This window comes from Kogia breviceps, chromosome 7 (genome assembly GCF_026419965.1).
Source record: "Kogia breviceps isolate mKogBre1 chromosome 7, mKogBre1 haplotype 1, whole genome shotgun sequence".
Classification (NCBI taxonomy): domain Eukaryota; kingdom Metazoa; phylum Chordata; class Mammalia; order Artiodactyla; family Physeteridae; genus Kogia; species Kogia breviceps.
In genome coordinates, this window is record NC_081316.1 from 20,374,476 (window position 1) to 20,512,402 (window position 137,927).

Consider the following 137,927-nt stretch of genomic DNA (forward strand, 5'->3'; position numbering starts at 1 on the left):
CTCTGTCCATCTCTGTGCCTTTTCTGCCCCATCCCAGCACTTGGCCACGTGTCCATTTGACCTCAGCAGTGTCATTTCATAAACTCAAGCTCGCTTCAAACAGCCAGCATCAACAATGACTGGAAACTTTCCCTACTTTGGCCCTGAAACCTCCACCCCAGGGGACAGAGGCTATGTTTTCTTCCTCAAATCCCCTGTGGATTGGCCCTGACAACCAGCCATTGGCCAGACTGCCAGCAGCCACATCCAGCTCCACGCAGAGGCTTCAGAGAGCATCCAGGCAGGTCTCGTTGGCCCCGCGCTGCACAGGAAGGGTCCCACCCTGGCCCTGAGCATCTTGTCTGAGCAGTTCTGCGTGCAAAGGCCTTGCAAGGTGACTGTGGGGTGGGAACGGTCCTGGGGGTGAGCCCAGAGCCACCGAGGCAGCACACCCCACCCCTTCACCCAGGGTGCTTTGATGCCCTGGGGGAACCACCACCTGGCCCAACGGGGTAGGCACGATGCTAAGGCTGCGGGCAGTTTGGTCCGGGGCCGCCACTCGGCTGGCTGGGGCAGAGCTAAGGTAGGACCTCCTGCAGCTGCTCCCCTGAGAGCCTGCTCCAGCTCGAGGGGCTGGAAGGGGCCTCCCTGGGTGGCCTCATGCCTCGCCTGGTGGTCAGGCTGCACCCCGCTGACCACCAGTCTCAAGGGCTGCCCTTAAGGTACTCTCCACCCAACATAAGGTGCTGGGGTTCTGCTGAGGGTCAGTCCTGTCCCTTGGAAGGGAGCAACTGACAGATTCCGTTTGGAAAAGTCCCTGCACCCTACCTGGTCTGGGATGCCTGGCAATGGGTGGGCCCAGCTCCAGCTGGTCTGCCCCTGGGGAACAGTGGCTGGAGGAAGCCTCCACAGGCTCTGCTGCAGACCGAGTCCCAGGGCACCTGCCTACAGGTGTGTGGGGGGGCCGCTGAGGGAGAGCCCTAACCTCCTCGGCTCCTACCTGTGGCTGACTAGCGGAATTAGAGTGTCTCATCTACACAGGAAGGATTCAGGGGTCTAAAAAGGTCCCTGGGGGCAGAAGGGGTGAGGGGACACACAGGAAGAAATCCACAAGAAGGTGGGCTCCTGGCCAAAAGAAATAATCCTCAGAAAGAGGTGCAGTTAGAAACATGGGTGTGAGGCAGGGGTCCACACGCGGGACAAGGACAAAGGGCTCGGGTTTCTGGGTCTCCTCTTGTGTCCTGGTGGCTTCCGCCTGGGGGAGAAATGGTGACAGTTTCTTGGGCTCGGAAAGAGAGGGGGTCCCCCCCCACTCTGGCTAGGGTGGGCTGGAGGCCTGCCAGGATCTGTGATCACGTGCCCTCCCGCACCCCTAACCTATGGAGGCTGACCCCGCTCACCACCGCTCGCTCGCCCCGTTTCCGGAGCAACGTCGATCCCCGCACGCGCAGCGGGGCGCGGGAGCCGCAGAGGGCGCCCGGAAGAGGGTGGCGAGGCGAGGCCGCGCCAGGCAGGGCCTGGGGTCCCGGCGCGCCCGCGCCGCCCGCGATCCCGCCCGGGTTTTGCGGCCGCCGCGCCCTCGGCCCTCCTCCCCGCCTCCTCTCCTCCCTCCCTCTCCTCCCGCGGTTGGATCAGTCTTCCGGCATTTCCTGCAGCCGGGCCGCGCCGCCAGCTGAGCCCCCGCGCGCGCTCGGCCCGGCCCGGCCCGGCCCGGCCCAGCGCGCCCAGCTTCTCACGGTAGGAGCGCGGCGGGGGTTGAGGAGGGCGCGGCGGAGAGGGGGCCGTGGCCGCGAGGGCCGAAGCGTCCAGCGGGCCGCCGGGGGGGCTGCCGAGGGGGCCGGGGGAGCCCTGCACCGGAGTCCGCAGACCCCGGGGACTGGGGCGTAGCCCGGCCGACCCCGACAGTGGCCGGTGCTGGGGAGCCCCGACCCGGCCCGTCGCTCGAGGAGCCCGGGGTGATGCGGCTACGATCCCAGACACGGACGGGTGGGTTGGAGCGCGGGTGGGGCCGGAGTGCGGGGCGGGGGCGGCGGGCAGCTGGGCAGCCATGCTCCCCAGTTTGGGGGCTTGAAGGAGCGGGGAGGGGAGGGAGGGTGGCTGGGTCCATCTGCGCGGAGTAGCCGGGTCTGTGTCCCCAGCTCAGCCCAGACCCAGGGGGTCTTGAAGGGGCAGGGTCTGCGGGAAGGGGACCTGCTGCCTCTGGATGGGGTCTGGGATTAGCGTCCGGCCTTGCAGCTTGGGGCTTGGTCTGTGTCCACAGAGTGAGGGGCTGCGTGAGCTGAGGGGGAGGACCTCTGCTGTCACCCACCCCCCGGACCCTCCATCTCTAGGCCACTGAGCCCCTAAGACAGGGAGCCTTGGAAATTGTTCAGGGGACATGAGTCCGCATGAGGGTACTGTGCACTTGAGGATTCCTGTGGGTCAAGGGAGGGTGGGACATGGGGGTAGGGGGCTGTCAGCAGCCCTGGGGGCCAGCCACTGCCACTTGGAACCCCCCAAGCTGGGCTGTATGCTGTCGGAAGACCCTGGAGTTGGGATTCTGAATGGCTCCTGGGGGTGTGGACAGGTCCCACCATGGGGAGGTGGGCTTCTCTGCCCCCGCTCATCCTTGGTCTGAGCCAGGCCCAGCCCAAGCAGCTGGTTGGATTTCTGCTGTTTGGCCATTTGGGGGTCTGTCTACACCAGAGATCTTTTATATGTGTGTCTGCCCGTCTGCCTGAGCCTTCACGGTACCTTTCACAGGCCGACTCCTGTGATGTTCCCCCAGGCCGGGTCCAGAGGCAGGCCCGAGCTGTCACAGCCTGGGCCGTGGGCATAGCCTCCGGGTTGGACGTGTACGCCCTTGGATATGTGTGCGCCAGGTGGATCCGGGCCCCAGGCAGCAGAAACCCTCCCCTCAACGATGGCAGGCCGAGTGGTTTGTCGGGTGGCTTTTACCCACTTTCTTGGCTGTGTGAGGCCTTGCCGCTCCTTGAACTTGACAGGCTTTGCAGGCAGCTGGCAGTTCAGGGGCGTCAGGCTTCAAGCTTCAAGCTCCAGATCCGCAATCCCATTGTCTGCTTGCACGCGTGTGGGGCAGGGCCCGGGGTGCCAGGAGGGTAGGCACAGAGTGTGTCTGTCTGGTCTGTCTTGCCAGCTGTGTTTAGAGATGGGGACAAAGCAGATGGGCCAGGCAAAGGCCCTCGAGTCCGGGCCTCGTCCTGGGGAGGCTGCTGTGCAGATGTGGACCCATGGGCGGTGCTTCCCGGACGCCAGACGGAAGCCCCTCCTTCCCGGGCCCGCGGGTCAGGCTGGCCTGAGTTGGGCCAGGGATCAGCTAAGTCTCCAGAGGTTTGCTCCCGACTCTTTCCAGAAGGCCGACTGCAGCCCCTCCCCTACTGTGCTCAGAAGTTCCGGGATCAGTTTCTCTCCTGAAATCTTTCTTCCTGGAAGCTCCCTGAGCTGTGACAGTCATCTGACAAGCTGCACTTGGGGGTAGGAAGAAAGACTGCGTGACAGGCCAGTGGTTTGAAGATTGTGGTGTGTTTTTGGCAGCTGTGTTTGGGGAACTTGCACTTTCTGCTGATTCTGTGCTTAAGCCTGCGTGGGCGCGCGTGCCTGCCTGCGTGCATGCATACAATCACACACACACACACACACACACACACACACAGTGCACAGGTGGACGAGAACTCACCCAAGGCGACGGAAGCGTGCTTGCCCCCCTTCGCATTCATGCAGGGGACAGGTGTGCGGCCACAGCTGGGAAGCCGTGTAGCTCACGGTTACATGGGTGAGACCTGAACCCCAGGACTGGGGGCTGTTCAGGGGTGCACGGTGTGTGTCAAAAGGATCCCCGTTGTCTGGACTTGAAGGGAGGTGTCAAGTGCAGGTCCCACCGTGGGATCCACGGGTCAGGCGGCGCCTGGCGGCTCTCAGGAGGCAGAAGCCCAGGTGGGCTCTGTTGGGGGTAGGGAGGCGCAGAGGGCAGTGCTGCCCCTCCCGATGGTCACCAGGCGTGCCGCTCGCGGCTGGCACCAAGGAACAGAGTATTGCTGTCCGTGCCGGATTTGCCCCACGACAAGGGGCAAACCTCCTCCCCAGGACGAGGCCCGGACTCGAGGGCCTTTGCCTGGCCCATCTGCTTTGTCCCCATCTCCAAACACAGCTGACAAGACAGACCAGACAGACACACTCCGTGCCTACCCTCCTGGCACCCCGGGCCCTGCCCCACGTGCCTGCAAGCAGACAATGGGATTGCGGATCTGGAGCTTGAAGCCTGACGCCCCTGAACTGCCAGCTGCCTGCAGGTCGAGGAAACAGAACTTGCAATGGGGGATGAGCTCTCTGTGGGTTTATGGCTGGCCTTGGTGGCTTGGTAACCTTCACCAGCTCCCCAGCCGTGTGAGCAGATAAGCTTCTCCAGGGGATGGAGGTGGTGGTTGAGGACGAAGGACTCGGACTTTGCATTATGTGTCCTCTTAGCATCAGAGTTGCTCCAGGCCAGGGCTCCTGTGTGCCCGTGGGTGTGAAGTTGTCATATATTGGCGTCTGTGCTGAGGGCAGTGGGTACCCGCTGTGTGGTCGGGACCTGCCCCATTGAAGGCCAGGCCTGGATGGGACTGTGTCTGGGACACGAGGCCTCTGGCTTAGAGTTCTCTGTCCAGTGAGGTAGCTGGGGAATAAGCCGTCAAGGTTAAGAAATGCTGCAGGACCGAGATGTGGGGCTGCCTGGAAGTGCCCCAGGAATACCCAAGAAGGGAGTCCCTAAGCCAGCATCACACACCCTTGGGATTCAGAGAGGGAGGCTCGAGGACCATTGGGAGGGGCCTCGGAACCACTGGGCCAGGCCCCTGGGGAGGTGCAGGGCCATCAGAGAATTGCCAAGGTTATCTGGGTCATCCAGCCAGTGAGAGACCGTCCCCGCCGCTCAGGACATGAGCCTGGTTGGCCCGCGCCAAGGGACTCACAGGGCCTTTGTCGAAAACCTCAGAGCCAGTACTTTGCTAAACTCCCAAGCCCACCTCACACCCACTCTTCTCTCCAGACTGGCCTCTGCTCCTGACTGAAGCCTCCATTCGAAGGTGCTGGGTTTCATTGTCTTAGCACCGTGATCCATGCATTTCTGGAACCATCTCCATCCTGTACCTGTTCCGTCGAGCGGGCAGGCGCTGTTGGCACATGGGTCATCCTTCACTCATTGCCTGGATGTCTGCTCGGGGCTCTGTTCCCCGGGCCTGGCACACAGTGGATGCTCATGTGAAGCTGTAGAATTGTCTTCGCCCGGGGATGCCCCATCCTGCATCTCCCTCGGGTCTGTGGACCTCACCAGCGTTGACAGGCAGGACACCTGACCAGCCCGTGCCCTCTGTCCTAGGATAGATGGACCCAGCTTGCCCGCCTTCCCAGGGGTCCTGCCATCCCTGGGTTAGAAGTATCGTGTGCAGGGTGGCTTACCTGGGAGGAGCGCCTGATGTTCACTGGGCGAATGGAGGTGGCCTAGCCTGCCGGGGCCCTCTCTGGCCCTGGCTGGGATGAAGGGCTGTGGGGGGGTGTCCAGGCCTCACAGCGGAGCAGTGCTGCCCCTGTCCCAATGAGAGGGATATTTTACAGGCTTAACGAGCACATCAGGAGGGGATTTGGGGCCGCCCCATCCCACAGGCTGCTGACCCTTGTGACCAGCTGGGGGTCACTTTCTCTTGTCCAAGGCCAAGGAGGGGTGGAGACCGGGAGTAGGCAAATCCCCAGGAAAGCAGAGGGAGGGGACGGCCCAGCAGGGACGGGCCAGGCTTCTGAACCAGGAGGGAGGGAGGCCGTCCGATCCTCGGCCAACAGGGGGCAGGGGCGGTGGCTGGCTTGGCCACAGCCACCATGAACCCGTTTTCAGTGGCTTCCACTCGAGGAAAGGCAGTCCGCCAAGGGGAGGGATCACGCGGTGGTATTGATGTGCCCGCCTATTGGGGTGAATGCGGCGCAGGGGAGGTGGCTTAAAGGGCCAGGCCTGCGTGGAGGCGCAGGAGTGGGGAGGATGGGGTGGTGGGGGATTCGGTGCCCGCCTATTGGGGTGAATACGGCAGATTCCATTAAAGGGCTGAGGGTCTCCCCCAGGGTCTGTCACCGGGGCTTTGCTGAGGCTGCTAGGGCGGCTCCAGGTGGCTGTGTCCTCTCCGGCTTCCCCAGGAGGCCAGAGGGAGGGGCCGGAGGGTTAGCAGCTGGGACAGGAAGGCCGACTGCCCTGCCTGCCCTGTAGGATGAACCTTATTCCCACCCACCCCACTTGGGAGTCACCCAAATCCAGCGGGGGGGGGGGCGTGGGGGGGGGAGTGCGCTCTGTGTCTGAGGTCTGCAGACTTGAGGACCAAACGTTCTGGGTCAGAGAGACGAGGGACAGGCTTTTTGTTATTTACCGACACGTTTACGGAATGTGTTTTTATCCCTTTGCTGCTTTCAGAGACAAGAAGGGTCTCTGGACTGGGGGTGGGGTGGGCTTTACCGTCAGTCCTCAGCCGCCCTTGGGGTGACACCCAGGGGTCGGGGGCCCTTGCAGGTCCTCCCATGGGCCCTGGGCTTGGGAGCTTCTCCCCACACCTACCAGTTGGAACCTAAAGGCCAGCGTGGCATCGTGCAGGGCTCTGAGAACGTGGTCAGGGGTGGCCGTGGACGGAGCCCCTGCCCGTTCAGGATGCCTCTGCGCCCACCTCTGCAGTGGCCCTGACCGAGGCCCTCTCTGGGTCAGCAGTCAGCCACCCAGAGCGACAGGACAGGCTCTCCTGCGTAACCCTGTTCCTGAGGGGAGCCTGGATGCCCGCCGCCCCTCTGCCGGTCTGGCCTGGGCTGAACTGAGCAGGCCCCTGGTGCCCTGGTGCAGGCCTGGGGCTGGAGGTCGGCGCAGAGGCTAACCAGGGTCTCAGGGGTTGATGGTGTCAGGGATCACGGTGGATTTGGAGGCCAGACCAAGGAAGCAGCTCAGGGATTCTTAACCCCAAGTCCTGGGGCCAGCAGTTTCTCTACCCCCTAAAGCTCTGTTTCCCTATCTGTAATCCGGGCCCACAGCAGTCCCGTGAGAAGTCACGAGACGGGTGGCCATCGGCCCCGTGTTGGTACCCTGGCTTAGCTCCTTGTGGCTTAGGAACCAGACCTCCTTGTAGGCCCGAGGCCAGGCGCACGGTAGGGCCTGGGGATGCTGGGGAGGGGAGGGGGAGCTGGGGCTTCACATTAATGCCCAAAGATGAGCTCGTGTGGAGGGAGAACCCCACCCCCAGGCCTGAGAGCTCCAGCCCCCAGCTGACCTTTAGCACGTGCCCATCTCCTGGGCGAAAACTGACCCACAGAAAGGGGCCTTGGTCCTGATGCTTTGTTCTCTGGCTTCAGAGTGAGTGCATAACTCTCATCTGAGCCCTCTCGTAGGACCAAGGGCTGTGTCTCTTCCTGGCAGCCTCTGGGGTCCTACCCTTTGGGTTCTGCTCTTCCAGGGGTCCTGCCCTTCAGGGGCGGCTGCAGTCCAGAGGCAGCATGGAGGCCTCAAAGCAGGGGCCACCTGCGCTCTGTCGCAGGAGCCCAAAGCGGAAACAGTGTGGGTGGGCTGGAGTGGGCGAGGGCTCCTTCAAAGTGGGCTGCTCGCTCTCTGCTCCAGGAGAAGGGGGTGGAGGACGCCAGAAGTGGCACCAGGTTCTCCAAAGGGCTCGCGCCGGGTGGCCCATGTGGGTACGTGTACTGCAGGGAGGCAGGGGTGAGGGACCAGCAGCAGGCAGCCCCTTTGGTGACAGGAAGTCATATGTGGTGCCTGAGGGAGCGGGGGAGAGATTTCCAACCATCAGTCTTGTGGCTTTTCACCCTGTTTTATTTTTTGGCTGCGCTGTGTGGCTCGCAGGTTCATACTTGCTGGTCAGCAGGCTGGCTCTGGAGGCTCCCAGGGAGGAGGCGTTCCCCTCCGAGGGGCAGTCTCAGTGCTGGGCCTGGCCATTGGGACCCCCTCCGTGCCCTGCATGCAGCCGTGCAGCTTTCTCTCCCTGGCAGTGGGCATCCACCATCAGCAACAGCCAAGGCCCGTCCTGCAGGAGAACTTTCCAGCTGCGCAGAGCTGGCCAGGCTGGGCCGGGTTTCCTTCGCCTGATCAGAGGGGAGAGTTTCTCAGGCTTGGGGCAGGGCCCCGCCCTCTGCTCTGCTCTCCCAGATGGCCGGGCACTCACGCTGATGTGACTCAGCACCTCTGTGCCTTAGCATATGCTGATCCCTTGCCTGGAACTCCCTCCCTCGGCTCCGTCTGGGGCACTGACTCTGGGGTCGGCACCGAGCTGTCGTGCAGGGAACACCAGGTGCCCGGCCAGCGCAGCCCTGGCCAGCACTTTGTCTGTGGGCCCTGCATGGGTCCACCTCACCCCTTATCTGCCCTGCTTTTTTTTTGCTAGAAAATACTATATTTAATATTTTAAAGATTTTTTAAAGTTGAGGTAACATTGGCTTAAAGCAGCATGTAAGTTTCAGGTGTGTATATAACGTGCACACTGTATTTTGAGCTCTGTATACACTACAACATGCTCACCACCAAAAACGGTCTCCATCCGGCCCCATACTGTTGATCCCTTTTTACCCGTTTTGCACCCCCGTGCCCCTCCCCTCTACCAACCACTGCTCTGTTCTCTGTATCTACTTGTTTGTTTGGGTTTGGTTTGCTTTGTTCGTTCATTTTGGGTTTTTTGTTTGTTGGCTTGTTTGTTTTTTGGATTCCACATGGATGAGATCCTACAGTCTTCGTCTTTATCCCTCTGACTTGTTTCCATTAGCATAGTGCCCTGGAGGGCCGTCCGTGTTGTCTCAAATGGCAGGATTTCGTCTTTTCTTGTGGCCGAGTAGCATTCCGTTGTGGACACACCACTTCTTTGTCCTCTCAGCCCTCTTCTCACGGGCTGGGGTTGGGTCTCCAGCCGGAGCCCCAGGCCAAGCCCTCGCCTCCTTCCACTTGCTGGGAAAATGTCACTTGTTTTCCTGGCAAGGCAGTAAGCTGCTGCTTCTGTTTGTTTGGTTTGGGTGTTTCGTTTTTAGGCGGAGGCAGGCGGGTCGCGGGAGCGAGTTAAGCCAGATGCCCGAGTCTGTAAACAGCGCCCCTGGAAAAGTGCTCCTGACCTGCCGTGGGGGCTCTGGAGCCACCCATGGGCGCCTAGTGGCGTTGGTGGTGAGAGCGTGGGCTCGGTGGGAGTCCCCCCCAACTCGGACACGTCACTAGCCAGGGAGCCCTCGACAAGTCCCTGAAGCTCCAGGCCTCAGTTTTCCCATCTGAGAAATGGGCATGGCAGCGCCGGCCTTGGAGGCAAGAGGAGGATATGTTTGAAGCCCAGAGCCGGCCCCCAGAGATGCTGCAGCCACCGGCCCTCATCTGGCCGAGGCTCTGCCAGCAGGGAGGAGCCATCTCCTTATCACTGATTAAAGCTTTGATTAATGATTAACGAGTGGGAAAGATTTACACATAGAAACCACAGAAAAGAATAAAACCGATCCCGATCCCGCCTCATCAAGGTCCTGACCTCTGGCTCTGTCTGCTTGCTTCAGGCTGGGAGCCCAAAGTTCCAGCGCAGGACAGGCCCCTGACCGCCCTCCCCCCGGGGGTTGCCAAGCTGACATCCCAGTGTGTTTTTGTGCTTTTGCTGTATATGGATGAATCCACAAACAAATACGGGACGCTTTGGCTCCTTGACAGATGTCGCATGACTGCCGCTCTCCCTTCACGCCCCTGCTTATTCCCATAACTTCAGAGTCACGGAGAAGTTGCAAAAACCCACATATGCAGCCTTTTGCAACTTCTTTTGAGCCATGCAGTTATGAGTGCCTATGCCTCGTTCGTTCACTATCCTTATTTTCTATATATAAGTCAGGACTTATTTCCACTCTTCTGTGGAAGGACGTTGGGTTGTTTCCGTCTCATCCCTGGAGCATGTCCTGCGTTGGGTCTCCTGGGGCACGTACACGGGTGCTTCTCTGGGATATTTTGGCCTGTGATGGTGTCTCAGGGTCCCAGGGTGAGCATGTGAGCAGCCCACTGGGTGTGGCCAAGTGGCTGCCACTGATGTCCCAGCACACATGGGGGGAGCCGGCCTTTCCCCTGGAGCAGATGGAGAAGGAGGGCACCCAGGGAGCGAGAAGTAACAAAGCTCCGAGCACCGAGCACCGAGCACCGGCGTGGGGTGGGGGGCTCTTCCCAGGACCTGGCCCAGGTGGGTGGGCAGGGGCTGCGTCTCCCGGTAGGGCGGCGTCCTCGGCTCACCTCGCCGTCTGGGCTTGAGACGACCTTTCTCAGCCAGTCCGTCGACTCTCCTGGCCTTGGGGACCCGCCTGCTGTGTCAGTCCTCTTGAATCCCACTGGACGGAGGTCTTTCTCCCCACCTCTGCCAGGGCTGCTGGCTGAACATTGACTCCCAAGGGCACGCGGAACAAAGATGTTTGCCAGGGTCTCCCAAGGGGTCGCTCAGCGACCAGCACGTTCTGTTCATTAAAAACAAGAACTATATGTAACATGATGCCTGTAGTTGATGCCTCTATTGTATAAATGAAATTCACTAGGAGAGTAGAATTGAAATGTTCTCACCAAGAAAAAGTAAATAACGTGAGCTGATAGATGTGCTAATTAACGAGGTGGGAGGAATCCTTTCTCAGTGGAAAGTGTATCAAATCAGTGTGATGTACACTTTCAATATTTTACCGTTTTATTTGCTGATTATACCTCAATTAAGCTGGAAAAAAAATAGGCTGAACCTGAGACGGCAAGGGTCCGGGGAGGGTGGGTCTGGCTGAGGATCTGCAGGTCCTGCCTGGAGCTGGTTAGAGCACAGAGGTGCCCAGCTTGAAACACAGCCCCACCCCCCCCATGCCAGAAATGGGGCACAGATGGCGGCCAAGTCCCAGACCACGGTATTTCCACGTGGCTGTTACGCAGAAGCAGATCACTGGCGGGAGGGCTGCTGCCTGGTTGTCTGGTCTCCTGGGGCCTGGGTGCAGAGACCATTGGTGATGCTGGTGCACCAGCCCTTTGGGTGCCTGGGGCCACTCTGGTCCACAGCCGCCATCTGGAAAGTGGCCCAGGCAGGATTTGGGTCCTTCTGCTCAGCATCCATCCTGCAGGAGAAGCTTCATCTCCTCCATCCCCCAGGTATGGCCAGGGAGATGCCCCTTTTCCCAAGGGTGCTGGCTGCTGAACCATCCATCTCGGAGAAGCCTGCTTGTGTGTGTGTATAGGTCAGCCAGGGCTGCTATAATAAGCACCACAGCCGGGGCAGCTTAAACAACAGACATTCATTGTCCCTAGTCCTGGAGGCTGGAATCCCAGATCCAGGCGTGGGCAGGGCTGGGTCCTCCTGAGGCCTCTCTCCTCGGCCTGTAGACGGCCGTCTCCTCCCTGTGTCCCTGTGTCCTCATGGGGTCGTCCCTCTGTGTGTGTCTGTGTCCTGATCTCCTCTTTTTATTTATTTGTTTATTTGTTTGGTTGCGCCGGGTCTTAGTTGTGGCTCTCTGGCTCCTCAGTTGCAGCAGGCGGGCTCCTTAGTTGCAGCATGTGAACTCTTAGTTGCAGCACGCGTGTGGGATGTAGTCCCCTGACCGGGGATCGAACCCGGGCCCCCTGCATTGGGAGTGTGGAGTCTTATCCACTGCACCACCAGAGAAGTCCCCTGACCTCCTCTTCTTATAAGGAACCCGGTCCTGTGGGATTAGGACCCACCCTAGTGACCTCGTTTTACCTTAATCACCTCTTTAAAGACCCATCACGGGAAACAGTCACATCTGAGAGACTGAGGGTTAGGACTCCAGCAAATGAATTTGGGGGACCCAATTCAGGCCTGACAGTGGGTAATGGGGTGGCCATAACCTTGGGCGCCCAGCACAGTGGGAGGCTCATTAACAGATTCCTGGGCTGCGATTCTATTTTTATTTCCTGTGAGGCCCACATGTTTGCAGCGAGTAGGATTTTGAGGCCGTCAGAGCCTTTAACACCCATAAATGTGCAGAAATGTTTTCAGATTTCACTCCCTTGGATTTTGACTGTTTTATATCTGCCCAGGCACCCTTGGCCAGCATTTTCAGCACGTGCACCTGGGATGGAGCCAGAGGCCCACACCACATGGTACGAGATTCACATGCACAGACCCAGTTGCACTTCCCTGGGTCTGAGCTCCACCTGTGGGCAGGAAGGCCAGTCGGGCGAGTCGTGGGCGTTCGTAGGATCAGCAGGAGGTCCTGCTGCCCTCTGGCCTTCCCACCTGCCAGGCCACAGCCTCCCAGGCCCGGATCAGCTTCCCCATCACCATTGCCCGCTGTCCAGTTCAGCAGACACCCTCTGCAGTGGCCCTTGGGAAACCGAATGTGGCCTTTCCTTCAGGCCGTGTGGACAAGGGGACGCTGCCGCAGCGGGCCATTCATTCTAACACTCACAGACCTTCCTGTGCCAGCAGCTGTGCACAGAGTCCCGAGAGCTGGCCGAGTGTGCCCTCCTGCCCTGTTCTCTCTACAGTGCTGGCGGGGGTCCTTCCCAGGGGTCCCCTGCCCCTCCCTGTTACCAGACCTGATGGGTGCCCGCTGGGCGCGGCGTTGGGCCCGTGGAGACCTCCACCCAGAACCCAGGAGGAGGAGCAGGTACTCGGCTGTTGGTAGCAGATGCTGTCTCAGGAGGTGGTCCCAGGGGTACCTACTAGGCCTGACCTTATGGACTTCCTACTGAAGCTCCAAATGCAGCAGAAAAGGGAAAAAAGACTTCTTCCACGCCAGGTGGGTCCCTGAGGGGCTTCCCCCACGTGCAGCCACCACCAGCCCCGCTGAGCGCCCTGCCAGCTCGTGCCCCCCAACCCCCCACCCCGTCCACCGGAGCAGCAGGCTGGGCTGGCGGTCAGTTTTTAAACTGCGGTTTAACAAATAATGGGCGGAAGACACACAGGCAAATGACTCCCCTCCTGCCTGTTCATTATTTTTAAACTGTGTCTGCTTTTCAGTTTATTTTTAAATCTCGAAAGCACAAGGAACATGCTGTTTATCTCCAGCAAGCCTGTTCTCTCCGACGTGACCATTCATCACTTCTCAGCTAAGGCTGGAGCATCCCGCCTCTGGCCAGGCCCCAGTTGGCCTGCTGGGTAACCCCGTGGGACCCATGGACCCCAGACACCCGCTCCTTCAGGCCATGGGGGCCTCTCCCTGACCAGGGCAGCTTACCTGGCTCAGCACCTGACCTTTGAAAACCTTATCGTGTTCAGGGGAAATCTTTGCTTTACCCACATGATGCCTTGCAGGCTTAAGGTATAAATGAGAAGTAATTTAACCCTTTTCCTGGTGACTTGGGTCATTACAACGATTACTTTTTTATAACGCTTAACATTTTGTTGAAGGCTCTTGAAATGATCTAGCTCCTTTAATCTTTAAAACCACTGTATGGGGCTTCCCTGGTGGCGCAGTGGTTGAGAGTCCGCCTGACGATGCAGGGGACGTGGGTTCATGCCCGGGTCTGGGAGGATCCCACATGCTGCGGAGCGGCTGGGCCCATGAGCCATGGCCGCTGAGCCTGCGCGTCCGGAGCCTGTGCTCCGCAACGGGAGAGGCCACAACAGTGAGAGGCCCGCGTACTGCAAAAAAAAAAAAAAAAAAAAAAAAACCCAAAACAAAAAACCACCATATGTGGTAAGTTCTGTTAGCACCCCCAGTTCACAGGTGGGAACGCTGAGGCTCAGAGAGGTGAGGAAGCCTGCCAAAGTCACCCCCCACCCTCACCGTGGTACATGACAGGCCGGGATTGGAGCCAGCTCACCTGATGACGCTGCTGGGACACCGAAGCCCTGGAGGGATGCTGCCTCGTGCAGGAGGGATGCTGCCTCGTGCAGGGCTGTTTGTCCCTGTGCTAAAAGGCCCCGGACACCTTTTCTTAAACTTCTTGTTGGAGGGGTTGTCAGTTATTTCCTTTCTTTAAAAAAAACTTCTTGGGCTTCCCTGGTGGCGCAGTGGTTGAGAGTCTGCCTGCCGATGCAGGGGACGCGGGTTCGTGCCCCGGTCTGGGAAGATCCCACGTGCCGCGGAGCGGCTGGGCCCGTGAGCCATGGCCGCTGAGCCTGCGCGTCCGGAGCCTGTGCTCCGCAATGGGAGAGGCCACAGCAGTGAGAGGCCCGCGTACCGGGAAAAAAAAAAAAAAAAAAAAAAAAACTTCTTTCTGCTTCTAGTCCCCCCTTATCTAGGATGGACTAGATGAGAAGATTGTTAGACATGTGTGCAAACCAAGAGCGAGTAGGGGCTGAAGGAGGGCCGACAGGTGTCAGGGAGTCGTGAGCAAAGCTGTAGCCGAGCTGTTCTGTGATGCTTCCCTTCGCTGCTGCCGAGAGGCTTGCTTTTGTCTGTGTTCTGCATCTCGTTCAAAACCCGGTAGGGCTCCTCCGGGCTGTTAGCAATAACTGATGGGTATCAAGTGCCCACTGGAACCCAGAATTTCGGGGTATAGTACAGGCACCCCCTCTGTTCAAACTCAGGACCAGCTGTGAGGTGCCTGGCAGTGCCATCTTCGGGTGTGAAACCCGGGCTCAGAGACGGTCCATGCCTTGCCTGCTCCGCCAGCTGGTGAGTCCAGAAGCCCCTCGCGGGTCGGACGCCGGCTGCCCCAGATCAACTGAAAGGCAAAGGGAAGGAATGAGGGGGACCGCAGGTTAAGAGACTTAGAAGGGGGACTCACAGCTGGACCCTCGGGATGCCCCGTGGATGGTGAAACCGTAAAGATGAAGGTGAGGGTCTGGGAGGACCGGCGGCGGGGCCGTGGCCAGGACTCGTGTGCCGGCTGGGCTCCTGGGGTGACCGGGCGGGGCTGTCTTCTGACCTGGGTGATGGTTGCAGAGTGTTTGTCTAGAGAAGCTCATGAAGCCGAACGTCTGTGTGGTTTTCTGTATTTACATTTTATGTGATAATAAATGAAGCTTATAAAAGAAGCCGCTCTGGGTGGAACCCTGGGAACGGGACCCGTGACCACCCAGGCCAGGTCCCTGCTCCGGGTGAAGGGACCACAGGGGCCTCCTGACCAGCATGGGCCCACTTTGGGCAGCTTCCAGCATGAGTTCCACCTCTGTGGTCCAAAACCACCTATACTGTTATTTTAGAACATGGTTAAGTCCATCCACTTATTTTTACTTAAATAAATGTGGATCTAAGAGAAACTTTAAATTGTTGCTGCAGTTAGAAAGTCTTCCTCACATGTAATAAATAGCAGGTAATATAGAAATGCACAAGCAAGCGCAAAACACCAAATTGTACCATCGGTCGCTCTCCTCGTTTTGTCTGCGGTAGCTTTGTGCCCGAGGCTGCCCTGCTTCTGTTAAGTAGAGAGATTCGCGATGATGGAGCTGCAATAAAGACCCAGACTTCTCTCCCTTGACGCCGTCAGGAGGCTGGAAAGAGAAGTGAAAAAAGAGGCGCTTTCCCACTAAGACCAGTGATGACTAAGGCACCCCTGCATCACCTAGCTGCATCCAGTGTCCGCCCACGTTTTAGAAACGTGCGACATGCTTATTTCAGGTCTGGCTCAGGACGCAGAGGGGGCTTCAGTGGCCAATTTGAGGGGCTTGGAGAGCTGGCTTTGTTCCTAAGAGTGGACAGGGTGGGACGGAGACCCTGCCGCTCGGAGACTGAGAGGTGACCTCAGCGACGGGGCCGCCGGGGAGCCCAGCGTGGTGTCGCTGCGTTGCCTGGAGACCCCTCCCCAGGGATGGGCTGGCATCTGCTGAGCCGTGGGCCCTTCTCCAGGGAACACCGGCTTCCTCTCTGGGGTTCGCGCTGGGATGGTGTGCTCGCCCGTCAGCCTCGCTTCTCGTGGGAGACAGACAAGGCAGGGGCTGGTGTGGACGTTCCCTGGATGGGGAACAGGGAAGAGGCGCCCAGGTCAGCTTCACTCGAGGTCTGCACAGTCCGCTGCACGGAGCAGTCCCTCTCCTGCAGTTTCAGCAGTGCCCAGGAGCACAGGGTCCCTCAGTGGCGTCCTTGCCGTGTCCACACTCACCTTTGGTTCAGGCCAGTCTTTTTTTCTTTTTTTTTTTTTTTTTGCGGTACACGGGCCTCTCACTGCTGTGGCCTCTCCCGTTGCGGAGCACAGGCTCTGGACGCGCAGGCTCAGCGGCCACGGCTCACGGGCCCAGCCGCTCCACAGCATGTGGGATCTTCCCGGACCGGGGCACGAACCCGCGTCCCCTGCATCGGCAGGCGGACTCTCAACCACTGCGCCACCAGGGAAGCCCCAGGCCAGTCTTGAACCCCTAGTGTGAGTGTCCGGGGCAGCTGTAACAAAGGACCACTCGTGGGGCAGCTTTTTAAAAAATATTTATTTATGTATTTGGCTGCGTCGGGTCTCTAGTTGCGGCACGCGGGATCTTCGTTGCTGTGTGAAGGTCCCGCACACGGGGCAGCTTTAAAACAGCAGAAACTTGTTCTCTCCCGGTTCTGGAAGCCAGATTCTGAAGTCAAGGTGTGGGCAGGGCCCGCTCCTTCTGAAGACTCTCGGGGAGGAAACTTCCTGCCTCTCCCAGCTTCTGGGGAACCCGGGCATCCCTGGACTTGTGGCCACCTCCCTCCAGCCTCTGCCTCTGTGGTCACCTGGCCTCCTCCTGTGTCTCTGTGTCCTCTTCTCCTCTTATAAGGACACGGCCATTGGACCAGGGCCCACCCTGCCCCAGTGCAGCCTCATCTTCACTCGGTCACATCTGCAGAAACCCTATTTCCAGAGAAGGTCACCTTAACAGGTCCCAGGGGCTGGGATGTCGACATACCTTTTGGGGGGGCCGCATCCCACCCGCCGCACCCAGGAGTGGGTGGCCACAGTGGGCAGTGGCCAGGAGCTTGCTGAGACCCCTGGAGACGCGGTGGTTAAGAGCTGGGCTCTGACTGACTGAACGGTGGGAAGGAGAGGGGATGGCGCTCTGGAGACAGGGGTGACATCACGGATGTGGTCACGTGGTCCTCCCAGCGATCATGGATGCAGGGTCAGGGGGCTGCCTTTTTACACAGATGAGATCGTTTGGGCCTCCAGAGAGGCGAGGACCACTCAGGTGCCTGGCTGAGCTGGGTGTGACTGCTGGGGAGACCTCCCCGCCAAGGGATGGGATGTGTCCTGCTTCCCCCGGACCAGCGTTTGTCCAGTGAGCTCTCACAGCACCCGCACCCGCGGGGCACAGGTCACTGGCCCCGGCATCTGGAGGTGGGACATCGTGGTCCTTGGCCTCCTGGCCGCTGACCTGCCCCTGAGACATGAACCCCTCCAGGCCCACAGTTCCCTGTGTCCTGCGAAAGCAGTCGGCCAGGCCTGGGTGCACCGGGCATGCCCACCCCCGGGCCGGGTCCTTGCTTTGCGCTCAAGGGCCCCTGGTTCCTCCCCTCCTGCGAGGCTCTCAGCGGGTCCCGGGCCCTGGGGAGTGAACCTGGGGAGAGCAGCTGTACTTGTGGCACCTGTGTTTACCTGGGAACCGAAAAACACTCTTTCAAAAGAGCCTCTTAGAAGGCAAAAAAAGTGCCAGCTCCTTCCCTGGGGCCCTGGGACTCTGTTTCCTGAGGGCCACTCCTGGCTGCCTGGCTGTGGTAGGGGCTGCCCCGGGCACGCCTCTCCCTGGTCCTGCAGCCCTTTCTGCCCAGACCTGGGGCGCTGGCACCCCGGGCAGCAGGGACCACTCAGGAGGCTGGGGTGACAGTAGCGGGGGCAACGGCAGACGATCGGGTGCGGAGGCCTATGTCATCGTGTAGGGGGGCGGGGGGTGAGCACTCAGCGTGGAAAAGGGAGACAAGGACCTCGCACAGCTGTGTGCCAGCACCTGGCACTTAGGGCACACTCAGCAGGGCCCGGTGACCGGGCTGGCGGTACCCCAAGCTGCCTGGCGCCCGGCCAGGGCAGTTGACTGCCCGTTGACACGTCGGCGAGAGCCGGGTCGCTGTGATGATCAAAGAGGAAGAAAGGGAGCAGGATTGGGGGCTGCCCTCACCTCGGGGGGACGCGGGCATGTGCTAGTGCGGGGGCCGAGGGCTCGAGCCACCCAACCCGCTGGCCGTCGGCTCTGGTCAGCGCCTGGCCTCACTTCTTGGTGGTGGGGTTGCCTCCTAGGAGGTCTCAGAGGACGTAAACCCAGAAGCCTGGGGGAGGCTGCAGTGCGCGCCCGACCGCAGTGGGCCCGAGCGTGCTGTTTGACTGTGCACCATCCGTTCGGGCTGCGTGGGCCCCGAGCCTGCTGACCGGCCACACGGCAACCCAGCGGGCGGGGCTGAGGAGCGGGGTCCTGGCGGCGGTGGAGGCGGGGAGGGGGGAGTGACGAGGGGCGTGCTGCCAGAGTCCCTGGCCCCAGCACGCGTCGCAGCGTCGTCTAGGCCGCCCGGCAGGGCAGCCTGCTGGAGAGGTGGCCTCCGAGGGGTGACCGCCCCCGGCCCAGGCCGGTGAGAGCTGAGGGCGGCCCCTGGGCCCCCACTCCCAGCGTCTGCCAGGTTCCCGGCGCGGGGCCTCTGGTGGAGTGTTACTGATCTTGGGGGGCTGTTGTGAATCGAGGGATACGCCCTGGACAGCCGGGAGACCCACATCATCAGGCCGGAGCCTCTGAAAGGCCTAGGGCAGGGCTGCAGTGGGCGAGGCCGGGGGCCCAGCCGCTGGGGGTCCACGCTCTCTGGACGCTGCAGTGGGCACTGGAGACCCTCGGTTCTTCTTCCCGCTGTTACCTGGCTAACTCTGAATCTGGATCACCTCGTGGCTCTAACCTTCCCCGTTTCAGGGAGGGAGCTCTGGCTTTTCCCCGGGGTGCAGCCTCTGATCGGCTGGCTGTCACCTTTTCGATGTCCTCAGAGGCACCTGGCTTGTTTTCAGTCTTTTAAACTCTGAGCCTTGTTTGGGGGGTGGGGTGAGGCTGGGACTCTAATGTTATGTGAATTTCTTCTCTGGCTTCAAGGCTTTTATTAAATTCTCCCTTTAAGCTTTCAGGAGAGAGCTTTGAGCCTCTCCTTTTTGACTCTGTATCACGGATTTGGAAAATGTGAAATCCGCAGGCGGAGAGGACGACGCCCCGCTGTCCCCAGAGCCGGACAGACGCAACTGCACCTCATGTCCCTGAACTCGGGTTTAAAATAGAGCTTTGCGGTCACCTCCTGGCCTTCACCGCCCCCGCCCCCCCCCCCCCCCCCGCCCACCACTTTCTCCTTCTTTTGTCGCCTGCCTTCATAACCACGGTCAGAGCACGTGTTCAGGGTGGAGGTGTCCCCAGGCTCCCCTCCAGGTCTGTCTGTGCGGGGTTTCCAGGGCAGGGCCCCGTGGCCATCCACACACGGTGCTGGGGAGCAAAAGGCATTAGGGAAGGTTCTGGAAGGTCACAGCCTGGACAGCCCCCATGACCTCGAGGAGGCCCTGGAGGGGCCAAGCCCACCCTCCCCGAAGACCCTCAGCAGGAGAGACTCCAGGCGCTGTTTCCTTCCTGCCTGGCGGAGCCCTGGGATGGGCCTCTGGGCCGTGCGTCCCCAGCCTCTGCCCCTGCTGTGCTCCCGCGCGTCCTCCCTGCCCCGTCTGTTCCTGGCCCCTTGGAGCAGTTCTGGAGGAGGAGAGGTCACTTCCTTGGTCAGCCGAGTCTTGTTCCTGAGCACCTAATGTATACACACCCCGCTCGATCAGATCACCCCCACCTCCGCCCGCCCCCAGGAGCATCTCCGTTAGTACCTGCTACTTGCCGAATGCTCCCTGGGTACTGGGGCTGCAGGGGCAAGCCGGGTGCCCGACCTGGGGTACTGCCCCCAGGAATGGAGGAGATGCCGCAGCAGAGGTTCTGAAACCTGGGCGGGGCTGGGGGGGTCGTGTGAAGAGTAGGAGATGAAGAGCTAGGATGGGGGGAACAGCCCAGGGGAGTGGCCCCGGGCCAGACACCGGCCCTGCCACGTGCTAGGAGCTGAGGGCCTCTCGGTGAGGCTGGGGCGGCCGTGGGCGTCTGGAGAGAAGGCTCCTGGCCACTCCGGCCTGGAGGTGGAGGGGCCGTGCAAGTGGGGGGAGTATGGGGTTGTTGGCTCCCAGAGAGGGGGTCCAGCTGGGCAAGAGGGACCCCAGGCCTCCCCACGCTCCTGCAAGGCCCTCGGGCCACCTGCCCTGGCAAGACCACGTTCCCCCGAGTTCCCCGAGTCCGGGGCAAGAGCTCCTCCCGTCCCCCTGGAGGCCCGGCATCTCTCGCTTCTTGTTTATTTTTGGGCTGCTGACAGCTCTGCCGGGGGCGCACTCCGCGGTGAAAGTGGCGCGCGCTCTTCGTGGAGAGCAGACGAGATGGAGAAAGTCGCACCGACTGATTTACACACTCGCGGGTTGATGGTTTCCGTCACCGCGCCCTGGTGTCGCTGAGGCACGGCCCACTCCTTGGCATCCCTTTCGAGTCCGCAGCGTGGTCTCCGTGGCCACGTTTACATCCGCTGCACCCACATCCCTTCGTTTACTTGCCACCTACCTGTCGACGGGTATTTTCACTCCTGAAAATAGCCCTGCAGAGCAAATCCTCCCACATGTGTCTCTTGGCACAAATATTGATTATATGGATTTTACGCCTCATAGTAAATTTCTGGAAGTCGGATCATTGGCTCAAGGGACGCTCGTGCTTGACACTTTGATTCACGCTCACAAAGGACCCTCCGAAGAGGCTGTGCGCCTTGCCCTCCCTCCCTCCCTCCCTCCTCAGGGCTGTGTGCTCATGGGGTATCCGCTGGGCTGACCCATAGGGCACAAAGGAGCAGCCTGAAAGCAGGGTGCTTCCCGCCGACCAGCAGGCCATAGTCTGTCACCCTGGGCCGGCCTCGGTCTGTGACTGGCCCTGCCTGAGCGCTCAAGGTCAAGTCAGGTTGACCAGCAGGGGCAGGAGCTGTGCTCAGCCCTTTGGGGACGCAGGGTGTAAAACACATCCGACCCCGAGGGCTGCAGCCGAGCGGCCCCTCCTCCTGGGACCTCTGCCAGGACCACCTGGGCCCCTCCAGACCCCTGTCCAGCCCAGCCCCTGGAGCGGACCTGACCAGGCTGGCCAGACCTTTGCCACTGGAGAAGGAAGGGTTCGCTGAAGCTGCACCGAGGGCAGGCTGCCCGAGGCTGGGCTGCAAGACAACACCCACCCACCCCCCATGCCCTGGGGACCCAGCGAGTCCTACACCTGGTCACACACGCCCGGCATCTGTGCAGAAGCCACCTTTCCTGTGACCGCGACTCATTATTCTCACTTCGGAGCTGGGGGGAGGGCTGAGCCCGTGGAGTCCTTCTCCCTGAAAACTGAAGCCTGGGCAGGATCCCCGGGGGCAGAGCTGGGGCCTGGACCCGCCCCACCCCCTGGCCTCCCCCAGCCCCGGCCCGCCATGCATGCATGGTCCTTACTCATCACTGGGCTTTCGGGGCACTGGAGCAACAAGACCCCTCTGTCCTCAGGCGAGCCACGTCTGAACTCTCAGCTCCCCCCGCAAAACAGGGGCGCGGGGGACACATGAGCAATAGAGACGCCAGGCCCCCTCGGTTTACGGGCTCCACGCCCCGATACTCTCGCGGTCCGTGCTTCTCTGTGCCAGGCCCTGCAAAGGCCAACGCCATCCTCGCCCGGGCCTTGGAGGGACCCCAAGATCAGCCCCCTTCCCGAGGAGAAACCTGCCTGCTCCCCATCACCACGTGCCGGCGGCTCAGCGGTTCTGCCGAAGACACGTAACCCAAAGTGCAGCGGAAACCCAGGGCCCAAACCAGCAGGACACTGGGAACCAGCCAGACGCCCTGTCCCCGGGTCCCGCAGCCATGCCCGGCGGGGGCCCCGGCCACCATGTTGCTGCAGCCCAGCCCCCTCTCAGGCTGGGCTCTCCACTTATATCTTCTCTCCCCCTCCCTTGCAAGGGCCCCCAGATCTTTAGAGACCCCTTTCCACCCTCCCACAGAGCACACCCCTCACCTCCCGGGCCTCCACCAGCTCCAGGTGTCCGTCCGGGTCTCCCCGATGTAAGCATCAGTTAGAAATGATCATCGGTTGCGCCGGGCTCTGGGGCCGATGCTGCTGGGGCGGGCGTGACCCAGGGGGGCGGCGGGCAGCCCCCTCCACTGTTCTCTAACGGGGACTCCCCAGACAGCCCTCAGCCCAGCCGGATCTTCGGGGAGCACCGCTGGGCAGCGTGACTTTCCTCCAGTGATGACACAAAGAAAGCATGTGATGGACCACCGCTCGTTCCAGAAGGGCCGCAGGCCTGGGTTCCATTCAGACCCCGTCAGCCTCGGGCCCCCTCCCTGCCCAGGCCTCGCCTGTAAAATGACACTCGATTCTTGCTGGGTCGGGCTGGGGGGCTCGAGTCTGTGATAGCGCCTTGAGAAGTTGGCCCCCGAGAACACACCCCTGGGATGCTCGGGCTCCAGGGGACACAGCCCTTCCCAGCCTCGGGGTCCCCAGCCGGTGCTGGGCCGGAGCCAGAACAGATCTTCGCAACCCTCGAGAACCCTGGTGGTCCAGTGGTTGGGGTTCCGCGCTCCCAATGCAGGGGGCCCGGGTTCGATCCCTGGTCAGGGAACTAGATCCCACATGCTGCAACTAAGACCTGGAGCAGCCGAATAAGTAAATACTAAAAAAAAAAAAAAAAAAAGGAAGCAGCAGCTGGGGGCAGGACCAGCTTGCTAGAAGGCTCAGGGTCGGGGGAGACACCAAGCTGAGTGCTGGGGCTGGTGCCAGGTCTGGAGGGGGGTGTCGGGCAGCGGGGAGGCACCGCCGGCCCAGGGACCCGGGAGACCAAAGGCAGGGAGGCGTGAAGCTGCCTGGCATTTGGGACCTGGTACCAGGGCCGCCTGCGTGGCAGGAGAGCTGCCACCTCCCAAGAGCTCGCTGGGGGCTCCTTGGCGGAGGGGCGGGGCAGGAGGGTCTGCAGCTCCATCCGGGGATGGAGTCCTAGGAGGCTAGTCAAGGGGGTGACAGGGTAAAAGGTGGCTCTGCTGAGGGTGATGGGACAGTGGGAGGAGCTGATGAGGGTCAGCCTGACCCAGGTGAGCTGGAGGGGCAGGTGCAAGAGGAGGGGATAAGGGGACAAGGGCCATTGGGACCCCTGCAGGCCAAGGGGAGCCCTGCGTACCTTCCCGTGGGGGGCTGCAAGGTGCTGGTACCCTCTACCCCACCCCAGGTCTCTGCTGGGCTGGGTGCCCCTGAAACTCCCTGTAGTGAGTTGAATGGTGACCCCCAAAAGATATGTCTAAGGCCTAACTCCAAAAGCCGTGAATGCATCCTTACTTGGATTTAGGAATTTGCAGGGGTAGTTAAGGGAAAGGTCTTGACCGAGGTCATCCTGGATTATCTCGTGGACCTTAAATCCAGTGATTTAGGGGAAAGGGAAGGAGAGGGAGGTTTGAGACGTGGACACACAGGGGAGGCCACGGGAAGACAGAGGCAGAGACTGAGGGATGTTTCTGTAAGTCACAGAGTTCTCGGGGCCTCCAGAAGCTGGAAGAGGGAGGAGGGAGCCTCTGAGGGTGTGGCCCTGCCGACACCTTGGTTTCAGACTCTGACCTCCAGAACTGGGAGAGAATCCGTTTCTGTTGTGTAAACTGCCCAGCGTGCGGTCCTCTGTTCCGGCCGCCCCAGGACACTGATACAGCCCCTCTCTTCGGAAGCCTGTTCATTCTCTCCAAAGAGCCTCAGGACCCAGTGAAGCTGCCACTGTCACCGGCCACCTCTACTGTCAGCAGGTGACAGGGGACACTGGCTGCTGTGACCTCTAACCTCCAGAAGGAAGGAGGCCCTTCTGGGTCAGGTCCTGATGGGTAAAGCCACCAGTCCCTCTGTCTCCTTGGACTGGCCTTCACTGGCTGGGGGGGCCGAGGGGGGATATCAAACCTCCTCCCCAGTCAGAAAGGACAGCCTGGAGGGGGTGGCCCTGCGGTCTCAGCATGTGGGCCCCTCCCACACATCAGATAATCCAGGAGCCTGACCTCTCATGGGCCAGGGAGGGCGCTGCCCACGGGGGCTGGGGCGGGGCTGTCTCTCGAAACCAAGGGAAGGTGTTTTAGGGCGAATGATGGGGCCCGGAGGGAGCGCCGCCTGGCAGGCTGGGTTCCCTGGGGCGTCCCCAAAGGCAGGCGTAGACGAAGGGGCAGCAGGCTGTCTGGACATCCCGACCCAGAGGGACACGTTTGACCCCGAGCCGGCCTCCGAGCGGTCGCCGTGTCCCCCGTTCCTCTCGGTCTCATTTTTAGCTGTCACTTTCTGCTCACGAGGCGCCCGATGCAGCTTCACGCTTCAGAACTTGTCATTTCATGGTGTGACCGGCGTGTCAGGGGACAGACCCAGATTTAGGTCTCAGAGCTTGGAGGACAAGCCCTGCCTTCTCACCTCTCCCACAGGGCCGTTTCTCAGCCCCAGTGGCCTCAGGGAGCCCTGACCTTGGGGGGTCGTCGGGGGTCTCTGGACCCTTCCCCAAACCTCAGTATCTCCACTGGACAAGGCACGGTGGCGGGACTTGGGCTGGGCGGCCGCCGCTTCAGTGTCTGGAGAACGGGTCAGGTGTGCTGACTGCATAGCTGGTGAGAGGGCCACGGGTCCACTCCACGGAGCTCCAGATTGGCCGGAGGTTGGCAGGGCCACTGGCCACTGGGATTATGATCGATGGAAATGTGATAAGTCCTGAAATGTTGACTTTTTTTTTTAAAGAAACAGCGTCCGTCATCACTTCTGCATAGTGCCTTCTAGACGGTTCCTCTTAATGAGTTCAGCATGAATTCCTTTTCATGTTGAATAATATTCCGTGGTATGGATGGACCACAGTTTGGTCAGCCATTGATCAGCTGATGGAAGTCTGGGCTGCTTCTGCTTTTTGGACACGTGTGTGCGTGTTGCTTGTGGATATAGGTTTTCATTTCTTGCTTGTTTCTCTTCTGTTCTCTTTGTGAGCCCTTGGCATGTCCCCCCACCCACCCACATACACAATGTCTCGTGGTTCAGGCCGATGTCACACTGACACCTTGGCACCAGGAAGCCGGACGCCCTCGAGTGGGGTTTGCTTGGGCCCTGACAGGGGGCTGGAGGGTCCAGTGAGCAAAAGGGTCTGGAGGCAGGGCCGGGGGTCCGCAAGCTTGGTGACCACATCCCTGAGATGTCAGGTCACCTTCCTGGACTGTCCCTACCGTGGCAGGACAAGGAGGGGGCCCTCGGCCCAGTGCCACCTTGGTCCTGTCCGACTGGCAGGGCCACTTTCTCCGCCAGGCGCGTGACAGCTGACAGAATGGGTTTCCCCAGAAACCACCGGGCAGTGGCAGGTGCAAGGCTGTGACGGGGCGGCCCACAGCCTGACTTGGGGGGTCCCTGGGTGGGGGGCTACCCCTACTGGTTATCCCAGAAGGGCCTGGAAGGCAGGGCTTCCTTTCCCGCCCCAGCAGCTGCCCGCCCAGCGGGTCGGTGGTGAACAAGGCCTTGAGCTAGAGGCTGGAGGGGCTCCAGGAGCCATGCAGGAGGACCCCGTGAGCTCCGGCCAGAAGTGCAGACAGCCCCTCCCCGAGTTAAAACCTGCAGGCTGGGCTGCAGGAGGGCCAGGGAGGCGGAACAGCGCACAGTAGGTGCTCACGGGTCGGGCTGCAGGGGGAGTGGTAGGAGGAGTACAGGACGCGGGGGAGGGAAGGGTGGCCCATCCACCCAGAGGGGTCCTGGGCTCTTGCAGGCGGCGGGGCCGGGAAAGCTGGGGACATGGCAAGGAGGCAGTGGGCTTCCCTGCTGTACGGACGTGCAGCCCAATAAACGTTCTCTGTCCGGAGTTCCTGTTCTGGCTCTCGGGGCAGTCCCAGCAGATGTGTGCAGCCCTTCCGCTGGGGCTGACGCCGGGCGGGGGGTCGGGGAGCAAGCACGCCTGCCCCAGGTGAGCTGGGAGTCGAGGGGGGCGGTGCCACCCAGCCACATGTCCCCGGGTGGGTCAGCTCACGCTTGGGGCCTCAGTTACCGCATCTGTACAAATGCAGAGAAGGCAGGAAAACAGAGCACTGCGATGCTCGTGGTCTTTTTTGCCTCCAAGACCCAGCCTGGACAGGGTGGGAGGCCGGCAGGAGGGGAGGAGGGGCATGGTGCCTGCCGCCCACCTGCTGACTCCTTCAGTGCCCTGCAGGATGCGATGCAGGGGTGCGTGCGCCCTCGGGGGAGCTGCCTCTGTGTGAGGATTGGGACCGTCCAGCATGAGGGAGTTTTCAGTTTAGGCAAGGATTCGCCCTGGACGTCAGAGAAGCCAGGCCCCCTCCTGCCCTCTCCATGCACTCAAGTTGTGACGAAACCCCCCAAAACCCGACTCCTGGAAACCTCTGTGAGCCCTGCACCCCAGGGCTATGTGAGAATGAGCTCCAGCCCTACTGGAAACCCCACTGGCCCAGTGCTGGGTGGGAGGGTGTCGGGGGTCCACGTCCTCCCGCAGTGCAGATTCTCCTGGAGGAAGCCGGGTGCCGGCCGTTCCCAGGTGAGCAGGAAGCCCGGGGGCTTCGCCCTCTGGTGCTTGGGTCCTGAGACACACGTCCCATCCTCACCGGAGCAGTCATGAGGGAGGCAGGGTCCTCCCACTCAGGGGACCCCCTGGGGAGTGGGGGACCCACTCGTCTGAGGGCTCAAGGGGAAGCAGTTTCCCCTAAGCGAGCAGGCTGGGCGCACAGGAATGGGACCAAGGCTCTTAAGGGTCCCGAGAGGTCATTCCCAGCGAGGCTCTGTTTCCCCCTCCAGCCTCCAGGAGCAGAGGGGGCGGCCCAAGGATGCTCGGCTGCATCCGGGGCAGAGAGGGTGCCCCGGCCCTGGGTCTGGAGCTCGTTTCCTTCAGAGGAGAGATTCGGGGGGGAACAGTTAGGAAAGGAGGTTTCACCCTCCACCCAGACGAGGCCAGGGAGGGGTCTTGTGGAGTCCGAAGCCAGCTGGGCATTAAGGAGGAAGCAATGGAGTTGTATGTTAAGCCAGGTGGCGTGGCTTCTATAGTAAGTGTCGTTTGTTTTTTTTTTAAATTTCAGACTTAAAAAAAAAATTGAAGTAGAGTTGATTTACAACGTTATGTAAGTTTCAGGTGTACAGCAAAGTGACTCAGTTATACACATATATATTCTTTTTCAGACTCTTTTGCGCTATAGGTTATTGCAAGATACTGAGTAGAGTTCCCTGTGCTATGCAGTAGGACCTTGTTGGTTACCTGTTTTATTTAGAGTCGTGCGTGTCTGTTCATCCCAAGCTCCTCATTTATCCTCCCCCGCTTTCCCCTTTGGTGACCATCAGTTTGTTTTCTCTGTGAGTTATAGTGTGTGTTGTAAATAGTTGGCTCTCGGCATAAGTTCAGTTATTTTAACCCAGACTGATGACGCTTCTGCGTCTCAGGCCTCCGGGGGCTACAACGTCGACACCAAATAAAGGGGTGGCAGCCGCGTGCCGGGCTGCACGTGCTATGGCGCGTGGGAAGCAGGGAGGCCGATCCGCTTCCCTGAGCTCGCATGCTCAGTCTTCCCACACGTTGTGCAAAGTCTCTTCCACCTGCAGTGTGGCCGAGGCTGGTTTGAGACAAAACTGGAGTATAATTACTGCACGGCATCTGCCCGCCCGGATCCCTGGGGCCGTCGAGCAAACCAGCTGAGGAGCTGGCCACGGGCCCACGCGTGCACGCCTGACTCTCACGTGTGTGTTCCCTGGCCCCGTGGCGGTGTTGGCAGTCACACTGGTCTTCCCAGCTCTGTCGGGAGCCCACCTCTCAGCCTCAGTCCCCCAGAGGGCTTTGGTTTCCCCATGGACGGCTCCCCAGAAAGGGGACTGCGCTGTCTCTGTCCGGCCCCGCGCCAAGCCTTCCCCGGCCCCGGCCATCGCTGCGCTCCTGATGTCAGGCTTATCTCTTCAGGGCTCGGTGCTGCAAACGGTAGTAGTTCATGTTTGTTGGTGCTGCTATTCTAAACCGTCTGCGAGCCTCGACTCCGCAATAAGCCTACGAGGGGTGCTGTCATCAGCCTGTTACAGACGAGGAAACCGAGGCACTGAGTAGGTGCGTGGCTGTTCTCCCCACTCCATGGTGCTGCCTCACCGCCGGCTACACCTGTGCTCTCATCAAGGGCCCCTGTGCCCTGTTGTCAGTGATCATAGCAGGAGGAGAGGGCAGCCTGACATCTGGGTGTGTCGGTCAGGGTTCTCTGGTCTATGTACCTGTAGACGTATAATTTATATGTAATAAACATGTATATATATATATAGAGAGAGAGAGGGAGAGACTTATGATAAGGAATTGGTTCGTACCATCACGGAGGCTGAGCGGTCTGAAGATCCGCAGGTGGTTGGCAAGCTGGAGACCCAGGGACACTGATGGTTTAGTTCCACTCCAAAAGCCGGCGGGCTCAAGACCGAGGAAACGAGCGGATGCTTCAGTTCAGGTCTGAAAGCAGAAAAAATCCAACACCCCGGTCCGAAGGCATCAGGCAGGAGAAATTCCCTCTTAGTCGGGGAGGCTTAGCCTTCTGTGCTATTTAAGCCTTCAACTGATTGGACAAGGCCCGCCCACACCGCGGAGGACCGTCTGCTTTACTGAGTCGACTGATTTAGATGTCAGTCTCATCCAGAAACACCCTCCCAGACACAGCCAGTATCGTGTTTGACCAAATGTCTGAGCCCCCATGTGGCCCAGTCAAGTGGATGCATAAAATTAACCAGGTGCTCTTCTTGTGACCTCCCTGGTCTCAGAAACGAGGTGCCCACAGCCAACCCTGGGCTGCCGCAAGCCTGAGGGATCAGGGAGCCAGGACGCCCCAGCCAGGCCCCCAGTCGCCGGCTCGATGCTGTACAGCATGGTGGGTGGGGAGACATTGCCCGTCCCCGGGGGTCCAGGCTTGCTGGGTCCTCGGTGCCCCTCTCTCTGGTGGGGGAGGGCCCCGAGGCCAGGCCGAGCTGGTGGACACCGTGCGTGGATTATGCTCCGTTTATGTCCCAGAACCAGGCTTGGACACAGTCCAGCTGGAGTATACTTTGCGCGACTTGTGGGAAAACCGGGCATTGGATTTCCGTGGACCTCACGCGCCCAAGAGCACAGGACCAGGGGCTGTTGAGAGTGGGTCTTGTGAGATCAGGCCCTCATCTCCCCTGAGCGAGCCAGCATGCGCCCCCGACCCAGCACCGAGCAGCGGGGGGCCAGGCTGGCTGGCATTTAAGGTGACCCACCAGCGAGCCTGTGAAGGTGGCACGTGAGTGAGGGCGCCTCTTCTTGGGGAGAGGAAGGGTTTCTCCGCACTCAGAACCGGCCCGGGTCAGCCGGGCTGGGGTAGGAGGGAGGAAACGGAGGCTGCATCCCTCCCCATGAGGCTGAGTTCCTGGTGTTCTTGTGGGGTCCTGAGCAGGTTTGGGGCCACCCTGCCGCGCCGTGCTTCTGCGTTCTCAGCCAGCAGACAGGACAGCCACCTCCCTGCAGGAGCTACAGTGATGCCTGCTCAGGTGGCACCAAGGTGCTGGATTAGGGGTGCCCGACCTAATTCCAGGGACACTGCAGGGCTGGGGCACGGGCAGGGGCTGGGGGAGAGGAAGACTTGCTGCACCCACACCTCTGGATCCCACCACCGTGACCTCTGTGGGAGACCTGAGCCTTTTCGGGAGCGGGGGCCCCCCACCCAAGTTGGGGGGCCACGTTGCTGAGTCTCTTAGGGAGCTTCCAGGTGCTTTCAGGAGCCCACCTGCCTCAGCACGCGCTCTGCCTTTTCCTGGGCTGTGAGCGCCGCGCCTCCCCTTCCCCAGATGGCGGTTGCCTGAGCCCCACGTGAGCCCCGTCCTGCCTGGAGCTCACACCGTCAATCACCCGAGGGACACAGAGGAGAGCTGGGCTGTGTGAGCCCTTCCCAGGTGGCACCGCTCCCCGGCGGCACCGCCCTGGCCCTTCACAGAGCGTTCCTTTGGGCCGCCCCTTGCTGAGACGCGCAGGGCAGAACCCAGCAGTCTGACCAAGGAGGGCCCACTGGAATCATCCCTCCCTTTTTCTGGGGGCTCACTCTCTGTTAATACAGTCCAAGATGGTGGGTGCTGCTCAGGGAACCTGGGCCAGATTCTCCCCTGTGGAGGGAGATCATTGACAGAGATGCCCTGAGATGGACCCCTGGCTGTGCCCATTCCTGCCCTGCACAGCCAAGGGCCAATGCCCCCCCTCCGGGGACCCCAGCAGGCTTCGGCCCCACCCATCCGCCGGCAGCCCTCCTGGCCTCGGTTCCTTCTGTTTACTGGATGACTGGCCCTCCAGGGGCTGCCGCCCTTACCTACCTAGTTTTCAGGCCCACTCAGCGCCCACCCCAGGGCCACCACGGCAGGAGCAGCTATGGAAGGTCCCATGGGGTGAGCAGGGGGCGGGCAGGGGAGAGGCCGAGGCTGGAGGGGTCTGGAGGGGAGTGCAGTCTCACCTGAGCCCCCAGGATCCCCTCAGGGTCGGCGATGACCCACCACTTCCCCTCTTCTCCCAACCCCTTCCACGCCCCTCCCTGCCTGCTGGGAGGGTGTTTGGGCCACAGCAGCCCCTGGCCCACTTTGTTCTCCTTTTCTTATTGGAACTTCCCGCCCAGGCTCGGCCCTGCAATGAGGGAAGACGGGCAGCTGTGGGGTCCAGATGGCGGGTGCCCATCTGTCGCCGAGTGCCCCCCAGGGCAGCCGTCTAACTGCCGTCCGTCAGCCACCACCACCCAGGCAGGCAGCGGCCTGTGGGGCGTCTCCCGGGGGAGGGGGCACGCAGGGCAGAAACTCCGCCGGGAGAGCCAGGCCACAGGGGATGTCCGGGAGACATCAGCACCCCCGGGGGAGCCCCCCAGTGTGTGGAGGACTTCACGTCAGCAGCCAGCCGCACAGCACGGGCAGTGACGCGGGCGTGAGGTCACTCCGGGGCCCACATCCAGCTGCCTGGTTCAGATGCTGGACCTGAGGGTGGGCAGCCCTGACCCTTGATCCTCGGCAGGCCCATCTCCTGGGAGGCTCCTGCCTCCCCCTCCACGTCGTCCTCCCCACTGCCCTGCACTCCCGCCTGGTTGCACAGCACCCGCCCTCTCCCCGACCCCTCCCTGCCCCAGGGCACTGCCACCAGGTTGCAGTTTGCACCAGAAACTCAAACTCTCATTTGGGACAGGTGGGCGGGCAGGGTCTGGGAAGGACAGGGTGGGGTCAGGCCTGCAGCGGGGACCACATCCGATCAGGCCACAGTGGCCTGGGCTTCCTGGAACTGGGCAGGAGGAGCCTGCTGCAGAGGAAGTGGTAAGTGGGCGGTGCCCAGGCCAGCCGATCGTGGTACTGAGCGTGCCAGTTGGCCCGTGTCGGTCAGGAAGCCAGGTGGGCGGGTGCCAGGACCCGGCCCTACCCATGGCCGCGTGATCGGGCTGAGTCAGCCGAGAACACCCAGGCAAGGCCTTGGGCAGGGCAGGCCACTTACTGCCCCTCTCCGCAGGGCTCAGGCACCCCGAGGTGGCCTGTCTGGGAACTGTCTCTCTGGGGGAGACCCGGCTCCAACCACCTCCCCCAGGATCCTGTACCCCACTTCCTTTCTGCCCCTGCCCTCAGCCATCTTCAAGGTGCATGGGGACTGGGGGCTTGAAGCTGTGCCACCTCGCGGGGACCCGGGCACGGTTCAAGCCGCTGGACCTCAGGCTGGTCTTTTCTGCTCCTGGGGCCTCTTTAAAATGAGATCTGCATCTTTAAAATGGGATCATGAGATCTGCTACCCTCACCTCTCTGATATCATCAGAATCACATCAGGTGGAATAATATGTATGAAAGGGCCTGGGACGCGTCAGGGGTCCATCAGCACAGGTCCAAAGTTCTGAACACTGGTCTGGACCCGTCAGGGATGCGCCCACATGCCAGGGTGCGCTGAAGGGGCTGCTGCTCCCGTGGGGGCTGCTCAGGCTGCCCAGTTTGAGCCCCAGATGCTAGGTCCAGCTGAGGGACAGTAGCCAGGACATGTTTCTGGACCCTCATGGGGGTCCTCTTGGCAGGGACTTCATGGTCACTAGCCTTGGGACCTTAGCAAGTTTCTGGAATGCAAATGTGTGGTGTTGACATGATGGTTGCTGTCCTTTAACTGATGGCTACTGTACTTTAACTGATGGCTGCTGTCCTTCCCTGGGATCTGCTGACCTCTCCATTGGGTGTGCAGACAGAGAGCCGAGCAGGTGGGTTCACGAGCAGGTGGGTTCACGTTGCTTCATCCCTGAGCTTATCTGTGACTTCAGAGCATTCTTCCCCTCGCCTTTTACAATCCGTTTTGTTCAAGCAGAAGTGAGTGCACTGTGAGTGCAGGCACATTGGTGGCGGCCGGGCTGCAAGTGCCTGCTTCTCCTGCACCCAACAATTAACAGAGAGGCCCCCGTGGCCCAAGCCGCATCTCCCCTGCCCAGGAACCCTTGCCCTCCTACCCTGTAGCACAGCTGGGCCGGTTGTCACACTCAGCTGCTGGTGAGAAAGCTAACCAGGCAGCCAGGAACTCACAGTGGGTTCACCGTCTCGGCCTCTGCGGGAGACTTTGCCACCCCCACTCAGAGGAGCCCCCCCTTTACAAATAGGGGCTCAGAGACGAGCATGGCCAGCTGAGGCCACACAACCATGACAGGCAGGACTGGACCTTTTCCCAGGCTCAGAATTGTCCCCCCCCACCTCCGCTCCTGCAGGTAGGATGCGGAGTGAGTCCGGGATTCTGTTGGATTCCTTCTCAGAGCCTCAGCCCTTCCCACCGAGAGCTCAAGAGGCTCAGCGGATTCTGGCCCCAGATAAGCAGGCTGGGCATCCTGTCTGTGCTGGCCGATAAAGCACCGGTGGCCTTTCTTTACAAAGATCATATTGTTCTGGCCCAAAGGTGGGCCTCTGGTGGTGGAGGGAGGGGAGAGCGCCTAGAGGCAGTTCTCGGAAGGCAGCTTCCAGTGGGGGAGGGGAGGGGCAGGGTGGGCTCTGTGCAGCTCTGCAGGCCTTGATGTTGGCCAGGCGGCCTTGTTCAGGGACAGAGAGCTTGTCACCTACCAGGTGCCCGAGCAAGTACTGGAACTCAGGGACACGGGGCTGGCCCGGGCAGGGCCGAGCCTGACCTATACCCCGTCTACTCTGGGCCAGCACCACGTGGGACCCGTCTGCCCCCCGACGCTGGGGGGCCTTCATGCCCCAGAAGGGAAACGGAAGCCTGGGAGCCTGCTCAGGCCATGCAGGGTGAGGGCGGCCAAGCCGCAAGTCGGAGCTGCCTCCCGTCCTGTGCTCCCCTGTCTGTCCCCCTCACCTCCCAGGTGGCCCGGGAGTGGCAACGGGGCAGGAGGAAGTGGGGAGTCCTAAGGAAGGGGACCAGGAGGCGCCTGTGGTTGACAGGAAGGCTCCTGAGCCGCCGTAGAACTTGAAGGTCAACTTGTCCAGCCCCCTGCTGCCGGGCAGGGATGTACCCAGACACCACCCGTGGATACGTCCCGGCTGTGGCTGCAGGACCCTGACGGCCACTGGCAGTGATGTTTCACTTGAGGCCCCCGTGGTGCCCGTCAGCCCGGGCATTCTGCATCCTCGGGGTGCAGGCGGGGCATAGGAGTCTGGAGCAGGCTGCAAGGAGGCTGCTGGGACTCAGAGGACGCCGGGGAGGCGGGTCCGTCCCTGGATGCCTGCACAGCCACCACCTCGCCCAGAGCAGGGCTGCAGGAGGGACCCCTGCCCTACTTGCTCTGGGCCCCCAGGGCTACTCCCTGACCCGCGACAGCCCTGGCCCCTCTCAAGCCCCCTTGCCAACGTGAGCTAATTCATTCTGGAAATGCTGCACTGGCCCTACGGGTGCCGGCCTGAGTGGGTACCCGGGGGTTCCGGCGGTCAAGGAATCAGCTGGGATGTGCCCCGCAGCGGAAGCCCAGCCCGGCAGGGAGTTACCGCATGGACCGAACTAAGACACGAGGGGTGTGTGCCTCGGGCCCCAAGACGGGCAGACGTGCTGCCCCTCGGGAGGGCTCTGGGACCGGCATCTCCGCTCAGAGCCGTGCCTGGCATCGGGCAGTGAGTCTCCGCCCCAGGCCCAAGTTCTAAGCGTTTCCTTTCCCAAAGGTTTGGTACCTGCCCCGCTCCTTCCCGCAAGGCCCTTCGGGATCTGACTTTGTACAGAGCAGCGGCCGAGAAGAGCAGCCACACAGGGTGAGCCAGGGTCAGGGTTCCTTCCCTCTGCGGGGACCAGCCGGGAGGAGGAGGGGTAGGAGGCCAGCCCTGCCTCACCCGGAGCTTTGCAGCCCAAGGGGTGGGCCCGCCGGGCCGCCTGCCTCGATGGGGAGGAGTGCTCCCCGGCCGCCTCGCTCAGACAGACAAACCTGGCGGTCCCAGCGGCAGGGGGCTTGTCCCCAGGGGCGCGTGTGCCTCCAGGGCTGGGATTCGTGCTTGCTGGGTGGGCCGCGAGGGCTCCGGCAGCAAACCACAGCCCACCGTCCCCCAGAAGTGCCACCACTACCAGGGCCTGCAGGAAGCTGGCCACACCTGCACCCTAAACCCTGCAGGTCAGCGTGGGAAACGCTGCCACACCTTCCCAACCCCCAAGGCTGGCTTGGTCTTGTGTCTGAGCTGGGGCTGCAGGCGGCTTCCCTGCTGAGCCCCAGGCCTGAAAAGCCCTCCCCCGAGGCTTGGCCGGGGCTGGGCAGTCCCAGGCCACAGACACCCGGTGACCCTCTCCCCAGCCACCGCCCCTCCTCCTGCTTCCTGGCCTCCGCTATGGGCTCCCCCTTAGGAGGCCCTGGGGTCTCTGGGCTGGGGGCCCCCTCTTGCTGAAACACCCGAGGCTCCCGCACAGGGATGTCAGGGCCCCTCACGCTCAGGCCCCCTCATGTGCTGTGTCGAGGACCGTCTCACCGTGTCGGGGTGCCCTTGGGCTCCTTCCTCCAGGCCCTGCAGTGTCCCCTCAGACACCTGGACTTCATGATAATAAGGACCAGGTGAAGCCACAGCCGAATGTCAGATCAGCCTCATTTATGGCAGCGGGGGAAGAATTGGGGCAACTGTAGGCCGAGGGCGAGCTGTGTACAGACAAGCATCACCCCAGTAACCAAGGGTAATGGAGGGGTGTTACTGTGGTCGGGGCACAGGCCAGCCGTCAGAGGTTGGGGAGGCCAGTGAGGGCAAGGCACACGGCGGCCCGAGATGGCGCAGGCGGGCAGAATCCAGGCTCCAAGGGCCCGGGGCTGGGCCCAGAGAGAGCGTGCCCTGAGCCCTTGGGCAGCTGGAGCCCAGGCCGGGACAGAGGGAGAGAGCTGCCCGCCGTGGGTGTGGTCCCTGGTTGCTGGCTCAGCCTGGGAGTCCGTTTCCTCACCCACCTGTTCTTCTTTCCCTCCCTCCATCCTCCCTCCATCCTCATGGACCGGCTCCCATCCTCGCGGGTCTGTGCTTACTGGGCTGCGAGCCTTCAGCTTTCCCTGCGAGGTAGGTGCAGAGCAGAAGCCAAGGGCGTGGTCAGCCCAGCATCGGGTTGGCGGCCCTCCCAGCTTGGAGCCTCCAAGGGTCCGCAGACCCGCCAGGTGCCGGATTCCTCCTGCCTCCTGCGAGCGCCTGGAGGGCGGGGCCTCGGTCCTCAGCTGTACCAGGCATGGCAGGAGGCCTGGGACAGGGACCTCACCAGGGTTGCCGTGAAAATCGGCCCCCAAGCCGACGCCGGCTAGAGGGTCCTCCCCTAACCTGCAGAGAAGGGGGAATGAAGCCCAGGGGCGTTTGCTCTCCTGCCTTCATTCACCGCAGGCTCTGGGGGTCCCCAAGCCCTGGAGCGGAGTGGCACTCACGCCTGCTGCAAGTCCCTGCTCCCGGCCCTGGGGAGACGCAGCAAACGGGAGGGACAGTGCTGTCCCCTTTCCTGGAACTTGAATCCTGAGGTGGAAGAAAGTTGACACAGAAGAAGGAACGCAGGAGCAACAGTCCAGCAACTTGGACTGTTCCACGGGGATGTGGCATTGTGTGAGACAGAGGGGCGGCTACCTTCTGGGAAGTGACATTTGAGTGGAGAGTGGAATTTGAGAAGGACCTAGCCACGCGGACGGACGGAGGTGTGGGCGAGGGCGTTCGGGGGGGGACGTCAGAGCAGAGGCCCCAGTGGGCACGGGCTTAATAACGGGGGCCAGTGTGTCTGGGGCAAGTGGGTGACAGAGCCAGGCAGGGAATGAGGTGGGAGGAGTGGGCAGGGGTCCTGGATGGCCTGGAAAACAGGGACAGGAGACAGAGGCTGGACTGTGTTCTAAATGCAGTGAGGTGCCTCTGGCGAGATGGGCCCTGGATTTAGCTCTGAAATGAGCGAAGCAGCATCTCCCCCTCCCTGACCCCAAATGAGATAACAGACAGCAGCCGGGGGTAGGCACAGGGAAGGCCGAGGGGCTGTGTGTACACCCTGAGGCCTTGCCGAAGGAGAGGGACCACCTCGCTGTCCGAGTGGGTCGTGGGGGGGCCTTTGGGGGCCCGCGCCTGGTCTGGGGTGTCAGGACACAGAGGGGGTATCCACGGGTGCATGCCGGCACTGCACTCGGATTTGTGGGTGTCTGTTCTGGACCAGCTGTTCAGCCATTTGGATGTCACCTCTGATGTATCTGATTATTGGGCAAATAGGAAGGAAGTGGGGAAGGGAAATCAGGCTGTTCTGCTGACAAGAGATTCACGGAGGAGGGAGGGAAGAGAGTTTGGATGGATGGGTGGATGGATGGATGGATGGGTTGGTGGGTGGGTGGATGGATGGATGATGGATGGATGGATGGATGGAAGGATAAGTGGATGGATGGAAGGATAAGTGGATGGATGGAAGGATAAGTGGATGGATGGATGGATGAGTGGGTGGATGGATGGATGGATGGATGGGTGGGTGGGTGGATGGATGGATGGATGGATGGGTGGATGGGTGGGTGGGTGGATGGATGGATGGGTGGGTGGGTGGATGGATGGATGGGTGGATGGATGGATGGATGGGTTGGTGGATGGATGGATGGATGGGTGGGTGGATGGATGGATGGATGGATGGGTGGATGGATGGGTGGGTGGGTGGGTGGATGGATGGGTGGGTGGGTGGATGGATGGATGGGTGGATGGATGGATGGATGGGTGGGTGGATGGATGGATGGATGGGTGGGTGGATGGATGGATGGATGGATGGATGGATGGATGGATGGATGGATGGGTGGATGGGTGGATGGGTGGATGGATGGATGGGTGGATGGGTGGATGGGTGGATGATGGATGGATGGATGGGTCGATGGATCGATGGATGGTTGGATCGATGCATGGTTAAATGATTGGATGTTTGGATGGATGGATGGATGGCTAGGAGTTTAGATGGATGGGCCGATAGGCAGGTGGGAAGATGGGTGGCTGGCTGGCTGGATGGATGGATGGAAAGGAGGGCGGGAAGGTGGAAGGGAGGATGGTGTATATGAGCAGATTTGGGGGCTCACAGTCTAATGAGCCCCACTGGTCGCTGGTTGTTAGCTGTGCTGGGGGAGAAGAAAGGCAGCCACTGACATCCGTTCCCTCCCCACCCTGCCCTGATAGAGCTGGGGTGCATGGCCAGATGGGGGAGCTGAGATGTGTGGGCAGGAGCCCCTCTCCCTGCCCCAAGTTTGCAAGACTCAACCCCTAAGAGACATGCAGCTCCAGGTGAGGAAGGCCTACCTGTGTCATCCCTCATCACACGTCCTGGGGCCTCCAGGGCAGGAGCAGGTCTGACTCACCTTGGCTGCCAGCCGGGTGCTTGGAAGATCTCAGCTACATGAGTAAGAAGGCGGCGGACCTCCTCTCAGGTGCTGGCTCACTGGCCTGAGACACACCTGGGGAGTCAGTGGCCACTGCGACTCTGCAGGCAGGGGCTGGGCTTCCAGACTCCCGCCCTCTCCTCCCCACAGTGGGTTTGCTAGAAGCTAAGCTGAACTGGTGAGGGAGGTTCTCGGGCTAGGATCGAGAATCAACCTACTTGACTCAAGCACAGCCATCGCCAGTTAATAGCTGTGTGACCTGGGGCCAAAATCCCAACCTCTCTGAAACCAGTTTCCCCATCTGTGAAATGGCAGAGGTAACAAGCTTAGCCGGGTGACACGGTAGTGATTAGGAAGGGAGGGGCCCCTGGGCCCGCTGCAGCCTTGGAGCCCCCCTACTCTTTTCCCTGGGCAGGGAGCACAGAGGAGTTTCTGGGGCTGCTAACAGAACCCTGGGCCACCCAGGTGGGCCTAGCCGCCCACCTGTCACAGCAGGAAAGGCTCTGTGTGTCTGCTGCCCCGCCCAGGAAGGCCCAGGGCCAGGGGAGAAGGCGGGGACTTTGTCCTGGGCTTGGCAGGAGGCCACCGGCCCACCCGGGAGGTGGCAGGAGGCACCCCTGGGCCTGGAGAAATCGGTCACTGGGCCTTTATGCAGCACGTCCTCAGGGAGTGGAAAGAGCCCAGGATTCAGAGCCAGATTCCCGCCCTGCCGACGTCTGCCAGGCCGTGACCACAAGCCATCAGCTCTTGGAGCCATGATTTTCTCATCCATAAAATGGGCTGACATCGGGGGCGAGGTGCCGTCCACTGGGAGCCACTTTTTGCCCCGGCCCCACCCGGGGTGGGGCTGCAAGGGGGCAGGTGACAGAGGGAGTGCCTCTTTCCTGATCTGGGCAGACGTGGGCAGTGGCAGGGCTTGGGAGGGCACGGCAGGTACCTGAAGGACTGGCCGTCGGGCTCCCCCAGGGCGGCTGCTTCTGTTGGGACCGGACGCTGGTTTGGGCAGTGCTGTGAAGCAGGAAGGTGATGTCTTGGGCGGAGCATGGATTCGGGTGCACCTCACTGTAAGCACACCTGCACTTCCTCTCCGAGTTAAGGTGCTTTGGATGCAGGTATCAGAAACCCAGCCCAGGGGCTGAAGCAGGGGAGGGCAGGGGGCGGGGTCTCGAGGCGTCCTTGGGTGGCATGGGCAGGCCAGGTTCAGGGACGGCCCCAGCCTCACGCCAGCTCCCCCGAGGGCTCTGTGGCCGCCTGTCTGACCTGCCTGCGTCCCCCTCTCTGGGCAGCTCTTGGCCCCCTCCCCTGTGTGCAGCAGTCGCCGTCTTCCCACCACGGAGCTCCATCCCCTAGCAGGGGAAGTCTGATGGCCCACCTCAGCTCCACTTCACCGCGTCCAGGGTCCTACAGGGCTGACTTAGTGCTGAGGCTGGGGGGCAGGGGGTCCTGCCACACCTGTGACAGCCAAACTTCCAGCGGGGCTGGTCCGGGCCTGGCTTCTGACATGGGCCCTGGAAAGCCTGAGCTTGGCCGTGCAGCCTTCCCTGGGTGACCCAAAGGCCCCTCGGGCCCTCGTCTCATTTCTGAGACGTCCCCTGAGTTGGGACCTGACTGTAAGACACGGTGGCCCCGGCCACTCGGCCCTGACTCTGGCGTGTCTCTGGTCCCCTTGCCGGGGCAGGTGGAGGATGCCCGCCTCCAGGCCCCAGGCTGCCCCAGCCTCGGCGAGAGGCGTGACCAGTGCTCTCCCCTCCTTCCTTCCAGAAGCCCCCCAGCGCCCACGCCATGAAGGAGGAGGCCTTTCTGCGACGACGCTTCTCACTGTGTCCTCCCTCCTCCACCCCTCAGAAAGTCGACCCCCGGAAACTCAGCCGCAACCTGCTCTTGGGTGGAGAGAATGAGCTCGACCCTCTGGGTCCAGGTCAGCATCCACACGGGAACCCGCTCACCTGGCACGTGGGCCATGGGTGGGAACAGCTGCCGAGCCTGGGCCCACCTCAGCTTCGAAGCCCAGCTGTGTGGCCTCGGGCAGATCCCTTTCCCTCTCTGTGCTGTCCCGCTTGGGGAGGGAGGGCGTCGGCCTTGCTGTGCTCACACCCCAGCCCCTGGTGCCTCCTGGTCAGGATGGGTCTCCCCTAGTCATTGCTCCTCCGCTTCCTGCAGGGACCTGGCCATAAACCACCAGCCACAGGCAGCAGGCGGGAGTGGCCGTCAGGCGGCCTCAGACCTCCTCTGAGACCATCGCAGTCTTCTTCCTGCCCGTGAACCTGAGCTTTAGAAACCCGCTTCAAAACAAACGGAGCTATATGGAATCTTTAAAAAAAAAAAAAATGGTTCTGAAGAACCTAGGGGCAGGACAGGAAAAAGACACAGATGTAGAGAATGGACTTGAGGACACGGGGAGGGGGAAGGGTAAGCTGGGACGAAGTGAGAGAGTAGCATGGACATATATACACTACCGAATGTAAAACAGATAGCTAGCGGGAAGCAGCCGCGTAGCACAGGGAGATCAGCTCGGTGCTTTGTGACCACCTAGAGGGGTGGGCTAGGGAGGGTGGGAGGGACATGCAAGAGGGAGGGGATATGGGATGTATGTATATGTATAGCTGATTCACTTTGTGATACAGCAGAAATTAATACACCATTGTAAAGCAGTTATACTCCAATAACGATGTTTAAAAAAAAAAAAAAAAAAAAACGGAACCAGGCACGGGCAGCCTCTCCCCCCAGGGTCGAATCCAGACACCTCCCACCCCCCCTTCCTCCCCTCAAGCAAGCTGGAGAGGAAGCCTGCCTGCGGGAGGGGCGTGAGGACAGTGTCTGGCCACCTTCCTCCGAGAGTCCAGCGCTGGGGAGCGATGGAATTCCAGCCAGCGGATTTGGGGCGTGGGGAGAAGCCAGGCGAGGTCTGGGTACCCTGAACTGAAAACAGGGGGCCTGTCTTACAGACCCCAGAGGACATGCCACGCCAGCGCCCAGGGCACCCGGGCTCCTCCCAGCGGTGACACCCCCTCCTGACGCTGGCTGGTGTTGATTAGCTCTCCGGTCCCGCAGCCACCGCCTGGGCTGGCTTCCTGCCCCACCCAGGCCACCCGTGCCTCTCCTGCCACACACTGGGCAGCGGCGGAGGGCCTGCCAGGCGGCCATGCCCTGGTCCTCATGCCGGCCGCTCTCTTGCAGGGAAGGACATGGAGCCCAACAGCCCATCACCGCCCAGGGATGAAGGGCCCCCGACCCCAGGCTCTGCCACGAAGGTGCCACTGGTAGGAGCCCGGCTGTGGGAGGGCCCAAGGCAGGGAACCTGCCCTGGGGACGATGGGAAGTGGCTGGAGGGAGGGGACAGCAGGGCTGCTGGCCGAACCCACCATTCCCAGCCCTTGGCTCTGAATCAGGGAGGCTGCTGGAGCCGGGGACGGAGTCACAGAGCTTGTGAGTTGTTTATCAAAGCCACCTTCTTGAGTAACACAGGTCGGGGATGCAGGGCCCGGAGAAGGCTGGGGCTGCCGGGGGGCCTCAGGGACAGAAAATCGTGGTAAAAGGAGGCCCCGGGCTCTTCTGTCATAGGGAACCCACTCAGGTATGAGAGCACCCTCCCTTCTGCCTTTGTCTGTGCTGTGCCCTCCACCCATGCACCCTCTCCAGGGCAACGCTGAGTTCGGGGAAAGGGCACATGCACACACAGATACACACACGAATGCACACACAGATACACAGATATACATACACAGATACATACAAATGCACATACAGACACACACACAGATACACATACACACACAGATACACACACAAAGGCACATACAGACACACAAAGATACACATATACACACACATAAATGCACATGCACACAGCTGTACACACACAGATGCACACACAAACGCACATACAGATACACACAGATGCACAACATACAGCACACATAGATGCACACACATACATGTACATACACATAACACACACATACACAGAGATGCACATACACACAGATGCACATGGATACACACAGATGCGCGCATACATACACACACACGCACACACACACATCCCACGTGCTCCCCAGCCCAGCGCCTCTCAGCTGGGGCCCAGCTGTGCACCTCCAGGCAGAAGCTGTGGTCCAGGGAGGGTGCGAGGCCCCAGGTACAGGTGCCAGGTTGTAGACACGCCCTTCCTTCCCCCGAGGGCCTCAGGCCAGGGGAGTCACGGCCCCAGGATTGGAGGCCCCGGTTCGGGCAGTGCGGCTGGGGGGCTGGGGGCACATAGAGGCCAGTTCTCCCCACCCAGAGTGACAGCTGTCTGGCACCTCTGGGACCCCACGCCCTCCTCTGTCAAACAAGGAGTGTGTGGCGGTCCTCATGGTCTTCCCTGCGTCCACTTCCGGCAAGGAAGAAACCGGACCTCTCATGGGTCCCCCCTCAGCCAGTGTTTCCCCCGCTCGGTCTCCAGGGCTGCTGGCTGCTGGGAGAGTAGTTGGAGCATCTGCATTTGTGTGTCTGGAATTTTTTTAATTAAAAAAATTTTTTTAGATTACAGTAAAATACACATAACAAAATTTACCATCCTAACCATTTTTAAGTCTACAGCTTAAGTATATTCACATTATTATGTCACCATCACCACCATCCATCCCGAGAACTTTTTCATCTTATAAAACTGACAATCTGTCCCCATTAAACACTCACTTCCCACCCCTTCCCCAGCTCTGGGCCCCGCCGTCCTACTTTCTGGCTCTATCAATGTGAGGACTCTAGGGACCTCCTATGAGTGGAATCACACAGTATCTGTCCTTTTGTGTCTGGCTTATTTCACTTACTATAATGTCCTCATGTTCATCCAGGTTGTAGCTGGGTCAGAATTTTCTTCCTTTTTTTTTTTTTTTTTGCGGCACGCGGGCCTCTCACCATTGTGGCCTCTCCCGTTGCGGAGCACAGGCTCCGGACGCGCAGGCTCAGCGGCCGTGGCTCACGGGCCCAGCCGCTCCGCGGCATGTGGGATCTTCCCGGACCGGGGCACGAACCACTGCGCCACCAGGGAAGCCCCAGAATTTTCTTCCTTTTTAAGGCTGAATAATATTCCATTGTGTGGCTGGACCATACTTTGTTTATCCAGTCATCTGTCTACGGACACATTTATTTTTTTGAGACACAGACTTATTTCATGAAAACATGGCTCTGCCTTCTACAACCCAATAAAACATTAAACCCAATAAAACCACATCAAATGTTGTCAGGAACACTCGGTTCAAATTTCAGATTTCCCATTCAGAAATGATGTCTGGGCATCCTATCTGGGCAAGGCCCACACCGCTGTAGGTGCTGGGGATGGAGTCGTTGGATAAAACAAAGCCCTCTCTCCTGGAGCTTATGTTCTAGAGGGAAGACAGGCACCAGACAAAACAAGTAAAGTCTAGAACATGTCAGAGGCTGAGGGAGGAAAGAAAGGACAGCTCTGGACACCCCTAGGTTCTCTTTTTTTAACAATTTTTTAAAATGTATTTATTTATTTATTTTTGGCTGCGTTGGGTCTCTGTTGCTGCGAGTGGGCTTTTCTCTAGTTGCGGCGAGCGGGGGCTCCTATTTGTTGTGGTGCATGGGCTTCTCATTGTGGTGGCTTCTCTTGTTGCGGAGCACGGGCTGTAGGTGCGCGGGCTTCAGTAGCTGTGGCTCACAGGCTCTAGAGCGCAGGCTCAGTAGTTGTGACGCACGGGCTTAGTTGCTCCGCGGTATGTGGCATCTTCCCAGACCAGGGCTCGAACCCGTATCCCCTGCACTGGCAGGCGGATTCTTAACCACTGTGCCACCAGGGAAGCCCACCCCCCAGACTCTTAAGAACGACTTGAGACTGTTCTAAAAGGCACAGCTTGGGGAAAGATACAAACTCTAATATATATATGATAAATATAAAGTATTTAATATATTAATATTAGATAGCATATACAATATAATATAGCATAATACAGTATAATATCATGTATAGTAACATATCAGATATGTAATATACAAGTAGCTCTTTTTGTATATACATACACATATGTGTATATATATTATATAGTTTTTCCATGAGATAAAATTCAAATAACACAAAATTAACCTTTTTTTTTTTTTCTGCGGTACGCGGGCCTCTCACTGTTGTGGCCTCTCCCGTTGCGGAGCACAGGCTCCGGACGCGCAGGCTCAGCGGCCACGGCTCACGGGCGCAGCCGCTCCGCGGCATGTGGGATCTTCCCGGACCGGGGCACGAACCCGTGTCCCCTGCATCGGCAGGCGGACTCTCAACCACTGCGCCACCAGGGAAGCCCAAAATTAACCATTTTTGATGAACAATTCAGTGACATTTAGTGCATTCACAATATTGTGCAGCCATCACCTCTGTCTAGTTTCCATGACCCCAAACAGACACCCTCTTAGCAGTCATCCCTGCAGCCGACACTGCGGTTTCCCTCTCTGCAGATTTGCCTATTCTGGACATTTCATATAAACAGAGCCATGCGATGTGTGGGGTTTTGGGCTGGGCTTCTCTCCCTGAGCCCCACCCAGGCTGGGGCAGGTGTCAGCTCCCCTAGATGGATGGACCACAGTCGTCTTGTCCACTCCTCAGTGGGGGGACATTTGGGCCATTTCCATGTTTCCGCTGTTGGGAACAGAGCTGCTACGAACATGCGTGTACAAGTATCTGAGTCCCTGTTTTCAGTTCTTTGGGTTTATATCTCAGAGTGGAATTGCTGGGCCATCATGGTAACTCGGTGGCAAGATGGAATTCTAGAAAATTCTATAGTTGACTTCTGGGGGAAGTGCCGAACTGTTTTCCACAGTGGCTGCCCATTTTACTTTACAGCCCCACTGGCAAAGAGTAAGGGTTCCCGTTTCTCACACCCTCAACAACACTCGTTTCTGTTCTTTTTTAAACCCAGTAGGTGTGAAGTGATGTCTCACTGTGGTTTTGATTTGCATTTCCCTGATGCCTAATGGCGATGAGCATCTCTTCACTTCCTTATTGCCTTTTTGTAAGTCTTCTCTGGAGAAACGTCTCTCCAAGTCCTTTGCCCATCTCTGAATCAGGCTGTTGTTGCCTTTTAGCTGCTGAGTTGTAAGAATTCTTTCTATATTCTGGACACTAGAGCCTCGTTAGCTATATGATTGCAAAAGCTTTCTCCCATTCTGTAGGTCGTTCTAAATCACTTTTTTCAAGGAATTTTTACGTTTTTGGTCAGACTCCCGTGTTCATGGTTCTGAGTAGCGTGTCTCACTCCTGGGGGTGCTGCGTTATCGCCCCGCTGTGCCTTGAGGTTCAATGGCCCTCGGGAACAAGGGTCTGGTGGGCCTGGGCAGGGTCCCCAGCATGGCTCTAGGATGGAGGAGTAGGGGCACTGTCTGTAACGCTAGACAGGGGGCTGCAGTGACCCGGCCCAGGGGGCCTTGGGGTGCCCAGGAGCAGAGGGTCGCAGGGCACAGACGCCCCATCCCGTCCACCCCCAGCCCCGCTGTCCCCAGTCGCACCTCTCTCTTCCCCTGTTGCCCCAAATAAGCTCTTTTCAGCCGCATCTGGTGGAAAGCTGCGCGGCAGGGAATTGGCAGAGGGTCCGTTCATTCATTCATTCATTCATTCATCCATTCATCCAAGATGCTCACCGAGCTCCCGGCTGCTGGTGCCAAGGGGACGCTGGGATGGAGCCAAGCTCAGTGGAGCTCTCGACAGTAAAGCAGAAACGTCTGTGTGGCTGTGATTGCAGGAGCTGCTCCGCCGGCCAGGGGTGGCTGGTGTCATCAGGGTCTGATGCCAGCGGGGTGGGCAGAGCCGTCTCCCTCCCGGGCAAGCAGCTCAACGGGGCCTGAGGAAGGAGCAGGGGTTGCTCGGCAACAGCGAAGAGCATTCAGGCTGGGGGAACAGCATGTGCTAAGGAGGCTGGGGGCACCAGGCGCAAGAATCCCAGCTCCCCGGGAGCTGGAGGGTCAGTCCAGCCCCCAGAGGCCTGTCACTTGGCTCCTTCTCATCACTCCTGCTTCAGCACAGAGGGTGCTTCTAGAGCAGAGTCCCCCAGGCGCCTCGACCCACATCCCTGTCTTCCTGGGATCCCGAACGTCCTCACTTGTCTCCGAGAGTGCGCTCAGAGTGACACTGCCCGAGTTCAGCCCCAGCTCAGCCCCTCGCGAGCTGTGTGACCTCTGGCAGGTTCTGAGCCTCTCTGTGCCACAGCCTCCTCGCCTGCGAGGCGTGGATAGTAAGAATGACCGAAGCTGAGGTGGTTCCCATGCACACACATGCTCTCTAACCCCCCCCTCACCCCCCTGTTCCCTGGGGGTGGCCTGTCCCTCTGTTCTAACCCCAGCACCCGAGGCCATGCCTGGCACGTAGTGCCTTGGGGACAGCCGGTCCCCGGGACAGTTCCGGCCGCAGCCCTGCCCCTGGCTCTGCAGCCTCGGGGGTCACTGCACCTCTCTGTGCCTCAGTTTCCTCATCCATCGGATGGGGGTATTAACTGGGCCCACCTCCTGGGTGGTCGTGAGGAGTAGGTGAGCAAAGGCAGTAAAGACCTGAGAGGACCTGGCAATGGCGGAGCGGTCAAGAGCATTTGCCAAGGCCGCCCACCTCGTGCAGGGAGGGAGCCGAGGGCCGTTGGCCTCTGGTCCTCCGGGCCTCCCTCCCTTGCCTGGAGGCTCGGGGCGGAGGCACTCAACCCAGAGGACGAGCAGGGCAGGCAAATTTCTGCAAAGGACCAGAAAGGGAACGTTTTAAGCTCGGCGGCCACGCGAGCTCCGTTGCAAGCACTTGCCGCGGCCGTTAGAGCCAATGCAGCCACGACAGCAGGCCAACAACGGGTGCGTCCGGTGGCCACGATAACCTGCTTGGTGGATGCGGAAATCTGAATTTCATCATTTTCACATCTCATGTTGATTTTTTTTCCCCCATCCCTTTAAAAATGTAAAACCTGGGACTTCCCTGGCGGTCCAGTGGTTAGGACTCGGCTTCCGCTGCAGGGGGCCTGGGTTCAATCCCTGGTCCGGGAACTAAGATCCCGCAAGCCGCACAGCATGGCCAAAAAAACAAAACTAAATGTAAACCCCATTCTGGGCTCGCAGGCTCCATAGAAGCAGGCCCATAGCCTTTAGTCCTGGCTTTTTCTCCCCATTCCCCTACCCCGGCTGCCTTTTCCCCGTCTGTTAAAGGACTGAGGCCCCATCCGCTCCCAGATCCCTGGATGCAGCTGCCCGGTGGGCCTGGCCGCTGCACCTCCTCCCTGCAAGCATCGGGGGCTCGGGAGAGGACCTGGGCGTTGCCCTACCCAGCAGCTGCTGTCAGGGCACTAGGGATGGGGGTCCCCACTGCACACGTGTGCCCTCCCTGACCAGAGGCTGGGCGCCAGCTGGTGTCTAAGATGGACGCCTCCTGGACGCCACGGGGAGGGTCACTGCCATGTGTCCGGTGCAGGCCCCCAGGAAGGGGGTCCGCTGCAGACACGCCCCCGGTGACCCACCCCAGCTCGTGTTCACGTGCCCACCTCGTGAGGCCTGTCCATCCCCCCGGGGCAGGGAGGGGGAGGGACGCCTTTCTGCCACCTCCTGCTTCCTGCGCCCCGGCACCGCCCCCTCCCCACCGCACACTGTCCTCTCCTCCCCTCCTCCAGCAACTTGAGTCTCTCTTGCAGGCGGAATACAGGCTGTGCAATGGGTCCGACAGGGAATGTGTGTCCCCGACAGCCAAGGTCACCAAGAAGGAAGCTCTCAAGGTGGGCCCAGGCCTGGGGAGGGGACACGGTGTGTCGTTTGTTGGATGAATGGGCACCCCAGCCAGTGAGGCCACACCTCCACCCCAGCCTGCCAAAGGGAGGGGGACAGAGTGCACCCTGGCCACCTCCACACCCCCTCTTCCCGTCCTCTCCCTGCCCACTCTTCGTCCCCTGGCTAGACGGTGGAGGCCCCCACTAGTAGAAGGCCCCCCGGGGAGGGCCAGCCCAGGGCCTTGTCCCCTGACCCACCTGCGGGTGCCCTGGGCCCAGGCACAGAAGGAGAGCTACCGCCAGGAGAAGAAGCGCGCCACCAAGCAGCTGCTCAGCGCCCTGACCGACCCCAGCGTGGTCATCATGGCCGACAGCCTGAAGGTGAGCATGCGTGTGTTCCAGCATGGCCAGGCTCCCTCGGGAGGCCTCCCCCAGGGACAGGGCAGGGTCGCCAGCCACTCGGGAGACGCTTCGGCATGCTGGCTGCTGCAAATTGTGTCCTGGGGTGGCCCTGACAAATGGCCACAAGCTGGTGGCTTATAAGAACCAAAGGTGACTCCCAGGTCCAGAGGCCAAAGTCCAAAATCAAGGTCGTGACAGGGCCAGGCTCCTTCCCAGGGCTCTAAAGGAGGGTTCTTCCTGCCTCTCCCAGCTTCTGAGGGCCCCGGGCATCCCTGGACTTGTGGCCACGTCCCTCCAGCCTCTGCCTCTGTGGTCACCTGGCCTCCTCCTGTGTCTGTGTCCTCTTCTCCTCTTATAAGGACACGGTCATTGGACCAGGGCCCACCCTGCTCCACTGCAGCCTCATCTTCACTTGGTCACATCTGCAGAAACCCTATTTCTAATTAAGGTGGGGGGGCCCTGACCCGCTGGCGGGGGTCCCAGAGTGCCCCTAGAGCCCCCTGCTGGGATACGGGAGGGAGGTGAAACTCGGGCTTTGGGAGAAAGGACCGGGGTTGGGGTCAGAGGCCCCAACAGCGAGAGAGATTCCCTCAGCTCCCAAGCTTCGGTCTCCCGCTCCGTACAGAGCGGGTAAAGCTGCCGAATCCCGGGGCTGCCACGAGGGGCAGAGGAGACAAGGAGGCCAGGGAGCCTGGGTGTCTACAGAGCTCTGGGCCCACGTGGCTCCTTTTTCCTGCTCCACAAAATTACGAATAAAAAATTAAGTACAGGGCTTCCCTGGTGGTGCAGTGGTTGAGAGTCTGCCTGCCGATGCGGGGGACACGGGTTCGTGCCCCGGTCTAGGAAGATCCCACATGCCGTGGAGCGGCTGGGCCCATGAGCCATGGCCGCTGAGCCTGCGCGTCCGGAGCCTGTGCTCCACAACGGGAGAGGCCACAACAGTGAGAGGCCCGCGTATCACACACAAAAAAGTTAAGTACAAAAGTGAATATTTAGGATGAGAAAAGAAGTGATCACAGGTTTCAAAATCACAAAGCTGACAATTTCAACAGTCTCCTCCGTCTCCCAGTTCCCCCCAGCGCCCTGGCAGGGCCTTGAACTTAAGCTCACCAGTAAATCTGGCTACAGCATCTTCCTTTGGATTCACCATCATTCAGAGTTCCTGTTAAATACTAAAAGAGGACTCTGCCCGGAGCCCAAAGCCCTGTGTATCTGCCCCTCCCGCAGCCGTCCAGATGCCCCTGGGTCCCGGGCAGGCATGGACGGCAGCGCCCCTTCCCCCAGATCCGTGGGACCCTGAAGAGTTGGACCAAACTGTGGTGCGTGCTGAAGCCGGGAGTGCTGCTCATCTACAAGACGCCCAAGGTGGGCCAGTGGGTGGGCACGGTCCTGCTGCACTGCTGCGAGCTCATTGAGAGGCCCTCTAAGAAGGACGGCTTCTGCTTCAAGCTCTTCCACCCACTGGACCAGTCCGTCTGGGCCGTGAAGGTACCGCAGTGCGACCTCTGGGGCTCGAGAGGGCCAGGCGAGGAGACAGCCCCCGGGGGCAGGTGGCCGTGTGGGAGGAGAGCACAGATGGGCAGTCAGGAGGCTCATCCTGGGGCCCCAGTGGCTCGGAGTCCAGAAATGGGCTGACAGTTCCAAGGGTTAAGCCACTCAGTGGCCAGGGGATCAGATGTGGTCACTGGCCTTCTATGTAGAACACATGCGGAGGTTGGGGGCGCTCAGGGCCTGGGGGCCTCATGGGATGAGATCACACCTCGAGCCCTGTCCAGAGGCTGAGGAACGCGGCCATGTGAGGGCAGGTGCTCTGAACCCAGACCTCACCCTCATCACCTGGGGACTGCCCAGCCCAGGACCAAAGAGGGTCAAGGTTGCCAAGCAAAATCCTGAATGCCCAGTTAAATTTGCATTTCAGAGGAAGATCAAAAAGTTTTTTAGGGACTTTCCTGGTGGTCCAGTGGTAAAGAATCCACCTTCCAATGCAGGCAGGGGACGTGGGTTCAATCCCTGGTCGGGGAACTAAGATTCCCCGATGCCGCAGGGCAACCAAGCCCGCGCGCCACAACTACTGAGCTCACGTGCCTCAACTAGAGAGCCCCCATGCCGCAAACTACAGAGCCCACGTGCCCTGGAGCCTGCGCGCCACAACTACAGAGCCCACGCGCTCTGGAGCCTGTGCGCCACAACTAGAGGAGAGAAAACCCGCATGCCACAGCTAGAGAGAAGCCAGTGCACTGCAAGGAAAGATCCTGCATGCCTCAACGAAGATCCTGCGTGCCGCAACTAAGACCCGACGCAACCAAAAATAAATTAAAATAAATCTTTCTAAAAAAATTTTTTTTAGGATAAGTATGTCCCAAAAAGAAACGAAATTGAGTTATTTGTAGTGAGGTGGATGGACCTAGAGACTGTCATACAGAGTGAAGTCAGAAAGAGAAAAACAAATACTGTATGCTAACACATATATATGGAATCTAAAAAAAAAAAAAGTATGTCCCAAATATTTCATGGGGTATACTTATACTATATATGTAATTTTTCTGAGATTCAGATTTAACTGGGTGTCCTGGATCTGCACATGCTGATTCTGGCCACCCTAAAGTGGGGGGCTCAGAGCTGGAAAGCCAAGGGTGGGACCAGCAGCTAAGAAGGGGGACAGAGCACCCCGCCCGTTCACCAATCTTGCTGCCTGCCACATCTGCGTGGCCAGGTGCCTGACCCTGCCTAGGGGTCCTGAGGCCCCGGAAGCGTCCACGCGTGTCTGAGTGTGGGTCCACGTGACCACACGACCTGTGTTTCCACCCATCCCCGGCCCATTCCTCGGGTGACGCCGGGTCTCTGCCTCTCCAGGGCCCCAAAGGTGAGAGCGTGGGCTCCATCACACAGCCCCTCCCCAGCAGCTACCTGATCTTCAGGGCCGCCTCCGAGTCGGACGGTGAGTACCTGCCTGCCCTGCTGGCCTCCACGGTGACCCCACCTGAAGCACCCCTCCCCTTGGAGGGATGTAGGCCGGGTGTATGGGACCCCGGTTTGGACCCCTCCACCGCCATCCAAGGAGGCAGCCTGGTGTCAGGGGAAGAGCCCGCCATTCACCAGCCCCCTCTCTGGAGCCTCAGTCTTCCCCGTGGGCAAAAGATGAACGAACAGTAGTACTGTCTCCCCAGTTGCTATGCGAATCTGATGACCTTATTTAAAAGCAACCAGATAGGGGCTTCCCTGGTGGCGCAGTGGTTGAGAGTCCGCCTGCCGATGCAGGGGACGCGGGTTCGTGCCCCGGTCCGGGAGGATCCCACGTGCCGCGGAGCGGCTGGGCCCGTGGGCCCTGGCTGCTGGGCCTGCGCGTCCGGAGCCTGTGCTCCGCGGCGGGAGGGGCCACAGCGGTGAGAGGCCCGCGTACCACACACACACACAAAAAAGCAACCAGATAACAGTTACTGGGTGCCAACCACGTGCCAGGCACCACTGAATCAGCAGATGCTCCTGTTACCATCCACTTTTGACACATGCGGAGACAGGTTGGGTGAACTGCAGGTGAGAAAGTTATGGAGCCGGGGACGAAGCCAGGTTCCCAAATCAGCGCACGTGTTTGTGGCGCCCTCTAGTGGCTGCTCCGAGTAAACACGGCTGCCCCCCCTCCCCCCCCGCCGCCCCATCGCCGAGCCCTGAGGGCTGGCGCCTCCCAGGGATCTGGTGTAAGACTCCCACCCCACCAGCCGTCCAGGGCAGGCAAGGCCCTGCCCGAGGCAGCCTGGCCTGACCACTGGGCTCCGGCCCTCCCAGCTGGGAGTCTGGGGCAGGCGACCGTCCCGAAGGTGCCACGCCGCCCCCTGGTGGCCAGACGCTACATCCACGCTCCAGGGAGCTGTCCTGAGTCCCTTGAATGCCACCTTCATTTCCCCAGCCCCCCCACTCGGTGCCAGGCCCCTCGTGGGCCCTGGGATGGGCTGGGCAGCTAGTGCTCCCGTGGAGCCTGCAATCTAGTGCGGGAGAACACCAGCAAACCAGCAGACAAGGCCAACTGGGCTGAAGCATGAGCTGAGTCCCTGATGGGATCGGGGCTGCGGTCAGGGAGGAAGGACATCCACAGCCCCTGTGGGTATCAGGGTGGGCTTCCTGGAGGAGGAGGAGGAATGGGCTCGAAAGATGCATGCCATTCAGGATGTCTAGTCCCTTGTGGCAACCACAAAAAAACGCACGTCGGGGCCCCAGGACCCACTCAGCAGGTGTGGGTTTCCCAGCTCTCGCCTGCGGGTTCTGCTCCCGTGAGCTCCCCACCTTCCACCACCATGAACTTTCAGCCCTGGCTGAAAGTTGGAAGGTTGGTATCCAGCCAAGCCTGCAGTGAAACCCCCCTCCTGAGAGCCAGGAGCCACCATCCCTGCAAGCCCCTCCTCCGCCATCCCCAGGGCCCCCCTCCCAACGCCAGGCCCCAGAGATGCACCACAGAGAGTTGGGGGAGGAAATTCACTGTCTCCACGAGGGTCACACTTTCAAGGCTTGGAGAAGGAAAGAACCGAGTCCAAGGTCCTTTAATCCCGGGTCCAGCCCGCGGGCGGCCTCTACCAGAAGGGCTACAGGGGGCTGAGGACAAGGGCTGGGGGCTGGAGGCTGCTGGCTCTGTCCACCCCACCCTGCCTCCCCACCCGCCTGACCCTCCCCTTCTCCCGGAGCTGTTCCAACACCAGAGCCTGCCTCTCTGCGGCCTTGGCTCAGCAGCCCCTTCCCCAGCCTGCCACCCCCCACTCCTGCCCCGTGCTCCAGGCCAGGAAAGCCCTCGGCGCAGAGTCCCCGCTCCTGCCCCGACCTGTGGGGGCCAGTTTCCACCAGGCAGGGCCCTCGCCCTGATGCCACAGGTGGGAGCTCGCAGGGCCTCTGGGTGCAGAGTGGCCTGAGCTTGCTACGCGTATGAACTTGAGGGGGTCACTTACCCATCCTGGCCTTAGCCCTTGTCTGTAACGGGGGTGACTGACAGTGCGCTGAGAGTGGGGGGGTCCGGTGGGGGGCTCCTTGTTGAGGAACGGAGGGATGGGGGCGGGCAGGCTCCCTACCAGCTACGGGCTGCTCATCGCCCCTGACCGCCCCCCCCACCACTACAGGCCGCTGCTGGCTGGACGCCCTGGAGCTGGCACTGCGCTGCTCCAGCCTCCTGCGACTCAGTGCATGCAGGCAGGGCCGCGACGGGGAGCCCGGGTCCTCGCCAGACGCATCACCCTCCTCGCTCTGCGGGCTGCCCCCCTCGGCCGCCATCCACGACCAGGACCTGTTCCCGTGAGCAGGGGCGTGGCGGGCAGGGACCAGCCCCTCCCGGGAGCCTGCTGGGGACTCCTGGGCCCGGGCTCTCCCTGGCACCACCGCACGGGGTCTCCTTGTACGTGGGGAGGAGATGGGGGGCAAACGCCGCCGAGGTCTGGCTGCCCAAACCCCAGGCCAGGAGGCAGGCCTCCTCCACTCGAGGCGGACCGGGGAGCCTCAGGGTGTTCGCCTGTGAGCTGGGGCTTATAGTATCAAATGCCCATCGCTGAGGCTTTTCAACACAGGGATGGGGCTGAGGCGCCCGGCAGCGAGGGGTGCCCCGGGTGAGGGTACTGGGGGGTGTGCCCAGAAGTGGGTGTGCCTGGGCCTCACCTGTGACCAGCAACCCACGGGCGCCATCCACCTTCCAGACTGAACGGGTCCTCCCTGGAGAACGATGCTTTCTCAGACAAGTCAGAGAGAGAGAACGCTGAGGACTCGGATAAGGAGACCCAGGACCACAGGCGGAAAGCCGAGAGCGGGAGTGACCCGTCGGAGGCCCCGGGGCGCCCCGTGTGCAGAGGGACCACGTACGTGGTGCAGGAGCACGAGGAGATGGGGGAGGTGAGAGCCCGCCCTGCCTGGGGCTCGGGCGCCGCCCAGCACCGCGTCCCACATCCCTGGAGCATCGCCTGGCCGGCCCCTCGGGGAGAGCTCGCGGGGTCTGCTACACCCAGAGGGCCAGGGGCACGGGAAGGCCAGGATGGCCAGGACTCAGGGAGAGCCGGGGAGGGCCGCGGGGCTCTGGTGAGGATGTCGGGAAGGCCACAGGGGGGTTTCAGGTGGCGGCCTGCCGGGGTCCAGCTGAGACTTTCAGCAGGTCAAGGGGCAGAGGTGGCGCCTGGGACCCGCTACGGAAGCGCTGTTGTCTGGACAAAGCTGACGGCACCCTGGACCCCGGTCAGGGTGGGGAAGGGAGAAGGGGTTCAGGGCACGTCCAGAGGCAGACGGGCAGGACCCAGCCTGACGGCGATGCCACCCGTGAGACGGGCGCTCTGGAAGAAAGAGCTGGCGGCTGGGGTGGGACCCGGCTGTGTCCCAGCCTTGGACGTGCAGGGGAGATGCTGCTGCACGGGAGGGTCTGGGGCTCAGCGGCCCGTCTGGACACAAGGCTTGGGTGGGCAGCCCAAGGGGCCCAGGGGCCCAGGCACCCCAGCCTTCAGAGGCTGAGCGCAGACGGGGCTCCGCAGAGGAGCCCTGGGAGGCGTGGCAAGGAGGGGAGGGCTGGTCTCAGGGGCAGCTGTTCTGGGAGCTGGAGCAGGACAGACAGGGTGACACGGGGGTGGCGGTGACCTTCACCAGGGCACTTTGGGTGGAGAGGAGGGGCGGAAGCCAGAGGGAGAGGGTTAGAGGGAGTGCGTGTGGGAAGGGGGGGTGAAGGGCTTTCCCAGCTGCGGCAGCTGCCATGCGCGCCCCGAAGCTGGCCTGGACGTCAAAGCCGGGGAGCCACGGCCTCATGGGGGTCAGACATGACCGCTGCCTCTGGGGGCTTCCCCTCCCCCCGGTGCCCAGGCGAGCTGTCCAAGCGAGTGCCCCTAGGCCTCTGCCACAGCTGTGCAGACACAGAGAGGTGGCCCAGCAGGGCGGTGATGGACCCTGATGCAGGGCTGGCTGCCGGCACCCCATTCTGCTGCCTCCCTGGGGGGTCAGGAGATGGGGAGCCACAGCCAAGTCTAGCCACACCCCAGGCCCGAGGCCCTGGAGCCACAGCCCGGGGGTGGCGGGGGGAGAGGGGCTTGGCATTGGCCCGGGAACTGCGACTCGATGGCACCTCCCGGGAGTGGAGGGTCCCCGATGCACAGCCCTGCCTGGGACACGTGCCCTGCCAGCCGGCTGTCTTTAGACAGCTGCACGACCCTTTCAGAGATTGTTCTGCCCACCTGAGGGTTTGCTGGTTGGTGTGGCCTGGGAGATGGAGCCCCCCAGCCCCCTACCCTGCCTCCCCCGTCCCCTGCCCAGACAAAGCCCAAAGCTCCGGGGCTCCGTCTCTCTGTGGCACGTGTTTGGAGCCTCGGTGAGGGTTAGACGTCTCCGGGAAGAGAGGAGGGGTCCAGGGCGGCCCCCTCGAGCCGTGCGATCCTGGACAAGGGAAGACCCCCTTCTGAAGGGGGTGCAGGCCTGAAGCACCTGTGTCACCCCATGAAGACAAGATGGGCTGGGGGTGGGAGGAGGTCTCCTCGAGCACGTGGCACCTGCTGCCGCGGCACAGATCATGCAAAGTCCACAGACGGGTGCCAGTGGCCACGGTGGATGTGCACCGCCCGCGGGGAGGGCCCAGGCTGGCCAGGAGCAGAGGCTGACGGGAGCCGGCCTGGGCCAGCAGCTGCCCCCTCGGGCCTGCTAGAAAACGCAGGGCTCACGTGGGGCTGGGACAGGCCCGCTGGGTGTGGCCGCCCTACCCCCCATCCCGCCGCCTCCAGGCTCCCCGCCCGGCTCTGGCTGCAGCGTGACCGCGGTCCCTCTGCTGACAGCTGGGCGAGGCATCGCAGGTAGAGACGGTGTCTGACGAGCACAAGAGTCTGATGTGGGTCCTGCTGAAGCAGCTGCGGCCGGGCATGGACCTGTCCCGCGTGGTGCTGCCCACCTTTGTCCTGGAGCCCCGCTCCTTCCTCAACAAGCTCTCCGACTACTACTACCATGCCGACCTGCTCTCCAGGTGAGCGACGCGGAGGTGCCCAGAGACACGCCCCCCAGGCTCCCTCAGGCCCTGCCTGCCCCGCAGAGAGTCCTAAGGGTCCCCAGGAAACTGTCCCTGAAGCCTCTGCCTCCAAGGGGCCCGGCCTCCATGGGAGGAGCTGGTGGACACGGAGGACGGGCCAGCCCCACGTCCGGTCAGGGCCACCATCACAGGCGAGCCCAGCACCTTCTGCGTACCTGAGCCCTGGCATTGGCGCCCTCAAGCTGAAGAAGGCCGAGGTTGGAAGGGGGGCTGCAGGCTCAGCAGCCCACGCAAAGGGAGCTGGGTGAGGGCGAGAGCATCCCGGGGGCTTCCTGGAGGCGGCAGCCTGCTGGCCTCGAGCCCGCGACGCCCTCTCTGCCCCAGCACTGGAGCCACCCTGACGTTTTCCAGTTCTGTGGAAAACCCTCCCCGGAGTGGTGGGGGAGGGTGGGAAACGCCTCCTTTCGGGGGGGCTGGGCAGCTGGGGAGGGGCCTGGGTTTTCAGCACATGGATGGAGGTTGAAACGGAAGGAGAGAGGGCGGAGAGCGGCCCAGGTCCCCTGAACTGGAGTGAGGGCATTCCCCCACCCCATCGCAGGGCAGCACTGGAGGAGGACGCCTACAGCCGGATCAAGCTCGTGCTGCAATGGTACCTGTCCGGCTTCTACAAGAAGCCCAAGGTGAGAAGCACCGACGGGGGAGGATGCAACGACAGCCCAGCCCTGCGCCCTGGCACCCAACCCCACCCAGAGTCCGAGGCCATCCCCTACCCCACGTGACCCTGAAGGATCCTGGACCACCATAGTGGTCCCAGGTCCTCAGAGATGGGGGACCAAGCCCTGACTTCCCACCCAGGGAAGTGACTGGAATAGCAGGACTGGAGAATTTGGGCTTTAACTTGACAGATCATTAGAAGCCACAGGGGGCTTTGAGTGGGCTGGGCACTGGCTCCCCCCAAGGTCCGGGGGGAGCTTGATGTGGTTATAGGGTCTCATGTGCCCCTCAGAGCCAAGAAGTGGATGGGGTGCCTCGTAGGCCGTCCCCCCAGAGTGTAACCCAAGGGTAAAGCACAGTCTCCCCAGAGCAGGAGTGGGGCGCTGTTCCCAGATGCTGGTGGGAAACTAGACATCCCTTCTAGAGACCTCCTCCCTGCGGGTGCCCGGGGCTGTGGGAAGCAGGCAGCCCCTCTTGTCGTCCCTCGGTCCACACCCCGTCCCAGCTGGCATCTGTGCCCCACCCCCAGCTTCTCACACAAGCCTCTTTGTTCGCTGCCTGCAGGGGATCAAGAAGCCCTACAACCCCATTCTGGGGGAGACCTTCCGCTGCTGCTGGTACCACCCCCAGAACCACAGCCACACCTTCTACATCGCTGAGCAGGCAAGGGCCCGGCCACCCTGGGCTGGCCGCTGGGCTCTGCAGCGGACGGGGCCCTGGCAGGGGGCAGGGGGCATCTGACCCCCAGGCACGTTTCTGGGCGGCTCCACCTTCGACCATTGGAAGAGCTCTGGCCTCACTGCTGCCGGCGGGGATTCTCCCAGGAGGCGCAGGCACCATCTCGGCTGTGACAGCAGAAAGTGTTTCCTTCGGGAGGGGGACAGCGCATCCCGTTTTCCTGGGGGCACCCTGGGGGGATGCGGGGATTGTAGTCAGCTCCCCCCGGGCCCCAGGACTCAGGCCTGGCTTCGCTGGACATCGGGGGTGAGAGATGGGGACTGCCCCATCTCACGCCTGCCCCTGGCCCTGGGAGGGATGTGGGGGGGGGGAGGCCCGGGCCTGCCTGCTACCGGGGCTGTTGCAGGAGCCACCCCTCCACCCACAGGTGTCCCACCACCCACCCGTGTCCGCCTTCCACGTCAGCAACCGAAAGGACGGCTTCTGCATCAGTGGCAGCATCACAGCCAAGTCCCGGTTCTACGGTGAGGGGGGGCTCCCCTGGGCCTCGAGGAAATGGGGGGAGGACTGACCTCCGGGACCCGGTGGTCACCAAGACCTCGCATGGTGGCCATGTTCGTGTCCCTCTCCGCCTCTCCTAGCCAGAGACCACGAGGGGCAAAGTGCTCAGAACCTGGGGTCATGCAGAGCCCTCCAAAGCCCCCTCCCCCCGGCCCCTCATCCCTCAGCCGTAGAGCTTGCACGGATGCTTGGAGGATTACGAGAAAGAGCCCCATGAAGGTGCCACCTAGAGCTGGCTGTCCAGTTCAGCACCACTGGCCACATGTGGCTATTTTAATCGATTCAAATGGAATAAAACTTAAAAGGCAGCTCTGCAGTTGCTCTGGCCACAGCGCAAGTAGCCACATGCTGCGTGGGATAGAACAGTTTTATCATCACAGGACATTCTATCGGGCAGCACCCCCTCGAAAGCATGGCACCATGGGTCTGTCTGCATTTTTCCGTCCTGGCAACCTTTGTATTGTTCTCGCTGGTGGGCAGGTGCTCTGAGTGCCTCTGTGTGCCCAGCAGACTGCAGAGGGCGTACAGGCTCGGCCCACCTTTACCACCCCTGTGCTCCCGTCACTGACTGTGGCTGTGACTCTCAGCCCTGAGCGGGCCGTAGCCCCTCTCCGCTGGTGTTTAAAATCAGAGCAGAGGCCCTAGTGTGAAAAGGTTCGAAGCCGCCACCCTAAGAATCCCTGCTTTAGTAAGTGAAATAAACATGAACACGTGGCAACTTAGGTAACTCCTCAGGATGAATGACTTGTACGACCAGGGCCTTTACAGAATCTGAGGCTCAGAGAGGTTAAGCGACCCGCCCACAGTCACACAGCTGGAGGTGCCTGGGACTCTTTCCACCTGTTGGAAGGGAGCTCAGGTCCTGTGACTTGGGGGGAGGTGGGGCCCAGGTCCCGAGGCTCAGTCTCATCTCACTGGGCCCACTTCTCCGTCTCTGCAGGGAACTCACTGTCAGCTCTGCTGGACGGCAAGGCCACCCTCACCTTCCTGAACCGGGTGGAGGATTACACCCTTACCATGCCCTACGCCCACTGCAAAGGTGAGAGGCCATGGTACCGCCACCCTGGAGGGCAGAGCCCAGGCCAGCTCCCTCAGGGAGAGCGCCCTGGTTCTTGTCTATTTGAAGGTATCTTATTTGACCCTCACTCTTCTATGACTTTCTAGCTGGGTCTGGAATTCCAGGCAGATTGTCCTTCTGTCCTCTTTGGAAGCTTGTTACCACCTTCTAATTTCCATTGTGGTTGGTGATTCATCAGCTGTTGGCCTGTTTGTTACATGTTCTGCTTTTCTCTGTAGCTGCTTTTAAGATCTTCTCTTGTCTCTGGTTTTCTTCAATTTCACTGTAGTAGTTCAAGGTTTGGATTTCTTTTTTTTTTTCCCTCTACAATGTTGTGTTAATTTCTGGTATACAGCAAAGTGATTCAGGTATAGGATTTCTTTTTTCTTTTTTAATTAATAGACTTTCTTTTTTACAGTGGTTTTAGGTTTACAAAAATTTTAGCAGAAAGTGCAGAGAGTTCCATATACCCCCCATCCCAACACACACACACACAGACACACACACACGGATACCCCACTGTTAACGTCTTGCATTGGTATGCTACATTTGTTACAATTGGTTCGCTGATATTGACACATTATTATTAACTTAAGTTCATAGTTTACATTAGGGTTCACACTTTGTGTTGTATAATTATATGGATTTGGACAAATGCATGTTTCTACCATTACAGTATCACAATAGTTTCACCACCCTAAAAAATCTCTTATGGTTAGACGTGAATAGATGAATTCACCTATTCATTCCTCCCCCCTCCCCTCAACCCCTGGGAACCGCTGATCTTTTAACTGTCTCCATAGTTTTGCTTTTTTTGGAATGTCATAGAGTTGGAATCACAGGGTATGTAGCTTTTTCAAACCTGCGTCTTTGACTAAGCAATATGCATTTAAGATTCCTCCATGCCTTTCGGTGGCTTGACAGCTCTGGATTTCTTTATTTCTTCTATTTATAAGGGCTTTTGTTTGTTTGAACTTTTTAAGCAGCGATTTATTTCATGGTTTGGATCAAGTGTGGAAGTTTTTAAGCCATTATTTTTTAATCCTGCCTCACTCCAATTTCTCAATTTTTTTTCTAGAAGTTCAGACATTCTGTGCCCTCCATCTGACATCTTTTATGTCTTTGCGTTCTAGATAAGTTCTTTAGGTCTACCTTTAACTATGATTAACCTAATATTTAAGTCATCCACTGAGTTCAATTTTGAAGTTTTGGATTTTTTCCCCCCTAGAAGTTCTGCTTGATTCCACTTCAAACCTGCATGTTCTTTTATACTTGTATCTTGTTCCTTGATCAAGTTCACAATTTCTTCTCATAGATCTGTAAACATTATAAATGCAATTGTTTTCTATTCTCTATCTGGGAATCCTAATATTCTAGCCAGTTTGCAGCTGTGTCCCCACTGCCCACAGCAGTGAGATTCTGGATAAACATTTGTTTAGTGGATGACTGTATATATTAAGACCTTGAGATTCTAATTCTGCTGGGGGTTTTCCCCTATACTAGGCTGTCATGTATAGTAGGCTGTTTCTGGGCCACACAGGAAGTTTCTCTTTTTTTTTTGCAGTACTAGGGCCTCTCACTGTTGTGGCCTCTCCCGTTGCGGAGCACAGGCTCCGGACGCGCAGGCTCAGCGGCCAGTGCTCACGGGCCCAGCCACTCCGCGGCATGTGGGATCTTCCAGGACCGGGACACAAACCCATATCCCCTGCATCGGCAGGCGGACTCTCAACCACTGCGCCACCAGGGAAGCCCAGAAGTTTCCATTTGAGTCCCAAACCCACCTTACAAATTGAAGGCCAGGGATGTAGGGGGTGGGGATATTTTTAACCCCTAGGACCCTGCCCAATACAACTGTTTCCTTGACTCTCCTTTTGCTGAGAGTATAGCGATGTGAGAGTCCCAGTTTTATGGAAATGTCTCGGAACACACTTTCCTTGTGCTCCGGCCCAAGCCCCTCTGTCCTGCACCCCACTGGACACCAAGGGCTCAGGTCAGCAAAGGCCTCTCTGCTCAGAGGGCAGATACTCCTTCTCCCCCTCCTCCTTCTCCCCCTCTCCTTCTCCCCCTCTCCTTCTTGTTTGTTTTTTCTCCCAGAAGATTGCCCTTATTTTCTGGCACACCTATCTGTTCATCAGTGCATTGAAAAGAGCATTACTTTTTCTTCAACTTTTTATTATTGAAAACTTCAAACACATGTGAAAAGACAGTGACATGCACACACATACACACACCCCGCAACATACCCAAAACACGGCGAGCACCAATCTTGTTTCCTTTATCCCCACACGCCTCCCACCTCATTCATTTGAAGTAGATGGCAGATATCACGTCATCTCTGCGTTTCGTAGAGTGTCACTAAAAGATAAGGATTCCCCTTCTTAACCACAACCATGAGACTATCATTACACCAAAAACTAAAAAAAACTCAAGGGGCTTCCCTGGTGGCACAGTGGTTAAGAATCCACCTGCCAAAGCAGGGGACACAGGTTCGAGCCCTGGTCTGGGAAGATCCCGCATGCCGTGGAGCAGCTGGGCTCGTGAGCCACAACTACTGAGCCTGCGCCCTAGAGCCCATGAGCCACAACTCCTGAGCCCACATGCCACAACTAGTGAAGCCCACGTGCCTAGAGCCTGTGCTCCACAACCACAGAAGCCACTACAACGTGCACCACAATGAAGAGTAGCCCCCACTCGCCACATCTAGAGGAGCGTTGCTTCTACACACAACAAAGACCCAACACAGCCAAAAATAAAAATAAAATAAATAAATTTATAAAAAAAGAACAAAAACTCAAGGCTCTTTCCCTAATACCATCAGGTATACAGTCAGTGTTCAAAGTTCTCTGATTGTCATAAATAAATGTATGTTTACATATGTACATACACACGTATGTTACGATTCACTTGTTTGAATAGGATTCCGGATAAGGGTCACACTTTGTGCTTGGTGTGAACCTTTACCTTTTTTTCTCTTGCACTGTATTTGTGGAAGGAATAAGGTCATTTTCTTGTGGGGTTTGCTCTAGTCTGGATTTACTGGCTGTGTCTGTGGTGTAGTTGAACGTTTTCTCTGTAAACTGGAAGCGGACCTCATCCCTGGAGGTCTGATCACTTTCAGACACAGTTTTTTTGATTTTTGTGGGGTTTTTTGCGGCATGCGGGCCTCTCACTGTTGTGGGCTCTCCCGTTGTGGAGCACAGGCTCCGGACGCGCAGGCTCAGCGGCCATGGCTCACGGGCCCAGCCGCTCCGCGGCATGTGGGATCTTCCCGGACCGGGGCACGAACCCGCGTCCCCTACATCGGCAGGCGGACTCTCAACCACTGCGCCACCAGGGAAGCCCCAGGCACAGTTTTTCCAACAAGACAACAGTAGGTGGCTTCCCGTCTTCCTTCCATGAGGTTCATGACGTCGGGTTGGCTCCACGTCTGTGATCTTAAGTGACGTGGATTCTCAGCTCCTGGTCCCTCTAACCTGGTGACGGTCCATCGCTCCTTCATCCAGCCAGCAGGCAGCCTCCTGAGAATAGAAAGTCGCCCTCGCCTACCACGTGCTTGCCCGCTAGGCCGGTACCTGTATGATAAATGCCAGAGTTCTTCAAAATAGAAATGAGTTTTCCTTCCCCGGCCCCCATCTCCTCCAAAGGGGTTCCTTGGTGAGGTCGCTGTTGCTTTGAGTACTATTTGATCAGAACATGCGTGATTGACACAGACCATTCCACCTAGAGCTGCTGCTACTGCTCCTTGTGCTGTGTTGGCCAGCGGGAGCCCTCAGATTGGCCCCCGTGTCCCCTGGACCCAGCCCGAGTGGCCTGCCTCCTTGTGCTGTGACCCCGGGAGAGCCTGACCTTTCCTGCTCTCAACCTTGAATCGAGCATTTCTCCTGGGAGACCCAGGTTCCTTCCAGTAGGAAATGGTATTTAGACACCATTGCCTGGAGGCGAGGTCTGCTTCCTACGAGTGGTTTGATCATCGTTTCTAGGGCTTTCGTCCAGTGAGCTGAAGATAGAATTTTTTTTTTTTTAAAGATTAATATAGGTGAGTTCACACTGACATTTCCAATCCAGATTCAAGACGGCGGGTCTTTTTACGCCCCATTCACCTCACGTGTGAAATGTCTTCCCCCACGCGGGAAAGCCGCTTTCTGTGACCTCACCATGCTCGCTCTTTGTCCTGGCACCACACACAGCACTCAGAGTGACACTCAGCCCCACCACCGACAGGGCAATGGCTGAATGCAGCGTGGCTGTGATGTCTGCGCTCCTTGTCCTGAGTAAATCTATAAGGTCATCAGATATACCCCTCTGGGATCATGCCCACTCTGGTATTTTGTTCCATTTTACTTTGGATTTTTAGGAATTGCTTTTTTAGCTTCGTTTTTTAAATAATTTTGTAAATGAAATATGTAGCTAGCTCCAAAGTCAAAACTACACAGCAAGGTATAGACAGTTCTCAGGCCTCTCAGACCTCCTCCCCCACCCCCCGCAGTAGAGAATCGGGCCCTGCACACCCGGCCCTGCAGCTGCTTCTCTGACTCCGCGTTGGTGTGTCCTGGAGAGACACCAGAGCAGCTCAGAGGCCCGACTCCCTTCTGTGTAGCTTTTCTACCCTGTGCACAGGGGGATTTGGGGGGTGATTCCAGCCTTTTTGCGATTTCAAATAGCTTCTTTTTAAATTTTTTTTAAAATTAATGCTAAATCTTTTTTTTTTTTTAATAAAGTTATTTATTTTTGGCTGCGTTGGGTCTTCGTTGCTGTGTGCGGGCTTTCTCTAGTTGCGGCGAGCGGGGACTACTCTCGGTTGCGGTGCATGGGCTTCTCGTTGTGGTGGCTTCTCTTGTTGCAGAGCACGGGCTCTGGGCACGCGGGCTTCAGTAGCTGTGGCTCGCGGGCTCTAGAGCGCAGGCTCAGTAATTGTGGCGCATGGACTTAGTTGCTCCATGGCATGTGGGATCTTCCCAGACCAGGGCTCGAACCCGTGTCCCCTGCATTGGCAGGAGGCTTCTTAACCACTGGGCCACCAAGGAAGTCCGTTTTTTTAATTTTTGAAAGACTTATTTTATCCCACATCTCTAAGGGTTTTCGAGTGAGAATGATCCTTTCTTTCTTCCTTCTCCTTCCTTCCTTCCTTCCCTCATTTCTTTTTTTCTTTTAGAGTAAGCCCTCCATAAGACCAGAAATAGAAGACTCATGCTTTCCTTCAGTAATTAAAAAATATATGTATTAAGTTAAAAAAAAAAAAACCATGTGGGTCCATCCTGGGCTCAGCAGTGAGCAGGGAAGGTACAAGCACCCACATCGGGGCAGGAGCTGCAGAGCAGAGTAACAGGCCTTGACGAGGGTCTCCCGGGGGCAGTGGGGCTCCTGGGAGCCTGGAACAGGGGCTGCTGGAGGAGGTGACCTAGTAAAGGGTGGGGGTGTCTCCCAGATTTAGCAACTCGCACAAGCAAAGGCCCTGGGGCCAGAGACCCCGTTCGCTGCAGGGAGCTGGTCACTGCGGAATCAGGCCCAGTCACGGGCTCTGCTCACCTAACGAGATTCTCCCCCTCCTGGCAGCACTGCCCACAGAGCGCCTGCCCCTCCCTGCTCGCATCTCGCCCTCCGGGCCCTGACAGGGGCCTCCCGGGCTCAGTGTTGCTGGGTCAGGACTCGGCAGAGGTCTGGGGGCTCAGCTGGCCCGGGGGTGGCCCTGAGCCCCCAATGCGGCTGTGTTGCAGGCATTCTCTACGGCACCATGACCATGGAGCTGGGCGGGAGAGTGACCGTCGAGTGCGAAAAGAACAACTTCCAGGCTGAGCTGGAATTCAAGCTCAAGGTAGCACTGGCCACAGCACCTCGGCCAGCCAGGGGCCTTGAGGGGCCCCCTCTTGCCCTCTCAGCGCCCCAGGGATGGTTTCCTGAGCAGGTGCACATGGACGAGCGGCTCCTGGCTTCCCTGTAGCGCAGCGGGGCCCGGAGAGGGGAAGGGGCTGCCCACAGGCCGCGCAGCAGAGCTAGGACAGGCCCAGGCCCCTTCCCCACCACGGGGCACAAAGGCCTGGCGGGGCCCAGCACCCTTGAGCTCAGTCTGGGCCGTGGGACAGTGTGGCCACCTCCAGCTTCAGTCCCGTCCCAGCCGGCCCCCATGCACTGGGGCTGGGAGCTCACCTCCCCACTACCCGTGAGGGAGGGGCCCCTCCTCCCCAGCACCGTGAGGGGGGCGTGGCTGCCGCCCTCACCAGCGTCGCAAGGGCATCGTCTCGGGTATGTCCCCACAGCCCTTCTTCGGGGGCAGCACGAGCATTAACCAGATATCCGGGAAGATCACGTCGGGCGAGGAGGTCCTGGCACGGCTCACGGGACACTGGGTGAGAGGCCGCCTCCGGGCAGGCGCGGGTGGGCCCGGGGGCAGCAGAGGCCACGGCCGGCACCTCTGACCTGCCCGGCCGTCTGGGGCAGGACAGGGAAGTGTTCATCAAGGAGGAGGGCAGAGGAGGCGCCGAGCTCTTCTGGAACCCGAGCGAGGAGGTCCGCGGGCAGCGGCTGAAGCGGCACACGGTGCCTTTGGAGGAGCAGAGAGAGCTGGAGTCGGAGAGGTGAGGCCCGGGCGCCACAGGATCCCCGACCCCAGCTGGGGTGGCCGGGCCGGCAGCTGCTGTCTCCTGGATGCACGTCCCCTGGATGTCCGTGGCAGGGAGGATGGACCTGAGTGGGCCTTGCTTGGCAGAGGACACGTCCAGTTGTGGGCAGCTGGAGAGAGAGCAGGGGAGGCCTGGGGAAGAGCAGGCTCCGGGGCAGATGACCTGCAGTCCGCAGGGAGGGCCCTGCTGGTGGCAGGTGTGTGTCCAGCATAAGAAAGAACCATCTCAGGGTAAATCAACAGTGCCCAGGAGACCCGGGCACCCTGAGAGGCAGTGAGCTCCCTGTCACTGGAGGCAATCAAGTGTGACGGGACGGGACTGCCCACGTCCCCCAGCTCAGAGCGTGTGCTCCACTCGCAGGCTCTGGCAGCACGTCACCAGGGCCATCAGCGAGGGTGACCAGCACAAAGCCACACAGGAGAAGTTTGCCCTGGAGGAGGCACAGCGGCAGCAGGCCCGAGAGCGCCAGCAGAACCTGGTGCCGTGGACACCGCAGCTGTTCCACCTGGACCCCGCCACCCAGGAGTGGCGCTACCGATACGAGGAGTGAGTGCTGGCAGACAGCGGCCTGGGCCCCGTGGTGGGCTGGGTAGCAGACCCCCACCATCCTGGCCCTGGGTGATGGGGAGGGAGGGTCACACAGGGGCTGCACACAGGTGCAGGCAACGGTCACTCCCCTGGGGGGCCTCCAGTCCTGCTGGGAGGCTGAGGGCTGGGCCGGGATGGGGGCCCCTCACTCCGAGGGCCACCACCCCTGCCAACAGACACTCTCTGGACCCTCCAGCCACAGCCCCTGGGACCCCCTGAAGGACATTGCCCAGTTTGAGCAAGACGGGGTCCTACACACCCTGCGGCGGGAGACCATGGCCCACCAGACCACCTGCCTGGGCAGCCCGGGGCCCAGGCACCAGGTCAGCACAACCCCCAGGGCCCCCGCTGAGTCCCTCCAGGTGTGGGCCCATGCCCACCCTCACACCCACCTGCCTGGCCCCCCTCCTCTGGGTCCCCCACCCTGGAACACTCTGACCCACATCCTAGCAGGGTCTCCTCTGGCATCCCCCTGCGTCCCTGCCCTGCCCTGCCCTGCCCAGCATGGGGCCTGGACACCTGGATTGGCAGGACGCTCAGTTCCCAGGGCAACCCGGTTTTTAGGGCACTGTGCCAGGGTGTATGGTCCTGGCCCATCACCCCCCAGAGCCGCCCTCTGCAGTGCGGGCAGCATGCTGTCCCATTCCACAGATGAAAAAACGGAGGCTCAGGGCAGCCCAGGGACTCGCCTAAGTAGGAGGAGGAGGCAGTGCATTTACCCACATGCCTGGGCCTCAAAAGTGTGGGAGAGAGGGTGGGAGGCGCGGGGGAGGGCAGGTGGGAGTGCAGGTGGGAGGTTCCAGGAGACACAAGGAAGGAGAGCTCCAGACAGAGGTGCCTTTTCAGGGAAGCCTGGAGTCACTGCCCACCACGTGGGCAGGTTCCACGTGTGGAACAGCACCCGCTACACCGGCTGGTCACCCACTGTGCACACGGCTGGGGGGCACGGCCCACCCGGGGCAGGGAGGGGTGGACTCCCCATCTTGCCCAGGGGCCTCAATTTTCCCAGCAAACAGGGGCCACAGTATCTCACCAGCCACTTGTGTCCCACCCACCCTTCCACCACATCCCACGGCCCCTCGGCCTCGACCACATGGTCCCAGCCCCTCGCACACGTGTCCACCTGACGCTCCTCTGCATCCTCCTCCTTCTCTTCAGCCTTTCCAGTCGGCTCAGGCCCCACCACACCCGACAACCTGTCCCTGCAGCAAAGCCCACCCGGGTGGACTGCCCCACCCTCCATCTCTGTCTGCACCTCGCATCGCTGACCCCACCCCCCCAGCACTGACCCCACCCCCATCCTTGACCACACCCCCATCTCTGGCCCCACCCCCAGCGCTGTCCACACCCCCCATCAGTGACCACACCCCCATCTCTGACCCCACCCCCCATTGTGGGTGCGGTGGGTGTGGGTGAGCCCCCGGCCACGGCTACTCCGTCTCCCTCCAGGGGTCTGGCCCCGACCGGCGGCTCCGCAAGGCCAGCGACCAGCCGTCTGGCCACAGCCAGGCCACCGAGAGCAGTGGCTCTACGCCCGAGTCCTGCCCAGAGCTCTCTGACGAGGAGGAGGACCGTGACTTCGCTCCCGGTGAGCCCTCCTGGGCCAGGCCCTCTTCAGGGCGGGAGGACAGAGAAGCCGAAGGGCAGATGGGGGAGTGGGAGGGGGCAGGGCTCCCGAGTCTGCGCTTAGGGGGCGGGGCCAGTGCGAGGGGCGAGGCTGTACCCTGTCCATCTGTCTGTGACTCTCCGGGTTGGCTCCTGTCTCTCTGCCCCCTGCCCTCAAGGGGGTGCCTGTCTCTCCAGCTTGGTCCCTGCCTCTGGGCTAATCAGAGGCCAGCTGAGCCCGGGGTTCCCTCTGGAAACATCCCTCGGCACCAGCTCCCTGTATTATTAGCTTCACCTGAAGGCTCCTGTGAGGTGGGACACGGCCCCAGGACCGGCTCCCCAGACATCCCCACTCACCCTAACTTCTCCTCCCCCCCGTGTTCCCTTGCCCCCCGGGTCCTGCGTCCCAGGCTGCGAGAGCCCGTGCCCTCGGTGTGGGAAGGAGGCATGGCGGCTGCAGTTGCTGCACGAGGGGATCCTGTCCATCCGGGAGGCCCAGCAGGAGCTACATAGGTGGGCCGTGCTCGGGGGTCCAGCCGGGGCTCCGGGTCAGAGAGCAGGAGAGCCCGAGCCGGCAGGGGGTGAGGGGAGGCGTTTACCTGCACTGTCACTTGGGCTAGAACCCTCAGGACTTCAGACGGTCTGGCTACTGGGCGAGGACAGGGGACCTCCTGGGTTCTGCCCTCTTCGAGGGGCGGGCAGGGCAGAAAGCGGCGTGTGAACAGGCTGAGCTGGCAAGGAGGATGCTGGGTGTGGGGGGGGCTTGATGGAGTCCAGATGAACCAGGGCAGGGCTGCCCGTGCTTGTGGCGGGTGGAGCAGACAGAAGCTGGAAGGAGGTGCTGCCGGCACCGGCTCTGCCGAGGATGTCTCCTACCACCCCGCGGTGGCCCCAGCTCCAAGAATAGTGGGTCCTCAGGAACAGCTGGGTGAGTCATCTCGGGGAAGACTGGGAACACACTCTATTTCGCCGGCACCAGGAGGCAGAGCCCTGCTTGCCAGCTCTGCCCCAGAGCCAGGCTCCCGTCTCCAGCAGGGCTGCAGGACTCCTGGCCTGTGGGACCTCGGGCTGTCCCTGCCTCAGTCTCCCCATCTGTGAACTGGGGTGACAGCAGTGGCCCTGGGGCGGGAGGAGGATGGAGCAGAGGGCTGAGCTCTGTGCCTGGCACCCAGCGAGCACTTAACCAGCTGTTAGCATCGGAGCCGCCCTCGGAAGCCTAGAATTTCATGCCTGTGACCCACCCACATGTGGCATAGAGGCGTTTCACACCTTTTTAGCACCCCACTCCATTGCAGGCTGTGTGGGGCCGAGAGAGAGGGGAGAGGGAGAGGAATGCTGTCTCCATGGTCAGGGAGGGCTTCCTGGAGGAGGATGCAGGTGGGCAGGGAGGAGCTGCAAAGGGGGAGAGCAGAGGACACCACAGGTGGGCCGCTGCCGGGAGGAGGGCGGGTCAGGGGAGGGGGCGGAGATGGTGGAGCTGAGCCCAGAGGCAGTGGGAGCCGGGAGGGTCGGGGTGGCCATCTAGCACCACAGAAGGAGACTAGCTGCAAGGCAGGTGGCCGGGAGAACCGCAGGAAGCTTCTGCTGAGGTTCAGACACACTGATGTCAGAGTCCAGGGCGGGCCTATGGGTTTCCTGGGCTGCCATACAGAGTACCACAGGGAAGCAGCTTCAACCACAGACACTGACCTCTCCCAGTCCTGGAGGCTGCAAGTCCAAGATCAGGGCAGGGCTGGGTCCTCTTGAGGCCTCTCTCCTCGGCGTGTAGACGGCCGTCTTCTCCCTGTGTCCTCACGGGGTCGTCCCTCTGTGTGTGTCTGTGTCCTGACCTCCTCTTCCTATAAGGACACCAGTCCTATGGGATTAGGGCCCATCCTAGTGGCCGTGTTTTACTTTATTCACCTCTTTAAAGGTCACATCTCCAAATACAGTTGCATTCTGGGGCGCTGGGGACCAGCATTCCAACAGAGGACTTTGGGGGGCACAGTTCAGCCCATCACGATGGAGGTGGGAGGGAGGGTGTAAGAGGCGCAGCTCCCCCCGCCTTGACCTCCCCCCCCCCACCCCCGGAATGTGTGTCCAGGAAGCACAGTGCAGCCACTGTGCCCTGGGTCCCTCCCATAAAGGAGCCCTCCACCCCCATTTGCACCCCGGGGCAGGGATGTTCTATCCTGCCTGGGCTGGCCCTGGCTGAACTGCGGCGCCCTATCATTCCAGGCATCTCTCGGCCGTGCTGAGCTCCACGGCACAGGCCAGGCAGGCACCGGCCCCGGGCCTCTTGCACAGTCCCCGCTCTTGGTTCCTGCTCTGCGTGTTCCTGGCATGTCAGCTGCTCATTAACTACATCCTCAAATAAGAGCCCTTTGGGGACGGCGTGGGCATCGCCTCCAGAACTCGGGCGGCCCCAGCCTCCCTCCCAGGCACCTAGCACTTTAAGCCAGCCCTGTGGAGGCAGAGACTCAGCGAGCACGGCCTCTGTGGACAGAGGGGCCCATGGCGGCACAACAGCAGGAGGGGCCTGGGGGGTCACACGGGGTCCTCCCGGGGAGGCGCCGGCCTTAATGCTGAAGCCAAATGCCACATTCGTGGGGCACTGCACTCCCTGGTGACCTCGTCCCATCATCCCCGGTCAGCCTCAGGGGATTGATGGCGGAGGGGCAGGAGGGCCTGCAGGGCTCTAGATGTTGTTCCCCAGCAGGGGTGAGTGGGGGGCTTTGAGGAGCAAGCCAGGACCCCAGGTCCTCCTTGGGCCTAGCACACAGGCCATCCCTTCCTGAGACCCTACCCACATTGCCCTGGAGGGGCCACAGGTGGGCAGGGGGCGCCAGCTGGGCTGCTCTGGAGAGGGCGCTTGGGGCTTTATTCTGCCTTTATGCTGTCTGGACCGAGCCCAGTTCATATACCTACAGGACCCGCCCCACCTCCCTCAGCCAGGACGTGCCAAGCTGGGGCGGGCACACGTGAGCACGGTGTGCCTGGGGGCAGCGTCGCTCGCCCCGAGCCTGAGTTGGACACTTTGCTCAGACCGATGCACGGTCTTCCCCTCCCACACGTTTTTAATAAACGCAATCGCAATATTTTAGGCAGGCTGCGAACAGCGCCTGGCGTCTGGCCTCCATTCCTGTGTCAAACGCCTGTGTGTGTGTGTCTGTGTGTGTGTGTGTGTGTGTGTGTGAGCATCTGCACATATAGATACACACGGAGCCTTAAACTATGTTGTGGCAGTGTCATCTGAGCTGATTGTCCAGTTTATGTACCCATGTTCTTACCCTCCCCCAGTTTGGGGACATGTCTTTGCTCCATCCCTCGAAATAAACAGACACACATATTGTGTGTGTTGTCTTCTTGGGGAACTTCTGGAAACTGGCGGGGGTGGGGTGTCTTTCAGGGGAGAAACTCAACGCCAGCAGAAGCTGTCTGGGGCTGGAGGGGCCCAGGGAAGGGTCCGAGGCCCTGAGGATGGAGGGAGGAGGTCCGTGGAGGATGGGGGTGTAGTTTGCAGGGAGCAGTTAGAAGCAGCCCTCCCTGCTGAGCCAGCGCCAGGAAGCTGAGGTCCTGTCAAACAGCCGCTGAGCCAGCTGAGGACACGGGAGGGGCGTTGCCCACCGGGGCCTCCCGGGTGGCCCTCAGGCCCATTTGGCCTGGTCCCTTCTCCACAATAATAGCCCCCTCCCTGCCCTGCTGCCCCCAGCCCAGCCCTTCAATTCCACTGTGGCCACCATTCCCAGTACTCACAAACACCAGAGCCAGGTAAGTGGGCCTCCCTTTTCTGGGACAGCCCAGGATGCCCCTGAAGGGGAGGGTGGGGACAGCTGACCACAGACCCCACGCACCCACAGTACAGGGAGACTGCAGCCCAGCCCTGACAGTACATGAAGGATGAAAGACACAGAGGGAGAGGCTGCAGGACAGGATGGACTTGGACTGGGGCCGAGGAAGGGGGAGGTGGGCACTGCCATCCCAGCCCCCACGCCTGCACTAGGCAGACGGGACTCCCCGGATCCCGCATCGAGGGCAGTGCCCCTAGACTGGCTCCGGATCCCCATGTGGCTGTCACTCCCTGCTGAGGGTGGGTGCTTTCCAGGTTGAAGTATCCTGCACCTTGTTACTGAGGCAAGCTGCTCTGGACCGCAAGCCCTGGGCCACCTGTCTTGCACCCTGGCCCCTTCAGAGCCAGATGGGGCCACCCTGCTGTAGCCTGATCCACCAGCCCCTCCAACCCCTGGCCCCTGCAGCCTCGGAATCTCCTTCAGAATTCTCTTCATGTCTTTGGCAGGCCAAGAACTACTCTAAATAACAAGGCAAAGAAAGCTGGGTGGGCATCGTCCCAGGGGAACAGGTGGCCAATGCCCAGAGAGGTGGCTCCAAGGGCATCGCGCAGCCCCTCCGTGCAGTAAAAACCTGGACGTGGTTTCAGGGTCCATCAGCCAACTCTTGGGTGTCCAGATGCTGGTGGTTAAATCTAGAATGATGTAGGGTCCAGAGCTGGGCCTCCCACCTTCATGTCCACTCAGCACCCATTTCCCTGCCCCACTGACAGTGTGCCTGGCTTGGCTCCCAGGGCACCGGGGTGGGAAGAGGATGTTGCAGCTGGACTAGGAGAGTGGAAGCTCAGGAGGGCCTGTGCGGGGGCCCCACCTCACCCTCTAGGAGACCCAGAGCAGCAAAGAGAGAGGCCGAGGAGATGCACTTCCTGGGGACACGGTGACAGTCACCTCACCTTGTCACCTCCTTGGGTGAACAGCCAGCAACCTCTAGTAGGAAGAATTTCTAGCAGAAGCGACCTGGGCCCCGGGCAGGGCTGAGAGACTCAAGCAGCTGAGCGGGCCCCCTGGAGTATGGGATTCCGGGTGGGGGCGGGGGACGTTGGAGGAGGTTTAGGAGATGAAAGGGCGCGAAGCCCTCTGTGGATGTGCCTGGGCTGCATCCTGCTCTCCCCAAGAAGCAAGGGTCTCCTACCCTTGAATCTCTCTCATCCACCTCTCCCGCCTCCCTCATCAACGTCGCTCCCGCGGGCAGCTCAAAAGATGCTGTGGGTTGAGGCAGGGAGGGAGAGACAGACGCTCGGTGTGCGGCGGCCACCCGAGCCCAGGTCGGAGCCCCTGGGGCATATGGGGCCGAGGGCGCAGGAGGGGTGGGGGGTGGGGGGACCGGCGGTCGGCAGCGTGCTCGCCCAGGAGGGGCTGGGGAGGGGGGCGCGGCAAGCGAACCGCTCCGTCCTTTCCTTTGCGGCGGGAGCTGTGCAGACACCTTGCCTTCCCCCGCCCCCTCGGAAGCGACTGGGCAACAAGTTAAACTTGGGGGGAGGGCCGGGAATGGCCGTCCCGGGGGCGCCGAAGCCCGAAGCCCATCGGTGGCGCCGGCGCGGCGACGGCCTGGGCTGAAGACCCTGGCATCCGAGGCGGGAGGCGCGGGGGCCAGGGACTAGCAGGGCCGAAACGCGAGTATAGGACCATCGGGCCTAGGGGTCTCCTCCCTAGGAGCCGTGGCCGACCGACGGGAATTCGGAGAGGCGGAAAGTACCGGTCCCGGCAGGGAGGCGTGGCAACTGGGAGGCGGAGCCCGTGGGTGGGGCGAGGGAAAGGCCGTCCGCTCCGATTGGGTACTTTGGTCAGAAGCTCCCCTCCGATTGGCTATGAAGTCAGAAATTCCTCAGTGAATGGGACCCGGGGGTCGATGGGTAGCCACGCTTGGAAGCGTGACCGCAGTTGTCAGCTCGTCCGCAAAGACATCGCCATGGTACCCCGGGCGCTTGCTGTCCTAGCGGTGCTGCAGCTGCTCGCGGCGCAGGTGGGACGGCGGCGGAGGGGCTCGGGGGAGGGAGGACTCTGAGAACGGGAAGGGGGCTGTGGCTTGGGCGCGCGTCCGGAGCGAGGATGACGCGGGAGGCGGGACGTCCCGCACCCGGATTCCCATCCCGAGCAGGTCGCAACGGGAAGTTTCCTGCACCCAAAGGCCCAGGCGGGGCCGAGCCCGCTGCACATCCTTGGTGACAGAGCGCGGGGAGCCCCAGTGGAAGGAGGGGGGGGAACGCGGAGGGCCGGGGCTGCGGGGGGCTGAGTGTGTGTGTGGGTGTGTGTGTGTGTGTGTGTGTGTGTGTGCGCGTGCGCGCGCGCGCATTCAAATATATAATACAAAGATGTACACATTCAGATACACATACACACTCAGATGCCCGTTCCCAACCCATAGACAGTATCCTTTCTTAACACAGTCTATATGCAACAGGTGAAAAAATTAACTATAGACTAGAAAAAATCAAATACTAAATTCCAAAGGATTACTACCACAAAGGGTCTAGTTCTGACCATGCAAATAAAATAGGCGTCCACCATAGAAGTAGTCAACAAATCCACATGCATTTGGGAACTAAAGAACATATTCCCCCCAAGTAATACTTCTCTGTATCGCGAGTGGAACAGCACGGAGATGCTCCCCCGAGGAAGCCCACTCCCACGAGGGGGGCAGTGCTCCGGGTTGGGGGGTGACTGCCACTTCTTGCTCAGGGGTCTCGGTGTCTGCTTCCATCAGGAACAGAGGCATCTTTTGATAATGCCAATCTCCTCTTTCTGATTGAAGATGACCATGGCAACCCGGGAGACCCGGTGTAACCCGGGCGAGTATGAGGTTACCAGCCTTTTCCGCTGCAGCAAACTCTGCCCGGCTGGTGAGTCTGGGACCACTTACAGAGCCTTACAGGGCAGACCCTGCCTGGGAGGAGGGAGGCCGCAGTCCCTCTGAGCAGAGCTGGGGGCTGCCTGTGGGTAGTATCTGGCTGTCTGTGGGTGGGAGGGCCTCTCCTGGGCAGCTGCCCAGTGCCCCACCTCTGCACCCACCTTGGGGGCTCTCGTGTGAACAGAGTGGTGTGTGCTTGTTTTGAGATGGGTGAGGTGAGTTCAGCAGGGCTTGGAGGACAGAAGCGGGGGCCCATGCCCAGGCTGGACACGCCCACCTTCCCACCCGCACCCCATCCACACTCAGGTGTGCCCACGTGATCAATGAAAGTCCCTTCACGGCCTCCTCTTGTAAGGGTCCAGCCACACACCTGTACCATCACCATGGGCATCATCCACTCACACACACCTGCACACGTGCCTCATTTTATTCTGGACAGTGTGCCTTCCAGGGCTCCTGGTTCAGAGACCAAACGCCCAAAACCTGGACACTCAGCTCCGTATCCTCCCCACACACACCCACGCACACTCACCAGTACACACACTACATACATTTATACACACACATCCATGCGTTCACACGCACACCTACATGAACCACATGTAGGAAAGAAAGGGACACAGTTGGTCCAGCATGAAATCTTGTGACCTCTGCCCAGCATCCACATACTGCATGGAATCAGTAAAAGCCAAGGAACAATTCAGGTCCCCGGTTTCTGGGACACCTGTGGCCTCGGATCAGTCCAGAATATTCCAAGGAGACGGGAGGAGAGGGGTGGGTACTGTGCAGGGGGTCTGGCCTCCAGGTGCCTTGGGACCTCCTCATGCAGAGGCCTCAGAGACCAGGCGGGGTCTGCGGCAGAGCAGGACAGCCCTGGACACCCACCCTCCCTCCGTGTACCACCTGCCACAGGCTACTACGTCAGCAAATACATAGACCAGGACCACCGCATCGGAGAATGCAGGGAGTGCGAGCTTGGAACCTTCCTGGCCCATCCCAATGAAGAGAGCAGCTGCATGCTGTGTTCCCAGTGCCGGGAGGGTGAGTGGGCTGCCGTCCAGGCAACGTGCCCCCATCGACTGGCCCTGTGGGAACCTCCCCAAAGGAAATTATCACAGAGGAACACGGGGATAGGGCTGCTAGAGCAGACATCACAAAGTGCTTGTTTTTAATCATGATTCTGTGTGTATTGGCTAAAGCATCAACCTACAGGTCATTAGGATTTCAGAGTTGCTATGTATAAGGACGATATACAGAAGTTCTTCTAAATCTCTGTATATCGGTGACATTGTTTTTTAAAATGTAATTGAAAAATACCACTTGCATTAGCAAAAAAACCCCAAACAAACAAGATTCTTTGGAATAAATGTAGCAAAGCATGTATAAATGTGTACATGAACAAACAACATTTAAGGAAATCTAAATATGGAGAGGAATACCACAAGATAGTAAGCAAGAAGCCTCAACGTTTTGTTGGGGGGTTTTTGGGCCGCACAGTGTAACTTGCAGAATCTTAGTTCCTGACCAGGAATTGAACCTGGGCCACGGCAGTGACAGCGCCACGTCCTAACCACGGGACAGATAGGGAACTGCCTCAGTGTTTTAAAAGTATCCGTTTTCCCAGGAATGGTTCTTAGATTTAGTGCATTCCCAATGAAAATCCCAACAGAATGTATCAACTTATCATGCCATATACCTTAAGTGGATACAATTTTTATTTTTAAAAAGTAAACTATCCCAATAGGAGATTTCATAAAACTGGCTATGCTGACAGTTGCCAAAGCAACTTCCTTCTTTCCTAAAGGAGGAAAACAAGATAGCACACTGGCTCCCCCAAGTACTAGGACTCTGTACAGAGAGACAGTTGAGCAGTGTGATATTCACAGGGGGGTGGACAGTGGGCCCCGTGGAAATAGCCCTGTAGATGTGAAATGTGGGGCGTGGCCCCATGACCGAGCACGTCACAGGCGAAAGGGCGGAATCCCCCGGTGATGCTGGGCGAGACCGTTCATTGTCCACACTGAGTAGTGCAGTTCTGTTCTTCGTGGGGCAAACGAGATGGACAGAATGATTTGGGGGTGTTTCTGAGCAGTTGGCCCTGTGCCCCAGCCCAGATTGCAGGGGCATCCACGGGCCCCTCCACAGACACTCCAGATGCAGGGGATGAGGTCTGGCTGGTCCCCGTCTCCATCCCTGCTGGGGAAGAAGGCGGGTGAAGATTCTGAGGCTTTGACCATGAACCTGGACGTGGCCGGCATGGGCAGGACAGAGTCCAGGCCCCGGTGACTGACCCTCGGCCTTCCCTCCAGCAGATCAGGAGGTGGTGACTGAATGCTCCCCAACTAGCGACCGGCTATGCCAGTGCAAGCAGGGCAACTTCTACTGCGACTCCATGGACTGCACGGAGAGCTGCTTCCGGTGCAAAAGGTGTTGGCCTGGGGTGTGTGAGCTGAACAGACAGGCCTGGGCGTGGGTTCCCCTCCTCCATTCACTGCCTGTTTGGCTTTGGGTCACTTATTCTTCCACCCCCTTCCCGGAGCCTCCGTTTTCCCATGTGTAAAATGGGGCTAATGGGAGCACCTGCCCCATAGAGGTGTCCTGAAATTAAGTCAGACAAGTCACCTGGATGTTTCCACCTGGTGACGGACTGGAGTCAATGCTCCTTCCTTCCTTCTTTCCTTCCTTCCTTCAGGTGTAATCATGAGCCCCGCTGTGGCCTGCAGGTCTTATGGCAGGCCTGGCGCCCCCAGCCATGGTGGAGACCATCCCAACACCTATACAGTGACAAGCTCATGAGGGACAGAGGGGATGCTAGAGACAGGTCTCTAGAGCAGAGGCCCTGTGAGGGAGGGAGGGAGGAAGCTGCAGGCAAAGAAAACCACAGACAGAGAGGACGGCAGTACCGCGCCCTGAGGCAGGGTGGGATGCCCATGTCACGGTCAGAGTTTCCTGGGGCTGCTATAACAAAGCACCACAAGTGGGTGGCTTTTAACAAACAACAGAAATGTATTCTTTCACGGTTTTGGAGACCAGAAGTCTGAAATCAAGGTGTCAGCAGCTGTGCTCCCTCCGAAGACTCTCAGGGAGGAATTTCCCTCGCTTCCTCCACTTTCCACGTTGCCGGCAGTCCTTGGCGCTCCTTGGCTTGTAGACGCATCACTTCAATCTCTGCTTCCGCCTCCAAGAGGTCTTCTCCCTGTGTGTTTGTGTGTCTGCATCTTCACGTGGCCTTCTCTCTGCCTGCATACAATTTCCTTCTTGTAAGGAGGCTGGTCATTGATTCAGGCCCACCCTGATCCAGTATGACCTCATCTTAACACGATTACATCTGCAGAGACCCCATTTCCAAATAAGGTCCCATTCTATGGTTTCGGGTGGGCATAGACTTTGTGGGAACTTTGGGGAAGACATTTACAGTGGTAAAGCCGCTTGTAAAATTGCTCACATTTGTAGACTCTTAAATACAACTCAGACCATGTTGAACTGTTGGCTTGGGAACCGGACAAGTCCAAAGTAAGGACTGCCCTCATGTCTGGTTTGATCAGGGCTCTGGCTTCTCTGGACTTGCTTGCCTGTCCCCTTCTCCATGAGCTTCACCTTTAGGCTGACTTCCTTCTTGGTAGAGACATGGCTACAGCAGGTCCAGTCCTCATAGCCACACATCTCTCTATCCGGGAACAGGGACAGAGGGAGGCCCCTCCCTTATATATCAGAGAATCCCCAGGCTTTATTCTTATTGAGCCAGTTTGGCCAGATAGCCTGGGAAATGCCAGACACTGACGGCCTGAAGCCTGGTGGGGCAGCACAGGACCTGGGGCTGGTCCCTCTAACCACTGACCGGTGGGTTTTTAGAAGGATGCTTTGGGCCGGGCCTTGGCGGGGAGAAGTAATGCTCAGGGTTTCTTTATTCTTCCTCTCAGGTGTGAAGACAGCACCATCCTTCAACCCTGCAACGCCACAAAGGATACAGTTTGTGCCGTACAAATTCATCCAGAGGCTGGTAAGGGTCTGATTCTGTCTCGTAAATCCATAAAAGTAAAAAGTTGAGGGTCTGTGGGCCCTAAGGTCCCTGTTGTCACAATTCAACTCTGCTGCTGTTGCTTGGCTGTGTGTAAATAAAACTTTATTTATAGCAGTGGGTGGGATTTGGCCCATGGGTCACCGTTCATACGCTCCTGTCTTGAGTAAACAAACAGAATCCTTGGGGACAAGCTGTGGCTCTGCCATCCTTGTCCCCATGTTGGGGCTGTGTCGGCTCAGGCACTATTCTTTTTTTTATTATTGAAGTATAGTTGATTTACAATATTGTATTAGTTTCTGGTGTACAGCAAAGTGATTCAGTTTTATATATATACGTATATATATATATATATATATATACACATATATATATACATATATATATATATACACACACATATATATATATATATACACATATTCCTTTTTTCAGATTCTTTTCCATTATGTTTTTTCCCAGGATACTGAATATAGTTCCCTGTGCTATACAGTAGGACCTTTTTGTTGGTCTATTTTTTTTTTTTTTTTTTTTTTTTTAATTTATTTTGGGCTGTGTTGGGTCTTCGTTTCTGTGCGAGGGCTTTCTCTAGTTGTGGCAAGCAGGGGCCACTCTTCATCGCGGTGCGCGGGCCTCTCACCATCGCGGCCTCTCTTGTTGTGGAGCACAGGCTCCAGACGCGCAGGCTCAGCGGCCATGGCTCACGGGCCCAGTTGCCCCGCAGCATGTGGGATCTTCCCGGACCAGGGCTCGAACCCGTGTCCCCTGCATTGGCAGGCGGATTCTTAACCACTGTGCCACCAGGGAAGCCCTTGTTGGTCTATTTTATATATAGTAGTGTGTATCTGTTAATCCCAAACTCCTCTAATTTATCCCCCCCATCCCCCCTTACCCTTTGGTAATCATAAGTTTGTTTTCTACGTCTGTGAGTCTGCCTCTGTTTACTAAACATGTTCATTTGTGTCGTATTTTTAGATTCCACAGATAAGTGATTTCATGCGGTATTTGTCATTCTCTGTCTGACTTACTTCACTTCATGTGATCATCTCTGGGTCCATCCAGGTCGCTGAAGATGTCTTGCCCATCTTTATATTCGGTTGTCTGGCATTTTCATTTTCTTATTTTTGATGATTATTTATAAACATTGGTAATTATTTATAAGCTTGGGATACAAGCCCTTTGTATTGGATATCTGCACCCACCTCTGCCCCCGAGGGTGCCTTTTTACTCGCTTTATGGGGTTTCTTGTGGACAGAGGTCCTTCATTTTAATGAGGTCAAGTTTGTGGCTGTTTTCTGCTATGGTTGGTGCTCTTCCTCTCCCAGGTGAGAAATCTTTGCTCACCCGGAGAAAGTATTCTGTTATGTGACCTGCCAGCAGCTTCGTGGTCTTACCTTTCTCTTTTTCACTCTACACGAACCTGGAATTGGTGTCTTGCGAGGTGTGAGGTAGGGGTCTAGGTTCAGTGTACGTTTTCCCACTGCACATATCGACTACCCCATTTTGTGTTTTAAAGACGATCCCTTCCCCGCCCTCAGTGTTACTTGGTCATAACTGAGCTCCGTGTCCATCTGGGCTTCCTCTTTGTCTGTTCTGGGGCCAGTGCCACTTTCCTGCCAGCCTTGACGCTGGAGCTGAAGTCCCCCTTGCCTCCTTCCACAAGGTCGTCAGGCCACCGTTGGACTCAGCACATCCACTGAGATTTAAAAATCAGCTTGTCAGTTTCCTTCTGTTTTAAATAACAAGCAAGGACCTTTATTCTTTAAATTTTTACTGGAGTATAGTTGGTTTATAATGTGTTAGTTTCAGGTGTACAGCAGAGTGAATCAGTTATACGTATACATATATCCACTCTTTTTTAGATTCTTTTCCCATACAGGGCATTACAGAGTATTGAGTAGAGTTCCCTGTGCTATACAGTAGGTTCTTATTAGTTATCTATTTTATATATAGTAGTGTGTATGTGTCAATCCCAATCTTCCAGTTTATCCCTCCCCCCCCTTACCCCTGGTAACCATAAGTTTGATTTCTGCATCTGTAACTCTGTTTCTGTTTTGTATATAAGTTCATTTGTACCCTTTTTTTAGATTCCACATATGAGTGATATCATATGATATTTGTCTTTCTCTCTTTGACTTACTTCACTCAGTATGACAATCTCTAAATCCATCCATGTTGCTGAAAGTGGCATTATTTCATTCTCTTTTATGGCTGAGTAATATTCCATTGTATATATACCACATCTTCTTTATCCATTCATCTGTTGATGGACATTTAGGTTGCTTCCATGTCCTGGCTATTGTAAGTAGTGCTGCAGCGAACACTGGGGTGCATGTATCTTTTTGAATTGTGGTTTTCTTCAGATATATGCCCAGGAATGAGATTGCTGGATCGTGTGGTAGTTCTATTTTTAGTTTTTTAAGGAACCTCCATACTGTTCTCCAATGTGGCTGTACCAGTTTACGTTCTCACTAACAGTGTAGGAGGGTTCCCTTTTTCCACACCCTCTCCAGCACTTATTGTTTGTAGATTTTTTTGATGATGGCCATTCTGACCAGTATGAGGTGATAGCTCATTGTAGTTCTGATTTGCATTACTCTAATAATTAGTGATGTTGAGCATCTTTTCATATGCTTTTTAGCCACCTGTATGTCTTCTCTGGAGACATGTCTATTTAGATCTTCCACCCATTTTTCGACTGGGTTGTTCGTTTTTTTAATATCGAGCTGCATGAGCTGTTTATATATTTTGGAGATTAATCCTTTGTCCGATGATTCATTTGCAAATATGCAAATATTTTCTCCCATTCTGAGGGTTGTCTTCTTGTTATGTTTATGGTTTCCTTTGCTGGGCAAAAGCTTTTCAGTTTAAGTAGGTCCCATTTGTTTATTTTTGTTTTTATTTTCATTACTGTAGGAGGTGGCTCAAAAAAGATCTTACTGTGATGGACATCAAAGAGTGTTCTGCCTGTGTTTTCCTCTAAGGGCTTTACAGTATCTGGCCTTACATTTAGGTCTTTAATCCATTTTGAGTTTATTTTTGTGTATGGTGTTAGAGAGTTTTCTACTTTCATTCTTTTACATGTAGCTGTCCAGTTTTCCCAGCACCACTTATTAAAGAGGCTGTCTTTTCTCCATTGTATATTCTTGACTCCTTTGCCATAGATTAGGTGACCATAGGTGCGTGGGTTTTTCTCTGCACTTTCAATCCTGTTCCGTTGATCTATAATTCTGTTTTTGTGCCAGTACCATACTGTCTTGATTACTGTAGCTTTGTGGTATAGTCTGAAGTCAGGAAGCCTGATTCCTCCAGCTCCATTTTTCTTTCTCAAGATTACTTTGGCTATTTGGGGTCTTTCATGTTTCCATATACATTGTAAGAAGTATTCTTCTAGTTCTGTGAAAAATGCCACTGGTAATTTGATAGGGATTGCATTGAATCTGTAGAGTGCTTTGGGTAGTGTAATCATTTTCACAATATTGATTCTTCCAATCCAAGAACATGGTATATCTGTCCATCTGTTTGTGTCGTCTTTGATTTCTTTCATCAGCATCTTATAGTTTTCTGAATACAGGTCTTTTGCCTCCTTATTCCTAGGTACTTTATTCTTTTAGATGTGATGGTAAATGGGATTGTTTCCTTGATTTCTCTTTCTGATCTTTCATTGTTGGTATATAGGAATGCAAGAGATTTCAGTATATTTATTTTGTATCCTACAACTTTACCAAATTCATTGATGAGCTCTAGTAGTTTTCTGGTAGCATCTTTAGGGTTTTCTATGTATAGTATCATGTCATCTGCAAACAGTGACAGTTTTATTTCTTCTTTTCCAATTTTTATTCCTTTTATTTCTTTTTCTTCTCTGATTGCCATGGTGAGGACTTCCAAGACTATGTTGAATAATAGTGGCGAGAGTGGGCATCCTTGTCGTCTTCCTGATCTTAGAGGAAGTGCATTCAGCTTTTCAGCATTGAGTATGATGTTTGCTGTGGGTTTCTTGTATATGGCCTTTATCATGTTGAGGTAGGTTCCCTCTATAACCCGCAAACACTTTTAAAGGCTATTATAACACCAAAACAGAAGGCAGAATGAGGAAGGGCCTGATCAGAGAATAAAGAAGAGCCTTTAAGCAGAACTGTGGCACCACGTGAAATACTCGCTCCTTCCTCCTCTGTCCTTGGTGACAGATTGCATCAGGGTGGCCGAGCGTCCACGGCTCTGATGGTCCCGCCCCGCCCCCCGTGTCTGTGCATCCACGGCTCCTGTCAGCACTGGGAGCTCAGCAGGGTGAGACGGAGACACCCCAGCGGTCATGCCAGAGGTCTCCCCGGAGTGGACCCTGCCCTGTCCCTTGGGCCAGCATGGCCCGGCCCTACTGCCATGAGGACTGGCCATCCACTCCCTCCTCCCAGCCTCCTCCGGGCTCTGCCTGCTGCTGGCCCAGGAGTAAATCCCGCAGCTGTGACCACTCACACCTGAGCCCCATCCCGGGATGCCAGGGCCTCTTGCTGCTCTGCTGGCAGGTCAGACCTCCTGCTGCTTCCAAGGATGTGAGCAATCAGCCCAGGGCCTCTGAGCCCAGGTCCTGTCTGAGCAGGAAGGATGAGCCTGTCGTGCCTGCTGCCGGGGAGGTCCGTGGCCCGGAGAATGGCGGTGCTGCCACCACACCCAAGAGCAGTACATCACTTGGATGAGGTAAGCGTGCCCGACACTGCGACAGCATTCTCTGCTTTGCCTCCTTGCAGGAAACCTAAAGTGGCCGTGGATCCTCCTTGCTGTGACTGTGGTCCTTTCCATCGCCACAGCCATCGTCACCACCGTCATCTGCCACTGTAGAAAAGCAGGTAAATCAGAGTCACGTGGATCCTTGAGGAAACCAGGTCAGCGAGGTCACCAGGAGCTCAGAAACAGGGGCCTGGGGTCAGTGGTTCCGGACGGGAGCCTCTCGCTTGAACACAGCTCTGCTCACTTTCCATCTCGGAGGCCCTGAACATGTCTGAGCTCAGAGCCGCCTGCTGCGCGCTCCCCGACGTGCAGGGCTTGAGACCAAAATTGCAGGGCGGCTGCTGGGGACGGGTGTCCAGGGCGCCGGGGGCCGGGAAGCCAGGAGAGACGGGTGCGGCTCCAGCCAGAGGGTCTTGGAGGAGGCGGTCCCTGGGTGCTGGGGAAGCTTACCAAGTAAGTGCCCCTCCTGTGTTTTCCCAGCTGCGTGGTTTTTCCAGTCGGTTGTCGTTTTGGGGAAACGTAAGTCCACTTTCTTGACTGTGAGTTCAAGGCATTTCCTCTCCTCACAGAAGTCGCTGTAATAGTTAATATGAATTGTTTTCAGTTCTCTCTCTTCTTTTTGATTAGCAGAAAACCCGAAGGAGCCAGGCAGCCCTGTAAGTATCACCCTGGGACTTGTCCAGTGAAGCCCCAGGAGGTGGAGGGGTGGGGGACAGCCCCAGGCCTTCCCCCCTGCGTCCACACCTAGCCTGTGCAGTGGTGTCTGCGCCCACCTTAGCAGAGCCCTGGAACATCTGTGCTGGAGGACTTAAATTCTGCTGAGCCACAGGGCACAGAGGGCTTTCCTTGGTATCCCAGGGCTGCTGAGACAGATCCCCATAGACGGGGGGCTTAAAACATTAGGAGCTTACTGTCCCACAGTTCTGGAGGCCAGAGATCTGAAATCAAGGGGTTGTCGGGTTTGGTCCCCTCGGGGCTCTAGGGGCGGGTCCTTCCTTGCTTCCCCTGGTTGGGGCTGGACTTGCTTGGCGCTCCTTGGCTTATGGACGCGTCACTCCACTTTCTGCTGTCTTCACCCAGCCTCTCCCCGTGTGTCTCTGAATCTCTCTCCTTTTAAGGGCACTAGTCATAGGACACCGGTCCCACTCTTATCCAGTATGACCTCGGCTGAAGGGACCCTATTTCTAAATAGGTCCCATTCACAAGTACTAGGGATTAGGATGTGGATATATCCTCGGGTGCCCACCATTCAACCCACCACAGGCTTGTCTTGGGATTCCCCCAGGGAGTCAGTGCCAGAGCAGGGACCTGAGCCCGTGCAGTGTTCCACTCTAAAATTGCACAGGCTTTGCTTACCTATCAGACAGTTGGCATTTCTTTCCCTAAAAGTGGCTTGGGAAGGGCCTGTCCTGCAGGCTCCTGTCACCAGAAGAAATGACTTCGTTCTTTAGTCACCAAGAAGCAGCCGGCCCAAGGAGATGCAGATACCCATGGACCTTGAGAGGGGCCAACCAGCCCCTGGTGTGGAGACCAGGCCGCTGTCGGAGGTGGAGGACTCAGCCCTGGCGCCTGAGGCCAGGACCCGCCCGGGGCCCTCCAAGGACGCTGGGGAAATCTTTGAGCTACAGGAGCTGGGGGCCGAAGGAAGTCCAGCAGCCCCAGAGCAGACACTACAACAGACTCAAGCTCCCGAGGCCCCCAGGCCCCCAGTCCAAGCAGAGGTGTCCCCTTCCCTCCACAGCCTGGAGCAGGTAAGTGGACCATTGGGAGGGTCTGAATGACACCAGGCCCCTGCTCGCTGAGTGCTTGCTGCGTGCAGAGCTGTGTGTGTGGTGCTCTTGCAGAGTTCTTGTCTGCAGTTTCCTGAGGCTGATATAACAAAGTCCCACAGCCCAGGGGCAGGGAGGGGGGAGTTTAAACATCAGACTTTTATTGTGTCATGGTTCTGGAGGCTGGAAGTCGGAGATCAAGGTGTCGGCAGGCAGGGTCACTTCCCTCCACCGAGGGCTGTGAGGGAGAATCTGGTCCAGGCCTCTCCCAGCTTCTGGTGGTTTCCGGCAATCTGAGGTTCCTTGGCTTGGAGAAGCATCTCCCCATCTCTGCCTTCATCTTCACGTGGCCTTCTCCCTGTGTGTGAGTCCCTCTCCAAATTTCCCCTTTTTATAAGGACCCCAGTCATATTGGATTAGAGGCCACCCTAGTGACCTCATCTTAACTTTATCGTGAGCAACAATTCTGTTTCCAAATACGGTCACAGTCACAGGTACTGGGAGGACTTCAGAACCTTTGCAGGGACACAATTCAACCCATAACCTTCCCCAACCATACCTGCTGTCTGAGGGCGTAACAGGGAAGAGCCAATTCTGACTCCATGTTGGATCTGTTTCTTGGACTTTAGCCTTTGCTTTTCATTGCTTTTGTTACTATAATCATCCATAACGGCCTGTCTCGGGGACCCCTGCCCCTCTGCCTGAACATTAAACTAAAGTGCCTCTGTTCAGCTCACAGGAAGACAATCTGACCCTGCCCACCTGTGCATGGCTGCAGAAAAGAAGAAAGTAACGCATCTCCTCCTCAAGGATGGTCATTCCAGGAGATGATTTGCAAGACTGATGGTCCTCTTTACTTTACTTCCCCACCGCCTCTCCCTCTCTATTCTGCCTTTTTACTTTACTTCCCTGTCTGATTCTATAAAAGAAACTGGCATCCAGACCCCGATAAGGCGGTTCTTTTGAGACACAAATCTGCCATCTTCTCGTCTGGTGGCTTTTCCTCGTCTCAGCACCTCACGTCTGACTTATTGGCCTGTGTGCGGTGAGCCACACGAGCTTGGACTCGGTGACAAGGGGACCATGGCACCAAGGGGAGGCAGAGGCTCAGCATGTGTCCTCGCTGGGCCCCAGGGCTGGGAAACAGCAGGACCGAGGAGGCACAGCCCGCTGGTGCTGGACCCTGAAGCCTCTTGCGCAGTCAGCAGAGCTGGGCCAAGCACCTCCTGGGTGCCAGGCTTGGCATCTGGAGAACACAGGGCTGCGGGGGCAGGGTGTGGGCTGGATCCTGAGATGGGTGGGATTGTCCCCGGTGGGCCGTGTCCAGCCGTGCACAGCGGGAAGCAACGGTTCCCATCCTCCGCTGTGGGGCTGCTGGGGGCTTTCCTGAGTGGGTGACACCGGAATGGGGTTTGACAAATAATCAGACACCCACTAAGTGGCCCTGTGGGAGAGGGCCAGGGTTCCTGAGTGATGAGGAACCCTAAGGCAGGGCAAGGTCAGGGGTTGAAGAAAGGGGAGACTGGGAGGAGATCGTGGACCCCTGGGCCACCCTTGCACAGCCACGGGGCTTGAGAAGTCCGGAGACTGTAGGTTCCACGGGTCGTGAGCCCTTAGGCATCATTTCAGGGACCCGGCCTGTGACTTTTGTCGGATGCTCCAGGGCTCCTGAGACGAATAAAATGCAGAAGTTGGGGCCCCTGCCGAGGGTCGGGTCAGGGTGACGAGCTGGTCCCTGGGTGTCCCTCTGGGGCTGTGCTGTAACGGGGCAGCTGTTCTTACCCTTTTTACCAGCCATGGGACAGAGCGCTGAGTCCTTGCCGGCCGTGGGCAGAGACAGAGCTGAAGATTTGAACCACGTGGTCAGGCTCCTGGCCTCATCCAGGGAGAACCCCGTGCTCGTGGCAGCTCCTTCAGACGGGTGGTCAGCTTTCATCTGTCTGGTGTCCCATCCACGCTCGGATTTCCCTGAACGAGGAGGCGGTGTGGATAAGTCACTAATATTTGTCCACAGTGCATGTCTGTAGACCTGTGTCCTCTCCATTGTCTTATCCAGAGAGCAGGTCACTGCCAGGTGACATCGTTCAGCTGTTACCCGCACCCCCATGGGGGAAGGAGCAGGGCCTGGGGCTGGGAAGAGTCAGGAGCACATGCAGAGCAGCAGGGATCCCTGCCCGCCACGGCGTCGCCCGCATGCCCAGGCCGTGTCCTGGCGGAGCATGGCCCAGAGGACACGCTGGGCTGTGAGCTCTCTGCCACCCATGGGGGGACGGGTGGGGACTCCCCACGTGCTGACTCAGGGGTCTTCTCATGTTCATAGAGGCCTGCCGGCCCCCACCCACTGCTCCCACAAGAAACCAGGTGCTGGTCAGTAGAATTCCTCTAAGAGGCCGCACAGTTTCTGCTCCTGGAACCATTTTATTCTCTTATCTCTGCTGGAATACAAACAAAAGTATTTTTTGAAGGGCATTTCCTGTGATGGCAAGTAGTCTAAATTCTTCATTTTCTTTTTTTATTTGTTAACATTTTTCTCGGTTTTTTCGTTAACAAATTTTCTCGTTGATTTGTTTAGGCTAAATCTTCCTTGTTGGGACTTCCCTGATAGTCCAGTGGCTAAGACTCCATGTTCCCAATGCAGGGGGCCTGGGTTCGATCCCTTACTGGGGAAATAGATCCCACATGCCACAACTAAAGATTTCTCATGCTGCAACTGAGACCCAGTGTGGCCAAATAAATAAATATATATTTTTTAAAAGTCTTCCTTCTTTGACATGAATGCTAAGGCCTAATGTCTTTATTTTTGAGACGGGGGACCACCTGCCTACCCAAAGCTTAGGGAACTTTCCTGTGGACTTGAGATCCACTTTTTCACATTCACCAATGACAGTAGAGAAACAGACATTCGTCAGATCTAAGTTTTGAGGGGCTCATAAAGAAGGATTGGATGTTGTTTTTATTTTATTATACATTCCTGTTTGAGTGGGTGATAGGAATACTTATCTAACCCTAGATCAGTGGGTCCCCATGGCTGGGATGCTACGGGTTTAGCAGCAAAAAAGTCAAGATTCATCGAGCATGTGCTGGGTGCCAGGTGCTTTTTATAATCTTATTCTAACAGCTCTGGGAGACTGCCCCGTTTTACAGATTTAAAACACGACAATCCGAAGCTCAGAGAGGCTACAAAATTTGCCCCAGGTCTCAAGGCCTAACCTTGTCCCCCGGCTGACACCAGGAGGCCTACCCGTCCTGAGCACCTCACAGCCCGTGGCTGGGTGGTGTGTGAGAGGGGCAGGGCAGGGCGGACGTCGGCAGATGCTTTATCCACAGGGCTTCTGACTTGCCTGGGGTTCCTTGGTTCCTTCTCCCAGGTTCATTGGCACCAGTAATGAATGAGCATCAGACGTGTCAAGAGACACAGCAGGTCATGGCCAGACCTTGGCCTCCTGGCCCCTGGGCCTGATCCCTTCTGTGGGATCATCTGGGCTGGCACAGGGCTTCCCAGGTTGTGGGTCGTGGCGTGCTGCCCGGCGCCCAGCCCTCAGGGCAGGTGGAAACACCTCTAGGACCACACTCCCGGGAGCCGAGTTACAGAGCATGCTCCACGGGCCTTCCAGGAATGTAAACAAACTCTCCCTTTTTGCTTTTATTTTTTTCAGCCATCAATAAGATCTATTGTGAATTCAGACATGAGGTTCCAGAAAGTAACTGGAAGGTGTTATGGGGTTTACTGGACTTGAAGAAAATGACGAGCTGTGGGAACCCCAACATCCAGGAAATTTGGAAGAGCTCCTCAGGCGGAGGAATGGGCTAGGGAGGGACATTTCTGTATTTAAACTCATGGCTGCCCTCCATAACATGGAGCTACATATGTGTTTGCAAATTATAAACAAATTGGTTGCAGAAGGTATCTTAGGTAGGCATGCAGAGACCTCCCAATAAACTCTTTTTCGACACAGGGCTGTTACTTTACACAGTGTCCTGGATGGGTAGGATCTGAGCTTCTTTTCCAGGTCTGATCACATCAGAAACTTCATGAATCCCAGGTGGAACTGCAGTCCTTATCCAAATGGATTCTGTATAAACTTCCACTGGGGACATCAGCTCTGCCCACAAGCAAAGGTGCTTCTCTGTCAGGGGCACTGCCTGTGGCCAGTGTGGCAGAGATGGGATCCCAGGGGACTGCTGATTGCACTGGGTGGGCTCACGTTCCTCGGAGACTCTCCCTAGGCTCTGCAGCCACGGGATTTGGGTGGTTATCTTTCTGTCCCCACCACCTCCTTGATCTCAGAGTCGCTGTGATGTCTGCACGACCTAGGACGGGGCGTGGCATCGAGCAGGTGCTCCGTGAATAGGTACAAGGAAGTCGATGACAGGCAACCCGCAGGCCGCTCTGAGCAGTCAGAGAGACGCTGGTCCATACCTGGCACTGGGACCAGACTCTCCCTATCAACACTGGGCAGAAGGGTCTGCTCGGTATTCCGTGATAACCTCTATGGGAAAAGAATCTGAAAAAGAATGCTTATGTGTATGTGTATAACTGCATCACTTAGCTGTATACCTGAAACGAACACAGCATTGTATATCAACTATACTCCAATATAAAAAATAAATTGTTTTAAATGGGCAGAAGAAAAAACAAAGCAAAACAAAAAATGGGCAGAAGACCTAAATAGACATTTCTCCAACAAATACAAACAGAAGGCCAACAGGCACAGGAAAAGATGCTCAACATCAGTGATTATCAGAGAAATGCAAATCAGAACTATGATGACGTATCACCTCCCACCGGTCAGAATGGCCATCCTCAAGAAGTCTACAAATAACAAATGCTCCAGAGGGTGTAGGTAAAAGGAAACCCTCTTACACTGTTGGTGAGAATGTAAATCGATGCAGCCACTATGGAGAATAGTATGGAGGTTTCTTAAGAAACTAAAAATAGAGTTACCATATGATCCAGCAATCCCACTCCTGGGCATACATCTGGAGAAAACTCTTAATTCCAAAAGATACATGCACCCCAATGTTCACAGCAGCACTATGGACAATAGCCAAGACATGGAAGCAACCTAAGTGCCCATCGACAGAGGAATGGATAAAGAGGATGTGGTATACATACAATGGAATATTAACTCAGCCATAAAAAAGAATGAAATAATGCCACTTTCAGCTACGTGGATGGACCTAGAGATTGTCATACTGAGTGAAGTAAGCCAGAGAAAGAGAAATATCATATGATATCACTTCTATGTGCTATCTAAAATATAATAGAAATGAACTTATTTACAAGACGGAAACAGACCCACAGACATAGAGAACAAACTTGTGGTTGGCAAAGGGGACGGAGGGGAGGGATAAATTAGGAGGTTGGGATTAACATACACACACCACTATATATAAAATAGATAAACAACAAGGACCTACTCTCTAGCACAGGGAGCTATATTCAATATCCTGTAATAATCTATCATGGAAAAGAATCTGAAAAAGAATATATATATGTATGTATAATTGAATCACTTTTCTGTACACCTGAAACTAACACAAAATTGTAAATCAACTAGACTTCCATTAAAACAAACAAAAAAAACCCCCCAAAAACCTAAGACTATCCCCTCTGCTCTTGTATCTGAGGATAAGATTGGAATGTGACCAGGTCCCAGCTTCCGAAACCAGGACTAGCCAGGGTGGGGCATGGTGACAGTCATAGAGACCTTTTTTAAGTACCTGAAACTATTTTTTTAAGGAATGGATATCATTATAAACTTTTTGAGATAATCACAGTTTTACATGCAGCTGTAAGAATTAATATGGAGAGATCGCCTCACCCTTTACCCAGTTTCCTACAATGCTAACGTTTTGCACAATTATGGTACAATGTCAAAGCTGGGATAACGACACTGACACAGGGAATATACCCAACATTTCCATCATCACAAGGACCCCTCGTGTTGCCCTATTTTTTTTTTTATGTTGCATCTTTTTTTTTAACTTTTTATTTTATATTGGAGTACAGTTGATTAACAATGTTGGGTTTGTTTCAGGTGTAGCCACATCCACCTTCTTCCCGCATTAACTTCTGGTATTCACTTGTCTTTATTTCTATGATTTTGCCATTTCAAAGTGTTAAATAACTAGAATCACACAGTATGTAATGTTATGAGATTTTTTCTTTGCATTTAGCATAATTCTTTAGAAAAGTAGCTTAAACTGTTAAAGTTTTAATGCCAAAGATACGCTTTTGCCAAAAAGTTGTACAATTTAGCAATACTTGCTTTCATACTTTTTCTTTACCTAGTAAAATTTCCATCCTAAGTAGTGTTTCTTTTCATTCCCTGTGTGTGCACAAGCTTGAGTGTGATGTCCTTGGGAGATGGTGTCTTATACAGAGGAAGGCACAGGCCCTGAGGATATGGTCTGTGGGCTGAGGGCCTCTAGAATGGGGCTTAAATGCCAGAGAAGCCTCTTCTCCTGGTTTGTGTTATTCCCCGCGGGGCCTCTGTCTCTGGGAATGAAACCCTGTCCATACAGAGTGTGCGCCCCCACCCCCACCCTTTCTCACTCACCCCAAACATCATCAGTCCTTGGAAATGCTCACAAACCAGCTGCTTTCTTCCACCCAGCACCAAGTGTCTTCAACTTCAAGTTCATTATTAAAGGAAATGACATAACCACCAGTCTCTCTCAGGACAGAAACGTGGGTGTCATCCCCGGCCCTCACCTCCCTCACCGCACCCCCTCATCCCAGTATCTGCTGCCCCCCATGGCTCTCCCAGATCTGCCTGCTCACCCTGCTGGTCCAGGGCATCGTCTCCTCTCCTACAGACTATCGAAAAGGCTTCCTGTCAAGTCTCGCTTTCCTCCCGGCTTTCCCTAATCCACTCCACGGCCACACAGCAGCTGGAATGAGAGGTGTACAGCACAAATCCAGTCAAGCCTGCTGGGTCTCTGCCATTCTTGACTTTGCTTACAAGATGCTTCAAGAAGCGCCAGCCCTAGCCTTTGCCCCAAGCCCCATCTTTCGCCAGCGCTGCTCCAGCCTGCCCTGCGGTCAGGCTGAATTTCTCAGTGGCTTGCTCTCTGTTGATGTCACTTGCAGGACAGTACCCTTTGCATGGAATGCACTTCCCACCCATTCCCCATTCCCTCCTCTAAGCCTCCTTCCAACTGGTCCTCCCTCCCCGGACCCTGGGAGGCCCTCTCTGACCCCCAGACTGGGGCTGGTCGCCACACCATCTGGTGTAATGCTAACTTAAACGCCCAGGCATGAGATGATCTGTCTTTAATGCAAGTCTCCCCGCAGCGAGACTGCGCCTCCGCCCGGAGCCCCGCGCTTGGGCTGGTCCCGGCTCTCGTCCCCTGTCCCGACATGGAACGCGCGAACCTGGGATACTCAAGGGTAGCGGCCCCCAACCTTTTTGGCACCAGGGACCGGTTTCGTGGAAGACAATTTTTCCACGGAATTGGGTGGTGGGCGGATGGTTCAGGCGGTAATGCGAACGATGGGGAGCGGCAGATGAAGCTTCGTTCTCCCGCCCCTCACCTCCTGCTGTGCGGCCCTGTTCCTAACAGGCCGCGGACCGCTATCGGTCCGCAGCCCGGGAGTTGGGGACCCCTGCTCAAGGGCACTGGCCGCAGCGCAGTAGGAACTACAACTCCCAGCATGCTCCCGGCCTGCGGCGTCCCGAGCCCGCGGCGGTTGCCTAGCGACCGGGCGTGTCCCGGAAGGCGCGCCGGCTCCGGCGGGACTTCCGGGGCGGTGGTTGCGTCAGATTCTGGGAAGCTGTCGGCGCGGCCGCGAGTGCGGCATTCCAACGATGGCAGGTTCCTCCGCGGAGCACGGTGAGTGCGCGCGGCGGGCGGGCCAGCGGGGGCGACCCCGGGCCGAGGGGCGGAGGGGCCACCCGGGATCTGAGGGGGCGCCGGGGCCCTGAGGGGCGGGACTGAGGGCGAGCAGAGTGCGGGGCGCGACCCCCGGTCCCCCCCGCCCCCCGGCAGGCCCCGCTCCTCCAATCTCGCGGGGACCCGTCTCCGGCCCTGGAACTGCCGAGGCCACCCCGTCCCCAGCCCCGGTCCCCTCCTTGGGTCCTCCAGGTTCCATTGCGCCTCGACCGCGGGACGTGGCCCTGCGTTTCCCCCGCCGGTGCCTGAGCCGGACCTCGCCCCTCCTGTCCCCTGGACTTTGGGGGACAGGCACAGCTCTAGGGTTGTTTTCGTTTCCGCCCAGCCCGGTTCGCACCCGGGTTGGCACTTAGGAAAATGGGGCCGAGGAAGCAGGGTACGCGGACATACAGGAAAGGGCTTGGGATTTTATGAAGGCTTTCATCTGCGGCTGCAAACAGTGGCCATTGGGACCTGCGTGGTCACAGCGTTATTGCCCCACTTTATTGCCGCCTCCGAGGTTCCGTGAGCAGCTCTGGCTCTGCCCACCAGAGTCACTCGTGTCGCCAGCCGGTAGACACGCCGCCCACAGGCAGACTCCAAGGAGTGCTGGGCCCTTGCTCCCCTCCCTCAAGCAGGATTGTAGGTGCCAGACAGACCGGAGGTTGTCCCTGGATTCCCGAGTCTGGAGCAGACTTTCTTCAGGAAGAACTCTCAGTGTGTAGTTTTATTCCCTGGGCTGCCGGGTTGAGGCTGTGCAGGCTTCCTGGAGCCCTGTGATCCCTCTTGCTCCTGGGGTTCCAGGCGGGGAGCTCTGACCACCTGGGTAACCCAGTGACGTGAGAGGCCCTTGATGACAGGGCTGCTGTGGTACCCACCTTCCGGGCGCCCTGCATTCCACCCGACAGGTGTGCCTGGATTCCAGCACCACCTCTACCCACCTGGAGCCTCGGCCATCGGCCCTCAGAAGTGCACCCAGACTCCTGTAAAATAGCAGCGTGGTTGACACCCCAGTCTTCTGAGCGAGCCGGGCTGGGGACCCACTTCTGCCCCTTCCTCACGTGCAGCAGGGTAACACGTCCCTGCTCAGGGGACGTAGTGGGGATTAAAGGGGCTGGTAGAGGTTAAGGGTTTAGAAGAACACCTGGCATGAAACGGGCAGGTGCTGTGTCCGGGTAGAAAGCCCGAGCTTGTTTCTTTTCTCTCTTCCTTCTTTCCTTCCTTCCTTCTTCATTTGTGAACACAAATGATGTATTCGATTTTGGGGTTTTGGTTTTCTTAATTGCTTCAGAATTTGAGGTTTTCAGAGCCTTGGTAAGAATTGGCCTGTTTCTGGAGATTGATACCAGAGTTCTAGATATTCTTGGTTTCCGGGTTTTGAATGCTTTTTATTCTCAAGGTTGGATTTATCGAAAGTGACCATCTTTCCAGACTTTTTAAGGAGACCCTCATTTAGAATATTCTTCCCATTTCTGATCATCTTCCTTAAGTTGGCTCAGAATGTCCATTTGGTTCCCTGCCACTGGGGTTAAAGCTTTTCCTTTGTAGCTTGAACGTGCAGCCTGTTCCAGGGCCCAGTGTTTTTAGAAAGATGAGTCTCATCCCCGAGGACCCCGGGGTGGATGGAGCGCGTCTCAGAGGCCTTGCCCTGCAGATCGGGCCTCTTTGGTGGCTGTGTGTTAGGTCAGATTTGCAGTTAGTTTTTTATGCAGTTTAATTCAAAGATTCTTCGTAATAACAATACAGCTAGCTTTTTTTCTTAGTGTGAGTCTGCGCTAAATACATCTGCGGGGGGCCTGTCATCCTCAGAGCAACCCTTTCTGGTCGATACTGCTGAGGTTCAGAGAAGTTAAGTGATTTGTCCAAGGTCACACAGCTAGCCAGGGCCTGTGTGACTGCAGCAGGGGTGTTGACTACTCTGCCCTGCTGCCTTTGATGACTCTATTCAGATGAACACCAAGCGCCCTAATTGCAGAGTGTGTCAAGGCAGGCAAGAGGAGGGAGCTGATACGCTTTCCTGTGTTTCCCAGAGAAAAAATGAAACGTACGTATTTATAGACTACAGACATTTGCTCGTCCCTGAGCCCACGTCTCCCGGTATTTACATTTTAAGAGTTGTGAGAGATAGTGCCCTCGGGTGGAGATTAAACTGTTCCGGTGTCCGCACTGCTGTCCCCGGCAGTGGTGCCATCTGATCACCTGCGTGGCCTCAGGGCATCAGGTCAGGATGCTCCTCATGACCCAGAAATCCCATGGGAAAGATTCACATCTGCTGTTTCAGTGGGAAATGCCCCTCAGTGGTTCAAAATAATTTCCTTAAATAGACCTGTTACTTTATTTATTCAGTAGATGTGCTTCAGGCACCGGCTCTGTGGATGCTGCTGGGCGTGGAGATGCAGCATGCCTGGAGGAGTGTCTCGGCCTTCCTGGGCCTTCCGTGTCCGGCGGGGCGGGGTGGCCAGAGCGCAGAAGCCCAATGTCTCCCCAGGTTGCATGGGCCATTCCTCTCTGGGTCACTTCCCAGTGCGTGTGCTGCCGGGGGTCCTGAGTCTACGCAGGTGGTTCAGGGCCCAGGCCCCTTCCCTCTAAGGCTCCACAATCTGCCAGAAGCTTGGCCGAGTCCTCCTCTGCCAGCTGCCCGGTGGGCAGGGTGGAGGGCAGGAAATCACGCCGGGGGCCTCCCGGGCCAGGTCTGTACGCTGCTGTGGGCATTAGCCTACTGGCCAAGCCCAGCCCCGGAGCCCCGAGACAGAGGGCCTGGCTCTGGGGAGCCCCCTGTGCTCTGCTCCTGAGGGAGGACCTGGCTGCAGGGCATGTAGGGAGCCTCCCGAGAGAGGCTGGAAGCTGATCCTAGAGAAAAAAGGGGAGTGGGAGTCCTGGCAGAGAGCACCTCGCGCACTAAGACCTGAGGAGCAGCAGCACTGCTTTCCAGCAGGTTCCTGAGGCCAGAGGGTGGAGGAGGGCTGGAGGTGGGCCACAGGACCAGGTCTGCAAGGGCCTTGAGCACATTGACGGAATTTGGGTCTTGTCTTTGCGTTCTGGCAAGATATCTGCCTCTCCCCCACGTGTACCAAGGCAGGGAGAGCAGGAAGAACCCAAGACGGTGGTGACCGGTGGACTGGGCCAGTGGCAGTGGTGGGTGTGAGAAGTGGACAGTCTGGGGAGGACCGGGGCAGGTGCTGGGTTTGCCGTGGGATGGAAGAAACAGTCACCCAGCTTCAGACCCAGTGGGGAAGGTGGCTGTACCATTCCCAGACTTGCACCCAGTTGGAGGGCGAGATGTGATGCTTGGGAGCATCCTGTGGACAAGTGACAGCTGGGCCTCTGGGGCTGGTGCTCAGGACAGAGGGGGCGCTAGAGACGGCCTGTGGGAGGAGGCCCTGGGTTCCGGGAGTGGGTGGCATTGCCGCCAGGTGCATGCACCTCTCTCCTTTATGAGATTCGTGTGGGGAGGGGATGCATTTGTTCGAGAAGGCTTTTCAGGTCCCCTTTCTGAGAGCCACCTGGGCAGGCTGGGAAGCCCCACAGGAAAGAAAAGTGGGGCTGAAGAGGGACCGATGGGGAGGGCCCGCTGCAGAGGCGGGCCAGGGAAGCTGGAGGAGCCTTTGCAGAAAGGGCCTGATCCACAGGACTGAGTGCCGCCGGGGCCTCGCAAGGTGTAGACCCGAGAGGCCTTCAGCAAGTGTGGGAGGGGTGCACACCCCCGCTGCGCCCGGCCTGGGAGCTTAGGAGGAAGGCAGACCTGCGGTGAAGGGGCCTGCGCTTCAGCAAGCCGCCTGGGGGTTCTTAGCAGCTGAGCTCTGCACCTGCCCCACCCAGCTTCCGATTCCAAAGGTCTCAGGTGGGCCTGGAACGGGTGCTTCCAGGAGCTGGCCCTGCTGCCACTGCGCTGGAGCCTCACTGAGCGGGAGCCTGGCTGGAGTGGAGGAGGGCGTGGGAGAAAGCAGGCCGTGGGCTGTTGTCCAGCAGGTGTGAATGCTGATGGGAAGGAGCCAGGGGAGGTGACGGCTTGGTGTGAATTCGGTTTCCTTACCTGGTTCTTGGCGTTTGTGCGAGTTCAGTAAGCGTCTTCTAAACTGTGAAGACCACGGTCCACGTTTATGACCTTCCCACAGTCAGAAGGTGTGTGTCCTGCGGTGCATTTCTGGATGGACCTGCGGTGGACCTGGTGGTGGGCGTGGCGCCGGCGTGGGACTCCCTGGGGAGGGCCAGCGTGGCCAGTGGGCGCCCTAGTCAGGAACCATCTCCTCTCATCTTGGCAGCATGGGCTGGCTGATAGCCCAAACCCAGGGCCACTTGAAAGCTGACCAATTTTTAAATTTGTTTCCTCAAGTTACCAACTGCCACAGTGACCCCATGACTGTCCCCCTCTGCCCTGCAGGCTCCCTGCTCCAGACGGGGCTTTTTAAATGCGTGGGTGATCCCTTGGTAAACTACTCCAGGGCAATTACAATAGTAGTAATACAGGAGCGATTAAAATAATAGTAATGGCAACTGCTGGGCGCTGGCTGTGTGCCCGGCAGTATTTCAAACAGTTTACAAGTGTAATTTTACTAATGCTCAGCAGCTTTACCAGGCGTGTGTTGTGTGAGCCTGATTTACCCTTGAGAGGAGCCAGCCGGGTGAGGGAGGGGTGCAGACCCCGCTGAGCCCTTGTCCCCTGAACTGCTTCGTTAGTGCTTTAAAGCCATGGTGTTGGTAGAATGTTTGACATGTTTTTCTCATTGTAAAAGTAACGTATGCTTATTGTAGAAAATGTGCGCAGCGAAGAAAAAAGAGGGAAGTAAAGTGCCCTGTGAGCGTTCAAGGTCAGGCAAGTTCCTGGGGGTCTCTGTTCCCTGGAGTAGTTCCAGAGTGCGGGAAGTCTGTCTGTCCAGTGCTGTCCTGGGGGTAAAGGGGCAGGGCGAGCTGGGAGACCACACAGCTTCTCAGAGAGGGGCTGTCGCCTCTGCTTCCTTCCCCTCCCTCCTGTGTCCTGGCATAGATGGCTGCACCAGAGAGATGCTTGGAGACGGGGAGGGGGAGAGCTTGGAGGGTCGGTGTCCGGTGAGCAGCTGCCGAAGGACGGATTGCCCAGCCCACTTCGGTATGCGTCCCCGCGCCCCCGCCCCGCTCCCTGCCGCCCCGGCTCTGTCCACCCTCTGGCAGGTCCTCTGACTTAGCTTTCGTGAACTGAATTTTCTCCATCACGAGAAAGGAGCACGCTTCCCGACTCCTGACAGGCTGGCAGGGCTGCTGGGGAACTGTGCCAGGTGCAGTAAAGTTCCCTGGAAGGAAGACTCCGTGCCAAGGAATTTGTGTAGAGTTAGGTTTCCCAGAGCCCAGGGCCGCCCTGGCAGGCGCTGCTTCCTTCTCCCTGGGTGGGAGAGAGAGCTGTCCTGTCAGAGAGGGGTGGGGGGCACAGACCCGCCTGGCTTTCCTTCACTGTCTCAGAGGGGATCTGAGCCCTCGGGCTGGTCTTTAGAGCCAGCCACCTGCTCCCGGGAAGGAAGGTGAGCTGGCTGGTGCTGCTCCAGGGCCCTCGTGGGTTCCCCAGGGCTCCCACCAGCACCTTGGGCGGGAGGGGCCGCCTCTGTGTCTCTCTTTGCTTCCTCCAACACTGCCAAGAACTGGAGTGGAAAGTAGCTGCTTCTCCTTGTAGGTCCAGCGTGGAACAAAACAGCGCCCCCTGTAGGTGTGCGCCCTCGGGCAGCAGGGCTCCAGCTCGGGCCGCCACAGGGGTTAGAAGCCTTCTTAGACTCAGCCGGGTCCCCACCCTGGTTCCTGTGTACTGGGCGCTTCCTGGGAGAGGGCTTACGAGGCCCCGGAACAACAGGTGATGCCAGCCTCCCGCGGGCAGGCCTGCACTTCGAGGTACATCCATTCGTTCAGCAAATTCACTGAGTGTCTTCAGAACGTTCCAGGCTTGGTTCTAGAGGCTGAGCATATGCTGAGTGAACGAATTGGATAAAATCCCGGGGGGTGGGGCAGGCAATAAAGAAAAGAAAGCAGAGAAGTGTGTGTTAGAAATAAGCGCTATGGAGAAATAAAACAGGAAGGGTCGGGGCCCCAGGGGGCGGGAGGGCCACTTGGACCAGTGTCCGGGAGGACCCAACGGAAAAGGGGACACCCGTGGAGCCCCGAGAAAGGGAGGGAGGCTGGCTGTGTCTGGGGGAGGCTTCCAGGCAGGCAGGGCGGGGGGCATGGGGGCGGGGGCAGGGGCAGGGGCAGGAGCTGAGGTCACAAGGGTGTGGCAGTCCCCCTGGCCGGCGCGCGGACCGCTCTTGGTGGGACGGGGGGTCTAGAGAAGGAGCGTGGGCCACTCTGGCCACGGCGCCCTGCGAAGCCCGGATACCAGCGGGGGCGCCTGCGTCCCGAGGTCCAGGCGAGAGAAGGGCTGGACCTGCCATGGCAGTTGGGGTGAGAGGGCTGGGTTCCGGTACGTTTAAAGGTGGAGGCCTGCACTATCCAAGGGGGTGGCCCTGGGTGTTCTGAGGGTACTTTGTAATGGGCAGAAGGGTATTTCAAGCCGTGCGCCTCAGGGCCACCCTGGGCTGGCGCCCCCGGGGTGCGGTGGGCAGGGAAGCTAGCCGGTCTTCCTGGAAAGCCTGGGCTGGCTTGAGAGCCCAGGGAAGACGTTTCCCTGGTGCCCACGCCTTTCCTGGGGATGAAGAGGTCGGGGTTCAGGAGGTCTCCGAGAAGCCAGCCTCCCGGAGGCTGGGCCCTGGACGGTTGCAGCCCCTCCCAGGGGCACCTGAGGACGTCAGGAGATACTGCCGGCTTTGGTCCTTCTGTTGGCTCCTTCCATCTCACCCCCGTGCCCAGGAAGGCAGCTCCGGGTAGGCCCTGACGGAAGGGTTTCCCGCTGTGGAGATGGTGCAGGAAGGTCTCGTGTGCACAGCTGCTTCCCCACACGTGTGCTCTGCTGTCTGTTTGCAGGCGTCCTGTGGGCTTGGTCGGGGCGAGGTTCCTGTTTCTGTGCCAGGCCTGGCCGGTGTCAGCCCACATCTCCTCGCTGCTCGGAGCCGTCCCACTGTGGGTCCAGCACGGTGACCCAGGGACCTCGTGGTGTCAGGCAGCTGGCTCCGAAGGGCTGCGGCGTCAGGGTGTTTGCCCCGTTCCCAGGGAGAGTGAGAAGCCGGGCTCGTGCTGTCCCGCTTGGAGTGGACTCCGGGGCTCAGGGTGCGTCTGTGTGGAAGGGAACGGGCGTGGCCCTGTTCACACTCGTGGACTAGGAGACCAGGCTCCCTCCTGCAGCTTCAGGGGCTGGTCCGCGCCCCTCCCCCTCATCTCCTGCTCCAGCCCCCCAGCCAGCAGGTGATGAACGCATCCGGAGGGTAGTTGGAGCAGTGATCAGGGGCCTAGGGAGGAGGTGAGGGTCTCAGGCGGAGCGGGAGGGAGAGGAGGGGCTCAGTGGAGTCAGTGCCGTCTACCGGCTGTGCCTGCTGGCTGGTCCTCACTCGGGCTGGGGCACTGTCCTCCCACATCCTTCCTGATGATTCCAAGGCAGAGGAGAGGCCTCAGGTCCCTGAAGGGGGGCAGGCCTGTGCCAGGTGCTGGCTGGACGGTTGGCCCCCTCTGGCAGGCATTTCCGGGGGCAGGGCCGTGGTCCTCCCAGGAGCTGGGCCTTGGCTGCTAGAAGCCTCACCGGTGCCGGGTTTGGAGAGCTCTGTTCTCACGCGCCACCCATCGCCCACCCAGGGACTGGTCAGCACCAGCCCTCCCAGCACCCAGTGCACAAAAGGGTGTGTGCGTGTGTGTTTCTCTTTAATTGAGGTGGAAATCACCCACGATGAAACTAACCATTTTAAAGTGTACAGTTCAGTGCATTTAGAACATTCACGATGTTGTGCGACCACCCCCTCTGTCTAGTTCTAAAACATTTTCATCCCCAGATGGAAACCCACTGGCAGTCACTCCCCACTCCGTCCCCCAGCCCTGGGCACCCGCCCGTTCTGGACATTTCCCAGCCGGAAGGGTGACCCTGAGACCCCATTCTCTGGACTCACCCAGGCCTCCAGCCCCATTGACACGTGTGCCTCTGTCTTTGCAGATCCCGACTACAGGTCCATCCTGAGCATTAGTGACGAGGCAGCCAGGGTGCGGGCCCTGAACGAGCACCTGAGCATGCGTAGCTATGTCCAGGGCTTCTCCCTGTCCCAGGAGGACGTGGACATGTTCAGGCAGCTCTCAGGCCCTCCCGCCGACGCACAGCTCTTCCACGCGGCTCGGTGGTTCAGGCACGTGGCCGCCATCCTGGGCAGCCCCCGTGCGCCAGCCCCGCCCCGTGGGCTCCAAGCAAGCGAGTAGCAGAGCGTCTCGCCGGCTGTGAGAACCTCCCCTCGAAGCTCTGGTCGCACCCATGGCCAGGGAGCCTGCGGGGCTGGCGCTTGTCCCCGCACTCAAGCAAGCAGCCTGGGGTGCCTGCCAGTGCCCCCCGAGGGGAGATGAGGACAGAACGCCGAGAGGTCAGCCTCTGAGGATCATGGCCCCCGGTGGCTGCTGTAGCAGAGCCTCTGGGCCGGGAGAAGGTCTGTGCCGCTCTCAGGGCTGGCCTTGCTGTCAGCTCGCTCCTGACCTGGCTCGGATTTGATTGGCTTCTTTTCCTTTATTCTTTCCCTAAGATTGCAGGGTGTGTGTCCACCAGATTTAGAATTATTGGATCTTAAGGAAGTATTCATGGACATGAACTCTTTGGAAACCAGAGAGAAGGCGTTTCTGGGCTTTGAGATAAGACCAGTCTTGCAGCTCTGGCCCCCACCTGTCGGTATGGTGTGTCCAGACTCTGTCATTTCGGGGGCGCTTCTGGAAAGTCTCTGGGGCGCACGGTTCCTGGGTGGTCTCCTCCGGTGAATCGAGGTGCTTCTCCCATAATCGCCGGTGCCCTCAAGGGGCTCGGCCTCGCCGGGGGGGTTTCAAGCACGCACCCGAGCAGCGAGAGGGGTCCAGTGCCGTCTGAGTGGTCCCTGCTGGGCTGGGCAGCCTGCGGGGGCCTTTTCCAGATCCCTTCGGCTGGGATGTTTGGACTGTTTCCCAGCTCCTGCACCTCTGCCTGGTCTCTGCTGGGTTCCCATCTGTAACGGGGCAGAGGTAGGGTATCGTTTCTCCAAGCGTGGGGTGTGTTTTGGTTTTCTCGGTGATCCTGCAGCAGACACCCCTTCCCCGGCATAGGTGGGAGCCTTGCTGTGCAGACCGTCTCCTTCCCGTGCCTCCAGGTGGTGACCCAGGGGTGTCTGTGGCGGTAGGTGCCTCTCTCCCAGGGCTCAGTTGTCAGCTTGTCCCCCAGGTACCCCCTCCCATGGCACGGCCTTCTGCGGTGGAAGTCAGGGTGGGCTGGGGGCACGGCCTCGGCACGGCTTGTCTGGTATTCCGTCCGGGGAACTTGTGGGGAGAGTGATGCAGACACACGTGAGGGAAAGGCGGGTCTCTGCCCTGCCAGTTGGGCCTGCAGGTTCACCAGGGCGGTGAGGGAGGCACCTGGACGGCGCCGACAGGCGTATTCACCTCCTTTCATTTCTAAGTTCCCCGTCACCAGTGCCTCCCGGGGGCCGGCGGGGACCCCGAGTGGCCGGGGACGGCAGGTGGGCTGGCGCCCAGAACCCCCAGAGTCGGTGTCCTAGGCCGCGTCCTGGATGCCAGTGGCCGAGCGTCCGCCTCCCCGCATCGCTGGCCCGTCTCAGACATCTCTCCAGCCTGTCCTGGGCAGGAGTGCCCCCTCTCCCAGCCCCTCGATCATCAGCGCCCCGCCGGCCTTCCCTCCATGTCCCGCTCCTGCTCGAGACCCCCAGCTGGACATCTCAGCACCGACATGCCCACAGCTGGCTTGTCACCATCCTCTGTGCCGGCCCAGCCTAGGTCCCTGTGCCTCTTCCTGTGGCCACGGGCCTCAGCAGCCCCGGGGAGCCCCTCAGACACAGGAGGTGGACCAGGGCTCTGCCAAAGCCCCTTCCCCACCTCTCTGTTCCTTCTCTCACCCCGTCCCCATCTTGTGGCCTCCTCTCTGCGGCCCCAGCACGGAGGGTCCACTGTGCTCAGGGTTTCGGTCCTGCTGTGCTCTGTGTCTTGAGTGCCCCTCGCCCAGAGCGGAGCTCAGTCCAGACAGCTTCTCCTCCCAGGGGTGCCCTCTGCCACTGGGCCCCCCCACCCCCATCCCCCTCACCCCCCTACCCGCCCTCCTGGGAAGGATCTTCAGGGTCTGCCCTTCACTGAAGAAGGCGTGTTAAGTCCCCCGGGGCATGGGTCTGTCTGCGGCTGGGTGGGGTCTTCAGGGATGTGAACCTCTCTGCCACCCCTCCTCCGAGGCTGAGGTGCACGCGGCGCCCAGGGGACCGGGGACCTGGCTGGCACATCTCCCTCCATCTCCCCTCGGCACCCTCCCTGCCTAGAGCCTCGTTCTCAGGGCTTCCCTGAGCGGCACGTGCAGGTCGTGTTGTCAAAGGTCAGGGGTTTGTTTCCCCACAGCAGCCACGTGCCTGGGGCAGAGCCGGGGCAGGACTGGGGGTGCTAGCGAGCAAAGGAAGGCATGCATAGTGTTTCAGACAAACCAGAGGAAGGGCAGATGCCTCAGGAGGTCTGTGTCGGGGTGGGGGAGGGTACTGTTAGTGCCCGGCGTCGGGGCAGGGAATCGCAGAGGGACTCTGGTGAAGCTTCCTTCATGTTAAACCGAGGTAACACCTCCCGATTTTCCCCTTTGGCAGATGGGGCTTGTGTGTGCCGGTTTCCTTGAACTGTCACCGGCTGTGTGGCTTCAGCCACGCTTTGGGGAGCAAGAAAGCCCGGGTGTGACCCGGTGTCCTGAACGGTGTCCCGCTGGCCAGGCTCCCTGGCTGTGCCCTCAGCTGTGTCCTGTCGCTGCCATCTTTTCAGATGAGCCTTCGGTCCCACGGACCCCGAGCCCCCCACCCCGGCCCCTGGCTCAGGGCGAGCACGGTGGTCGCCAGGCTCACATCAGTGTGTGGGCAGCTCTCGCCGGCGTCCCCTGTTGTCCCAGGTGGCAGCTCTGTTTTTGTGTCGGGAGCCATAGCATCTAAGCAAGGGGAGGGGTTGATGGAGTCACAGAGGGGCAGGTGGAGCGTCATCAAATCATTTGCTGCATTTACAGTGATCCCTTAGACCACACCTGACCTCAGGAGGCATTCGAAGTGTCAGGGGGACTTGGGCTTGGCCACCTGAGAGTTGGCTGGCACTCCCTGGGGTCAGGAGCTGCTGGGTAGCGCCGTCTGTGCCACGCCTCCGCCAGCCTGCACACATGTCCACGCACACATGTCCACACACACATGTACACACACAGCCACCTCCCACCCCTTCAGCAGCCAGTTACGTGCATCCTCTGGGTGGCACGTGGCCAGCCCCAGGACTGAGTGCTCCGTGACCCGCAGTAGGGAGCAGCGGGTGGTCGCCTGGTGGCCACACTGGACATGGATTCTGTGCCGGGAGGAGGGAGAATCGCTTTGCAGACACAGAGGCAGGGGTCGGGGTTGGGGGTGGTGCCGAGAGTGGGCACCTGTGCCCTCAGGTGCGCAGGCGGTGTGCAGCCCGTGCTGGCTCCGGGAGAGGGCTGCGGAGCACAGCTGGGTTCTGGGTGCAGGAGCAGCGCCTTGGGGGTAGCTGGAAGGTCACCAGACGCCCAGGGCGTGTGAAGACTCAGTTTGGTGGCTCTTCCCGGCCCAGGGACGGAGCTGCACCCCGCCAGGCTCTCGGGGCGCAGGCTGTGTAAGGCCTGCCCATCATCCAGCGGGAGGCGTGGGCGCACGATCAGCAGGGGCAGAGGACGGGGCCAGAGGAGGAGGAGGTGGGGCTGCCGGGTGACTCTGATCGGACGAGACTCGGCTCCGTGAGCCCCTGACCTCAGCGTGGGGAGGACCCGGAGCTGCTCCCACAGGCCTCCGGGGCGCACGTGGAGCCATGAGTGCCGGCATCGGCACCATGTCCGTCTGGGAGCCAACAGGAACCGCGTGGGGAGCCGCCCACTGGCCCGCAGCTGTTTCTGTCCTGACCTGGCTTCCGCGCCCGGAGGCCGTCCTCCCTTTGTGCTCCCTCCGGCTGGGTCGGTCGCCTTGTGCTGGGAGCCGGCAGAGGACAGGCTGTGTGTGATGGGCCTTCTCCTGCCCCGTGGGGTCGGGACTGGGATGTGCCGCCACCCAGACGTGAGCAGGCAGAGGCGGGGCAGGAGCGCTGGACGTGGATGACGCTCTCCGGGCCCGCTTTCCCCTTGTCCCGCGGGTGACCCAGCTGTGCTCTCTCCCTGGCAGGCAGAGGCCGGCGCACGCAGCCCCCGTGGTCTCCTCCAGCCGGGTCCGAGCCGTGCCAGCTCCGCCTGTACAACAGCCTGACCCGGAGGAAGGTAGGGGGCCCGGGGGGCAGGGGTGGCGGCTCTTAGGTAGTCGGCGAGCATCCTTTGTGTGGCCGGGGCAGGGCTGTCCTCGGAAGCACACCTGGCACGCCTCAAGGGGCCTGCCCGTCGGCGCTCTGGCTCTGGCTGTGCTCAGGGCCAGGCCCAAGTGTAGATGCTCGTGGCTGCTCCAAGCCAGGCCAGGAGCCTGCGTGCTCCTGCAGGGGACCTGTGGTGGCAGCTGGTGTCCCAGTGCCAGCCAAGCAGGGCCTGTTGCTGTCGGGGGCCCAGCAGGTATGGGGACGAGGACAGTATCGGCCGGGGTCGCTCAGCAGGGCCAGTGGCTCCAGAGATTTTGAAAAGGACTCCGGCCAAGAGCTCATTGGATTGCCATCAGCAAGCACCCTGAGCAGATGGGAGACGGGTCCCCCTCGTGGACTTAATTGGTGACAGCGGCCCCTGAACTGATCTGAGACCATCGGGCCGTCGGCGGGAGGCCTCGCTCTCTAGGCCGGCTCCTCTGGGAGTGCGGACCCCCGGCCACCTGTGAAAGGAAACCTCCCTGCTCACGTCATTCCTGGGGGCAAAGGCAGGGCAGTCCCCGCACTCAGCATGGGGCCTGGCTCGCAGCAGGTGCTTGTTGAACGGAAGCTGCTCTTGTTAGAGCAGCAAAAGCGGGAGCGTCCGTCTCCTCGGCCCCCAGCTTGCGTCCACGAGTGGGATCCCAGGGAGGAAGAGGGCTGCCCCCATCCCAGACGACTGTGACTTTCCCGTAAAACTAAGCAGTCCTCGTGGAATGCGTATGAACCACTTGTCCCTGGCGGCTGTGGGCCTGCACGGCGCCTCCTGCATCCTTTGTGACAGTCATTCCTTCATTTCCAACCAAGGACGTGTTTGTACCTCAAGACGGGCGGAGGGTGACGTGGTACTGCTGCGGGCCCACCGTCTACGACGCCTCCCACATGGGGCACGCCAGGTAGGGCTGCACCTGGGCGCCGCTACAGGGACCCAAGCTCTGAGAGGAAGCTCAACGCCCAGCCTTTCCTCTTATTTTTAAGAAGAAAAATTTTCATTCCGTCAGTACTACATATTCACTGTAGAAAAACGAGAGAGACCAGATAACCAAAAAGAAAAAGCCCACAGCCCCGATGTTACTCTCCTGGACTCTGACCAGATACTCTCCTCCGTGTGCCTGGCAGTTCCTCCTCATCCGAGGCTCTGGAGGTGGGGGGAGGGGGTGCCTGGTGCTGGGATCCCTGACACCCAGACCCATAGCCAGTGTGCAGTGCCCCCCGCCCCGCAATCACGAGTGGGGTGGGCACGAGAGTAGCGGCTTTGGGGGGAAATGCCGGGGATCTTTTTCCTTGTACGTGTTTTAACTGCAGAGCCAAGGTGATGTGCCGCGTGGAAAGGTTTGTCTTTTTATTGCTGTAGGTCCTACATCTCCTTCGATATCTTGAGAAGAGTGCTGAGAGATTACTTCAAATTCGACGTCTTTTACTGCATGAACATCACAGACATTGATGATAAGGTAAAGGGAGTTTTCAAGGTTAAATTTTAAATACAGTGGACGGTACGAGGGAAGAAATGACTTAGGGTAAGTTAATAAAGTAACGTCGGCTCGAGTGCCCTCAGCCCAACACATGCTGTTTGAATCCCCTCCGGGACTTGTATCACGGTTTATGCAGACGATGTTGTCCTGTATTCAGCTGTCTGGATGCTGTTGGGAAACCTGGGGAAATGTTACTAGCACCCGGTGCTCCAGGGAAGGCGCGTGCTATAGTGTCTGGCGCCGCCGCGGGGAGGCCGGGCCCGGCCCAACATGTTCGGACAGTCCCGGCGCCGGTGGCGGGGCGGTGTGTGTGTGGGGGTGAGCTCGGGCACCGCCCGGCGCTCTGCATAGGGACCCGGCGGCTGCCGAGCTGAACCCCATTTCCCTCCTCTGCTCCCAGATCATCAAGAGGGCCCGGCAGAACTACTTGTTTGAGCGGTACCAGGAGAAGCAGCCCCAGGCAGTGCAGCTCCTAGAGGACGTGCGCGCCGCCCTGCAGGTGGGCCCCCTGCGGCTCCTGGGTCCCTATGTCCCCACGTCCCCGTCCCAAGCGCAGGGGCTGTCCTCGGCGCGCTTCACAGCGTGTAGGGTCATGATGTCTGGGTCGCGGCGCTCCCCTGGCCCACGAGGAAAGCCGCCAGGACAGATGCACACGGGCGGGGCAGGGGGTGGGTGGGTGACCGTTGCTGCCGCTTCCGGGAGAACCTCAGAACCAGTCACGGCAATCTGCGCCGACTTGTGAATCTTCCACGCGGAGCTCACCAGCAAATGACACGCGTGTGACCAAGACACAGAAGCTGTGCTAAGCTGTGCTAAGCTGCTCAAATGGGTGGTGCTGGAAATTTCTGGAATTATTTGAAGAAATCAGTTCTTTCCAATTTAATATTTTTGTTTTGAATAAACAGTATTACAAATGATGGTGTCATACAGATAGGTCAGGAAAAAGCATTTTCTTCTTTTCCATAATTGTTATCTTTAGTAATTGCAGTAATGATTGCTGTTGTGCTTTTGATGTTTTATCTCTGGAAGAAAAAAGTAGGAATATAATTAGGGCTTAGCAATCCTCTAGGCGGACGAGGGGGGCCCACTGGGCGGTGGCGCCTTCGTGGTGGCAGGTGACACCCGCGTGTCCTGGGCACGGCCTTAGGACGCTGCCACGCCCGGCTCGCTCAGAGAGACGAGGCAGCGCAGGACAGCCTGGGCCGCGGGCCAGGGTCCCTTTGGGGTGACACTACACGGACACAGACCTCTGGGTCGCCACGGGCAGTGGGCAGAACTGGCCTCTCGTGCGTGGAGTCACCTCTGGACACGGGGTTGTGCCGAGCGGGCATAACAGCTGTGGCCTCTCCTCACACTCGCAGCCATTTTCAGCAAAGTTACGCGAGACCTCGGATCCCGACAAGAGGCAGATGCTGGAGCGCCTGGAGCGCGCAGTGAGGCTGGCGGCGGAGCCTCTGGAGGAGCCGGCGCGGCGCGGCCTGGCGGGGGAGGAGCTGGACAGCCAAGTGCAGGTGAGGCTGAGGTGGGTCCCGCGGCCCCTTGCCTTTGCCCCACTTCCTTCTGGGAAACAGCAGATGCTCTCGGGGCGGATCGGGCTCCTCAAGGTGTTTCCGACACTCGACACTCGCGGGGGACTCTGTCCAGCGTTGGCACTGGCAGCACCTGGAGCAGGCGGAGCGAGAGATGCCGGTGGGCCTGAGCTCCGGGGCCGCGAGGACCCGCTGGGCTTGAGCCTTCCCCGCGGCGGCCTTCTCCCCTGAGGGCGGGCTCGGGGCGCCCGGCCTTCCTCCGGTCCCGACGGCCCTTCTCCTCTGCGCCGGCGCCCCCTGCTGGCCGCCTGCAGAACCGCGGGAAGGACGCAGCCAGGGAGGCTGTGGCCGAGGGCACGGACGTGTAAGGGGGGTGCCCGCCTGCAGGGCCCCTCTCTTCTGGGGCCTCGCGGGGCAGGATGCTTGGTGTGCTTGTCCTGAGCTTCGTGCGGAGTCAGGCGCACGGGGTCTTGGGGACGAGGGCTTTCCCGCGGGCGTGCTTCTGAGACGGGCCACACGAGGTCCCGCCCTCCCTGCAGTGGACGCCTCGGGCCCAGCCGTTTATTTCTTCTCCTGGGAAGCTGGTTACGTTTCCGTGTTACCAACAGTGAAGCTGGGAATTCTCTTCCCAACGATTCCAGTAAGGTGCTTTTTATTAAAATTGTGGTAAAATATGCATAACATACAGTTTACCACTTTAACCATTTTTAAGTACGTGTGTTCACATCGTTGCGTAAACAGCACCACCGTCCATATCCAGAAGTTTTTTCGTCTTCCGAAACGGACGCTCTGTCCCCATGAAACACTCCACTCCCCTCCCCTCCCCCAGCCCGGGCCCCACCGTCTGCTTTCCGCCCCCATGAATCTGGCTCCTCCAGGGACCCCATACAAGTGGGATCACACAGTGTTTGTCCTTTTGTGACTGGCTTATTTCACTCAGCAAACTGTTCTCAAGGTTTATCCACATTGTAGCCTGTGTCAGAATGTCTTCTCTTCTCAAGACTGAGCGCTGTTCCGTGATGTGGATGAACCGCATTTTGTGTGTCCTGTCATCCTTTGATGGACGTTTGCATTGTCTCTTGTGAATCATGCTGCTGTAAACATGGGTGTGCAAGTATCTGTTTGAGTCCCTGCTTTTAATTCTTTTGTGAGTATACCCCCCAAAGCAGGTTGTACGCCAACTCAACTTTTAATATTCTGAGGCACTGCCGTGCTGTTTTCCATAGAGCACAGGGGTTCCAGTATCTTCACATCCTTGTCAACCCCTGTGCTTTTCTGTTTTCCTGACTTTGCAGGACATTTGGTCCATGCCAAGAGGTCCTTGAAATTTGGTCCCATCCAAAACGTCCATGGTTATACCTGGTCCATGCCAAATGGTTTTAGATAGGACCACACTTCAAAGACTTTTTGGTGTGGACCAAATGTCTTATGGACCAGATATCTTACGTGTAAACGTCTCCTCATACTAACATGCTTCCAGTGTCCTGTTTATTTGCCTATACACCGGCACTTGGTGTTGCAGGATTCATTCCTTTTTATCAATGGAATGTATACTGTAAAGTGGTAATTACTGTGGTTTGAATTTGCATTTCTCCAACCTCTCCTGAGACTGAGTATCTTTTCACATGTTCACTTGCTGGCTGTAATTCTGCACATGCATCTTCTTCCCCGTTTTCCACTGGGCTATTTGTCTTCTTACTGGTTTGTAAGCATCCTTAGGTTTTCCCCAGACACTAATCCTTTCTCATTTAAATGTGTTGCAAGCACCTTCTCCTCATTTGTGGCTCTTCTTTTCACTCCCTTTAATAACAGAGGGTCTTAGTTTTAATGTATTCAACTTTATCAGTTTTCCCTTTTATACTTGGCATTTTTGTGTCTTAAGAAATTTTTCTTGCCCTGAAACGTGAATATATTCCCCAGTATTTTCTTCTGAGGATTTTAAAGTTGTACAGTTCACATTTAAGTCTTTGATCCCCCAGAATTCGTTTTTGTAAGTCGTATGAGTAGAGATCCAGTCCCCTCTCCCCCGCACAGATAGGGGAGGCCCCCCTTTCCTCAGCCCCTTTCTGTCGTGTGTCGTGTCTCAGTTCTGCTCCATAGGTCAGGTTATCCACCCTTTGTGAGTCTCACCGCGTCTGTCACCGATGTCTGGAGAGGTAGGAAGCCTCGCCTTGTTTTTGTTCTCCAGGTTTTTGTTGTTTTTGTTTTGTTTTTTAAGATTTATTTATTTATTTAATTTATTTTTGGCTGCGTCGGGTCTAGTCGCAGAAAGTGGAATCTTTCGTTGCCGCAGGTGGGCTTCTCTAGCTGTGGCATGCTGGTTTTCTCTCTCTAGTTGTGGAGCGCTGGCTCCAGGGTGTGTGGGCTCAGTAGTTGTGGCTCGCAGGCTCAGTTGCCCTGTGGCATGTGGGATCTTACTTCCCTGACCAGGGATTGAACCCACATCCCCTACATTGTAAGGTGGATTCTTTACCGCTGGACCGCCAGGGAAGTCCCTCCAGGTATGTTTTGAATGCTCCTTGCTTGTCGAGTCCCATACAAGACACTGCTGGGGTTTTATTTATTTATTTATTTATTTATTTATTTATGGCTGAGTTTGGTGTTTGTTGCTGTGCGTGGGCTTTCTCTAGTTACGGCGAGAGGGGGCTACTCTTCATCGCGGTGCGCAGGCTTCTCATTGCGGTGGCTTCTCTTGTTGCGGAGCACGGGCCCTAGGCATGCAGGCTTTGTAGTTGTGGCACATGGGCAAAGTAGTCGTGGCTCGCAGGCTCTAGAGCACAGGCTCAGTAGTTGCGGCACACAGGCTTAGTTGCTACACGGCATGTGGGATCTTCCCGGACCGGGGCTCGAACCCGTGTCTCCTGAATTGGCAGGTGGATTCTTAACCACTGCGCCACCGGGGAAGCCCTTAAATATTATATATTGAAGGATCATTTCAGAGCTCCACTTTTGAATGTGTTGATCCTCTCTATTCTCTCTATTTCAAAAAAAATGTTTTAAGAGTTTATTATTTTAGAGCAGTTTCAGGTTCACTGCAAAACAGAGGTTTCCTGTGTACCCCCCACCCCACCCCCATACACACAGAGCCACGCCCACTGTCAGCATCCCCCGCAGAGCGGTATGTTTGTGACAACTGGTGAACCTACACTGACACATTGTCATCACCCACACAACACTTTACATTAGGGTTCTGTCTTGGTGTTGTACATTCTGTGGCTTTGGACAAATGTATAGTGATACGTATCTGCCCTTAGAGTCTTACACACAGTAGTTTCCCTACTCTAAAAATCCTCTGTGCTTCACCTATTCATCCCTCCTTCACCCCAACACCTGGTAACCACTGGTCCTTTTACTGTCTTCATAGTTTTGCCTTTTCTGAATATCACAGAGTTGGAAGCATGCAGTATGTGCCCTGCTCAGATTGGCTTCTTTCACTTAGTAATGTGAATTTAAGGTTCCTCCGTGTCTTTTCATGGCCTGATAGCTCATTTCTCTGTAGCACTGAAGGTTAGTTCATTGTCTGGACGGACCACAGCGTATTTACGCACTCACCCGCTGAAGGGCACCTTGGCTGCTTCAAGTTTTAGCAGTTAGGCATAACGTTTCTGTAAACATCCACGTGCAGGTTTTTGTGTGGACATAAGTTTTCACCTCTTTTGGGTAAATACCAAGGAGCATAACTGCTGGATCATGTGGTGAGAGTAGGTTTAATTCTTGAAGAAACCGCCAAACTGTCCCCCAAAGTGCCTGCACCATTTTCCATTCCCACCAGTGGTGGATAAGAGTTCCTGTTGCTCCAGATCCTCACTAGCCTTTGGTGTTGTCAGTGTTCCAGATTTTGGCCATTGTAATAATGTATGTAGCATCTCGTTGTTTTAATTTACATTTCGATGTGGAGCGTCTCTTGATACTTATTTGCCATCTTTATGTCTTCTTTGGTGAGGTGTCTGTTTGGACCTTTTTAAAATCAGGTTGTTTTCTTATTGTTGAGTTTTGAGAGTTCTTTGTATATTTTGGGTAACAGTCCTTTATCAGATGTGTCTTTTGCAAATATTTTCTTCCGGTATGTGGCTTGTCTTTTCATTCTCTTGACAGTGTCTTTCCCAGAGCAGAAATTTTTAATGGTGATAAAGTCCAGCTTATCGATTCTTTTCTTTCACGGATCATGCATTTGGTATTGCATGGAAGAAGTCATTGCCAAAGCCAAGGTCATCTTTGAAGTGCGTAAGGCCTTGGTCTAGATTCATGGTTTTTGCATGTGATGCCCAGTTGTTAAGCACAGTTTGTTGGAAACTGTTGTTGCTCCTTTGCTCTTTTGTCAAAGAACAGTTGGCTATATTTATATGAGTCTGTTTCTGGGCTCTGTTCTGTTCCATTGCTCTGTTTGTCTGTTCTTTCACCAACACCACACTGTCTTGATTACGGTAGCTTTAAGTAAGTCTTGAAGTCGGGGAGTGTCAGTCCTGCACCTTTGCACCTTTGTTCTTCTCCTTCAATATTGTGTTGGCTATTCTGGGTCTTTTGCCTCCTCTCCATATATACTTTTTTTTTTTGAATATTTATCTATCTATTTATTTATTTGGCTGCACTGGGTCTTGGACGCGGCTTGTATGATCTTTTAGTTGCGGCATGCATTGCGGGATCTAGTTCCCCAGCCACAGATCAAACCCGGGCCCCCTGCGTTGGGAGCGTGGAGTCTTAGCCACTGGACCACCAGGGAAGTCCCTCCATATACACTTTAGAATCAGTTTGTCAATATCCATAAAATAACTCGATAGGATTTTGATTAGGATTGAATCAAATCTACAAATCAAGTTGGAAGGAACTGGCACCTTGACAGTATTAAACCTTCCTATACCCAAACATGAAATGTCTCTGCATTCCTTACATCAGAGTTTTGTAGTTTTCCTCATGTAGATCTTGTACGTATTTTGTAAGACATATATGTGAGTAGTTCATTTCGGATGCTGATGTAAATGGTATTGTGGTTTTAATTTCAAATTCCACTTCTTATTTCCTGGTCTATAGTTTTGTCTTCTTTCCCAGTCAATATACAGACTGTCCCCCACCTCTGACAATTTGACTTAGGATATTTTGGCTTTTATGATGGTGCAAAAGCAGTAAACATTCAGTAGAAACCATACTTTGAATTTTGATCTTCTCCTGGGCTAGTGATATGCAGTCCAGTACTCTCTCCAGATACAGGGCACCAGCAGTGAGCCTCAGATCGCCAGGGTAAACAACTGACACACTTACAATTACTCTGTGCCCAGACAGCCATTTTGTTTTTCACTTTCAGAACAGTATTCAGTACATTACATGAGATATTTCAACACTTAATTATAAAATAGGATTGGTGTTGGATGATTTTTCCCAACTGTAGGCTAATGTATTCTGAGCACATTTAAGGTAGGCTAGGCTAATCTGTGATGTTGGGTAGATTAGGTGTGTTAAATGCATTTTCAGCTTAATGATATTTTCAACTTATGATGGGCTTATAATCCTGTATAATCCTCTTTTTTTGGCCCTTTTCTTGCCTTATTGCATTAGCAAGGACTTCCAGTATGATGTTGGAAAGGACTGATGAGAAGGGGACATTCTTGCATTATGCCTCATCTTAGTGGAAAAGCTTCTGATTTCTCACCATTAAGTCTGATGTTAGCTGTAGGCTTTCTGTAGCTGTTTTTTTTGTTTGTTTAGTAGGTTGAGGAAGTTCCCCTCTATTCATTTGCTGAGAGTTTTTATCATGAATGGGTGTTACATTTTGTCAGATGCTTTTTCTGCATCTATTGGTATGACTTTTGTTTTTTCTGTTTTAGTCTGTTGATGTGATGATTTACATTAATTGATTTTATAAAGTAGAACCAGCCTTACATACTTGTGATAAATTTCACTTGGTTGTGGCATGTAATTCTTTTTATACTTTTGTGGATTCAATGTGGTAATATTTTGTTAAGGATTTTGCATCTGTATTCATGAGAGATATTGATCTGTGGTTTTCTTGGAATGTCTTTGTCTGGTTTAGGTATTAGGGTAATGCTGTCCTCAGAAGGAACTGGGAAGTATTCTCTTTGCTTCTGTCCTCTGAAAGAGACTGTAGAAAATTGGTATAATTTCTTCCTTAAGTGTTGGTGGAATTCAGCAGTGAATCCATCTGGGCCTGGTGCTTTCTATTTTGGAAAGTTATTAATTATTGATTTAATCTCTTTAATAGATACAGGCTTATTCAGATTCTCTGTATCATGTTGTGTGAGTTTTGGCAGATTATGTCTTTCAAAGAATTGGTCCCTTCATCCAGGTTATCAAATTTAGGGGCACAGAGTTGTTTATAATATTCCTTTTTTCTTCTTTTAACTTCCATGGGAGCTGTAGTGATGTCCCCTCTTTCATTTCTGATATTAGTATTTGTGTCCTCTTTTTTTCTTGGTTAGCTTGGCTTATCAATTTTATTGATCTTTTCAAAGAACCAGCATTTGGTTTTGTTGATTTTCTCTATTAATTTCCTGGTTTCTGCTTTAATTCTTTTAAAAAATATTTATTTATTTGTGTGGTTGCACTGGGTCTTAGTTGCGGCAGGAAGGCTCCTTAGTTACAGTTCTAGGACTCCTTGGTTGCAGCTGGCTGGCTCCTTAGTTGCAGCACATGGGCTCCTTAGTTGTGCATGCAAACTTCTGGTTGCAGCACGCACGTGAGATCTAGTTCCCTGACCAGGGATCAAACATGGGCCCCCTGCATTGGGAGCACGCAGAGTCTTAGCCACTGGACCACCAGGGAAGTCCCTCTGCTTTAATTTTTTTATTATATCCTTTCTTCTGCTTACTTTGAATTTTTTAAAAATTGGCAACAAGCTAACTTTATTTATCTTTATTTTTATTATCACTATTTTTTTGGCTGCGTTGGGTCTTCGTTGCTGCGCGTGGGCTTTCTCTAGTTGCAGCGAGTAGGGGCTACTCTTGGCTGTGGTGCGTGGGCTTGTCACTGCGGTGGCTTCTCTTGTTGCGGAGCACGGGCTCTAGGCGCACAGGCTCAGTAGTTGTGGCATGTGGGCCCTAGAGTGCGCGGGCTTAAGTATTTGTGGCACGTGGGCTCAGTGGTTGTGGCTCGCAGGCTCTAGAGTGCAGACTCAGTAGTTGTGGCTCACAGGCTTAGTTGCTCTGCGGCATGTGGGATCTCAGACCAGGGATCGAACCCATATCCCCTGCATTGTCAGGCGGATTCTTAACCACTGCACTACCAGGGAAGTCCCTAACCATTTTTTTTTGAAATTAAAGTATAGTTAATTTATAGTATTGCGTTAGCTTCAGGTATACAGCAAAGTGATTCAGTTTTATATATATATATATATGTATGTACGTATATATCTTTTTCAGATTTTATGGTTCAGTATATATCTGTTTCTATATATATTTTTTTAAATGGGTATTGTGATTGTGACTTTATTAAAATAAGTTTATTGGCTGCATTGGATCTTTGTTGCTGCATGCAGGCTTCCTCTAGTTGCAGCAAGTGGGGGCTACTCTTCGTTGTAGTGCGTGGGCTCTAGGCGCAAGGGCTTCAGTAGTTGTGGTGCGCAGGCTCAATAGTTGTGGCATGCGGGCTTTAGAGCGCAGGCTCAGTAGTTGTGGCACATGGGCTTAGTTGCTCCGCAGCATGTGGGATCTTCCCGGACTAGGGATCGAACCTGGTAGGACTTCCCTGGTGGCACAATGGTTAAGAATGCGTCTGCCAATGCAGGGGACACGGGTTCAAGCCCTGGTCCAGGAAGATCCCACATGCCACAGAGCAACTAAGCCTGTGTGCCACAACTATTGAGCCCGCGTGCCACAACTACTGAAGCCCACGCGCCTAGAGCCCATGCTTCACAGCAAGAGAAGCCACCGCAATGAGAAGCCCACACACTGCAACAAAGAGTAACCCCCACTCACTGCAGCTAGAAAAAGCCTGCACGTAGCAAGAGACCCAAAGCAGCCAAAAATAAATCAATAAATAAATTTATAATAAATAAATAAAAGGTAAGGCTCACGAATTTTTTTTTTTTTTTTTTTTTTTTTTTTTTTTGTGGTACACGGGCCTCTCACCTTTGTGGCCTCTCCCCTTGCGGAGCACAGGCTCTGGACGCACAGGCCCAGCAGCCATGGCTCATGGGCCCAGCCGTTCCGCGGCATGTGGGATCTTCCCAGACCGGGACACGAACCCGTGTCCCCTGCATCGGCAGGCGGGCTCTCAACCACTGCGCCACCAGGGAAGCCCACGAATTTCTTTTTCGATGCTCTTCTTTTCTTTGTGTAGATCTGAGTTTCTGACCTATGTTATTTTCGTTCTATCTTTTATTTTCTGCATTTTGAGAATGATATGCCAAGGTATAGTATTTTGGGCATTTATCTTGCTTCGAGTTTTCTGCACTTCCTGGATTTGTGGTTTGGTGTCTGACATTAATTGGGGAAATTCGCAGTCATTGTTCCAAGTATGTCTTCTTTTTCTTTCTCTCCTCCTCCAGGTATTCCTGTTGTGCATATGTTACACCTTTTGTAGTTGTCCCACTGTCCCTGGATACTCTGTTCTGTTTTTTTTAAAAAATATATTGTCTTAGAGTTCTTTTTTAAAAAATATTTATTTACTTATTTATTTATGTATTTATTTTGGCTGCGCCAAGTCTTAGTCACGACAAGTGAGATCTCTTCTGGTTTTTTTTGTCAGCCTCTGAGAACAAAGGCTTTTTGGTTTTCAGTTTTGGAGGCTGCTACTGAGATCTCCTCACGCTCAGAGACTCCTTCCTCAGTCATGTCCAGTCAGGCCCATCAGAGACGTTTTTCATTTCCATTTAGGCGCTTTTACCTCTAGCATCTCTATTTGGTCCTATCTTGGGATTTCCGTCTCTCTGCTTACGTTCCCCACCTGGTTTCGCGTGCTGCCTGCTTTGTCCACTAGGGCCCTTAGCATATCCGTCATGGTTGTTTTAAATCCCTGGTCTAATGATCCCAGGATCCCTGCCACACGTCTGGTCCTGATGCTCTCTCTGTCTTTTCAGAAAAGTGGCGTTTCGGCTTTCGGTACGCCTTGTGATTTTTTTTCATGATAGTTAGTACATGATGTACTGGGTGGAAGGAGCTGCTGTCAGTAGTCGTGTGGCGAGGTGTGGGGAGGATGCCCCCTCTGTGGTCCTGTGATGGGTCTCAGTCCTTCAGTGGCGTGTGCCCGTGGACTGTGAACATTACAGGTGTTTCTCAGTTTTTCCTCCCCTCCCCCTTAGATGGGACAGGATGTGTGGAGGGGCCTGGAGGTGGACGTTTTCCTCCCCCAGGTCAGTTAGGGTCTGCTGGAACCCCAGCAGCTTGGGTTCTGGTTAGCTGGTTCCTCCTGAGGGCAGCCTTGTTAAGAACAGACTGCTTTGTCATATTTCAGAGCAGTTCCTTTTCCTCTCCCCCTGCCGGAAGCATGAGGGGATTTTTCTCCAATATTTACTGTGAGTAACCATTAGGGTTCCTAGAGGTAAATCTCACAAATTTGGGAGCCCCAAAGGCTGGGTCGCCCTGGAGTTTTGATCTCGGACCTGTCCATGCCGAGCCTCCAGCGGGTGGTCACTTTCTTTCTTTTTTTTTTTTTTTTTTTTTTTTTCTTCTGTGTGCGGGCCTCACACTGTTGTGGCCTCTCCCGTTGCGGAGCGCAGGCTCCGGACGCGCAGGCTCAGTGGCCATGGCTCACGGGCCCAGCCGCTCCACAGCATGTGGGATCTTCCCAGACCGGGACACGAACCCAAGTCCCCTGCATCGGCAGGCGGACTCTCAACCACTGCGCCACCAGGGAAGCCCGGGTGGTCACTTTCAATTCCGGCCTCCCTGCCCGTCACTGGGTCCCGGGCACTTTCTGCCCCGGTAAGTGGCAGTTACCTGTACCTGCCTGTCTCTCTCCAGTTCTCGGGGTGGCAGTTTGCCCTGGGCCTCTTTCCCTTACAGATCTAAGAGGAGTAGTTGCACAGCCTTTCACTCATTGTCGGGACAGAGTGGCAGCTTAGGAGTTCAGCTCATTTTCTGGTTTAAGCATTTGAGGCCATAAATTTTCCTCTAAGTATCATTTTTGCTACTTCCACATATTTTGACATTATTTGCTTCTGAACGGTTTTTTATTTCCATTTTGATTTCTTGTTTCGAAACCCAAGAATTATCTAGAAGTTTGATTGGAATCTCATTCTTCTGCTTGGTCGTGATCTGTGTTGATCCCGAGGGTGGGGGTGGGCTTTCTGCCCCTCTGCATGGGGCAGGCCCTGCCCCTGGGCACCAGCCTAGTCCTGGGAGGTTTCCCCTGCTGCCCCCCAGCGCAGCAGCACATGAGCGGCTCTGTTCTGTCTGGGAGCTGCCACAGGGGGTGCCATTGCCACCGCTTCCACGCCCAGGTTCCCTGCGCCCTCTCCCTCCACCCTTTGGTCTTTGCCTCCGCCCCTGCCAGTGGACTACAGACTGCCTGCCTGTCTGCACGTCTCTGTCGGCTCCAGTTAATGAGCAGAAACACTGGATTCCTCCAGGGCAGAGCTCCAGGTCCCCCTGGCCTTCGGGACTCAGGCTGCAGCCCTGATGCTGTCACATCGCATCTCAGATGGACGTTTCTGTGTGTGGCGTGAGTGCTGTGGTGACAGGACACAACTCGTACCCGTGCTGCACCATTGTGGTCATAACATGGGGCCTTTGGTCAATGGCATGTGGCCGGCAGGGTGGCGTGGCCTTGGAGACTTCCCACTGGGGCCGTGGCTCCGCCTCCCGTTGTGAACCTCCCCTCAAGCACTCAGGTGTCCAGGCTGTGGGTGACCACACCACGTGCTCTCCCACCCTGCCCCAGGCAGCCCCACTGCACCGCTGGGCCTCCCCAAGCCCACCCTGACCCTCCGGCGACATGGTCAGAGCTCTGAACACTCTGGCCTCTTAACCGCCAGGCCGTCCACGGGAGCACTGTGGTCGCCTGGGTCTGGGTCCGCGTCTGTGCGTCCGAGGCCTTGATTGACACATATTGACTGCACCGGCTGTGAGCCCGTGAAACTTGCACGTGTGTGCGGATATTCTGTTTCTTTTTCTTCAGGTGTTGTTGGAAGAAGCAAAGGATCTGCTTTCTGACTGGCTGGATTCCATGCATGGCAGTGAAGTGAGCGACAATTCTATTTTCTCCAAACTGCCCAAGTTCTGGGAAGCGGAGTTCCACAAAGACATGGAAGCCCTGAACGTAAGTGTCGCCGACTGTCTTGACCTTGCTGTCTTGGGCTGAGGATCCCCCATGACCAAAAGGCCTTGTGGGATCCAGACCATTTCATTTTGCAAGTAAATTCAGTTAAAGATGAGAGTGGGGTCGGGGAGGGTCTTCTGGGTACCAGCAGTGCTGCCGCTGTTCTTGAACCAGGACTTTGTCATCATCCCCAGGTCCTTCCTCCAGATGTCCTAACCCGCGTTAGTGAGTATGTGCCGGAGATCGTGGACTTCGTCCAGAAGATTGTGGACAACGGTTATGGGTGAGCTTGAGGCCCTGCTCAGGGCTGCGCAGCATTCCAGGAAGGTTTTCCAGGGAGAGCGGCTCTCCTCTGGCTCCAGACCAGGAGCAGGAAGCACACGGTTTTGTGCTCAGGGTGTCGCGCCCTGGGGCTCCCGTCACAAAGCACCACGCAGCGGGCAGCTCAAACCACAGAAGTGTCAGCACTCAGATCCAGGGGTCCCTGTGGGCGTGCACACGTGCCGCTCGACCCTGCCTTCGTGTCCCTATGTCTTCTTATAAGGACACTGGTCGTACTGGATTAGGGCCCCACCCTGATGGCCTCAGTTTAACTTGATTCCCTCTGTAAAGACCCTCTTTCCAAATACAGTCAGACTCCAAGGTGCTGGGGGTCTGGACTCCAGCATGTGGATTTGGAGGACACAGCTGGGCTGTAACCGCGCCTTATCGGCAGCTGCTTTCCTCTGTGCCACTTGCTTCTCAGCTTCCCAGTTGCTCTGTAAGAGAGCCCTCTGGGTTTTCCTTGGTAGTGGCGGCCGTTCAAACAACTGTTTAGCTGTACGGAGGCCATGTCTTTGTTCCAGGCAGGAAGGGGAAGCAAGAGGGTGGTGCTGGCTACACCCAGCCTGTCCCCGAAGCCCCCGGCTGATTTGGTCATACAGCTTGGGGCCTAGTCCAGGACCTGGGGCCACCCCCACCCAAGGGGCTGGCCAGCACCTCTGCCCGGGCCCGAAGCCTGCCCTGGGGACCACAGTGAGAGATGCTGTAGGTACCACCTGGCCCCTGGTCCACTGGGAAGCTCCCAGTTAAGGCCACACATCACCAGGTCCCCAAAGCAGCATGCTGTTGCGCGTGAGCACCTCCAGGTCTTTGGAGACGCAGGCCACATGGTGTGGGCACTCAGAGCCTTCCTCGTGTCGGTTCCCAAGGTGGGTGGGCTTTGTCTTTGCCGGGCTGGGATTTGGCCCCAGGTTACCGTACTCACCATCTGCCTGCATGGAACGCTTTTCAGGTCTCTGAGTCAGCATTTTCAGAAACAGGTAGCAAGTGGACGTGTGGACAGGGGCCAGGCGTCTGTGTGCTGATGCCAGGCCCCCGCCCAGGGAAGCTGCCACCCCTCTCACGCGAGGTGAGGCGGGCGGGGGCGTTGGAGCAGCAGGAAGTGCCCAGCACAGGGACTGGGCCGTGGGTTCTCGCGAAGGGACGGCAGCTCCTTGGCACTCCCACCCCAACGTCACACGGTCACCGCGGGGCAACTCCAGACTGCCAAGCTGAGTGACATGGGCAGGGCCACAGCGAGAGGAGACAGGGCATCCTGGCCTGGAGTAATCCCCATGCTTCCAGGAGGCAGAGCCTGGCGGGCCGGGCAGGGGGTGGCGTGTAGACAGAGGCAAGGGCGGCACTCAGGGTGGTGACACCCAGGTGAGGGGCAGGGCAGAGGGACAGGCTGTCAGGGAGTGTGGAGTCCCTGTCCCGGCCCCTCTCAGCCCACACAGCAGCTCTGTTTGAACAGCTTCCTGGCCGCCCTGCAGCGTGGCCGAACCAGGGGAGGCTCGCGGCTGGAGCAGATGCCCCGATGGCCCGTGGGTGTCCAGGCCAGCACGCGAGCGCCTCGTCACACCTTCCCCAATGGCTTTGTTTTCCAGCTATGTTTCAAACGGGTCCGTCTACTTCGACACGGTGAAGTTTGCCAACAGTGAGGGACACTGCTACGGGAAGCTGGTGCCCGAGGCCGTCGGGGATCAGAAAGCCCTGCAGGAGGGGGAAGGTAAACGGACCGGCTCGAAGTCAGAGCCAAGTGGAGCCGCACGATCAGGGTCACCTAGGTTCACGGGGACCGTGGTTTTTCACCTAAAGGGATTTTAGGAGCTTTGTACTAAACCCCTGAAATGTATTATTACTTAAGAAACAGAAGAGTGAGTGGCTGTAGTGCCATCCTGAGAAGCGTACAGACCTCAGGGCCTCGGCCATGGGGTTGGACTTTGCTGATCTCTCGGCACCCAGAGCACCCAAGTGTCAGGTGGGCTGTGCTGGACCCCCAGGTGGGTGTGTGGAGAGGAGTCAGATGGTGCTAAACGAGGGCATGTGCACCCAGGGGGGCAGCGGGGAGCCTGCGGAGGGAAAACCCCAGAGTGCTTTGGTCGAAGGCGTGCAGTACACCCAGAAAGGGAGTAGACACAAGATTGTTTACTTGCCGATGCCACGAGTAGGTTCGGAGGTGGGCACTGGGCGGGGAAGGGCCGTCCCCCATCCCAGGGCAGGAGCGAGCAGCTTACTTGTAAGGCGGCCGTGGGAAAAGGAAGGCAGGAACTTGTGGCCAGAGTCTGAAACCCGGTCCTTATCTAGAAGTCCAGACCGTGGGTGTAGGCAGGGCTGTCCTGCCGTGAGAAGCTCGGGCAGCAGCTCAGAGCGGCTGTGTTCTCAGCGCAGCGAGTGTGACCGTGTATAACGACAGCCCCAGGCCCACCTTGATCCGAACATTTTAAACAGAGACACAGTGCCTTTTCTGGACCAGGTGGGATTCTGCTTGTCTTTCATAAGTGTTTACTTTCACCCCCTCAGTGAATCGGGGTGAGTAGTGCAGGGGCTGCTCTCACGCTGCTGGACACACGCTGTTTATCCACCAGCGTTTCTGGGAGGCACTTTGGCCGTAAAAATGTTAATCTTTTTTTCGTTTTTTTTTTTTTAAACCACAGGTACAGTTTTCACATTTTATCGTCCTTACATTTATTTATTTATTTATTTATTGAGATAAAGTATGTTCTTTTTTTTTCCCTTTGACTGTGTTGGGTCTTCGTTGCTATGCGTGGGCTTTCTCTAGTTGCAGCGAGCGGGGACTATTTTTTGTTGCGGTGTGGTGGCCCCTCTTGTGGAGCACGGGCTCTAGGCACATGGGCTTCAGTAGTTGTGGCATGTGGGCTCACTAGTTGTGGTGCATGGGCTTAGTTGCTCTGTGGCATGTGGGACCTTCCCGGACCAGGGCTTGAACCCGTGTCCCCTGCACTGGCAGGCGGATTCTTAACCACTGCACCACCAGCGAAGTCCCTGTCCTTATTTAAAGTTCACCATTAGGTATACTTAGAGCATAAATATATACCAGCCTTATGTCCCGATTTTCAAAATGTGAAGATAAATGGACAGGTAGCTGTAAAGATGTGATGTATTAGACATTGTAGAAGATATTAAACAATTAGAGGGTCTAGTGGGTGGTAAACTTCTGTCTGTATTTCCTTGCACGGTCAGTGGCCAGGCAGAACTGTGAATTTCTGGGCTGCGGTTGGAGGAGACACCGTCCAGGACTGAACTGAAGTCCTGGGTTGCTGACAGAGTCTCCCCAGACTTCAGGCCTTAGACAGACTCAGGAGCCTTTGTCAGGACACAAAGGCAGCTTCACTGTACAGGTTACAGTGCCGTCAACGTACGACTATACAACGTTCATACATTTTGATCAAGTATCTTCACCTCAAGGGCTCTGTTCTACAGAGATACCAGAACCTAAAACAGGACAACACAGATACATGGAGGAAAGACAGACCGAGTTAGCTTAACAGCGTGCCCATCCGACCCGGCAACGTTTCAGACTCTCGGCTGCTGAGCAGGGCCAGGCATCGGAGGCAGACCACTCAGGTCATGGGGCGCATGGTGGGAGAGCCGTGTCAGGGGAGCAGAAATGACACCAACAGGGAAAGCAGAGGGATCGTGTGGTTTATCTCTTCCCTAAAACATCAGGAGCAAATAGCAGGTATTGCCAGGTAGGGGCATTTGTGTCAAGTGCAGAGTGGGGGAAGGGTGTGTGAGGTGGAGCAGATCCTCTGTTAGAGAATTTCTCAAAGTTAATTTTTAAAGTTAGATACATTCATGAGTAACTCTGTTCATTATAAAGAAAAGTTTAAAACCTCAAGCTACGTTATCTGTCAAGTAACGGGTGGGTCAAAGAGAAGGTCCCGGCACCAGGTCAGATTACGTTTTTGAACAACTGCCGTCGCTGACGCCATGGTTAAAATGCGCACGGTGAGAAAACAGATACAAGACCAGGGTGGCGCTTGTCCTGTTTGTTGGACGTGTCTATATGTCCTTCTTACACGGATTAAAAACCCACAGGCCCACACATCGAGACACCAACATGTTAGTAGCAGTTATCCCTACGTTTCCAACTGTGGCACCTTTTCCTGGTTCTTTGTCGCGTTTTCCAAGCATTCTGCGTTTAGGGCCTGTTTCACCGTCACAGTCTTTGTGTTCAGCGGTGCCTCTGTCTGGACTGTGTCCCTCCCAGAGTGGCCTTTTTCCAGTCGTCCTGCGTTTGCAGCCTGGACAGGAGAATGAGAGTCATTCCTATTCTGGAGTTTTCCAGCAGGCGCCCTGGTAAGGCCCTTTAGGGCCTGAGTGCCGGGCAGAGGCCCCATCACCGAGCAAGCAGCCCTCCCACCTCCCCCCTCGGGGATGCTCCGCCTGCAGGCTGGGCTGACCAGAGGGTGTTCATTTTCAGGCGGCTGATGTGTCCATGGCGCCAGCACGTGGTCCGGGGAGGTCTCCCATGGGGCCGTGGATTCCCCTTCTGGCAGACTTCGTCTGCGTTCACGGGGCTGTGGGGAGGGAGAGGGGAGGATCTTCCGAGGAAACTGAACTTGGCCCGCGGAGCAGTGCTCCGTTTCGCTCTTGGGTTCAGACTGGTCCATAGCCTCCTTCCCGTGACTGCCCTGTATGGACACGGGAGGACCGGCGAGTGTCCTGATTTGCCACCTCCAGGCTGGGGAGGCCACATACAGCAGCCTGGTTGCCCTTATGCCCCCCAGAACCACAGCCAAGAGGCCCGCCGGGTGTTAGTACAAGATCCTGCCTGTGCGAGGCCGGGTCCCCAAGGCAGGCCCATGAGAAAAGCGCCTCACACTCTGGGCCAGGCGCTGTCGTTGTCCTAGACGAGGGGCCGAGGTGGGGCAGCAGCAGAGGTGGGGGGTGCCGGTCCAGGTCCGGGGGGTCGTTGCCCTTGAACGCCGGCCTGTGAGGCTGTGGCTTCTGAGCTTGTGGTTAGGGCTTCATAACTAGACCCTGGGCAACTCCAAAATCTGGTCACAGTCGACTTGAGGGAGTGCTTGACCAAGTTAACAAACAAGTACCTGAATCGTCCCTGGACCGAGACAATTCCATCCACTGAGTACCCGCCTCCCCTGTGTCCGCAGGCGACCTGAGCGTCTCGGCCGAGCGCCTGAGTGAGAAGCGGTCCGCCAGCGACTTCGCCCTCTGGAAGGCCTCCAAGCCCGGGGAGCCATCCTGGCCGTGCCCCTGGGGAAAGGTGAGCACCCAGGATGGGGCGCCCGGGCCTGGGGCCATCACCTTCCTCCCTTCCTGGGACTTGCGTCTTCCCCTCCATGGCTGGGGTGGGGACACTGGACCGCCTTGGAGGCCCCTCTGTCCTGACAGTCTCTGAGCCGGGTTACTAGGGGACGGATCCGCCCTCCGACATCCCCTGTGACAACAGTCCTGGTGGCCCAGAGCTGCGGGAAGGGGTGTCGGGAGCGGGGGGTTCCTCGGCCTTCGCAAAGCTTGTTGTGACCTTTACAGCCTGGGGCCCCATGCGTCTTTTCGTGTGTGGGACTTGACCCTGGTTCCCACAGAGCTCAGGGGTTCTGAGGGTCGTGGACAGGGGGCGAGTCCCGGCCCGTCACAGGGGGCGGCTAGGGCGCTCTCACCACGTTTGGGTCCCTAGGGGCGTCCAGGGTGGCACATCGAGTGCTCGGCCATGGCGGGCACCCTCCTCGGGGCCTCAGTGGACCTCCACGGAGGGGGCTTCGACCTCCGCTTCCCCCACCACGACAACGAGCTGGCGCAGTCGGAGGTAGGGGCCGAGGCCGCCGTCCTGGGCACGGGGTGGGGGCGGCGGCGAGGTGCTCCCCAGCAGAGCCTGGCCTCCACGTCAGAGGCTCTGAGCCGCGCTATTTGGTCCGGCTCGCGTGTGAGCGGCCTGGCCCTTGGCAGCACAGGCCTGGATTCGCACCGGGTGGCGCTCCTGCGTGTCAGGTGCCCAGGAAGCGGCCGGCACCCTCTGTCCGGCCCGCAGCGGCAGCCCTGACCCCCGTTCCCGCCCTGTCCACTCAGGCCTACTTTGAAAACGACTGCTGGGTCAGGTACTTCCTGCACACGGGCCACCTGACCATCGCCGGCTGCAAGATGTCCAAGTCGCTCAAGAACTTCATCACCATTAAAGACGCGCTGAAGAGGCACTCAGGTAAAGAGGCCCGGAGGCTTCTGTTGTCAGAGGCGTGGGGACAGAGCTGCTCGGGAGGGTAAGGAGCCCCACGCCTCTCTCCCCAGCCCGGCAGCTGCGCCTGGCCTTCCTCATGCACTCGTGGAAGGACGCGCTGGACTACTCGGCCAACACCATGGAGTCGGCGCTGCAGTACGAGAAGCTCCTGAACGTGGGTCCCACCTCCCCGAGGCAGCTCTGGTCCAGCACAGTGGGAGGTGGTGCCCGCTCCCTGCGTCCCCCAGAGAGAGCGGGACGTGGCCAAGGCCACTGAGCTCTGGGGGGAGGCCAGCTCCGCACCACTTTCCCGACACACCTCGTGTCATCTGTGGCGCCTTTCATTCAGCCCCACCCGCTGGCTGCACCTCAGGGGCCCCGAAGGCTGAGACTGGAAACCTTTCCCTTCCCTTCCTACACCTGTGTGACATTCAGATCGCACCTTCAGTGGAGGCATGTCGGTAGAACAGCTCTTTCCCAGGTTTCTCTGGGATGGAAGGGTCTGAATGCTCTTAAAAGGAATCTTCACATTTTAGGAGTTTTTCTTAAACGTGAAAGACCTCCTCCGAGCCCCCGTCGAGGTAGCCGGTCAGTTTGAGAAGTGGGAAGACAAGGAAACAGAGCTGAACGAGAGGTGAGGCGGCGCCTTCTCTCTGGGGCCCATGGGCGGTCCCCGCATTACGCCCGCCAGCAGGGAGGCCGGTGGCGCCGTCCCTCCCGTCCGCGCAGAGCCACGCTCAGAATGGGCCACTCTGGGAAGGTCGTCCGTCTGACGCCCTCGCCTTCCTCTTCCACCTCCCGTTCAGCTTTTATGACAAGAAGGCCGCGGTTCACGAGGCGCTCTGTGATAATGTCGACACACGCACCGTCCTGGAGGAGATGCGGGCTCTGGTCGGCCAGTGCAACCTCTACATGGCAGCGCGGAAGGCCGCGAGGAAGAGACCCAACTGCGCCCTGCTGGAGAGCATCGCCCGGTACCTCACGCACATGCTGAAGGTGAGCCCCGCTGCGATGGCGCCAGCGCGGGCCCGCGGGTCACGGGAGCCACGCCGCGCTATCCTCGGGTCCTGCCGCGCCTGTGCCCGAGACAGCAAGCCCCCCTCCCCTGCCCTCGCTCCGAGCAATTTCGCCTCTTTGCCTCAGCTTTTCCCCTCCCGTCTGGAGGTCTGAAAAGCACAAGGGCTTTTTCCCACAAGTGGCCCTAACGCGTTGTTCGCCATGCCCGCCTTGCACTCACAAGTCCTGGGTCCTCTGCAGGGGCCTCCGTGGTCCAGCGGCTCAGGCTGGAAAGGGGCCGGAGGGGCAGCAGGAGCCAGACCTCGTCCTGGGGCAGGTGCGGGGGCACCCAGGCCTAGGTTTCCATCCCTCCCCACCCGGCAAGGCCATTGGCACTTCCACCCGCCCCTCCCGGGTGCAGCGGTGTGTTTCGAGGACAAGTCCCCGCCTGCCGTCTCTCAGGACCTCTTGTCCTGCGTGCTTGTTTCTTCCCTAGATCTTCGGGGCCATAGAAGAGGAAAGCTCCCTGGGTTTCCCCGTCGGAGGACCTGGAACCAGTCTCAATGTGAGTAAAGCACACCTGGGCCCAGAGAAGCTCCCTGCCTGCCGCCCCGCCAATTTGGTGTTCCCTCCTGGGGCGTCTGAGACCAGCACTAGGTCCCAGCCTGCCCTGGGCCCTCCAGCCTGAGCCCCACGTGGCCGAGTCTCAGCCTGGCTGGGGAGTTGGGCACAGTCCACCGCCGTCCTCACCGCCAGCTGTGTTGTCTTTGTGAGCTCGGTCCCAGGAGACCAGGCTGCACGGGGCGGTCGTCGGCCCCCAGGCAGCTGAGCCATGGCCACGGGGCATCACCACGGCCATGGGCATCACTACGGCCGCAGGGCGTCAGGAGTCCCGCGCCCGTGTTTGCCGGCACGCGTGCACCTGTAGGCAGACAACACATGGAACCGTCTGTCCAGAGTGGGTCCGTGCCAGTGAGAAAACTCGCTGGTGGTTGTCGGTGTCTCCTTCGTACTTGGCATCCGGGCAGACACACGGTTTCTTCTGCAGGAGGCCCATCACGTTGGACAGGCACACACTCAGGTTCATCCGAGACACGCTCGCCCTCCTCCCCTGGTCAGGAGCGCTCTTTAAGTATTTGGTTAGAGGCATGTGTAAATGCTTACACGTAACGGGTCAAGTCCAAAGTGAAAAGGCAAAATCCTTTTAGAAGTCCTGTTACCCAGTGAGGGACGGCGTGAGGCGCCCTCTCCTGCGGACGGAGTTTAGGGGTGTTTCCCCAGGAGCCGACTTCCACCCCAGAAAACAGAACACCAGGCCCTGTCCCCGGGTCCCTTGTCCGCCTTGGAAGTGGCTGTTGCTGTGGTACTTGGTGCTTTTTACAGAGGAAACCCACGCGGTTGCTTTGTTTTCTCATATAAGCAATGCTAGACGTGTATTTTCTTTAAGGAGAAACACACACACACTAGAAACACCTCGGTCAAAGGAAGTCTGCCTTTGAGCTTTAAAAAAAATGCGTCCAACGTCGGATGCCTGGTGTTTCTGGCCCCCGAGCCGCCTCCGCACGCCCTTTGAAGTCAGCTGCCTGGAATAAGTGGCCCCGAGAAGCGTGCTGGGTGCCAGCTGGGCTGAAGGACGGGTCCGAGGTTACGCCTTTCAGAGTTCACGGATTTACTTCCCGACCTGCATTGTTTCAGGAGCAGGGCTTGAACCACCTAGTACTGAGCGGTCCACAGCATGTGCTCGGGTAGTGCAGTCAGCTGGGCCGCTGGGGGTGCCGGCCTGAGGCCCTCCTCCAGGCCGACTTCAGGCACGCTGGCCAGCTCCCCGCAGCAAGGCTCCCCTGAGGCCATGTGCATGTGCGGGCGGGTAGGCATGTCCTCAGCCCACACGCAAGATTGGGCCTGAAGTGGCTTAGGCCGCGCTGAGGGCTTGGCGGCCTCACCAGCCTTTGCATTCAGTCGCTGGGATTTTGGTCACTGAGCTGCCGAATGACTAAATTAAGAGTCACGGAGACCTTGCTCAAAAGTCTAGTGGAAAAATATGGTAGATGTAACAAAAAAGGTTTTCCATAAAATTGTTATTTCTCTGGTTTGGATTCTCCCTCTTCGGTTTTCCTTTTCCAGTGGGCTTTGCGTCCAGTGGGCTTTGCATCCCGTGGCCGCCTCCGTGTCACCGCGGGTGGTTCAGTGTTGCGCAGACGTGAGGGTGCGTGTGGACAGCAGACAGTTGATGGTACACAGGCGTGTGTGTGGCCTCAGGTCGGACCCAAGCACGGCCGGGCTCTGTGGTGCTGGCTCCAGTGGAAGGGAGGCCCCAGCCCAGGAGGAACGGCCTCAGTCTCAGAAAACCATCCCTCCTGGGAACGCCCAGTGTCACCTTGGGGGCGGGTTTTTTTTTGGGGGGGGGGGCAGTACGTGGGCCTCTCACCGTTGTGGCCTCTCCCGTTGCGGAGCACAGGCTCCGGACACGCAGGCCCAGCAGCCATGGCTCATGGGCCCAGCTGCTCCACGACATGCGGGATCCTTCCAGATCGGGGCACGAACCCACGTCCCCCACGTTGACAGGCGGACTCTCAACCACTGCGCCACCAGGGAAGCCCAGGGACGGGCTTTTAACAGCCGTGCGTCTGCCTGAGACAAAGGGGCTCCTGTGAGCCACTGGGTGGGGCGACCCACAGGACTCAGTTCGCTGGGGGGACTGTGCTGTCCGCACCGCCACGCGGGGCGCCCCCGTGTCCGTGAGCCAACCGTCGGGGATGGGCACATGCACCCTGGACGCGGGTCACGACGGGGCATCCACCAGCCACCCGTCCCTTGGCAGCCCTGCCCTGCGTGTGTGTACTGGGCTCTGTCCTTCATAAACATGAGGGCAGCTGGTCTCTCAGTGACCCAAAATGTTCTCTCCGCAGCTCGAGCCCACAGTCATGCCGTACCTGCAGGTGTTGTCGGAGTTCCGGGAAGGAGTGCGAAGGGTCGCCCGTGAGCACAGAGGTGAGGCCATCACGCGCTCTGTGGCCTGGGCACACCTGGCCGGTCCTCTGCTGCACGTTGTCCTGGGTGTTGTAGGTGATGGGCAGCATCCCTGGCCTCTGATCACTAGATCCAGGGACCCCCCCACCCCAGTCAAGTCATGGTAGCCACACAGACATCTAGGCGCCAAGTGTCCCTACAGGCAGGGCAGCTGGGCGGAGCCTGGGGACACTGTGAGGGGCCAGCGTTTCCTCACCTCTTTTGTTTGTGAGGACTCGGATCTGCTCTCTGGGGCATCCGCAGGGTGAGGGCTGGAGGTGTTCGTGTCCTTGTCCCTGCCCCGCAGAGGCTCCATGGTGACTGCACAGCCTCTGCTGGGGACAGTTCTAGGTTCTGCTCGAGGCCTCGCCAGTGGCCCTGGGGACTTGGGATGAGCTGGGATCAAACGTGTTGTCTTTGGGGCCAGTTTTGAGCAGTTGTTAAGCGGGCAGTGAGTGACGTCAGGCAGGCAGTCTGCTGCTTACTCCGGTGGTCTGGACTCACAAATGACCACCACGGCTAAAACTGACCTTGCAAGATGCCGGGCCTGGTCCAGCTGCTGTCCTCACATTGCTTCTTTAATCCTCGTGATTTGACAGAGGTGGGCAGCGAAGCCCCTGGAAGGTAGAGGCCTTGCCTGGGGTCACATGGGGGTCGGGGCAGACCCCCACCGTTGTCACCTGGTGTGCTGTGCCCCCCCCCCCAGTCCCCTGTGTGATGAGAAGTCACACCTGGAGCTCATCCAGGCGGGGCGTCCCAGGGTGGAGCGGGCAGAGGCCAGACAGGCGGTCAGGGAGCCTCCAGAGGAGCTGCACCTCAGGGAAGAGTGAGCAGCCCGGGGCCGGGGCGGGAGCTGGCTGGGCCCGTCGCAGGGCCAGCAGAGCAGGAGGGCTCTACCGACAGAGAAGAAAGAAGCAGTTTCTTCTTCAGTGCCCACAGTCCATTGGGCCAGAGAGCTCAGGCCTGGCCAGCAGGGATGTGGAATGTGGGTGTGTGGCCAGGAGAGGCTTGGGAAATTGGGAAGAAGTTAGAAGGGCCGGGACGGGCACACAGTCAGAACGGGAGACCGGCACGGGGGCAGGGGCCTCTCTGCCACTGGAGAGCTGACAGTCATTAGCTGTCGTTTTTTTATTGTGGTTAAATATACACAATGTAGGAGTTACCACCTCAACCATTTCTAAGTGTAAAGTTCAGTGGCCTTAAGTAACTCACATTGTTTTGAACCATCACCCGCATCCATCTCTAGAACTTTCTATCTTCCCAAAAAACTGTCCCTGTTAAACACTCACTCCCCTCCCCTCCCCCAACCCCTCATCCCCACCGTCTACTTTCTGTCTCTGTGGATGTGACTCCTCCAGGGACCTCACGTGAGTGGAATCAGACAGCATTTGTCCTTCTACGTCTCGCTTATTTCACTGAGCGTAATGTCCTCAAGGTTCATCCACGTTGTAGCTTGGGTCAGGATTCCCTTCCTTTTTTTTTTTTTTTAAATTAATTTATTTTATTTTTGGCTGCACTGGGTCTTTGTTGCTGCACGCAGGCTTTTCTCTGGTTGCAGCGAGCGGGGGCTACTGTTCGTTGTGGTGCGCAGGCTTCTCATTGCATTGGCTTCTCTTGTTGCGGGGCACGGGCTCTAGGCACGTGGGCTTCAGTAGTTGTTGCACGTGGGCTCGGTAGTTGGGGCTCGCGGGCTCTAGAGCACAGGCTCAGTAGTTGTGGCACACGGGCTTAGTTGCTCTGCAGCATGTGGGATCTTCCTGGACCAGGGCTCGAACCCATGTCCCCTGCATTGGCAGGCGGATTCTTAACCACTGCGCCCTTCCAGGGAAGCTCCTCCCTTCCTTTTTAAGGCTGAGTAACATTCCATTGTGTGGATGGCCCAACATTTTGCTCATCCGTTCATCTGTGGATGGATCCCGTCTCCTTTCGCAGCATCTCCGAGCCTGCGCCCGACAAGGTCTCCCTGCTCGCTGCCCATCTGTTTTCCACTCCCCTGTCACAGCCCCGCCCCACAGTAACCAGCCCTGATGGATGCAGGCTGCCCCCCCCTGAGCCTTGTGGCTCTGTGGACAGTACACACGGGGAAGGGTGTGGACTGCAGTTGCAGGGTACGGGGAGGTGCTGGCAGGGGCATCCAGCAGATGGCCACACAGAGACACTCTCCTTCCCTTCTAGAGCCTGGGGTCAGAGATCCTTGAGGTCTGCAGGGCTGTGAGGTCCCCGTGGCTAGCATGCTTTGCCAGGTGCCCTGGGAAGGTCGCTTCCTTGGCCCATGTCCAGGGAAACCTGTTTTCCTTTGCTGGGCTCCGTCGTGGTGGTGCAGCTGCTTCCTTCCAGAAGGGGCCCTGCCAGCCACCGGCTGCCCCGTCTCTGTGCACCCACCACTGGGAGCCGGTCCACCCAGATCCGCCCATCCCCACTGACGTCCCAGTGCCTCTTCTCCACAGGGCAGCCTCCGCTCCTGTCTGGGCCTTGCACGAGGGTCCGTCCCAGCCCCAGACTCAGTAGCCGCAACTTCAGACCCAGATTTGCACAGCATTGGGAAGACCCCAAAAGCCTTGGCTTCACTCCTGCTGGTATGGCAGGTGGGCGGGGTGGGGGACAGCATCTTCTGTCTCCATGTATGGGCTTCTCCCCCCACTCCACTCTGGAGGCAAGCTCCCCGCCTGTGCTCTTCTTTTAAGGTTGCATTAGCTGTTCTGAGACCCTTGTTCCATATGTTTAAGAGTTGGTTTATTGAATTCCTTGAAAATATCCAACTGGGGTTTTCCCTTTAAATAAAAATAACTTATTGAAGTGACATTCACGTAACGTAAACCTGGCCGTTTTAAAGGGAACCATTCCGTGGCACTTAGTGCCTTCCCAGTGTTGTGCAGCCGCCATCTCCTTCTGGTCCCAGCACGTTTCCACCCTCCAAGGTCCCGCCCCCCTCCCCCAGCCCCTGGCAGCCACCAACCTGTGTTCTGTCTCTGGATTGACCTGTTCTGGGCATTTCACATAAATGGAGTCACAACAGTGTGTGACTTCTTTTCTCCGGCTTCTCAGCAGAATGTTTTCGAGCTTGTCCACACTAGCATGTGGTGGTGCTTCATTTTTTTTTTAGGGCAGAATAATCACCAGATACGTATACCGCTTCCATTTGTCCATTCAGCCATTGATGTGTGTTTGGACTGTTTGCACCTTTGGTGAACAGTGCTGCTGCGTACATGCATGTGTAAGCATCGGGTTCGGTCCCTGTTTTCGTTGTTTTGGGTACACACTTAGGAGAGGAATTGTGGGATCATGCGGTAATTCTGTGTTTAACTTTTTCAAGACCCACCAAAGTGTTTTGCATGGTGGCTGAACCATTATGTATTCCCACCAGCAGTGCGCAAGGGTTCCAATTTCTCCACATCCTCGTCGGCCCCTTTAATTTTCTGTTTATTATTGTTAACAGCCATCCTGGCGGGTGTGAAGGGGTACCTCACGTGGCTTTGATTTGCGTTCCCTGATGAGTAGTGACGACGAGCTGCCTGGCCGTCTGAACGTCTCCTTTGGAGAGTTGTCTATTCAGGCCCTTTGCTCGTTGTTTATTTTAAAAATAATTTTAAAAATAAATCTATTTATTTTTGGCTGCGTACTTTGGGTATTTGTTGCTGCACGCAGGCTTTCTCTAGTTGCCGCGAGCGGGGGCTACTCTTTGTTGTGGTGCATGGGCTTCTCATCGCGGTGGCTTCTCTTGTTGCGGAGCACGGGCTCTAGGTGTGTGGGCTTCAGGAGTTGTGGCTCGCGGGCTTAGTTGCTCTCTGCATCATGTGGGATCTTCCCGGACCAGGGCTCGAACCCGTGTCCCCTGCATTGGCAGGCGGATTCCTAACCACGGCACTATCAGGGAGGTCCCCCTTTGCTCCTTTTTATTTGTCTACTTGTCTTATTGAGCTGTAGGAGTTCTTTCTTTATTGTGAGCGCTAGACCCTTTTCAGAAATGTAAGTCTGGAGAGGGTGGAGGAGAGGGCCAGCTCCTAAAGTAAGAAAAAGGTTTGGAAAGAAATCCTGGGGGGAAGTTTGAGCTCCGTGGACCAGAGCAGGTCTCAGATGGAGGTGAGGGTCGCTCTCTCAGCTTCGTGGAGGCCACCTAGAGGATGGCACCAGAGGGGCCCCAGGGAGGGGTGTCCCTCCCCTGGGGCTATGGCGGGGAGGTGGGGTTGGGCCTGAGGGTGTGGAGGGGAGTTGGTGGCAATGATGGCAGGGCCAGCCTGCTTCCCTTCCCGTTACGGTGAGCAAGCGTCTGTTGGGCACTTGCCTGGGCCGGTGCCCTGCGGTCTCCTCAGGGCCCTGGGGGGACCCGTTCGAGCGAGGGGCCCCGAGGGGCAGAATGAGGGTAGGGCCTTGTCCCCCCAGCCCTGCTGCGGGGCTGGAACGGGCTTTTCCTTGACTGACCTTGGGAAGCGGGAGACTGCGCGGCTGGCTGCACCTGCGGCCGGGTCTCGGGCATCCCTTGAGATGTGTGGGTCATCGTCCATTCATTCATTCACCCATGAGTGGGCTGGCGGGGGCACCGGCGCGGTGCTGTGGGAGCACACTGGGTTCTGGGGACACAGTGGAGACAGGACAGGTGAGTGAGTGACCACGTGGGCCGCGGTCAGTGCTGCGGGGAGGGACAGGGCAGGGCGGGAGGGGTCTGCTTTGCTGGCACCAGCAGGAGTTCCCACTGGCCCGGTTCTTAGCCCAAAGCTGAATCTGCTTCACCCTGAGGTCAGGGTCTCAGAGCTGGAATGTCTGGGTGAGCCTCTCCTGACGTCTGCACGAACGTGTTTAGTTGGGGTTGAGCCCATATGGGCTCTTCAAGCCCAAGTACAGACGGGCTGGCCTCTCCCTGGTCTGGCTGGGCATCAGACACCCTGGGCGCCGTCTGTGATGGCCGTTACAGGACTACCCCAGGGTCCCCTGAGCGCCTGGGCCTTCACTGGCCCTAACCAGGCGGTGCAGAGGTTAACACTGTCCAGACTTGAAGGGCCCGTCCCGTCGGGCCCAGAGGCCACGCCAGTCGTCTGCTCAGCTCTGCCCACTCTGGCTGCTCCACGTGTGCCGTCTCTCCTGGAAGAGGTGCTTCAAAGCCAGTGGGCCGGCCAGGCTCCCCGGGCCGCTGCCCGTTCAAGCCCAGCTCTGGGTGGCCACTTCCCTCGGCTGGGGCGAGGCTGGCCAGGAGCGCCAGTGCCCAAGGCAGAGTGTCGCTGAGGTGGGGCGTGGGTCCCACCCCCAGGCCTTTGGCCCCTTCCGATCCCTTGCTGGGCTGGGGCCCTGGACGGTGGGACGTGGCCACCTCTCTCAGGATCGCCTCGCCAGGGCCGCGGGGGCTCGGCCTTCCCAGGAGACCGGGGAGCTCATTTCTGTGCAGCAGAAACCTAGTGTCCCTGGGCCTGCTGCCCGCAGGGCTTTCCCCAGTCCGTGCGCCTCTGGGGTCAGTGCCCGCCTCTGAGCAGGGCCCTGAGCCGGTGCACAGGCCACGGGTCCAGGGGCTGCTCTGGGCTCACCAGTGGCCGCGACTTCTGTGTCTCGGCTTCTCCTGCATCCCTGGCCAGTGGAGCAGCCCGACCCTTCCAGAGGCACAGGGGGGGCGCTCTTCCGTGGGGCCCAGGCGTTTCCGGGCCCAGTGGACCAAACTGCTTCCTCTGTCTGCAGTCCCTGAGGTCCTGCAGCTCAGCGATGCCTTGCGGGATGACGTCCTGCCTGAGCTGGGAGTGCGGCTTGAAGACCATGAAGGTGGGTCCTCTTGACGTGACACCAGGTCGGGGGAGGGACACAGGGTGGAGACTGCTTTTGAGAGGAAGAACTCCGGGACGGGTCCGAGGATGCTTCGTCTTTTACGTGGTGAACCCCCCGTGATGCGTGGTCCCGGGGGACCTGTAGTTGTATCTTCTTGGGCGTCACTGCCAGCACCTCCTCTCCTGTGGCCTGACTGCCCGGCGGCCCCGTTACTGTGGGGCCACTGGCCGCCTTTTCTCATGGCCTGTCACTTGGGAGGCAGCCTGTGTCATATGGATTGTCAGCAAGTTTCACAGCTTGTGTTTTGGCTTGGTGGGAGTTTGGGCTGCACGGAAAATTATTGGATTTTAAACACTCAGACGAATGTCTTATTTTATGACTCCTGGGTGCTCAGTCTTGAGCAGCAAGGCCTCCCCACAGCACAATTAACGTTTGACCTGTGCAAGCAGGAAGGAGGCCCCGGCTTCTCTCGGGGGCCCTGTGGGTGGGAGTGGTGTGGGCAGCGCTGGGCTCGGCCTCGTCTCACGGCTGTTGGCCTTTCAGGACTGCCCACTGTGGTCAAGTTGGTGGACAGAGATACCTTACTGAGAGAGAGAGAAGAGAAGAAAAGGGTGAGTAAAACCGCAGTGACCTGAGCTGGGTGTTTTATTTGTTTTTTGTTTTAAGTTCTTCTTCTCATTATTATTATTTTTTTATTGGCTGCGTTTGGTCTTCGTTGCTGCGTGCGGGCTTATCTCTAGTTGCGGCGAGCGGGGGCTGCTCTTCGTTGCGGTGCGCGGGCTTCTCGTTGCGGTGGCTTCTTGTTGCGGAGCACGGGCTCTAGGCTGGCGGGCTTCAGTAGTTGCGGCTCGTGGGCTCTAGAGCGCAGGCTCAGTAGTTGTGGCGCACGGGCTTAGTCGCTCCGTGGCATGTGGGATCTTCCCAGACCAGGGCTCGAACCCGTGTCCCCTGCATCGGCAGGTGGATTCTCTGTGGATTCTCAACCACTGTGCCACCAGGGAAGTCCCTGAGCTGGGTGTTTATTGAAAATGTAAACATCACTGGACTTTATGTACTTCACCTTTAGGAGTTAGTGTTTATACTCTTAATTAAAAAGTGCCAGTGTTTATAAACGTCAGAAGGAAAGACTAGATAGGTAACTACTTGGTAATTTTCTAACAACAACAAAGTGCAGCTTCTGACGAAGGACCCAGAGTACAAGGGAAGACTTGTCACCTCTGGTAACCTGCGAAGCTGACAGGTGTGCTCATACCTCGCTCTCTCCTGAAGTGGTGTCTCCCTGTCGCTGGGGTTGAATGTGTCACGGTCACACCTCCACCCACCCCCGCCTCCAGCACCGTCCTTCTCACGCCTCAAGACGTTAACTACATCTCTGTGAGCAGGGCTGAGCCGGGGGCTCCGTGAAGTGCGACAGTCCCTGCTCTCGGGGACCACGACGTCCCATAGAAAGAGAGAAGCAGGAACAGGCGCAGTACCTGTCAGAACTGCTGGGCACAGCTCACTGGGTGCGGGGCCCGAGAGGCCTTAAGAGAGACCCCGGGGAGAGGAGTTTGGGAGACTGGGAAGGGGCCTCGACAGGTGTCCAGAAGGAGAACTGACGAGTGGGTGGGCGGTCAGGGAGAAGAGTGGCGAGGCTGGCCCTGGGCTGCGCTGGGCTCCAGGGATGCTGGTGTGGACGCCAGGAGGGGCTGAGCATGAGAATTAAGGAGTCCGGGTGCTGGGGAAAGTCTGAACAGAGTCAGGCTGGTGCGAGGTTCCGGGAGCTGGGCTTTGACCCCCGTCCAGGCCCTTCTTGGCCTCTCCCCCCTTCCATCCCATTCAGTCACCCCCGCTGGTGTCACATCCCCTGGGTCGGGTTCTCCCCATCCTTGGACACCGCAGTGTGTGGGCCGCCCTGGCCCTTCTCCGGTGGTGACGTGGGGTTCACCCCCACTCTCCCCCCAGGCGGCCCGGGGTGCAAAGGCCGGGCAGGGAACTCTGATTGGGCACCTCTGCCCATGTCTTCACTGGCCGCAAGGCCTTTGAGGGAGGGATTCACCGTACACCTTCCCTCCGGTAGCTCGAGTTTCCAGCCAGGGGAGTCCCACCCCAACCCCCGTGTGTGGAGGCGCCTGGGACCACGGCCTCGTAGGCTGTCTGCTCCCCCAGCGGGATAAGCGCCTCCGGTCTCCAAGTGGAAAAGCAAAAGCCCTCGGCACCCGTCTTCCCACCTCCCAAGCTCCGTGCCAGGACCCTCTTCCTCCGTCCACCCTCAGCCCCTCCTCTGCTCAGGTTCTCCGGTGACAAAGCGCATCCCGGGGTGGCCCCGCCCTTGACCCCTGCTCTCTGGGACCCTCCCTCCGCTTCCCCCACTGCACTGCCCGCACTGCCCGCCTCTCTGGCGTTCCTCCCACCCAGGTGACCTCACCCCGTCCCAGGGCCCCTCTGCCACCTGTGTGCCTGTGACCCCTGAGTTCTCTCTGGCCCAGACTCCTGTGTCCAGCCACCTACCTGAGGGCTCTGCTTGGCCAGGAAGCACCTGAAACCCA

The 137,927-nt window shown here is 57.8% G+C and overlaps 3 protein-coding genes across 20 annotated transcripts in view; all 3 read left to right on the plus strand.

Moving 5' to 3' along the window:
* The first annotated feature begins 208 nt into the window (after positions 1–208).
* Positions 209–70,817, plus strand: OSBPL5 (oxysterol binding protein like 5). 8 transcript variants are annotated; one of them, XM_067037816.1, is made up of 22 exons: positions 209–373; positions 39,362–39,518; positions 40,778–40,860; positions 47,239–47,319; positions 47,590–47,691; positions 48,997–49,200; positions 50,566–50,650; positions 52,812–52,983; positions 53,379–53,571; positions 55,479–55,663; positions 56,265–56,346; positions 56,945–57,043; positions 57,486–57,582; positions 58,560–58,658; positions 64,391–64,488; positions 64,931–65,020; positions 65,112–65,248; positions 65,654–65,839; positions 66,078–66,204; positions 67,331–67,469; positions 67,897–67,999; positions 69,704–70,817. In XM_067037816.1, exons 2-22 carry the CDS (start codon positions 39,383–39,385, stop codon positions 69,840–69,842), a joined length of 2,637 nt encoding a protein of 878 aa, XP_066893917.1. In that variant the 5' UTR covers positions 209–373; positions 39,362–39,382; the 3' UTR covers positions 69,843–70,817. The 8 variants fall into 8 exon arrangements, with proteins under 8 accessions (XP_066893917.1, XP_066893920.1, XP_066893921.1 ...); XM_067037819.1 differs by having other exon boundaries at positions 255–373; positions 40,778–40,851; XM_067037820.1 differs by lacking the exon at positions 209–373 and adding an exon at positions 1,492–1,716.
* Positions 70,818–73,178: 2,361 nt separating this feature from the next.
* LOC131760263 (tumor necrosis factor receptor superfamily member 26-like) lies at positions 73,179–87,431 on the plus strand. 9 transcript variants are annotated; one of them, XM_067039420.1, is made up of 10 exons: positions 73,196–73,276; positions 74,066–74,153; positions 75,074–75,202; positions 76,471–76,588; positions 78,082–78,161; positions 82,925–83,023; positions 83,385–83,423; positions 83,532–83,560; positions 84,356–84,655; positions 85,406–87,431. In XM_067039420.1, exons 1-10 carry the CDS (start codon positions 73,223–73,225, stop codon positions 85,502–85,504), a joined length of 1,035 nt encoding a protein of 344 aa, XP_066895521.1. In that variant the 5' UTR covers positions 73,196–73,222; the 3' UTR covers positions 85,505–87,431. The 9 variants fall into 9 exon arrangements, with proteins under 9 accessions (XP_066895527.1, XP_066895521.1, XP_066895522.1 ...); XM_067039421.1 differs by having other exon boundaries at positions 83,535–83,560; XM_067039418.1 differs by having other exon boundaries at positions 84,294–84,655; positions 85,406–87,423.
* A 4,961-nt stretch (positions 87,432–92,392) lies between these two features.
* The window catches only part of CARS1 (cysteinyl-tRNA synthetase 1), a 47,483-nt gene continuing 1,948 nt past the window's right edge, over positions 92,393–137,927 (plus strand). The window contains exons 1-21 of one of the 3 annotated variants that reach the window (XR_010841316.1): positions 92,411–92,512; positions 104,782–104,873; positions 105,749–105,837; positions 106,296–106,392; positions 106,814–106,912; positions 107,775–107,924; positions 119,010–119,150; positions 119,345–119,433; positions 121,058–121,179; positions 124,589–124,701; positions 125,116–125,244; positions 125,505–125,634; positions 125,721–125,824; positions 126,186–126,283; positions 126,456–126,645; positions 127,142–127,210; positions 129,555–129,636; positions 135,316–135,396; positions 135,943–136,010; positions 137,459–137,670; positions 137,868–137,927. The exon at positions 137,868–137,927 is cut by the window's right edge and continues 586 nt beyond it. Coding sequence is in view for 2 of the 3 variants with exons in the window: in XM_059070207.2 (XP_058926190.1) it covers positions 92,488–92,512; positions 104,782–104,873; positions 105,749–105,837; positions 106,296–106,392; positions 106,814–106,912; positions 107,775–107,924; positions 119,010–119,150; positions 119,345–119,433; positions 121,058–121,179; positions 124,589–124,701; positions 125,116–125,244; positions 125,505–125,634; positions 125,721–125,824; positions 126,186–126,283; positions 126,456–126,645; positions 127,142–127,210; positions 129,555–129,636; positions 135,316–135,396; positions 135,943–136,010 (1,968 nt within the window). In the remaining variant the exon portion in view is untranslated. Of the gene's footprint in view, positions 92,513–104,781; positions 104,874–105,748; positions 105,838–106,295; positions 106,393–106,813; positions 106,913–107,774; positions 107,925–119,009; positions 119,151–119,344; positions 119,434–121,057; positions 121,180–124,588; positions 124,702–125,115; positions 125,245–125,504; positions 125,635–125,720; positions 125,825–126,185; positions 126,284–126,455; positions 126,646–127,141; positions 127,211–129,554; positions 129,637–135,315; positions 135,397–135,942; positions 136,011–137,458; positions 137,671–137,867 lie in introns of all 3 variants that reach the window. The other 2 variants (XM_059070207.2, XM_067037824.1) reach the window with 2 other exon arrangements.

Coding starts and splice junctions, on each gene's coding strand:
- OSBPL5 (XM_067037816.1), top strand. CDS start 39,383: ATGAAGGAGGAGGCCTTTCTGCGACGACGCTTCTCACTGTGTCCTCCC. Junction 49,201..50,565: donor AGTCCGTCTGGGCCGTGAAG/GTACCGCAGTGC, acceptor CTGCCTCTCCAG/GGCCCCAAAGGTGAGAGCGT. Junction 53,572..55,478: donor AGCACGAGGAGATGGGGGAG/GTGAGAGCCCGC, acceptor CTCTGCTGACAG/CTGGGCGAGGCATCGCAGGT.
- LOC131760263 (XM_067039418.1), top strand. CDS start 73,223: ATGGTACCCCGGGCGCTTGCTGTCCTAGCGGTGCTGCAGCTGCTCGCG. Junction 78,162..82,924: donor ACAAATTCATCCAGAGGCTG/GTAAGGGTCTGA, acceptor GCCTCCTTGCAG/GAAACCTAAAGTGGCCGTGG. Junction 83,024..83,384: donor CTGCCACTGTAGAAAAGCAG/GTAAATCAGAGT, acceptor GTGTTTTCCCAG/CTGCGTGGTTTTTCCAGTCG.